This window comes from Pseudophryne corroboree, chromosome 11, assembly GCF_028390025.1.
Source record: "Pseudophryne corroboree isolate aPseCor3 chromosome 11, aPseCor3.hap2, whole genome shotgun sequence".
NCBI classification, from domain to species: Eukaryota; Metazoa; Chordata; class Amphibia; order Anura; family Myobatrachidae; genus Pseudophryne; species Pseudophryne corroboree.
The window spans coordinates 229261187-229405365 of NC_086454.1; positions in this window are offsets into that span (position 1 = coordinate 229261187).

Here is a 144179-nt window from a genome sequence, read left to right on the forward strand (position 1 = left end):
GGGGTTCTGTTGGATTTTCTCCATCCTTTTGCCTAGGTTGTATAGGTAAAGTCCGGAAGAGTCCAACATCTCCATTGTCATGGAAACAGGTACAACACTTACGCTGACACTCTACTATGTACCTTAACTACTTAAATACTGTGCTGTCACACTGGAGTCAGAGAGCAAAAGTCTGTATGGAATTCTGAAGCAAGGCTGAGTGAAACTCTAAGGACACTACAGAATATCTTAGCCTGCTGGATGGAGACTGAGGTAAGTCACAGGACCGATTACTTTAACAAGGGAGAATTAATTAGGTGAGAATTAAGTGCAGCCGATCACACTATGAACTGGTATGGGTGGAGCAGGAGCCGCGAGTGCCAATGGGGAGTGGGGAAGGCTCCATCAGAGATTGACTACACTGCTGCCCATCCTTTCTGTGTCAGCTGGCTGCTTCCTATTGGGACGTGGGTTTGGTTGCTCCCCAGAGTCTCTTCCAGCACTAAACTAACGAAGAAAAAGAACAACAACTAACTGTTAAATAGCGCCCCACAATTCTGTTTGAGTGTATACACAGATAGTGTCAATAATGATTATAAAATTATCCTGGAAGACTGCGCATCCGTAAACACTATGTGTGGTAGTGATAAATTAAGAACAAGAAAAGAAGAAAAAACGGAAAGCGCTGAATTCCAGGAAATATAATAAACGATGATAGCCAACAATTATAAATTAATACAAATTTATTAATATCAGAAATAAAATATAAAAATAAAAACTGCATGTAAAACCTAAAGAGAATGAATTAGAAAACACCTCTGTATACTCCGTATCTAGAGATCAGATGAGCATAAGTTCATATTAATGATGAATGAAGAAGATGTCCATAGTTAATATAACACCGATGAATGGCCGGCAAATATAAAATGAATGCAGTCCCGGAGTGTAGCTGGCTGGGTAAATGAACATATAAATTCCCATTGTTCTGGATGATCAAGACGCAACCAGTTTAGACATATTGGAGTCTTTACTTTCGGAGAATCATGTATCTAATTCTGTGATCCCAATTTATAATCAGGAACGACATAATCAACGTTCAACCATATTTAGGAATAAATCTCAATTTTTTTCCCCTACATCATAGAAGTTCCCCCATTGACATCTTTTATAAAAAAACACTTGCTGAGTTCAACACATTATGTCAGAAAGAAAGAAAAAAGCAGAGATATAGACATAACCTTTCTGCTCAAGAAAGACTAGCCTTACAGAGGCTAGCCAATGACCCCTCCCTTGTCATCAAACCTGCTGACAAGGGAGGGGGTATTGTTATACAGAATACAGGTGATTATCTTGCAGAAGCATACAGACAGTTGAATGACTGCAGGACTTATACGAAATTATCCACCGATCCCTCTGCAGAATTCCATAAACTATTGACATGCATGGTGAAAGAGGCGTTGGATAGAGGTATTGTAACAAGGGAGGAAATGAGATACTTAATTCCTACTTACCCCATCACTCCCACTTATTATCATTTACCTAAGATTCACAAGTCCCTCACTACACCACCCGGGCGTCCCATTATTTCTGGTGTAGGGTCCCTTACTTCCAATTTATCACAATTTGTAGATTATTTTTTGCAGCCACTTGCTTCTTCCTTACATTCACATATTAAAGACACAACTTCTTTTCTTAATATCATTTCCAATATCAACTGGAAAAGTTCTTTTTTCTTTATGACTTGTGATGTACAGGCATTATATTCTAATATTCCCCATAAGAAAGGAGTATCTGTGATATCAGACACTTTATCTGCATCCAACACTATTGAATCAGGGTTACAACAATTTTTACTTGACTCTATCACCTTCATCTTATCTCATAACTATTTCGTTTTTAATAAACGTTTTTATTTGCAGATCCTCGGAACGGCCATGGGGACTAGGTTCGCGCCGAGCTTCGCCAACCTATACATGGGTGCCTTTGAGGACAGCCATGTTTGGGGGCGGAGCTTTGGCGCGGACCTGGTCTACTATGGTCGTTACATAGACGACATGTTTTTTATTTTTGATGGTGACATTTCCTTGGTACCTGATTTCATTACTCAACTGAACACCAATGATTTTAATTTATGTTTCACTAGCACTTCACACAAATCTTCTATTTCCTTCCTTGATATCAGCCTCACAATAGTAGATGGGAAAATCTCCACCAAAACCTATCGAAAGGAAGTAGACTCATTAAATTTTATACATTACAATAGTTCACACTATAAACCTTGGCTGAATAACATTCCCTATGGACAGTTTAGACGTATTAAACGTAACTGTAGTGATCCAATAGACTATCAATCACAGGCAGATGAACTATCTACATCTTTTCAGAATAGAGGATATCCGACTAATCTGATAAAATCAGCACGGGAAAAGGTGGATATCTTGGAGAAAAAGGATCTACTTATGCACAAAACAAAAGACATCAATTTCGTGCAAGATCAACCATACTTTCTGACACAGTTTAATAGTTCTTCATTGAGGATCAGGAACATTATACGCAATAACTATTCCATTCTCCTTACAGATCAAATTCTTAGAGCAGAACTTAGCGACACACCTTCTGTGATCTTTAAAAGATCTAATAATCTACAACAATCTCTTGCACCCAGTCTATTCACTGACAAAAGAAATACTATAATCGAAACCACTTCAAATGGCTCTACACAGTGGCTCCCTAAAATCATGGGTTGTTTCAAGTGTGGGGCCAAACAGTGTTTGACTTGTTCTTACATTCTGAATAATGCGAAATACTTTGGCAGTTCTGAATCTTTACGTTTTGAGATACGGTCTTTTATCAACTGTAACAGTTCCTTTGTCGTTTATTTATTGATTTGCAAATGTAATTTGCTATATGTAGGTAGGACAACCCGCAAATTGAGAGTCCGATTCTTAGAACACAAACGAAATATCCAAAAGGGCTTTCTTTTCCATAGTGTTTCCAGACATTTCTCAGATAAGCACCAAAAAAATCCGGAAGACATCAAACTAGTTGGGATTGAAAAAATCATGCCAACAGTTCGTGGGGGGGATCGTTATAGAAAACTTTGTCTCCGTGAGAATTATTGGATCCATAGACTTGGAACCCTAGTACCAGAGGGGTTGAATGAATCTATTGGATTCGATCTTTAAGTTATGCTTAAGTGGCTAGCTACTTACCCTGTCCGTTACTGTTTACCCTTTTCCATTATATTTATGGTAGTCTTATCATATATTTTATCTAGGATAATGGGTTACATCCAAATGCTCATATGGAACCCCCATGGCTAGGGTCAACGGTGAATGCTGTGTACCTTCTTGTCATGACATTATTATTTTTTGTTATGACATGATATTATATAGATACTCACTGTACAGCATATAACTATCTGCGGGCTGTGAAATTGAAAGCACCCCATAATATTGACATCAGCCGTAGTTCACCCCTTTTTCCCCTTTTTTTCCCCCCCTTGTGTATCGGAAGTACTCCCCTCGTTCCTTGTACACACAAATGTCTGATTTGCGAAGTCCTGTCTTCCCTTATTCATCTTGTAATTTGTTAAATATTTATACATTTTATTTACAACGGTCCGTGTGGCACAGACCGCTCAGCCACAGACCCGCTATATGGAAAGGATTATTAGTTCGTACCCAGTTAATACACCTTAGCGGGGTCCCTTAGTATTTCTCAGTTTTATTCCTAATATTACTCACCGTTTTATTACTCTGGGCATCTATTTTGTCTCTTTATATGTTAATAGTGCATAAATTACTCGTTGGGAAAGGGAATGTAATTGGGATATTTATCCTCCTTACCTCTTCCTATGTAGCAAATTAGAGCTACTAGCTATTAGATATTAATTATATAGATTGTTTTACTGGTTAGTTACTTACTACATAAATATAATCAAAATTACGAATTGTTAAACCCTCTTAGCACAGTTTTATTCTAATATCTTGTGATTTATTTATGGTACTGACTGACAGGCTTTGTATAATATAGTCCTTCGCTTTACCTTTCCTCATTCTTGTTACACTTGTATACACAAGTATTCAGCGGCTCGTGTGGCGTAGATCGCTTAGCCACAGACCCGCTATATGTAAGGGATCACGAGTTCGCACCCAGTCAACATAACTTAGCGGGTGCTATCAGAATTTTTAGTTTTAGCTTTAAACTATTTATTGTTTCATTATTATGGGTATTGCCTTCCTTTTTTTGACTCCCTAAAAAGAGGAACGGAATCCAGAGATCTGCCTCTCTTGCTTCTTTTGCCATATAGCAGACTAGAGCTATCAACTATATAGATTGTATCACTGGTTAGATTATAAATTGTTAACGCCTTTTAGTAGAGTTCGATTACAATTCATTGTGATTCATCTATGTCACTGACTGATAAGCTTTGTACAATATAGTTCTTTGCTTGTTTTTCTTTATTTCTGTTATACTTTAACACTACATTATTCCTATCCCTTAATGATGAGAGCCGACAATTGTTAAGATAACTGCACCTGATCTTTATTATAGACAGCTGTCAGAATTTTTGAACTGGCTTTAAATATCGGCCAGCCATTGGCAGGAGTATACCTTTGACAAAGTCACGTGGAGCGTGACGAAACGCGTTAGGACTCCGCCTCCAGCTCACCTCTACTCCGGTGTTATCACCAATACACCATCTGCATTGCTCCGGTACGAGTGCTTCCAAGCTTCCCACTTTTGCTGGCCGCGGCTTTATAACACAACGCTGGCAACATCTATTATACCTGGGTTATCATCTGCATCTCCATCTCGCTGCATAGTGCAAGTGGGCACTGCAGGACATCAGGCCGAGGACGCTCGGCCCATCGCCAGCCCACAGGAGAGGTAAAACAGTCACCTTGAACCAGGTGGTTTGAAATAATTAACACTCTGGGATCACAGTCCCTCACATAATTGCCAGCTGTTATATGTTCATTTACCCAGCCAGCTACACTCCGGGACTGCATTCATTTTATATTTGCCGGCCATTCATCGGTGTTATATTAACTATGGACATCTTCTTCATTCATCATTAATATGAACTTATGCTCATCTGATCTCTAGATACGGAGTATACAGAGGTGTTTTCTAATTCATTCTCTTTAGGTTTTACATGCAGTTTTTATTTTTATATTTTATTTCTGATATTAATAAATTTGTATTCATTTATAATTGTTGGCTATCATCGTTTATTATATTTCCTGGAATTCAGCGCTTTCCGTTTTTTCTTCTTTTCTTGTTCTTAATTTATCACTACCACACATAGTGTTTACGGATACGCAGTCTTCCAGGATAATTTTATAATCATTATTGACACTATCTGTGTATACACTCAAACAGAATTGTGGGGCGCTATTTAACAGTTAGTTGTTGTTCTTTTTCTTCGTTAGTTTGTTGTGTGATATCTGTTAGCTGCCCCAATCTCAAATTATTTTATTTTATTAATTTATTAATTATTTCAGTTGGTGTTCTTTGTGATATGGCAGATCTGACCTGTCTTTCAGAATGTGCTAAGAGGAGATTACATTATGAAGCTAATTTTAATGAGGCTCCTGAGGCCCCCAAATCCTCTGTTTATCAGAATGAACATGAAAGGGAGTTTAATACTCTATTTTATAAATTAGAGGACCTAATGAAAGCAGAAACCCGCCATTGGTGGGATATGGTTACTCTACAAAAATATATTAAAAATAAAAAAATTCCCAGAGGCCTCAGGATCTTCAAGACTCTGTCATTTGCTGATGATCCATTATTGAAAAGCAAATGGGACTCCTTATTGGACGACTGTTCCTTTTCTCTAATGGATCTCCTTGTGAATTATCGTAGGGACAAAACTTTACAATTATCTAGTGAGATAGAGGAAACTAGGAAAAGCTTAAAAGTATTTGCTGACCATCCTCAATTTCAACATAACGATTTAAAATTGAATAGTAAATTGGAAGCATACGAGAAAGAGGTAATTGATGGTAAAAACAAAAAATTCAATAGAGATACAGATGATTATAACCAGAACAAAGTTCGTAGTTACAATAAGAGATCTAATTTCATCAATAGAGGGAGATCAAGAAGCACCTCCAATAGGAGACCTAATAGAAATGTCTCCCATTATAAAACTACATCTAACAGAGACCAGCAATATCAGTTCAATAAGAATACGAATGGCAATTCTGCCCCCTCATATAAATCTGTAAACAGACATATGTCTCCTCAGAAAATCCCTGCGACTGATATATCTGTCAGACCTAAGGTCTATACACAGAAAAACTCTCCTGTGAAAACCTCCCTCCCAACAACCCATTCTAGTGATTTTTTAGAGAGGGATCAGAGAATCCACTGGCACAAATCGCCTTATCACCTGTCCAACAAATACGAAACTCTCAGAATAGATTCCCCAAAAAGAGCAAGAGAACTAAATCCAGAGGATGTAGAGGAGGACGTAGGCTACAAAGAAAAAAAGAGAGACATGAGGACTTAAGTCAAACCAACATCTATAACCTTTCCTCTGTTCAAATCGGTAAACCGGAAATTCAACTGCTTACCAAAGGTTTAAAATTTGCCCCTTCCAAACCCCCTGCTTTCTTTAATCTCTTTGTAGAACTTAATACCTATATCAGAACACTTGCGCGAAAAAGATATTTCGCCACTAAAAACCTTTCTAGACAGAAAGTGGATGGGATTCCCATTGTTCTGGATGATCAAGACGCAACCAGTTTAGACATATTGGAGTCTTTACTTTCGGAGAATCATGTATCTAATTCTGTGATCCCAATTTATAATCATGAACGACATAATCAACGTTCAACCATATTTAGGAATAAATCTCAATTTTTTCCCCTACATCATAGAAGTTCCCCCATTGACATCTTTTATAAAAAAACACTTGCTGAGTTCAACACATTATGTCAGAAAGAAAGAAAAAAGCAGAGATATAGACATAACCTTTCTGCTCAAGAAAGACTAGCCTTACAGAGGCTAGCCAATGACCCCTCCCTTGTCATCAAACCTGCTGACAAGGGAGGGGGTATTGTTATACAGAATACAGGTGATTATCTTGCAGAAGCATACAGACAGTTGAATGACTGCAGGACTTATACGAAATTATCCACCGATCCCTCTGCAGAATTCCATAAACTATTGACATGCATGGTGAAAGAGGCGTTGGATAGAGGTATTGTAACAAGGGAGGAAATGAGATACTTAATTCCTACTTACCCCATCACTCCCACTTATTATCATTTACCTAAGATTCACAAGTCCCTCACTACACCACCCGGGCATCCCATTATTTCTGGTGTAGGGTCCCTTACTTCCAATTTATCACAATTTGTAGATTATTTTTTGCAGCCACTTGCTTCTTCCTTACGTTCACATATTAAAGACACAACTTCTTTTCTTAATATCATTTCCAATATCAACTGGAAAAGTTCTTTTTTCTTTATGACTTGTGATGTACAGGCATTATATTCTAATATTCCCCATAAGAAAGGAGTATCTGTGATATCAGACACTTTATCTGCATCCAACACTATTGAATCAGGGTTACAACAATTTTTACTTGACTCTATCACCTTCATCTTATCTCATAACTATTTCGTTTTTAATAAACGTTTTTATTTGCAGATCCTCGGAACGGCCATGGGGACTAGGTTCGCACCGAGCTTCGCCAACCTATACATGGGTGCCTTTGAGGACAGCCATGTTTGGGGGCGGAGCTTTGGCGCGGACCTGGTCTACTATGGTCGTTACATAGACGACATGTTTTTTATTTTTGATGGTGACATTTCCTTTGTACCTGATTTCATTACTCAACTGAACAACAATGATTTTAATTTATGTTTCACTAGCACTTCACACAAATCTTCTATTTCCTTCCTTGATATCAGCCTCACAATAGTAGATGGGAAAATCTCCACCAAAACCTATCGAAAGGAAGTAGACTCATTAAATTTTATACATTACAATAGTTCACACTATAAACCTTGGCTGAATAACATTCCCTATGGACAGTTTAGACGTATTAAACGTAACTGTAGTGATCCAATAGACTATCAATCACAGGCAGATGAACTATCTACATCTTTTCAGAATAGAGGATATCCGACTAATCTGATAAAATCAGCACGGGAAAAGGTGGATATCTTGGAGAAAAAGGATCTACTTATGCACAAAACAAAAGACATCAATTTCGTGCAAGATCAACCATACTTTCTGACACAGTTTAATAGTTCTTCATTGAGGATCAGGAACATTATACGCAATAACTATTCCATTCTCCTTACAGATCAAATTCTTAGAGCAGAACTTAGCGACACACCTTCTGTGATCTTTAAAAGATCTAATAATCTACAACAATCTCTTGCACCCAGTCTATTCACTGACAAAAGAAATACTATAATCGAAACCACTTCAAATGGCTCTACACAGTGGCTCCCTAAAATCATGGGTTGTTTAAAGTGTGGGGCCAAACAGTGTTTGACTTGTTCTTACATTCTGAATAATGCGAAATACTTTGGCAGTTCTGAATCTTTACGTTTTGAGATACGGTCTTTTATCAACTGTAACAGTTCCTTTGTCGTTTATTTATTGATTTGCAAATGTAATTTGCTATATGTAGGTAGGACAACCCGCAAATTGAGAGTCCGATTCTTAGAACACAAACGAAATATCCAAAAGGGCTTTCTTTTCCATAGTGTTTCCAGACATTTCTCAGATAAGCACCAAAAAAATCCGGAAGACATCAAACTAGTTGGGATTGAAAAAATCATGCCAACAGTTTGTGGGGGGGATCGTTATAGAAAACTTTGTCTCCGTGAGAATTATTGGATCCATAGACTTGGAACCCTAGTACCAGAGGGGTTGAATGAATCTATTGGATTCGATCTTTAAGTTATGCTTAAGTGGCTAGCTACTTACCCTGTCCGTTACTGTTTACCCTTTTCCATTACATTTATGGTAGTCTTATCATATATATTATCTAGGATAATGGGTTACATCCAAATGCTCATATGGAACCCCCATGGCTAGGGTCAACGGTGAATGCTGTGTACCTTCTTGTCATGACATTATTATTTTTTGTTATGACATGATATTATATAGATACTCACTGTACAGCATATAACTATCTGCGGGCTGTGAAATTGAAAGCACCCCATAATATTGACATCAGCCGTAGTTCACCCCTTTTTCCCCTTTTTTCCCCCCCTTGTGTATCGGAAGTACTCCCCTCGTTCCTTGTACACACAAATGTCTGATTTGCGAAGTCCTGTCTTCCCTCATTCATCTTGTAATTTGTTAAATATTTATACATTTTATTTACAACGGTCCGTGTGGCACAGACCGCTCAGCCACAGACCCGCTATATGGAAAGGATTATTAGTTTGTACCCAGTTAATACACCTTAGCGGGGTCCCTTAGTATTTCTCAGTTTTATTCCTAATATTACTCACCGTTTTATTACTCTGGGCATCTATTTTGTCTCTTTATATGTTAATAGTGCATAAATTACTCGTTGGGAAAGGGAATGTAATTGGGATATTTATCCTCCTTACCTCTTCCTACGTAGCAAATTAGAGCTACTATTAGATATTAATTATATAGATTGTTTTACTGGTTAGTTACTTACTACATAAATATAATCAAAATTACGAATTGTTAAACCCTCTTAGCACAGTTTTATTCTAATATCTTGTGATTTATTTATGGTACTGACTGACAGGCTCTGTATAATATAGTCCTTCGCTTTACCTTTCCTCATTCTTGTTACACTTGTATACACAAGTATTCAGCGGCTCGTGTGGCGTAGATCGCTTAGCCACAGACCCGCTATATGTAAGGGATCACGAGTTCGCACCCAGTCAACATAACTTAGCAGGTGCTATCAGAATTTTTAGTTTTAGCTTTAAACTATTTATTGTTTCATTATTATGGGTATTGCCCTCCTTTTTTTGACTCCCTAAAAAGAGGAACGGAATCCAGAGATCTGCCTCTCTTGCTTCTTTTGCCATATAGCAGACTAGAGCTATCAACTATATAGATTGTATCACTGGTTAGATTATAAATTGTTAACGCCTTTTAGTAGAGTTCGATTACAATTCATTGTGATTCATCTATGTCACCGACTGATAAGCTTTGTACAATATAGTTCTTTGCTTGTTTTTCTTTATTTCTGTTATACTTTAACACTACATTATTCCTATCCCTTAATGATGAGAGCCGACAATTGTTAAGATAACTGCACCTGATCTTTATTATAGACAGCTGTCAGAATTTTTGAACTGGCTTTAAATATCGGCCAGCCATTGGCAGGAGTATACCTTTGACAAAGTCACGTGGAGCGTGACGAAACGCGTTAGGACTCCGCCTCCAGCTCACCTCTACTCCGGTGTTATCACCAATACACCATCTGCATTGCTCCAGTACGAGTGCTTCCAAGCTTCCCACTTTTGCTGGCCGCGGCTTTATAACACAACGCTGGCAACATCTATTATACCTGGGTTATCATCTGCATCTCCATCTCGCTGCATAGTGCAAGTGGGCACTGCAGGACATCAGGCCGAGGACGCTCGGCCCATCGCCAGCCCACAGGAGAGGTAAAACAGTCACCTTGAACCAGGTGGTTTGAAATAATTAACACTCTGGGATCACAGTCCCTCACATAATTGCCAGCTGTTATATGTTCATTTACCCAGCCAGCTACACTCCGGGACTGCATTCATTTTATATTTGCCGGCCATTCATCGGTGTTATATTAACTATGGACATCTTCTTCATTCATCATTAATATGAACTTATGCTCATCTGATCTCTAGATACGGAGTATACAGAGGTGTTTTCTAATTCATTCTCTTTAGGTTTTACATGCAGTTTTTATTTTTATATTTTATTTCTGATATTAATAAATTTGTATTCATTTATAATTGTTGGCTATCATCGTTTATTATATTTCCTGGAATTCAGCGCTTTCCGTTTTTTCTTCTTTTCTTGTTCTTAATTTATCACTACCACACATAGTGTTTACGGATACGCAGTCTTCCAGGATAATTTTATAATCATTATTGACACTATCTGTGTATACACTCAAACAGAATTGTGGGGCGCTATTTAACAGTTAGTTGTTGTTCTTTTTCTTCGTTAGTTTGTTGTGTGATATCTGTTAGCTGCCCCAATCTCAAATTATTTTATTTTATTAATTTATTAATTATTTCAGTTGGTGTTCTTTGTGATATGGCAGATCTGACCTGTCTTTCAGAATGTGCTAAGAGGAGATTACATTATGAAGCTAATTTTAATGAGGCTCCTGAGGCCCCCAAATCCTCTGTTTATCAGAATGAACATGAAAGGGAGTTTAATACTCTATTTTATAAATTAGAGGACCTAATGAAAGCAGAAACCCGCCATTGGTGGGATATGGTTACTCTACAAAAATATATTAAAAATAAAAAAATTCCCAGAGGCCTCAGGATCTTCAAGACTCTGTCATTTGCTGATGATCCATTATTGAAAAGCAAATGGGACTCCTTATTGGACGACTGTTCCTTTTCTCTAATGGATCTCCTTGTGAATTATCGTAGGGACAAAACTTTACAATTATCTAGTGAGATAGAGGAAACTAGGAAAAGCTTAAAAGTATTTGCTGACCATCCTCAATTTCAACATAACGATTTAAAATTGAATAGTAAATTGGAAGCATACGAGAAAGAGGTAATTGATGGTAAAAACAAAAAATTCAATAGAGATACAGATGATTATAACCAGAACAAAGTTCGTAGTTACAATAAGAGATCTAATTTCATCAATAGAGGGAGATCAAGAAGCACCTCCAATAGGAGACCTAATAGAAATGTCTCCCATTATAAAACTACATCTAACAGAGACCAGCAATATCAGTTCAATAAGAATACGAATGGCAATTCTGCCCCCTCATATAAATCTGTAAACAGACATATGTCTCCTCAGAAAATCCCTGCGACTGATATATCTGTCAGACCTAAGGTCTATACACACAAAAACTCTCCTGTGAAAACCTCCCTCCCAACAACCCATTCTAGTGATTTTTTAGAGAGGGATCAGAGAATCCACTGGCACAAATCGCCTTATCACCTGTCCAACAAATACGAAACTCTCAGAATAGATTCCCCAAAAAGAGCAAGAGAACTAAATCCAGAGGATGTAGAGGAGGACGTAGGCTACAAAGAAAAAAAGAGAGACATGAGGACTTAAGTCAAACCAACATCTATAACCTTTCCTCTGTTCAAATCGGTAAACCGGAAATTCAACTGCTTACCAAAGGTTTAAAATTTGCCCCTTCCAAACCCCCTGCTTTCTTTAATCTCTTTGTAGAACTTAATACCTATATCAGAACACTTGCGCGAAAAAGATATTTCGCCACTAAAAACCTTTCTAGACAGAAAGTGGATGGGATTCCCATTGTTCTGGATGATCAAGACGCAACCAGTTTAGACATATTGGAGTCTTTACTTTCGGAGAATCATGTATCTAATTCTGTGATCCCAATTTATAATCATGAACGACATAATCAACGTTCAACCATATTTAGGAATAAATCTCAATTTTTTCCCCTACATCATAGAAGTTCCCCCATTGACATCTTTTATAAAAAAACACTTGCTGAGTTCAACACATTATGTCAGAAAGAAAGAAAAAAGCAGAGATATAGACATAACCTTTCTGCTCAAGAAAGACTAGCCTTACAGAGGCTAGCCAATGACCCCTCCCTTGTCATCAAACCTGCTGACAAGGGAGGGGGTATTGTTATACAGAATACAGGTGATTATCTTGCAGAAGCATACAGACAGTTGAATGACTGCAGGACTTATACGAAATTATCCACCGATCCCTCTGCAGAATTCCATAAACTATTGACATGCATGGTGAAAGAGGCGTTGGATAGAGGTATTGTAACAAGGGAGGAAATGAGATACTTAATTCCTACTTACCCCATCACTCCCACTTATTATCATTTACCTAAGATTCACAAGTCCCTCACTACACCACCCGGGCATCCCATTATTTCTGGTGTAGGGTCCCTTACTTCCAATTTATCACAATTTGTAGATTATTTTTTGCAGCCACTTGCTTCTTCCTTACGTTCACATATTAAAGACACAACTTCTTTTCTTAATATCATTTCCAATATCAACTGGAAAAGTTCTTTTTTCTTTATGACTTGTGATGTACAGGCATTATATTCTAATATTCCCCATAAGAAAGGAGTATCTGTGATATCAGACACTTTATCTGCATCCAACACTATTGAATCAGGGTTACAACAATTTTTACTTGACTCTATCACCTTCATCTTATCTCATAACTATTTCGTTTTTAATAAACGTTTTTATTTGCAGATCCTCGGAACGGCCATGGGGACTAGGTTCGCACCGAGCTTCGCCAACCTATACATGGGTGCCTTTGAGGACAGCCATGTTTGGGGGCGGAGCTTTGGCGCGGACCTGGTCTACTATGGTCGTTACATAGACGACATGTTTTTTATTTTTGATGGTGACATTTCCTTTGTACCTGATTTCATTACTCAACTGAACAACAATGATTTTAATTTATGTTTCACTAGCACTTCACACAAATCTTCTATTTCCTTCCTTGATATCAGCCTCACAATAGTAGATGGGAAAATCTCCACCAAAACCTATCGAAAGGAAGTAGACTCATTAAATTTTATACATTACAATAGTTCACACTATAAACCTTGGCTGAATAACATTCCCTATGGACAGTTTAGACGTATTAAACGTAACTGTAGTGATCCAATAGACTATCAATCACAGGCAGATGAACTATCTACATCTTTTCAGAATAGAGGATATCCGACTAATCTGATAAAATCAGCACGGGAAAAGGTGGATATCTTGGAGAAAAAGGATCTACTTATGCACAAAACAAAAGACATCAATTTCGTGCAAGATCAACCATACTTTCTGACACAGTTTAATAGTTCTTCATTGAGGATCAGGAACATTATACGCAATAACTATTCCATTCTCCTTACAGATCAAATTCTTAGAGCAGAACTTAGCGACACACCTTCTGTGATCTTTAAAAGATCTAATAATCTACAACAATCTCTTGCACCCAGTCTATTCACTGACAAAAGAAATACTATAATCGAAACCACTTCAAATGGCTCTACACAGTGGCTCCCTAAAATCATGGGTTGTTTAAAGTGTGGGGCCAAACAGTGTTTGACTTGTTCTTACATTCTGAATAATGCGAAATACTTTGGCAGTTCTGAATCTTTACGTTTTGAGATACGGTCTTTTATCAACTGTAACAGTTCCTTTGTCGTTTATTTATTGATTTGCAAATGTAATTTGCTATATGTAGGTAGGACAACCCGCAAATTGAGAGTCCGATTCTTAGAACACAAACGAAATATCCAAAAGGGCTTTCTTTTCCATAGTGTTTCCAGACATTTCTCAGATAAGCACCAAAAAAATCCGGAAGACATCAAACTAGTTGGGATTGAAAAAATCATGCCAACAGTTTGTGGGGGGGATCGTTATAGAAAACTTTGTCTCCGTGAGAATTATTGGATCCATAGACTTGGAACCCTAGTACCAGAGGGGTTGAATGAATCTATTGGATTCGATCTTTAAGTTATGCTTAAGTGGCTAGCTACTTACCCTGTCCGTTACTGTTTACCCTTTTCCATTACATTTATGGTAGTCTTATCATATATATTATCTAGGATAATGGGTTACATCCAAATGCTCATATGGAACCCCCATGGCTAGGGTCAACGGTGAATGCTGTGTACCTTCTTGTCATGACATTATTATTTTTTGTTATGACATGATATTATATAGATACTCACTGTACAGCATATAACTATCTGCGGGCTGTGAAATTGAAAGCACCCCATAATATTGACATCAGCCGTAGTTCACCCCTTTTTCCCCTTTTTTCCCCCCCTTGTGTATCGGAAGTACTCCCCTCGTTCCTTGTACACACAAATGTCTGATTTGCGAAGTCCTGTCTTCCCTCATTCATCTTGTAATTTGTTAAATATTTATACATTTTATTTACAACGGTCCGTGTGGCACAGACCGCTCAGCCACAGACCCGCTATATGGAAAGGATTATTAGTTTGTACCCAGTTAATACACCTTAGCGGGGTCCCTTAGTATTTCTCAGTTTTATTCCTAATATTACTCACCGTTTTATTACTCTGGGCATCTATTTTGTCTCTTTATATGTTAATAGTGCATAAATTACTCGTTGGGAAAGGGAATGTAATTGGGATATTTATCCTCCTTACCTCTTCCTACGTAGCAAATTAGAGCTACTATTAGATATTAATTATATAGATTGTTTTACTGGTTAGTTACTTACTACATAAATATAATCAAAATTACGAATTGTTAAACCCTCTTAGCACAGTTTTATTCTAATATCTTGTGATTTATTTATGGTACTGACTGACAGGCTCTGTATAATATAGTCCTTCGCTTTACCTTTCCTCATTCTTGTTACACTTGTATACACAAGTATTCAGCGGCTCGTGTGGCGTAGATCGCTTAGCCACAGACCCGCTATATGTAAGGGATCACGAGTTCGCACCCAGTCAACATAACTTAGCAGGTGCTATCAGAATTTTTAGTTTTAGCTTTAAACTATTTATTGTTTCATTATTATGGGTATTGCCCTCCTTTTTTTGACTCCCTAAAAAGAGGAACGGAATCCAGAGATCTGCCTCTCTTGCTTCTTTTGCCATATAGCAGACTAGAGCTATCAACTATATAGATTGTATCACTGGTTAGATTATAAATTGTTAACGCCTTTTAGTAGAGTTCGATTACAATTCATTGTGATTCATCTATGTCACCGACTGATAAGCTTTGTACAATATAGTTCTTTGCTTGTTTTTCTTTATTTCTGTTATACTTTAACACTACATTATTCCTATCCCTTAATGATGAGAGCCGACAATTGTTAAGATAACTGCACCTGATCTTTATTATAGACAGCTGTCAGAATTTTTGAACTGGCTTTAAATATCGGCCAGCCATTGGCAGGAGTATACCTTTGACAAAGTCACGTGGAGCGTGACGAAACGCGTTAGGACTCCGCCTCCAGCTCACCTCTACTCCGGTGTTATCACCAATACACCATCTGCATTGCTCCAGTACGAGTGCTTCCAAGCTTCCCACTTTTGCTGGCCGCGGCTTTATAACACAACGCTGGCAACATCTATTATACCTGGGTTATCATCTGCATCTCCATCTCGCTGCATAGTGCAAGTGGGCACTGCAGGACATCAGGCCGAGGACGCTCGGCCCATCGCCAGCCCACAGGAGAGGTAAAACAGTCACCTTGAACCAGGTGGTTTGAAATAATTAACACTCTGGGATCACAGTCCCTCACATAATTGCCAGCTGTTATATGTTCATTTACCCAGCCAGCTACACTCCGGGACTGCATTCATTTTATATTTGCCGGCCATTCATCGGTGTTATATTAACTATGGACATCTTCTTCATTCATCATTAATATGAACTTATGCTCATCTGATCTCTAGATACGGAGTATACAGAGGTGTTTTCTAATTCATTCTCTTTAGGTTTTACATGCAGTTTTTATTTTTATATTTTATTTCTGATATTAATAAATTTGTATTCATTTATAATTGTTGGCTATCATCGTTTATTATATTTCCTGGAATTCAGCGCTTTCCGTTTTTTCTTCTTTTCTTGTTCTTAATTTATCACTACCACACATAGTGTTTACGGATACGCAGTCTTCCAGGATAATTTTATAATCATTATTGACACTATCTGTGTATACACTCAAACAGAATTGTGGGGCGCTATTTAACAGTTAGTTGTTGTTCTTTTTCTTCGTTAGTTTGTTGTGTGATATCTGTTAGCTGCCCCAATCTCAAATTATTTTATTTTATTAATTTATTAATTATTTCAGTTGGTGTTCTTTGTGATATGGCAGATCTGACCTGTCTTTCAGAATGTGCTAAGAGGAGATTACATTATGAAGCTAATTTTAATGAGGCTCCTGAGGCCCCCAAATCCTCTGTTTATCAGAATGAACATGAAAGGGAGTTTAATACTCTATTTTATAAATTAGAGGACCTAATGAAAGCAGAAACCCGCCATTGGTGGGATATGGTTACTCTACAAAAATATATTAAAAATAAAAAAATTCCCAGAGGCCTCAGGATCTTCAAGACTCTGTCATTTGCTGATGATCCATTATTGAAAAGCAAATGGGACTCCTTATTGGACGACTGTTCCTTTTCTCTAATGGATCTCCTTGTGAATTATCGTAGGGACAAAACTTTACAATTATCTAGTGAGATAGAGGAAACTAGGAAAAGCTTAAAAGTATTTGCTGACCATCCTCAATTTCAACATAACGATTTAAAATTGAATAGTAAATTGGAAGCATACGAGAAAGAGGTAATTGATGGTAAAAACAAAAAATTCAATAGAGATACAGATGATTATAACCAGAACAAAGTTCGTAGTTACAATAAGAGATCTAATTTCATCAATAGAGGGAGATCAAGAAGCACCTCCAATAGGAGACCTAATAGAAATGTCTCCCATTATAAAACTACATCTAACAGAGACCAGCAATATCAGTTCAATAAGAATACGAATGGCAATTCTGCCCCCTCATATAAATCTGTAAACAGACATATGTCTCCTCAGAAAATCCCTGCGACTGATATATCTGTCAGACCTAAGGTCTATACACACAAAAACTCTCCTGTGAAAACCTCCCTCCCAACAACCCATTCTAGTGATTTTTTAGAGAGGGATCAGAGAATCCACTGGCACAAATCGCCTTATCACCTGTCCAACAAATACGAAACTCTCAGAATAGATTCCCCAAAAAGAGCAAGAGAACTAAATCCAGAGGATGTAGAGGAGGACGTAGGCTACAAAGAAAAAAAGAGAGACATGAGGACTTAAGTCAAACCAACATCTATAACCTTTCCTCTGTTCAAATCGGTAAACCGGAAATTCAACTGCTTACCAAAGGTTTAAAATTTGCCCCTTCCAAACCCCCTGCTTTCTTTAATCTCTTTGTAGAACTTAATACCTATATCAGAACACTTGCGCGAAAAAGATATTTCGCCACTAAAAACCTTTCTAGACAGAAAGTGGATGGGATTCCCATTGTTCTGGATGATCAAGACGCAACCAGTTTAGACATATTGGAGTCTTTACTTTCGGAGAATCATGTATCTAATTCTGTGATCCCAATTTATAATCATGAACGACATAATCAACGTTCAACCATATTTAGGAATAAATCTCAATTTTTTCCCCTACATCATAGAAGTTCCCCCATTGACATCTTTTATAAAAAAACACTTGCTGAGTTCAACACATTATGTCAGAAAGAAAGAAAAAAGCAGAGATATAGACATAACCTTTCTGCTCAAGAAAGACTAGCCTTACAGAGGCTAGCCAATGACCCCTCCCTTGTCATCAAACCTGCTGACAAGGGAGGGGGTATTGTTATACAGAATACAGGTGATTATCTTGCAGAAGCATACAGACAGTTGAATGACTGCAGGACTTATACGAAATTATCCACCGATCCCTCTGCAGAATTCCATAAACTATTGACATGCATGGTGAAAGAGGCGTTGGATAGAGGTATTGTAACAAGGGAGGAAATGAGATACTTAATTCCTACTTACCCCATCACTCCCACTTATTATCATTTACCTAAGATTCACAAGTCCCTCACTACACCACCCGGGCGTCCCATTATTTCTGGTGTAGGGTCCCTTACTTCCAATTTATCACAATTTGTAGATTATTTTTTGCAGCCACTTGCTTCTTCCTTACGTTCACATATTAAAGACACAACTTCTTTTCTTAATATCATTTCCAATATCAACTGGAAAAGTTCTTTTTTCTTTATGACTTGTGATGTACAGGCATTATATTCTAATATTCCCCATAAGAAAGGAGTATCTGTGATATCAGACACTTTATCTGCATCCAACACTATTGAATCAGGGTTACAACAATTTTTACTTGACTCTATCACCTTCATCTTATCTCATAACTATTTCGTTTTTAATAAACGTTTTTATTTGCAGATCCTCGGAACGGCCATGGGGACTAGGTTCGCGCCGAGCTTCGCCAACCTATACATGGGTGCCTTTGAGGACAGCCATGTTTGGGGGCGGAGCTTTGGCGCGGTCCTGGTCTACTATGGTCGTTACATAGACGACATGTTTTTTATTTTTGATGGTGACATTTCCTTGGTACCTGATTTCATTACTCAACTGAACACCAATGATTTTAATTTATGTTTCACTAGCACTTCACACAAATCTTCTATTTCCTTCCTTGATATCAGCCTCACAATAGTAGATGGGAAAATCTCCACCAAAACCTATCGAAAGGAAGTAGACTCATTAAATTTTATACATTACAATAGTTCACACTATAAACCTTGGCTGAATAACATTCCCTATGGACAGTTTAGATGTATTAAACGTAACTGTAGTGATCCAATAGACTATCAATCACAGGCAGATGAACTATCTACATCTTTTCAGAATAGAGGATATCCGACTAATCTGATAAAATCAGCACGGGAAAAGGTGGATATCTTGGAGAAAAAGGATCTACTTATGCACAAAACAAAAGACATCAATTTCGTGCAAGATCAACCATACTTTCTGACACAGTTTAATAGTTCTTCATTGAGGATCAGGAACATTATACGCAATAACTATTCCATTCTCCTTACAGATCAAATTCTTAGAGCAGAACTTAGCGACACACCTTCTGTGATCTTTAAAAGATCTAATAATCTACAACAATCTCTTGCACCCAGTCTATTCACTGACAAAAGAAATACTATAATCGAAACCACTTCAAATGGCTCTACACAGTGGCTCCCTAAAATCAGGGATTGTTTCAAGTGTGGGGCCAAACAGTGTTTGACTTGTTCTTACATTCTGAATAATGCGAAATACTTTGGCAGTTCTGAATCTTTACGTTTTGAGATACGGTCTTTTATCAACTGTAACAGTTCCTTTGTCGTTTATTTATTGATTTGCAAATGTAATTTGCTATATGTAGGTAGGACAACCCGCAAATTGAGAGTCCGATTCTTAGAACACAAACGAAATATCCAAAAGGGCTTTCTTTTCCATAGTGTTTCCAGACATTTCTCAGATAAGCACCAAAAAAATCCGGAAGACATCAAACTAGTTGGGATTGAAAAAATCATGCCAACAGTTCGTGGGGGGGATCGTTATAGAAAACTTTGTCTCCGTGAGAATTATTGGATCCATAGACTTGGAACCCTAGTACCAGAGGGGTTGAATGAATCTATTGGATTCGATCTTTAAGTTATGCTTAAGTGGCTAGCTACTTACCCTGTCCGTTACTGTTTACCCTTTTCCATTATATTTATGGTAGTCTTATCATATATATTATCTAGGATAATGGGTTACATCCAAATGCTCATATGGAACCCCCATGGCTAGGGTCAACGGTGAATGCTGTGTACCTTCTTGTCATGACATTATTATTTTTTGTTATGACATGATATTATATAGATACTCACTGTACAGCATATAACTATCTGCGGGCTGTGAAATTGAAAGCACCCCATAATATTGACATCAGCCGTAGTTCACCCCTTTTTCCCCTTTTTTTCCCCCCCTTGTGTATCGGAAGTACTCCCCTCGTTCCTTGTACACACAAATGTCTGATTTGCGAAGTCCTGTCTTCCCTTATTCATCTTGTAATTTGTTAAATATTTATACATTTTATTTACAACGGTCCGTGTGGCACAGACCGCTCAGCCACAGACCCGCTATATGGAAAGGATTATTAGTTCGTACCCAGTTAATACACCTTAGCGGGGTCCCTTAGTATTTCTCAGTTTTATTCCTAATATTACTCACCGTTTTATTACTCTGGGCATCTATTTTGTCTCTTTATATGTTAATAGTGCATAAATTACTCGTTGGGAAAGGGAATGTAATTGGGATATTTATCCTCCTTACCTCTTCCTACGTAGCAAATTAGAGCTACTAGCTATTAGATATTAATTATATAGATTGTTTTACTGGTTAGTTACTTACTACATAAATATAATCAAAATTACGAATTGTTAAACCCTCTTAGCACAGTTTTATTCTAATATCTTGTGATTTATTTATGGTACTGACTGACAGGCTTTGTATAATATAGTCCTTCGCTTTACCTTTCCTCATTCTTGTTACACTTGTATACACAAGTATTCAGCGGCTCGTGTGGCGTAGATCGCTTAGCCACAGACCCGCTATATGTAAGGGACCACGAGTTCGCACCCAGTCAACATAACTTAGCGGGTGCTATCAGAATTTTTAGTTTTAGCTTTAAACTATTTATTGTTTCATTATTATGGGTATTGCCTTCCTTTTTTTGACTCCCTAAAAAGAGGAACGGAATCCAGAGATCTGCCTCTCTTGCTTCTTTTGCCATATAGCAGACTAGAGCTATCAACTATATAGATTGTATCACTGGTTAGATTATAAATTGTTAACGCCTTTTAGTAGAGTTCGATTACAATTCATTGTGATTCATCTATGTCACTGACTGATAAGCTTTGTACAATATAGTTCTTTGCTTGTTTTTCTTTATTTCTGTTATACTTTAACACTACATTATTCCTATCCCTTAATGATGAGAGCCGACAATTGTTAAGATAACTGCACCTGATCTTTATTATAGACAGCTGTCAGAATTTTTGAACTGGCTTTAAATATCGGCCAGCCATTGGCAGGAGTATACCTTTGACAAAGTCACGTGGAGCGTGACGAAACGCGTTAGGACTCCGCCTCCAGCTCACCTCTACTCCGGTGTTATCACCAATACACCATCTGCATTGCTCCGGTACGAGTGCTTCCAAGCTTCCCACTTTTGCTGGCCGCGGCTTTATAACACAACGCTGGCAACATCTATTATACCTGGGTTATCATCTGCATCTCCATCTCGCTGCATAGTGCAAGTGGGCACTGCAGGACATCAGGCCGAGGACGCTCGGCCCATCGCCAGCCCACAGGAGAGGTAAAACAGTCACCTTGAACCAGGTGGTTTGAAATAATTAACACTCTGGGATCACAGTCCCTCACATAATTGCCAGCTGTTATATGTTCATTTACCCAGCCAGCTACACTCCGGGACTGCATTCATTTTATATTTGCCGGCCATTCATCGGTGTTATATTAACTATGGACATCTTCTTCATTCATCATTAATATGAACTTATGCTCATCTGATCTCTAGATACGGAGTATACAGAGGTGTTTTCTAATTCATTCTCTTTAGGTTTTACATGCAGTTTTTATTTTTATATTTTATTTCTGATATTAATAAATTTGTATTCATTTATAATTGTTGGCTATCATCGTTTATTATATTTCCTGGAATTCAGCGCTTTCCGTTTTTTCTTCTTTTCTTGTTCTTAATTTATCACTACCACACATAGTGTTTACGGATACGCAGTCTTCCAGGATAATTTTATAATCATTATTGACACTATCTGTGTATACACTCAAACAGAATTGTGGGGCGCTATTTAACAGTTAGTTGTTGTTCTTTTTCTTCGTTAGTTTGTTGTGTGATATCTGTTAGCTGCCCCAATCTCAAATTATTTTATTTTATTAATTTATTAATTATTTCAGTTGGTGTTCTTTGTGATATGGCAGATCTGACCTGTCTTTCAGAATGTGCTAAGAGGAGATTACATTATGAAGCTAATTTTAATGAGGCTCCTGAGGCCCCCAAATCCTCTGTTTATCAGAATGAACATGAAAGGGAGTTTAATACTCTATTTTATAAATTAGAGGACCTAATGAAAGCAGAAACCCGCCATTGGTGGGATATGGTTACTCTACTAAAATATATTAAAAATAAAAAAATTCCCAGAGGCCTCAGGATCTTCAAGACTCTGTCATTTGCTGATGATCCATTATTGAAAAGCAAATGGGACTCCTTATTGGACGACTGTTCCTTTTCTCTAATGGATCTCCTTGTGAATTATCGTAGGGACAAAACTTTACAATTATCTAGTGAGATAGAGGAAACTAGGAAAAGCTTAAAAGTATTTGCTGACCATCCTCAATTTCAACATAACGATTTAAAATTGAATAGTAAATTGGAAGCATACGAGAAAGAGGTAATTGATGGTAAAAACAAAAAATTCAATAGAGATACAGATGATTATAACCAGAACAAAGTTCGTAGTTACAATAAGAGATCTAATTTCATCAATAGAGGGAGATCAAGAAGCACCTCCAATAGGAGACCTAATAGAAATGTCTCCCATTATAAAACTACATCTAACAGAGACCAGCAATATCAGTTCAATAAGAATACGAATGGCAATTCTGCCCCCTCATATAAATCTGTAAACAGACATATGTCTCCTCAGAAAATCCCTGCGACTGATATATCTGTCAGACCTAAGGTCTATACACAGAAAAACTCTCCTGTGAAAACCTCCCTCCCAACAACCCATTCTAGTGATTTTTTAGAGAGGGATCAGAGAATCCACTGGCACAAATCGCCTTATCACCTGTCCAACAAATACGAAACTCTCAGAATAGATTCCCCAAAAAGAGCAAGAGAACTAAATCCAGAGGATGTAGAGGAGGACGTAGGCTACAAAGAAAAAAAGAGAGACATGAGGACTTAAGTCAAACCAACATCTATAACCTTTCCTCTGTTCAAATCGGTAAACCGGAAATTCAACTGCTTACCAAAGGTTTAAAATTTGCCCCTTCCAAACCCCCTGCTTTCTTTAATCTCTTTGTAGAACTTAATACCTATATCAGAACACTTGCGCGAAAAAGATATTTCGCCACTAAAAACCTTTCTAGACAGAAAGTGGATGGGATTCCCATTGTTCTGGATGATCAAGACGCAACCAGTTTAGACATATTGGAGTCTTTACTTTCGGAGAATCATGTATCTAATTCTGTGATCCCAATTTATAATCATGAACGACATAATCAACGTTCAACCATATTTAGGAATAAATCTCAATTTTTTCCCCTACATCATAGAAGTTCCCCCATTGACATCTTTTATAAAAAAACACTTGCTGAGTTCAACACATTATGTCAGAAAGAAAGAAAAAAGCAGAGATATAGACATAACCTTTCTGCTCAAGAAAGACTAGCCTTACAGAGGCTAGCCAATGACCCCTCCCTTGTCATCAAACCTGCTGACAAGGGAGGGGGTATTGTTATACAGAATACAGGTGATTATCTTGCAGAAGCATACAGACAGTTGAATGACTGCAGGACTTATACGAAATTATCCACCGATCCCTCTGCAGAATTCCATAAACTATTGACATGCATGGTGAAAGAGGCGTTGGATAGAGGTATTGTAACAAGGGAGGAAATGAGATACTTAATTCCTACTTACCCCATCACTCCCACTTATTATCATTTACCTAAGATTCACAAGTCCCTCACTACACCACCCGGGCATCCCATTATTTCTGGTGTAGGGTCCCTTACTTCCAATTTATCACAATTTGTAGATTATTTTTTGCAGCCACTTGCTTCTTCCTTAAGTTCACATATTAAAGACACAACTTCTTTTCTTAATATCATTTCCAATATCAACTGGAAAAGTTCTTTTTTCTTTATGACTTGTGATGTACAGGCATTATATTCTAATATTCCCCATAAGAAAGGAGTATCTGTGATATCAGACACTTTATCTGCATCCAACACTATTGAATCAGGGTTACAACAATTTTTACTTGACTCTATCACCTTCATCTTATCTCATAACTATTTCGTTTTTAATAAACGTTTTTATTTGCAGATCCTCGGAACGGCCATGGGGACTAGGTTCGCACCGAGCTTCGCCAACCTATACATGGGTGCCTTTGAGGACAGCCATGTTTGGGGGCGGAGCTTTGGCGCGGACCTGGTCTACTATGGTCGTTACATAGACGACATGTTTTTTATTTTTGATGGTGACATTTCCTTTGTACCTGATTTCATTACTCAACTGAACAACAATGATTTTAATTTATGTTTCACTAGCACTTCACACAAATCTTCTATTTCCTTCCTTGATATCAGCCTCACAATAGTAGATGGGAAAATCTCCACCAAAACCTATCGAAAGGAAGTAGACTCATTAAATTTTATACATTACAATAGTTCACACTATAAACCTTGGCTGAATAACATTCCCTATGGACAGTTTAGACGTATTAAACGTAACTGTAGTGATCCAATAGACTATCAATCACAGGCAGATGAACTATCTACATCTTTTCAGAATAGAGGATATCCGACTAATCTGATAAAATCAGCACGGGAAAAGGTGGATATCTTGGAGAAAAAGGATCTACTTATGCACAAAACAAAAGACATCAATTTCGTGCAAGATCAACCATACTTTCTGACACAGTTTAATAGTTCTTCATTGAGGATCAGGAACATTATACGCAATAACTATTCCATTCTCCTTACAGATCAAATTCTTAGAGCAGAACTTAGCGACACACCTTCTGTGATCTTTAAAAGATCTAATAATCTACAACAATCTCTTGCACCCAGTCTATTCACTGACAAAAGAAATACTATAATCGAAACCACTTCAAATGGCTCTACACAGTGGCTCCCTAAAATCATGGGTTGTTTAAAGTGTGGGGCCAAACAGTGTTTGACTTGTTCTTACATTCTGAATAATGCGAAATACTTTGGCAGTTCTGAATCTTTACGTTTTGAGATACGGTCTTTTATCAACTGTAACAGTTCCTTTGTCGTTTATTTATTGATTTGCAAATGTAATTTGCTATATGTAGGTAGGACAACCCGCAAATTGAGAGTCCGATTCTTAGAACACAAACGAAATATCCAAAAGGGCTTTCTTTTCCATAGTGTTTCCAGACATTTCTCAGATAAGCACCAAAAAAATCCGGAAGACATCAAACTAGTTGGGATTGAAAAAATCATGCCAACAGTTCGTGGGGGGGATCGTTATAGAAAACTTTGTCTCCGTGAGAATTATTGGATCCATAGACTTGGAACCCTAGTACCAGAGGGGTTGAATGAATCTATTGGATTCGATCTTTAAGTTATGCTTAAGTGGCTAGCTACTTACCCTGTCCGTTACTGTTTACCCTTTTCCATTACATTTATTTATTATTATCCTTTATTTATATGGCGCCACAAGGGTTCCGCAGCGCCCAATTACAGAATACATAAACAAAAAATCAAACAGGAAAACAGTAACTTACAGTTGATGACAGTATAGGACAAGTACAGGGTAAATAAACATAGTTACATCAGCAGATGACACTGGAATAAGTATCAGGTGGCAGAAGACTGCTGGATGTGGTGCAGTTGAAGATTATTAAATTAAGAGAGAATAAGCACATGAGGGAAGAGGGCCCTGCTCGTGAGAGCTTACATTCTAAAGGGGAGGGGTAGACAGACAGGGGTGACACAGATGGGGTACATAGAGAGTGTAGGACAGAGGGTTAGGATGAGATTTGGCTGGGTTTGGTGAAGAAGTGGGTCTTGAGAGATCGTTTGAAGTTTTGTAGAGAGGTGGAGAGTCTTAGGGGGAGAGGTAGGGAATTCCAAAGAAGTGGTGCAGCACGTGAAAAATCTTGGAGGTAGGAGTGGGAGGAAGTAATCCGTAGGCAGGAGAGTCGGCGTGCATTAGCAGAGCGAAGAGGACGGGTGGGAGTGTAAAGCGAGATAAGATCAGTGATGTAGATGGGAGAGGAGTGGGTGAGGGCTTTGTAAGCGAGTGTGAGAAGTTTGAAATGGATTCTGAAAGGGAAGGGAAGCCAGTGAAGGTCTAGTAAGAGAGGAGAGGTGGACGTAGTGCGTTTGGTGAGGAAGATGAGCCGGGCAGCAGCATTGAGGATAGATTGGAGTGGAGAGAGGTATTTGTCAGGAATGCCAGTCAGGAGCAGATTACAGTAGTCCAGTCTTGAGATGACCAGTGAGTGGATAAGAGTCTTAGTAGCATCCTGGGTCAGAAAGGGTCTGATCCTGGAAATATTTTTTAGATGAAAACGGCAGGTTTGTGAGAGGTGCTGAATGTGTGGTTTGAAGGAGAGGGAGGAGTCAAGGATTACTCCAAGACAGCGCACTTGTGGGCTAGAGGAGATAGTAGTGCCATCAATAGATAGTGAGATTGTAGGAGGTGAGGTAATGCGGGAGGGAGGAAAGATGATCAGCTCTGTCTTAGACATGTTAAGTCTAAGAAAGCGCTGGGACATCCAGGAAGAGGTAGCAGAGAGACAGCTGGAGATGCGAGTGAGGAGAGCAGGGGAGAGGACTGGAGAGGAAAGATAGATTTGGGTGTCATCAGCATAGAGATGATATTGGAAACCAAAAGAACTAATGAGCTTACCTAGTGAGGACGTATAGAGAGAGAAGAGAAGAGGACCAAGGACAGAACCTTGGGGTACACCTACAGTTAGTGGAAGTGAGGGGGAGGTGGAGTCATGAGAAGAGACAGAGAATGAACGGTCAGAGAGGTAGGAAGACAGCCAAGAGAGGGCAGTGTCACGCAGACCAATGGAGTGAAGAATTTGCAGTAGGAGAGGATGGTCCACAGTGTCAAAAGCAGCAGAGAGATCAAGTAGAATAAGTATAGAGTAGTGTCCCTTAGATTTAGCAGCATGGAGGTCATTGCATACTTTTGTAAGGGCAGTTTCAGTGGAGTGTAGAGGACGGAAGCCAGACTGGAAAGGGTCAAGCAGTGAGTGTGAGGATAGAAAGGAAGTAAGGCGGTTGTAGACAATACGCTCAAGGAGTTTGGAGGCAAAAGGGAGGAGAGAGATGGGTCGGTAGTTGGAGAGAATGTTTGGATCAAGTGTAGGTTTTTTAAGAATAGGAGAGATGAGTGCATGCTTGAAGGCAGAGGGGACAGTGCCTGATGAGAGGGACAGATTGAGAAGGTGGGAAAGATGGGAACAAGCAGAAGGAGAGAGGTAGCGGAGGAGGCGGGAGGGGATAGGGTCAAGTGGGGAGGTGGTGAGGGGACAGGAACGAATGAGGGCCATGACTTCCTCTCCAGATGCATGGGAGAAAGATGTCAGAGTAGGTGCGAGGGATGGGGAGGGATGGTGAGGGATGGGAGAAAGCTGGTTACTGGTGGTCTGGTGTGATGTGATGTCCTGACGTATGGAGTCAATTTTGGATGTGAAGTAAGTGGCAAAGTCAAGAGCAGAGAGTGAGGAAGGGAGACGAGGTGGAGGTGGGCAGAGGAGTGAGTTGAGAGTGGCAAAGAGGCGCCGGGGGTTGGAAGACTGGGAGGAGATGAGGTTCTTGAAGTATGACTGTTTTGCAAGAGAAAGGGCAGCACTGAAGGATGAGAGCATAAGTTTGAAATGAAGGAAGTCTGCCTTAGAGCGTGATTTCCTCCAGTGTCGCTCAGCAGTACGTGAGCATTTTTGCAGATATCTGGTGCATTTGGTGTGCCAGGGTTGAGGTGTTAATTTGCGAGGGTGAATAGTGGTTGGTGGAGCAACAGAGTCAAGAGCAGAAGTAAGGGATGCATTGTATGTGGAAGTGGCTTGTTCAGGGCATGAGAGAGAGAGAATAGGAGAGAGAAGCGATTCAAACAGGGAGGAAAGGAATGTGGTGTCAATAGCTTCAATGTTACGCTTAGTGATGGTAGCCTTGGGAGGTAGAGATGGGGAAGTCGAGAGTGATAGGTTAAAGGAGAGCAGGTGGTGGTCAGAGAGGGGAAATGGGGAGTTGGAAAAAACAGAAATATTACAGCGGTGAGTGAAGACCAGATCCAGTGAGCTCCCATTCACATGGGAGGGTGAGGAGGTCCACTGGGAGAGACCAAGTGAAGAGGTGAGGTTAAGGAGTTTAGAGGCAGGGGATTGTGTGGGGATGTCAATAGGGATGTTGAAATCGCCTAGGATAATGGAGGGAATGTCAGAAGAGAGGAAGTGAGGAAGCCAGGAAGCAAAGTTGTCGATGAATTTGGAAGCAGTACCAGGAGGCCGGTAAATGACAGCTACTCTAAGATGGACTGGTTGGAAGAGGCGTATGGCATGGACCTCAAATGTAGAGAATGTAAGGGATGGTTCTGGTGGTATGAGTTGGTAGGAGTAACTAGAAGGTAAAAGGACCCCAACACCACCCCCATGGCGACCCCCAGGTCGGGGTGTGTGTGTGAATGTGAGGCCCCCAGCGGAAAGAGCAGCAGGAGAAGTAGTGTCAGAGGGCGTAATCCAAGTTTCAGTAATGGCTAGTAGGTGTAGGGAGTTGGAAATGAAAAGGTCATGAGTGGGGACCAGTTTGTTACAAACAGATCTGGCATTCCAGAGGGCACAGAATAGGGGGTATGAGTTTGTGGGAGAGATGTGAATGAGATTATCAGGGTTGCTGTAGCGATGAGGTGAGATTAACTTCGAGGGCAGGGATGATGAGAGTGTAGTGATGGTACGGGTGCCTGAGCTAGGAGGGGAAACTGCAGGAGGTGGGCAGGGAGGGAGGTCAGTGTGATGTGGATGGGGGTGTGGGGAGGTGACAGGGAATGGAGAAAGGGAGCAGCGCTGAGTTGTTGGGTAGCAGGACCATGGGGCAGAGGTAAATGAAAGTGGGGTAACAGGAAAGGAGGGGGAAGGAAACAGAGGGAAGGAGGGGAGACAGAGGAGGAGGTGTAGGAGACTAGGGGGGAAGGATAAAGATACATTATTAGGTAGACACTGAGTGATGTGGGGAGTATAAGAAAGCCTTGACATAGTGATAAGCAGATAACTAGGTTATCTTTATATATCGTTATATTTATGGTAGTCTTATCATATATATTATCTAGGATAATGGGTTACATCCAAATGCTCATATGGAACCCCCATGGCTAGGGTCAACGGTGAATGCTGTGTACCTTCTTGTCATGACATTATTATTTTTTGTTATGACATGATATTATATAGATACTCACTGTACAGCATATAACTATCTGCGGGCTGTGAAATTGAAAGCACCCCATAATATTGACATCAGCCGTAGTTCACCCCTTTTTCCCCTTTTTTCCCCCCCTTGTGTATCGGAAGTACTCCCCTCGTTCCTTGTACACACAAATGTCTGATTTGCGAAGTCCTGTCTTCCCTCATTCATCTTGTAATTTGTTAAATATTTATACATTTTATTTACAACGGTCCGTGTGGCACAGACCGCTCAGCCACAGACCCGCTATATGGAAAGGATTATTAGTTCGTACCCAGTTAATACACCTTAGCGGGGTCCCTTAGTATTTCTCAGTTTTATTCCTAATATTACTCACCGTTTTATTACTCTGGGCATCTATTTTGTCTCTTTATATGTTAATAGTGCATAAATTACTCGTTGGGAAAGGGAATGTAATTGGGATATTTATCCTCCTTACCTCTTCCTACGTAGCAAATTAGAGCTACTATTAGATATTAATTATATAGATTGTTTTACTGGTTAGTTACTTACTACATAAATATAATCAAAATTACGAATTGTTAAACCCTCTTAGCACAGTTTTATTCTAATATCTTGTGATTTATTTATGGTACTGACTGACAGGCTCTGTATAATATAGTCCTTCGCTTTACCTTTCCTCATTCTTGTTACACTTGTATACACAAGTATTCAGCGGCTCGTGTGGCGTAGATCGCTTAGCCACAGACCCGCTATATGTAAGGGATCACGAGTTCGCACCCAGTCAACATAACTTAGCAGGTGCTATCAGAATTTTTAGTTTTAGCTTTAAACTATTTATTGTTTCATTATTATGGGTATTGCCCTCCTTTTTTTGACTCCCTAAAAAGAGGAACGGAATCCAGAGATCTGCCTCTCTTGCTTCTTTTGCCATATAGCAGACTAGAGCTATCAACTATATAGATTGTATCACTGGTTAGATTATAAATTGTTAACGCCTTTTAGTAGAGTTCGATTACAATTCATTGTGATTCATCTATGTCACCGACTGATAAGCTTTGTACAATATAGTTCTTTGCTTGTTTTTCTTTATTTCTGTTATACTTTAACACTACATTATTCCTATCCCTTAATGATGAGAGCCGACAATTGTTAAGATAACTGCACCTGATCTTTATTATAGACAGCTGTCAGAATTTTTGAACTGGCTTTAAATATCGGCCAGCCATTGGCAGGAGTATACCTTTGACAAAGTCACGTGGAGCGTGACGAAACGCGTTAGGACTCCGCCTCCAGCTCACCTCTACTCCGGTGTTATCACCAATACACCATCTGCATTGCTCCGGTACGAGTGCTTCCAAGCTTCCCACTTTTGCTGGCCGCGGCTTTATAACACAACGCTGGCAACATCTATTATACCTGGGTTATCATCTGCATCTCCATCTCGCTGCATAGTGCAAGTGGGCACTGCAGGACATCAGGCCGAGGACGCTCGGCCCATCGCCAGCCCACAGGAGAGGTAAAACAGTCACCTTGAACCAGGTGGTTTGAAATAATTAACACTCTGGGATCACAGTCCCTCACATAATTGCCAGCTGTTATATGTTCATTTACCCAGCCAGCTACACTCCGGGACTGCATTCATTTTATATTTGCCGGCCATTCATCGGTGTTATATTAACTATGGACATCTTCTTCATTCATCATTAATATGAACTTATGCTCATCTGATCTCTAGATACGGAGTATACAGAGGTGTTTTCTAATTCATTCTCTTTAGGTTTTACATGCAGTTTTTATTTTTATATTTTATTTCTGATATTAATAAATTTGTATTAATTTATAATTGTTGGCTATCATCGTTTATTACATTTCCTGGAATTCAGCGCTTTCCGTTTTTTCTTCTTTTCTTGTTCTTAATTTATCACTACCACACATAGTGTTTACGGATGCGCAGTCTTCCAGGATAATTTTATAATCATTATTGACACTATCTGTGTATACACTCAAACAGAATTGTGGGGCGCTATTTAACAGTTAGTTGTTGTTCTTTTTCTTCGTTAGTTTGTTGTGTGATATCTGTTAGCTGCCCCAATCTCAAATTATTTTATTTTATTAATTTATTAATTATTTCAGTTGGTGTTCTTTGTGATATGGCAGATCTGACCTGTCTTTCAGAATGTGCTAAGAGGAGATTACATTATGAAGCTAATTTTAATGAGGCTCCTGAGGCCCCCAAATCCTCTGTTTATCAGAATGAACATGAAAGGGAGTTTAATACTCTATTTTATAAATTAGAGGACCTAATGAAAGCAGAAACCCGCCATTGGTGGGATATGGTTACTCTACAAAAATATATTAAAAATAAAAAAATTCCCAGAGGCCTCAGGATCTTCAAGACTCTGTCATTTGCTGATGATCCATTATTGAAAAGCAAATGGGACTCCTTATTGGACGACTGTTCCTTTTCTCTAATGGATCTCCTTGTGAATTATCGTAGGGACAAAACTTTACAATTATCTAGTGAGATAGAGGAAACTAGGAAAAGCTTAAAAGTATTTGCTGACCATCCTCAATTTCAACATAACGATTTAAAATTGAATAGTAAATTGGAAGCATACGAGAAAGAGGTAATTGATGGTAAAAACAAAAAATTCAATAGAGATACAGATGATTATAACCAGAACAAAGTTCGTAGTTACAATAAGAGATCTAATTTCATCAATAGAGGGAGATCAAGAAGCACCTCCAATAGGAGACCTAATAGAAATGTCTCCCATTATAAAACTACATCTAACAGAGACCAGCAATATCAGTTCAATAAGAATACGAATGGTAATTCTGCCCCCTCATATAAATCTGTAAACAGACATATGTCTCCTCAGAAAATCCCTGCGACTGATATATCTGTCAGACCTAAGGTCTATACACAGAAAAACTCTCCTGTGAAAACCTCCCTCCCAACAACCCATTCTAGTGATTTTTTAGAGAGGGATCAGAGAATCCACTGGCACAAATCGCCTTATCACCTGTCCAACAAATACGAAACTCTCAGAATAGATTCCCCAAAAAGAGCAAGAGAACTAAATCCAGAGGATGTAGAGGAGGACGTAGGCTACAAAGAAAAAAAGAGAGACATGAGGACTTAAGTCAAACCAACATCTATAACCTTTCCTCTGTTCAAATCGGTAAACCGGAAATTCAACTGCTTACCAAAGGTTTAAAATTTGCCCCTTCCAAACCCCCTGCTTTCTTTAATCTCTTTGTAGAACTTAATACCTATATCAGAACACTTGCGCGAAAAAGATATTTCGCCACTAAAAACCTTTCTAGACAGAAAGTGGATGGGATTCCCATTGTTCTGGATGATCAAGACGCAACCAGTTTAGACATATTGGAGTCTTTACTTTCGGAGAATCATGTATCTAATTCTGTGATCCCAATTTATAATCATGAACGACATAATCAACGTTCAACCATATTTAGGAATAAATCTCAATTTTTTCCCCTACATCATAGAAGTTCCCCCATTGACATCTTTTATAAAAAAACACTTGCTGAGTTCAACACATTATGTCAGAAAGAAAGAAAAAAGCAGAGATATAGACATAACCTTTCTGCTCAAGAAAGACTAGCCTTACAGAGGCTAGCCAATGACCCCTCCCTTGTCATCAAACCTGCTGACAAGGGAGGGGGTATTGTTATACAGAATACAGGTGATTATCTTGCAGAAGCATACAGACAGTTGAATGACTGCAGGACTTATACGAAATTATCCACCGATCCCTCTGCAGAATTCCATAAACTATTGACATGCATGGTGAAAGAGGCGTTGGATAGAGGTATTGTAACAAGGGAGGAAATGAGATACTTAATTCCTACTTACCCCATCACTCCCACTTATTATCATTTACCTAAGATTCACAAGTCCCTCACTACACCACCCGGGCATCCCATTATTTCTGGTGTAGGGTCCCTTACTTCCAATTTATCACAATTTGTAGATTATTTTTTGCAGCCACTTGCTTCTTCCTTAAGTTCACATATTAAAGACACAACTTCTTTTCTTAATATCATTTCCAATATCAACTGGAAAAGTTCTTTTTTCTTTATGACTTGTGATGTACAGGCATTATATTCTAATATTCCCCATAAGAAAGGAGTATCTGTGATATCAGACACTTTATCTGCATCCAACACTATTGAATCAGGGTTACAACAATTTTTACTTGACTCTATCACCTTCATCTTATCTCATAACTATTTCGTTTTTAATAAACGTTTTTATTTGCAGATCCTCGGAACGGCCATGGGGACTAGGTTCGCACCGAGCTTCGCCAACCTATACATGGGTGCCTTTGAGGACAGCCATGTTTGGGGGCGGAGCTTTGGCGCGGACCTGGTCTACTATGGTCGTTACATAGACGACATGTTTTTTATTTTTGATGGTGACATTTCCTTTGTACCTGATTTCATTACTCAACTGAACAACAATGATTTTAATTTATGTTTCACTAGCACTTCACACAAATCTTCTATTTCCTTCCTTGATATCAGCCTCACAATAGTAGATGGGAAAATCTCCACCAAAACCTATCGAAAGGAAGTAGACTCATTAAATTTTATACATTACAATAGTTCACACTATAAACCTTGGCTGAATAACATTCCCTATGGACAGTTTAGACGTATTAAACGTAACTGTAGTGATCCAATAGACTATCAATCACAGGCAGATGAACTATCTACATCTTTTCAGAATAGAGGATATCCGACTAATCTGATAAAATCAGCACGGGAAAAGGTGGATATCTTGGAGAAAAAGGATCTACTTATGCACAAAACAAAAGACATCAATTTCGTGCAAGATCAACCATACTTTCTGACACAGTTTAATAGTTCTTCATTGAGGATCAGGAACATTATACGCAATAACTATTCCATTCTCCTTACAGATCAAATTCTTAGAGCAGAACTTAGCGACACACCTTCTGTGATCTTTAAAAGATCTAATAATCTACAACAATCTCTTGCACCCAGTCTATTCACTGACAAAAGAAATACTATAATCGAAACCACTTCAAATGGCTCTACACAGTGGCTCCCTAAAATCATGGGTTGTTTAAAGTGTGGGGCCAAACAGTGTTTGACTTGTTCTTACATTCTGAATAATGCGAAATACTTTGGCAGTTCTGAATCTTTACGTTTTGAGATACGGTCTTTTATCAACTGTAACAGTTCCTTTGTCGTTTATTTATTGATTTGCAAATGTAATTTGCTATATGTAGGTAGGACAACCCGCAAATTGAGAGTCCGATTCTTAGAACACAAACGAAATATCCAAAAGGGCTTTCTTTTCCATAGTGTTTCCAGACATTTCTCAGATAAGCACCAAAAAAATCCGGAAGACATCAAACTAGTTGGGATTGAAAAAATCATGCCAACAGTTCGTGGGGGGGATCGTTATAGAAAACTTTGTCTCCGTGAGAATTATTGGATCCATAGACTTGGAACCCTAGTACCAGAGGGGTTGAATGAATCTATTGGATTCGATCTTTAAGTTATGCTTAAGTGGCTAGCTACTTACCCTGTCCGTTACTGTTTACCCTTTTCCATTACATTTATGGTAGTCTTATCATATATATTATCTAGGATAATGGGTTACATCCAAATGCTCATATGGAACCCCCATGGCTAGGGTCAACGGTGAATGCTGTGTACCTTCTTGTCATGACATTATTATTTTTTGTTATGACATGATATTATATAGATACTCACTGTACAGCATATAACTATCTGCGGGCTGTGAAATTGAAAGCACCCCATAATATTGACATCAGCCGTAGTTCACCCCTTTTTCCCCTTTTTTCCCCCCCTTGTGTATCGGAAGTACTCCCCTCGTTCCTTGTACACACAAATGTCTGATTTGCGAAGTCCTGTCTTCCCTCATTCATCTTGTAATTTGTTAAATATTTATACATTTTATTTACAACGGTCCGTGTGGCACAGACCGCTCAGCCACAGACCCGCTATATGGAAAGGATTATTAGTTCGTACCCAGTTAATACACCTTAGCGGGGTCCCTTAGTATTTCTCAGTTTTATTCCTAATATTACTCACCGTTTTATTACTCTGGGCATCTATTTTGTCTCTTTATATGTTAATAGTGCATAAATTACTCGTTGGGAAAGGGAATGTAATTGGGATATTTATCCTCCTTACCTCTTCCTACGTAGCAAATTAGAGCTACTATTAGATATTAATTATATAGATTGTTTTACTGGTTAGTTACTTACTACATAAATATAATCAAAATTACGAATTGTTAAACCCTCTTAGCACAGTTTTATTCTAATATCTTGTGATTTATTTATGGTACTGACTGACAGGCTCTGTATAATATAGTCCTTCGCTTTACCTTTCCTCATTCTTGTTACACTTGTATACACAAGTATTCAGCGGCTCGTGTGGCGTAGATCGCTTAGCCACAGACCCGCTATATGTAAGGGATCACGAGTTCGCACCCAGTCAACATAACTTAGCAGGTGCTATCAGAATTTTTAGTTTTAGCTTTAAACTATTTATTGTTTCATTATTATGGGTATTGCCCTCCTTTTTTTGACTCCCTAAAAAGAGGAACGGAATCCAGAGATCTGCCTCTCTTGCTTCTTTTGCCATATAGCAGACTAGAGCTATCAACTATATAGATTGTATCACTGGTTAGATTATAAATTGTTAACGCCTTTTAGTAGAGTTCGATTACAATTCATTGTGATTCATCTATGTCACCGACTGATAAGCTTTGTACAATATAGTTCTTTGCTTGTTTTTCTTTATTTCTGTTATACTTTAACACTACATTATTCCTATCCCTTAATGATGAGAGCCGACAATTGTTAAGATAACTGCACCTGATCTTTATTATAGACAGCTGTCAGAATTTTTGAACTGGCTTTAAATATCGGCCAGCCATTGGCAGGAGTATACCTTTGACAAAGTCACGTGGAGCGTGACGAAACGCGTTAGGACTCCGCCTCCAGCTCACCTCTACTCCGGTGTTATCACCAATACACCATCTGCATTGCTCCGGTACGAGTGCTTCCAAGCTTCCCACTTTTGCTGGCCGCGGCTTTATAACACAACGCTGGCAACATCTATTATACCTGGGTTATCATCTGCATCTCCATCTCGCTGCATAGTGCAAGTGGGCACTGCAGGACATCAGGCCGAGGACGCTCGGCCCATCGCCAGCCCACAGGAGAGGTAAAACAGTCACCTTGAACCAGGTGGTTTGAAATAATTAACACTCTGGGATCACAGTCCCTCACATAATTGCCAGCTGTTATATGTTCATTTACCCAGCCAGCTACACTCCGGGACTGCATTCATTTTATATTTGCCGGCCATTCATCGGTGTTATATTAACTATGGACATCTTCTTCATTCATCATTAATATGAACTTATGCTCATCTGATCTCTAGATACGGAGTATACAGAGGTGTTTTCTAATTCATTCTCTTTAGGTTTTACATGCAGTTTTTATTTTTATATTTTATTTCTGATATTAATAAATTTGTATTAATTTATAATTGTTGGCTATCATCGTTTATTACATTTCCTGGAATTCAGCGCTTTCCGTTTTTTCTTCTTTTCTTGTTCTTAATTTATCACTACCACACATAGTGTTTACGGATGCGCAGTCTTCCAGGATAATTTTATAATCATTATTGACACTATCTGTGTATACACTCAAACAGAATTGTGGGGCGCTATTTAACAGTTAGTTGTTGTTCTTTTTCTTCGTTAGTTTGTTGTGTGATATCTGTTAGCTGCCCCAATCTCAAATTATTTTATTTTATTAATTTATTAATTATTTCAGTTGGTGTTCTTTGTGATATGGCAGATCTGACCTGTCTTTCAGAATGTGCTAAGAGGAGATTACATTATGAAGCTAATTTTAATGAGGCTCCTGAGGCCCCCAAATCCTCTGTTTATCAGAATGAACATGAAAGGGAGTTTAATACTCTATTTTATAAATTAGAGGACCTAATGAAAGCAGAAACCCGCCATTGGTGGGATATGGTTACTCTACAAAAATATATTAAAAATAAAAAAATTCCCAGAGGCCTCAGGATCTTCAAGACTCTGTCATTTGCTGATGATCCATTATTGAAAAGCAAATGGGACTCCTTATTGGACGACTGTTCCTTTTCTCTAATGGATCTCCTTGTGAATTATCGTAGGGACAAAACTTTACAATTATCTAGTGAGATAGAGGAAACTAGGAAAAGCTTAAAAGTATTTGCTGACCATCCTCAATTTCAACATAACGATTTAAAATTGAATAGTAAATTGGAAGCATACGAGAAAGAGGTAATTGATGGTAAAAACAAAAAATTCAATAGAGATACAGATGATTATAACCAGAACAAAGTTCGTAGTTACAATAAGAGATCTAATTTCATCAATAGAGGGAGATCAAGAAGCACCTCCAATAGGAGACCTAATAGAAATGTCTCCCATTATAAAACTACATCTAACAGAGACCAGCAATATCAGTTCAATAAGAATACGAATGGTAATTCTGCCCCCTCATATAAATCTGTAAACAGACATATGTCTCCTCAGAAAATCCCTGAGACTGATATATCTGTCAGACCTAAGGTCTATACACAGAAAAACTCTCCTGTGAAAACCTCCCTCCCAACAACCCATTCTAGTGATTTTTTAGAGAGGGATCAGAGAATCCACTGGCACAAATCGCCTTATCACCTGTCCAACAAATACGAAACTCTCAGAATAGATTCCCCAAAAAGAGCAAGAGAACTAAATCCAGAGGATGTAGAGGAGGACGTAGGCTACAAAGAAAAAAAGAGAGACATGAGGACTTAAGTCAAACCAACATCTATAACCTTTCCTCTGTTCAAATCGGTAAACCGGAAATTCAACTGCTTACCAAAGGTTTAAAATTTGCCCCTTCCAAACCCCCTGCTTTCTTTAATCTCTTTGTAGAACTTCAATACCTATATCAGAACACTTGCGCGAAAAAGATATTTCGCCACTAAAAACCTTTCTAGACAGAAAGTGGATGGGATTCCCATTGTTCTGGATGATCAAGACGCAACCAGTTTAGACATATTGGAGTCTTTACTTTCGGAGAATCATGTATCTAATTCTGTGATCCCAATTTATAATCATGAACGACATAATCAACGTTCAACCATATTTAGGAATAAATCTCAATTTTTTCCCCTACATCATAGAAGTTCCCCCATTGACATCTTTTATAAAAAAACACTTGCGGAGTTCAACACATTATGTCAGAAAGAAAGAAAAAAGCAGAGATATAGACATAACCTTTCTGCTCAAGAAAGACTAGCCTTACAGAGGCTAGCCAATGACCCCTCCCTTGTCATCAAACCTGCTGACAAGGGAGGGGGTATTGTTATACAGAATACAGGTGATTATCTTGCAGAAGCATACAGACAGTTGAATGACTGCAGGACTTATACGAAATTATCCACCGATCCCTCTGCAGAATTCCATAAACTATTGACATGCATGGTGAAAGAGGCGTTGGATAGAGGTATTGTAACAAGGGAGGAAATGAGATACTTAATTCCTACTTACCCCATCACTCCCACTTATTATCATTTACCTAAGATTCACAAGTCCCTCACTACACCACCCGGGCGTCCCATTATTTCTGGTGTAGGGTCCCTTACTTCCAATTTATCACAATTTGTAGATTATTTTTTGCAGCCACTTGCTTCTTCCTTACGTTCACATATTAAAGACACAACTTCTTTTCTTAATATCATTTCCAATATCAACTGGAAAAGTTCTTTTTTCTTTATGACTTGTGATGTACAGGCATTATATTCTAATATTCCCCATAAGAAAGGAGTATCTGTGATATCAGACACTTTATCTGCATCCAACACTATTGAATCAGGGTTACAACAATTTTTACTTGACTCTATCACCTTCATCTTATCTCATAACTATTTCGTTTTTAATAAACGTTTTTATTTGCAGATCCTCGGAACGGCCATGGGGACTAGGTTCGCGCCGAGCTTCGCCAACCTATACATGGGTGCCTTTGAGGACAGCCATGTTTGGGGGCGGAGCTTTGGCGCGGACCTGGTCTACTATGGTCGTTACATAGACGACATGTTTTTTATTTTTGATGGTGACATTTCCTTGGTACCTGATTTCATTACTCAACTGAACACCAATGATTTTAATTTATGTTTCACTAGCACTTCACACAAATCTTCTATTTCCTTCCTTGATATCAGCCTCACAATAGTAGATGGGAAAATCTCCACCAAAACCTATCGAAAGGAAGTAGACTCATTAAATTTTATACATTACAATAGTTCACACTATAAACCTTGGCTGAATAACATTCCCTATGGACAGTTTAGACGTATTAAACGTAACTGTAGTGATCCAATAGACTATCAATCACAGGCAGATGAACTATCTACATCTTTTCAGAATAGAGGATATCCGACTAATCTGATAAAATCAGCACGGGAAAAGGTGGATGTCTTGGAGAAAAAGGATCTACTTATGCACAAAACAAAAGACATCAATTTCGTGCAAGATCAACCATACTTTCTGACACAGTTTAATAGTTCTTCATTGAGGATCAGGAACATTATACGCAATAACTATTCCATTCTCCTTACAGATCAAATTCTTAGAGCAGAATTTAGCGACACACCTTCTGTGATCTTTAAAAGATCTAATAATCTACAACAATCTCTTGCACCCAGTCTATTCACTGACAAAAGAAATACTATAATCGAAACCACTTCAAATGGCTCTACACAGTGGCTCCCTAAAATCATGGGTTGTTTCAAGTGTGGGGCCAAACAGTGTTTGACTTGTTCTTACATTCTGAATAATGCGAAATACTTTGGCAGTTCTGAATCTTTACGTTTTGAGATACGGTCTTTTATCAACTGTAACAGTTCCTTTGTCGTTTATTTATTGATTTGCAAATGTAATTTGCTATATGTAGGTAGGACAACCCGCAAATTGAGAGTCCGATTCTTAGAACACAAACGAAATATCCAAAAGGGCTTTCTTTTCCATAGTGTTTCCAGACATTTCTCAGATAAGCACCAAAAAAATCCGGAAGACATCAAACTAGTTGGGATTGAAAAAATCATGCCAACAGTTCGTGGGGGGGATCGTTATAGAAAACTTTGTCTCCGTGAGAATTATTGGATCCATAGACTTGGAACCCTAGTACCAGAGGGGTTGAATGAATCTATTGGATTCGATCTTTAAGTTATGCTTAAGTGGCTAGCTACTTACCCTGTCCGTTACTGTTTACCCTTTTCTATTATATTTATGGTAGTCTTATCATATATATTATCTAGGATAATGGGTTACATCCAAATGCTCATATGGAACCCCCATGGCTAGGGTCAACGGTGAATGCTGTGTACCTTCTTGTCATGACATTATTATTTTTTGTTATGACATGATATTATATAGATACTCACTGTACAGCATATAACTATCTGCGGGCTGTGAAATTGAAAGCACCCCATAATATTGACATCAGCCGTAGTTCACCCCTTTTTCCCCTTTTTTTCCCCCCCTTGTGTATCGGAAGTACTCCCCTCGTTCCTTGTACACACAAATGTCTGATTTGCGAAGTCCTGTCTTCCCTCATTCATCTTGTAATTTGTTAAATATTTATACATTTTATTTACAACGGTCCGTGTGGCACAGACCGCTCAGCCACAGACCCGCTATATGGAAAGGATTATTAGTTCGTACCCAGTTAATACACCTTAGCGGGGTCCCTTAGTATTTCTCAGTTTTATTCCTAATATTACTCACCGTTTTATTACTCTGGGCATCTATTTTGTCTCTTTATATGTTAATAGTGCATAAATTACTCGTTGGGAAAGGGAATGTAATTGGGATATTTATCCTCCTTACCTCTTCCTACGTAGCAAATTAGAGCTACTAGCTATTAGATATTAATTATATAGATTGTTTTTCTGGTTAGTTACTTACTACATAAATATAATCAAAATTACGAATTGTTAAACCCTTTTAGCACAGTTTTATTCTAATATCTTGTGATTTATTTATGGTACTGACTGACAGGCTCTGTATAATATAGTCCTTCGCTTTACCTTTCCTCATTCTTGTTACACTTGTATACACAAGTATTCAGCGGCTCGTGTGGCGTAGATCGCTTAGCCACAGACCCGCTATATGTAAGGGATCACGAGTTCGCACCCAGTCAACATAACTTAGCGGGTGCTATCAGAATTTTTAGTTTTAGCTTTAAACTATTTATTGTTTCATTATTATGGGTATTGCCCTCCTTTTTTTGACTCCCTAAAAAGAGGAACGGAATCCAGAGATCTGCCTCTCTTGCTTCTTTTGCCATATAGCAGACTAGAGCTATCAACTATATAGATTGTATCACTGGTTAGATTATAAATTGTTAACGCCTTTTAGTAGAGTTCGATTACAATTCATTGTGATTCATCTATGTCACCGACTGATAAGCTTTGTACAATATAGTTCTTTGCTTGTTTTTCTTTATTTCTGTTATACTTTAACACTACATTATTCCTATCCCTTAATGATGAGAGCCGACAATTGTTAAGATAACTGCACCTGATCTTTATTATAGACAGCTGTCAGAATTTTTGAACTGGCTTTAAATATCGGCCAGCCATTGGCAGGAGTATACCTTTGACAAAGTCACGTGGAGCGTGACGAAACGCGTTAGGACTCCGCCTCCAGCTCACCTCTACTCCGGTGTTATCACCAATACACCATCTGCATTGCTCCGGTACGAGTGCTTCCAAGCTTCCCACTTTTGCTGGCCGCGGCTTTATAACACAACGCTGGCAACATCTATTATACCTGGGTTATCATCTGCATCTCCATCACGCTGCATAGCGCAAGTGGGCACTGCAGGACATCAGGCCGAGGACGCTCGGCCCATCGCCAGCCCACAGGAGAGGTAAAACAGTCACCTTGAACCAGGTGGTTTGAAATAATTAACACTCTGGGATCACAGTCCCTCACATAATTGCCAGCTGTTATATGTTCATTTACCCAGCCAGCTACACTCCGGGACTGCATTCATTTTATATTTGCCGGCCATTCATCGGTGTTATATTAACTATGGACATCTTCTTCATTCATCATTAATATGAACTTATGCTCATCTGATCTCTAGATACGGAGTATACAGAGGTGTTTTCTAATTCATTCTCTTTAGGTTTTACATGCAGTTTTTATTTTTATATTTTATTTCTGATATTAATAAATTTGTATTAATTTATAATTGTTGGCTATCATCGTTTATTATATTTCCTGGAATTCAGCGCTTTCCGTTTTTTCTTCTTTTCTCTTCCAGCACTACTGGCTCCTCCTCAGTGACCAGGTGTCATGGGCTGCACTGTGACATTATTATGCAGTGCCAGCAGTGGCAAATGCAGGATTTGCATGGGGGGGTTTCCAGAACTGGGCGGAGCCAATCACGGGGGTGGGGACTGAGGTGACCCAGTATATGCTGGGTCAGTAAAACTAGTGTGTCTGTGTGTGTGTATATATATATATATATATATATCTACACATATATATATATATATATATATATCTACACACACATATATATATATATATATATATATATATACATACACACACACATACATATACACAGGTGGTCTTCAGTATGCCGGCGGTCGGGCTCCCGGCGACCAGCATACCGGCGGCATACCGACACTTATTCTCCCTCGTGGGGGTCCACGACCCCCTTGGAGGGAGAATAGAATAGTGTGGCGCGCGTAGCGTGGCGAGCGCAGCAAGGGGCTCATTTGCGCTCGCCACACTGTTGGTAAGCCGGCGGCCGGCCTCCCGGCGCCGGTATGCTGGTCGCCGGGAGGCCGGCCGCCGGGAGATCGTAGTGAACCCATATACACATATACATAGCATATTAAACATGCATACATATATATATATATATATATATATACACACACATACAGTACACATATATATATACACATGTATAATAAAGTAAACTTTTATTGCACTTGCAAGTGCCACCAGGAAGACAGCAGGCTGCAGAGGATGCTAGACAGTCATTAATAATACTCATGCAGCTAAAAAAAAATTTTTTTTTTTTTTTAGTGGAGGGGGGTTTATGGGTACTCGGAAACCCCCCCTGACTGCGCCACTGAGTGCCAGCTCTCAGCTTGGTGTTACCCCTTGGGTTCTGCACCACCTTAGTAACCCCATTGTTATTGGTATCATTCTGCATGAGACATTGTAGTTTGTATCCCTGATATTGGGGAAGTACGGATGGTGTAATGGTTAGCATTACTACCTCACAGCACTGAGGTCATGGGTTCGATTCCCACCATGGCTCTAACTATGTGGAGTTTGTATATTCTCCCGTATTTGCATGGGTTTCCTCCGGGTACTCCAGTTTCCTCCCACAATCCAAAAATATACTGGTATGTTAATTGGATCCCATCAAAATTAACCCTAGCGTGAATGTGTGTGTGTGTATACACATGTGGTAGGGAATATACTGTAGATTGTAAGCACCACTGGGGCAGGGACTGATGTGAATGGCCAAGTATTCTCTGTAAAGCACTGCGGAATATGTGTGCGCTATATAAATAACTTGTAATAATAATATTTTGATATTGTGTTCTTCTGACATCTCCTGCTAAGTACTAGAGATGAGCGGGTTCGGTTTCTCTGAATCCGAACCCGCACGAACTTCATGTTTTTTTTCACGGGTCCGAGCGACTCGGATCTTCCCGCCTTGCTCGGTTAACCCGAGCGCGCCCGAACGTCATCATGACGCTGTCGGATTCTCGCGAGGCTCGGATTCTATCGCGAGACTCGGATTCTATATAAGGAGCCGCGCGTCGCCGCCATTTTCACACGTGCATTGAGATTGATAGGGAGAGGACGTGGCTGGCGTCCTCTCCGTTATAGTAGAAAAGAGTAAAGACTGAGTGACTTAGTTATAATTGTGGGGAGGATTGGGGACGGGGAGCAGCTGTTAGGGAGTACAGTGATTTAGATTAGGAGAGAGAGAGAGAGAGAGATTGACCTGATTTACTGGAGCTTAGGAGTACTGGAGAAGAGAGTGCAGAGTTTACTAGTGACTGACCACAGTGACCACCAGACAGTGCAGTTTTATTTAATATATCCGTTCTCTGCCTGAAAAAAACGATACACACAGTGACTCAGTCACATACCATATCTGTGTGCACTGCTCAGCCCAGTGTGCTGCATCATCTATGTATATATTATATATCTGACTGTGCTCAGCTCACACAGCTTATAATTGTGGGGGAGACTGGGGAGCACTGCAGTGCCAGTTATAGGTTATAGCAGGAGCCAGGAGTACAAGACAGTCACATACCATATCTGTGTGCACTGCTCAGCCCAGTGTGCTGCATCATCTATGTATATATTATATATCTGACTGTGCTCAGCTCACACAGCTTATAATTGTGGGGGAGACTGGGGAGCACTGCAGTGCCAGTTATAGGTTATAGCAGGAGCCAGGAGTACATATTATATTAAAATTAAACAGTGCACACTTTTGCTGCAGGAGTGCCACTGCCAGTGTGACTGACCAGTGACCTGACCACACTGACCACCAGTATAGTTAGTAGTATACTATATTGTGATTGCCTGAAAAAGTTAAACACTCGTCGTGTGACTTCACTTGTGTGGTGTTTTTTTTTTTATTCTATAAAAAACTCATTATGCTGACAGACAGTGTCCAGCAGGTCCGTCATTATATAATATATATACCTGTCCGGCTGCAGTAGTGATATATATATATTTTTTATATCATTATTTATCATCCAGTCGCAGCAGACACAGTACGGTAGTTCACGGCTGTAGCTACCTCTGTGTCGGCACTCGGCAGTCCGTCCATAATTGTATACCACCTAACCGTGGTTTTTTTTTCTTTCTTCTTTATACATACATACTACGACATCTCTTTATCAACCAGTCTATATTAGCAGCAGACACAGTACAGTACGGTAGTTCACGGCTGTGGCTACCTCTGTGTCGGCACTCGGCAGTCCGTCCATAATTGTATACCACCTAACCGTGGTTTTTTTTTCTTTCTTCTTTATACATACATACTACGACATCTCTTTATCAACCAGTCTATATTAGCAGCAGACACAGTACAGTACGGTAGTTCACGGCTGTGGCTACCTCTGTGTCGGCACTCGGCAGTCCGTCCATAATTGTATACCACCTAACCGTGGTTTTTTTTTCTTTCTTCTTTATACGTACATACTACGACATCTCTTTATCAACCAGTCTATATTAGCAGCAGACACAGTACAGTACGGTAGTTCACGGCTGTGGCTACCTCTGTGTCGGCACTCGGCAGTCCGTCCATAATTGTATACCACCTAACCGTGGTTTTTTTTTCTTTCTTCTTTATACATACATACTACGACATCTCTTTATCAACCAGTCTATATTAGCAGCAGACACAGTACAGTACGGTAGTTCACGGCTGTGGCTACCTCTGTGTCGGCACTCGGCAGTCCGTCAATAATTGTATACCACCTAACCGTGGTTTTTTTTTCTTTCTTCTTTATACGTACATACTACGACATCTCTTTATCAACCAGTCTATATTAGCAGCAGACACAGTACAGTACGTTAGTTCACGGCTGTGGCTACCTCTGTGTCGGCACTCAGCAGTCCGTCCATAATTGTATACCACCTAACCGTGGTTTTTTTTTCTTTCTTCTTTATACATACATACTACGACATCTCTTTATCAACCAGTCTATATTAGCAGCAGACACAGTACAGTACGGTAGTTCACGGCTGTGGCTACCTCTGTGTCGGCACTCGGCAGTCCGTCCATAATTGTATACCACCTAACCGTGGTTTTTTTTCTTTCTTCTTTATACGTACATACTACGACATCTCTTTATCAACCAGTCTATATTAGCAGCAGACACAGTACAGTACGGTAGTTCACGGCTGTGGCTACCTCTGTGTCGGCACTCGGCAGTCCGTCCATAATTGTATACCACCTAACCGTGGTTATTTTTTTCTTTCTTCTTTATACATACATACTACGACATCTCTTTATCAACCAGTCTATATTAGCAGCAGACACAGTACAGTACGGTAGTTCACGGCTGTGGCTACCTCTGTGTCGGCACTCGGCAGTCCGCCCATAATTGTATACCACCTACCCGTGGTTTTTTTTTCTTTCTTCTTTATACATACATACTACGACATTCTTTATCAACCAGTCTATATTAGCAGCAGACACAGTACAGTACGGTAGTTCACGGCTGTGGCTACCTCTGTGTCGGCACTCGGCAGTCCGTCCATAATTGTATACTAGTATCCATCCATCTCCATTGTTTACCTGAGGTGCCTTTTAGTTGTGCCTATTAAAATATGGAGAACAAAAATGTTGAGGTTCCAAAATTAGGGAAAGATCAAGATCCACTTCCACCTCGTGCTGAAGCTGCTGCCACTAGTCATGGCCGAGACGATGAAATGCCAGCAACGTCGTCTGCCAAGGCCGATGCCCAATGTCATAGTACAGAGCATGTCAAATCCAAAACACCAAATATCAGTAAAAAAAGGACTCCAAAACCTAAAATAAAATTGTCGGAGGAGAAGCGTAAACTTGCCAATATGCCATTTACCACACGGAGTGGCAAGGAACGGCTGAGGCCCTGGCCTATGTTCATGGCTAGTGGTTCAGCTTCACATGAGGATGGAAGCACTCATCCTCTCGCTAGAAAAAAGACAAGACTTGCGGCAAAAGCACAGCAAAGAACTGTGCGTTCTTCGAAATCACAAATCCCAAAGGAGAGTCCAATTGTGTCGGTTGCGATGCCTGACCTTCCCAACACTGGACGGGAAGAGCTTGCGCCTCTTTTTTTCTTTGCGTCATGTGCTGTTTGGGGAGTATTTTTTGGAAGGGCCATCCTGCGTGACACTGCAGTGCCACTCCTAGATGGGCCAGGTGTTTGTGTCGGCCACTAGGGTCGCTAATCTTACTCACACAGCTACCTCATTGCGCCTCTTTTTTTCTTTGCGTCATGTGCTGATTGGGGAGGTTTTTTTGGAAGGGACATCCTGCGTGACACTGCAGTGCCACTCCTAAATGGGCCCGGTGTTTGCGTCGGCCACTAGGGTCGCTAATCTTACTCACACAGCTACCTCATTGCGCCTCTTTTTTTCTTTGCGTCATGTGCTGATTGGGGAGGGTTTTTTGGAAGGGACATCCTGCGTGACACTGCAGTGCCACTCCTAAATGGGCCCGGTGTTTGCGTCGGCCACTAGGGTCGCTAATCTTACTCACACAGCTACCTCATTGCGCCTCTTTTTTTCTTTGCGTCATGTGCTGATTGGGGAGGGTTTTTTGGAAGGGACATCCTGCGTGACACTGCAGTGCCACTCCTAAATGGGCCCGGTGTTTGTGTCGGCCACTAGGGTCGCTAATCTTACTCACACAGCTACCTCATTGCGCCTCTTTTTTTCTTTGCGTCATGTGCTGATTGGGGAGGGTTTTTTGGAAGGGACATCCTGCGTGACACTGCAGTGCCACTCCTAAATGGGCCCGGTGTTTGTGTCGGCCACTAGGGTCGCTAATCTTACTCACACAGCTACCTCATTGCGCCTCTTTTTTTCTTTGCGTCATGTGCTGATTGGGGAGGGTTTTTTGGAAGGGACATCCTGCGTGACACTGCAGTGCCACTCCTAAATGGGCCCGGTGTTTGTGTCGGCCACTAGGGTCGCTAATCTTACTCACACAGCTACCTCATTGCGCCTCTTTTTTTCTTTGCGTCATGTGCTGATTGGGGAGGGTTTTTTGGAAGGGACATCCTGCGTGACACTGCAGTGCCACTCCTAAATGGGCCCGGTGTTTGTGTCGGCCACTAGGGTCGCTTATCTTACTCACACAGTCAGCTACCTCATTGCGCCTCTTTTTTTCTTTGCGTCATGTGCTGTTTGGGGAGGGTTTTTTGGAAGGGACATCCTGCGTGACACTGCAGTGCCACTCCTAAATGGGCCCGGTGTTTGTGTCGGCCACTAGGGTCGCTAATCTTACTCACACAGCTACCTCATTGCGCCTCTTTTTTTTTTTGCGTCATGTGCTGATTGGGGAGGGTTTTTTGGAAGGGACATCCTGCGTGACACTGCAGTGCCACTCCTAAATGGGCCCGGTGTTTGTGTCGGCCACTAGGGTCGCTTATCTTACTCACACAGTCAGCTACCTCATTGCGCCTCTTTTTTTCTTTGCGTCATGTGCTGTTTGGGGAGGGTTTTTTGGAAGGGACATCCTGCGTGACACTGCAGTGCCACTCCTAGATGGGCCAGGTGTTTGTGTCGGCCACTAGGGTCGCTTAGCTTAGTCATCCAGCGACCTCGGTGCAAATTTTAGGACTAAAAATAATATTGTGAGGTGTGAGGTATTCAGAATAGACTGAAAATGAGTGGAAATTATGGTTTTTGAGGTTAATAATAATATGGGATCAAAATGACCCCCAAATTCTATGATTTAAGCTGTTTTTTAGGGTTTTTTGAAAAAAACACCCGAATCCAAAACACACCCGAATCCGACAAAAAAAATTTGGTGAGGTTTTGCCAAAACGCGGTCGAACCCAAAACACGGCCACGGAACCGAACCCAAAACCAAAACACAAAACCCGAAAAATTTCAGGCGCTCATCTCTACTAAGTACATGTAACAATAAAGGGTGATCCCTCTAATATAAACCATCACAAGTTAATGGATTAAGCCATTTTTGAAAGTTACTTTTTATTTTTGCGTTTATAGGTGGTCATTCCGAGTTGATCGCAGCCAGCAATTTTTTGCTGCTGCTGCTGCGATCAACTAGTCCACGCCTATGGGGGAGTGTATTTTAGCTTAGCAGGGCTTTGATCGCTTGTGCAGCCCTGCTAAGCTAAAAAAATTTCAAGCAGAAGTAGACCAGCCCTATACCTACTTGCCCTGTGCGACGATCTCTGCGATGCTGGGGCTGGCTTTGACGTCAGACATCCGCCCTCCGTTCTGCTGGACATGCCTGCGTTTTCCCCGAAAACGGTCTCCAACGGTCCGGATCGGCCCAGGTACGCCTTCTTCTTGTCAATCTTCTTTGCGGCCGGCTCTGCGATCACTTCCTTCGTTAGACACGCGCATTTCGGACCCGTTTACACCGCAGCGATAAACCGCTGCGTGCCAACAGGTCGGAATGACCCCCATAGTCTTCATGTCATCAAATAGTCCAGGTCTACAATGTCTCATGAGATACATTTCACTTCCATCGCAATTTTTAAACGATGTTATAAGTCCGTGATGCCATGTGATATCGCAGCTCCGGCAGCCTTTTATCGTGGACTATGCTTTGGGTGCCCCGAAGCATAATCAGCTACAAATGCCGGCATCAGGGGGAGGAGTGGCAGCATCGGGGCTCATAGGATAGACCCCGGTGATACAATTACTAATTGGGTACCGCCTTTGACTGTAAGCAATTGTTTATTGATAGTTTTGTTTGTTATTTTTTTTTTTTTAGAAGTATTTGGCTGAATCTTTCAGAAGTATAATATATAAAAATGTGTTATGAAAAAGGCAAACTAGGTATGGCAGGCTTCCACCCATGATAAATAGGTATTTGAAACCCACTTCAAAGTCCTACATTTTCCCTGAGCTGCTCCTACTGTTACTTCCGTTATGGTACCTAGCATCCTTATGTAAGCAGTATTGCAAGTAAATTGGTATGTGCTGGCAAGTTTTACCAGTCCTTGCTCAGAAAGGATGAATTAGGCATGTTTGAGTCAAAGATCAGTGAGAAGTTAGAAATCTTTACAAAACAAGATAAGTATCTTTAATTTCTAAGGGATAAGAATCCTTTGACCAAAAATTCAGATCAGGAAAGCACAAAGGCAGCAGAGTTTTAGTATTCAGAATTTTATACAGATAGGCAAGTAGCAGAAACTCAGCATTGTACATGTCAGGTCTGTCATGTTTTGTTTTCCCAGCTGTGACTCTGGTGGGACAGTTGTGGAATCTGAGGACTGAAGTCTAGAGGGTCTGATCGTAGTTCCAGTGCATGTGCTGGCATAAGCAGATTCACGGCTGTGGTACTGAATGAGACTGGTAGATGATTCAGTAACAGTAGCTGAGACAGGATTGGCATAAGGGAGTACTCTGGGTCTGAGATTCCCGGCAGAAACTTGGGAGTTAGCTAATACCCAGGGTGGTCTTCAGTATGCCGAATGTCAGGATCCCAGCGCACAGTATACCGGCACCGGAATCCCGACACCCGGCATACCGACAGCTATTCTCCCTCGTGGGGGTCCACGACCCCCCCCCTGGAGGGAGAATAAAATAGTGTGGCGCGTGTAGCACGCCACCGTGCCCACAGCATGGCGAGCGCAGCGAGCCCGCAAGGGGCTCCTTTGCGCTCGCCACGCTGTCGGTATGCCGCCGGTCGGGCTCCCGGCGCCGGTATGCTGGTCGCCGGGAGCCCGAGCGCCGGCATACCGTACTACACCCAATACCCAAACATGTGGTCTTCTCCAGGGACCTCCGCAACATGATATAAGGATTGCACTTGAGTTGCAGAACTCCAGGAGCACATATACAGTGTATCAAAACACAAATTTATGATTGCACACTAGTCACAGGATGTAAGGATTGCACTTAGGCAGCAGAAAAGCAAGAGTGTCAGGAATTTGCATACTGGCAGCAGGGTTTCAAATAATAATCAGAGTTTCAGTAGCACACAGTTAGCAGACTGTTAGATACTTGGGATTACACACTGGTAGCAGGATGTCACCATGTCTAGAACTTTGTTGCTCCAAGGAGATAACCGCTTGGCTAGTTAGCTATCAAAGACACACCACAATTGGCTAAAACACTTATCTGAGATGTTGGGTTGCTAGGGAGAAGGCTGTGTTTGATCATGTACAATGATGGCATTACAATACACCCACCCAATATATCATTACTACTTCTGCACAATAACTTTAATGCAGCCCCTTCACATGACATTAATATACTGAACCATCTTTTAACATAATACAAATGCCCAAATAACATTAATACATCACCAGATAACATAAATATACCTCCCCGGATAATATTGACCACACAACTGGTGAGGTTGCATGGGATGCAACTGCAGAAAACTTGGCTTTAGCTGAAATAGTCCCACTGTGCCCCATGGCTTTTAAGGAGAAAATTTGTAGTTCACATCTGCAGAATGGATTTCCACCTGCTCGTCTGTCACCATTACAACATTGCGACAGTTATCACTGCGGAATTGTGCCCCAAAAAGTGCTAAGGACAAAAGTGCAAGAATAATACCTTAACCCCCTCATCCAAGTACAGAGATCAGCTCTAGCAGGGGGACTGATCATCAGTCCTCCCTCACCCATTCTCCACAGCACTCTGCATATGGAGGCTGGGAAGGTGTGGCACTGGGATCTGAAGGTGGTTGTGTAATTCCCTATAAAAATAAATAGACACTGTGGCATGGAAGGTTTTTAAAATTGTTAAAAATAAATAACACTATATAGTCCATAATGTACAAAAACATAGTACTTATCGCACCGTGTGTAAACAGCTTGCGATGCGCGCTCCCGCGGGGTCAGTATTGCAGGAAATAATAGACTGTGCATGCAGCTCAATTTTGGGCACAAAGTGTACAATCTAGTGCATATTGGTACGTGTGTACAGTAGTGACCGATAAAAGCCTGCAGTACCGATATACATCATCAATGCCACTTCCCGGGCACCCCCTGGCTGCCCTTGTGTTTACTACATGCGGAGCAGCGGGAAGCAGTGAGCACACGGAGCAGCAAACTCATTAAAATTTTGGTAAGTATAGATGTGGAGCTACTGTACTGGGGGGAGGGGGTGATTACTGGGGGCATATGTGATTGCACTTAATGGTAATATGGGGGCATGTGTGATGGCGGTTAAGGGGGCATATGTGATGGCACTTAAGGGGGCATGTGTGATGGCACTAATAAGGGGTGGGAAAGGAAGGCCCTTCAGCTGCTGTACAACTCTACTAATGAAGCAGGCCATAATGAGCAAAGCAGTAGAGCAAAGCAGTAGTAGCAGTAGGTGTTGCTGGGATGTCTACTAGTTCTACACCAGCTGAAGGCCTATACATTCCCCTTGCACTGTACTATACACACAGTATGGCATATTAATGTTAAACTTATAATTTATAGTTTTGTGTTTCATATTTTTCCCACATATATGTCTACACAAGCCAACCGAGAGTTCTGGGCTGGATTCCTTAACTTATATCAGGCCAATGAGTGTTTGTGGCATGTCAAGAGAAAGGACTATGACAACAGGACCAAGAGAAGTCAGGCCTATCAGCAAATGATAACGTACAGTAGAGGCAGGAACAGTTCTGCTGACCTGAACTGGGTGAAGAAGATTGCAAATTTCTGAACAGTGTTCTTGAAGGAACAGAAGAAGTACATAGATTTGCAGCATTCAGTAGCCATGGATGTTGAGGTTCATAAGCATAGTCAGATTAAGGGGGGGGTCGCAGGGCACACTGTACCCCGGGCCCCCATTTGTTAGGGGCCCCCCAAGAAAGAGCACACCAACATTGCTAGCTTTCCCTCTTATGCAGTAGCAGAACCAGCCAGCCAGAATGTGAGCTGGGCAGCATGCATTGCAGGCAGAGTATCAGCTTTTATGAGTTACCGATTGAGCTTTCCGACAGGAGTAGAGATAGGAGGGTGGAGAGAGTTGTAAGTGACACGGGGATTCCAGCTACTCCTCTTCCCTAACTGGGTGTCTGAGTCCAATGTAATCTGTTATCTAATGAGGTTCTAGAGAGGGAGACACACATACAGAGTCCTCCTGAGTCCTGTACCATTGTGTAAGTAGTACAGTGGCTGCTGCTGCTGCTATTCTTGCATGTGACAGGATAAATTATAGATTTGTTTCTGTGTGTATTCTATGGTTGTTTAAGTTATCTTTGTTCCACTACAAGAAAATGTTATAAAATAGTTATCATTCAATTAGGTGGAGCTATAAAGAGTAACCAGGCATTATTAAACTATTAGCTTAAATCTAATATACCCCATAGGGTTAAATTTAATATACACAGACCATACATCCTAACATGATCCAGTCCTGGAGGGATAACATGCTGTCTTAAATTATGACTGAAATCACCTTTGTTGAAATACCTTTCTTATATATTAAATAGTTTAACACAGGTGACACCATTCATATATTAAGAGGGAAGTCCAGATAGAAAGCATTTTGTCCCTCCTGGGATGGGTCATGTTGGGGGTATGCACAATCTAAAATATACTTCCCAGCCTTCCACCAGGGGCCCCCTTGTTTTAAGTGCTCCGGGCTTAATCCGGCCCTGTTCATAAGCCAACGCTGTGGTATTATGAACTCATGTTGTTCACTTTGGAGCAAGAGTCGAGGATAAAGTCACGGGGTACCTTGCATCCAGATTCTCCCATTGTTTTGGAAGAGGAGGAGTCTGGAGCTGGTAAGTACCCACACATTTTTGATTGTTTCAATTTTGCACATGCTAATTATTCTTTTATTAAAGAAGGACTGTTCCTGCCACGGCACTCCCCCCCCCCCCCCCCACCCTCTTGAAAAATTTATATGTAGCTTCTTGTGTTCCTTCAAAAAACACTGGAAATTTGGTCCTCTTCTTCTTTACCCAAGTTAGATTGGCATTACTGTAATTGCCTCTACTGTACATGTTTTATTTTTTTGGTATTTGCCTGATTCCTCTATCGTGTACTGTTGGCATAGTCCTTGCTATACAGACACCTGTTGAAATGATGTAAAGTCAATGAATACAGTCCAGAAAGTTTCTGACTTTTCAGTAAAAAAAATGTAAAAAAGGAGATTTATGGTAAGAACTTACCTTTGTTAAATCTCTTTCTGTGAGGTAAACTGGATTCCAGAGGGAATAACATGGGGGGTGTAGAGTTGGATCTAGATCCAAGGCACCAACAGGCTGAAGCTTTGCCTGTTCCCAGGATGCCTTGCACCGCCTCCTCTATATCCCCACCTCCAGGCACTGGAACTCAGTTTTGTTAATCAGTCCAATGCAGTAGCAGGTAAAAGAGACGATAACAGTTAATGCCATAAAAATCCAAAGAAGCTACATGTGTCAGAGTTGGCGCCCTGTGGAATCCAGTGTACCTCGCAGAAAGAGATTTAACAAAGGTAAGTTCTTATCATAAATCTTCTTTTCTGCAGCGGGGTAAACTGGTATTCCACAAGGAAAAACATTGGGGATGTCCTAAAGCAGTTCCTCATGGAAGGGGGCGCACTGTAGCGGGCACAAGAACCCAGCATCCAAAGGAAGCATCCTGGGAGGCGGAAGTATCAAAGGCATAGAACATAATGAACGTGTTTACTGAGGACCACGTAGCCGCCTTGCACAATTGGTCTAGGGACGCGCCACGGTGGGCCGCCCAAGAAGGTCCAACAGACCGAGTAGACTGGGCCTTGGTTGAAGCAGGAGCTGGAAGTCCAGCCTGTACATAAGCTTGTGCAATCACCATTCTAAGCCATCTGGCCAAGGTCTGCTTATTCGCAGGACAGCCACGTTTATGAAAACCAAAAAGAACAAAGAGAGCATCAGATCTCCTAAGGGAGGGGGTTCTCTTCAGATAGATACAGAGAGCCCGTACCACATCCAAATACCGCTCTTTGGAGGACAAATCAGGAGAGATAAAGGCCAGAACCACAATCTCTTGGTTAAGGTGGAAAGATAACACCATCTTAGGTAGGTAACCAGGGCGAGTTCTAAGAACGGTCACGGTGAAAAATCAGAAAGGGAGACCGACAGGATAAGGCACCCAAGTCCGAAACCCTTCTAGCAGAGGCAATAGCCAGCAAAAACAAGACCTTAAGCGTAAGCCATTTAAGGTCCACAGACTCAAGAGGTTCAAACGGAGACTCTTGTAGGGCATCCAGAATAACTGTCAAATCCCAAGGAGCCACAGGAACACAGGGAGGTTGAATCCATAAAACACCCTGTGTGAAGGTATGAACGTCAGGCAGAGTTGCAATTTTTCTCTGAAACCACACCGACAAGGCTGAAATATGAACCTTGAGGGAGGCCAGACGAAGGACTGTTTTTGCAGAAACACCAAAAGCTTGGTAGTACTGAACCTGTATGCATCAAAATTCTTAGCCGCACACCAGGTGAAGTAAGAATTCCAGACTCTATAATAAATCCGAGCAGAAGCCGGTTTACGGGCATTCAAAATCATTTGAATGACTGTCTCAGAAAAACCTTTGGCCCTCAGAACTGAAGCTACAACAGCCACACTGTCAAAGCCAGTCGGGTCAAATCCTGGTGGACACAAGGGCCCTGAATGAGGAGGTCTGGGCATTGCGGAAGCAGAAGAGGACACTCTATCGAGAGACCCTGCAAGTCTGAGAATCAATGCCGTCTGGGCCACGCTGGAGCAATCAGAAGTAGGATTCCTCCTTCTTGCTTGAACTTCCTTAATACCCTGGGCAGGAGTGACACTGGAGGGAACATGTTCAGCAGCCGAAAGTTCCATGGAATTGCCAGTGCGTCTACGAATGCTGCTTGAGGATCAATTGTTTTTACTCCGAAGACTGAAACCTTGTGATTGTGTCGAGACGCCATCAGGTCTACATCTGGTAGGCTCCACTTGTCCACTAGGAGTTGAAATACTTCTGGATGAAGGCTCCTCTCTCCGGTGTGTATGTCCTGATGAATGAGGAAGTCCGCTTCCCAGTTGAGGACCCCCAGGATGAACACTGCCGATATGGCTGGCGGATGGCGTTCCGCCCATTGAAGAATCTTTGACACTTCCAACATTGCCATGCGGCTTCGAGTGCCACCTTGATGATTTATGTACGCTACTGTGGTGGCACTGTCCTACTGTACTTGACCAGGCCTGTTCTGTACCAGAGGCAGGGCCAGTTTCAAAGCATTGAACACTGCCCGCAACTCCAGAATGTTTATCGGGAGGAGAGATTCCTCCCTGGTCCACCGACCCTGAAGGGAGGGCTGCTCCAACACTGCACCCCAACCCCACAGACTGGCATCCATTGTGAGAAGGACCCAGTTGGAGATCCAGAAGGGATGACCCCTGCTCAATTGTTGGTCCTGTAGCCACCAGCTCAGTGACAGATGAACTTCCGGAGACAAGGAGATCATGTGAGGCAGGCCATCCCACTTGACAAGGATTAGCTTCTAAAGAGGACGAGAGTGAAATTGAGCGTACTCTACCATGTCAAAAGCTGACACCATGAGGCCTAGTACTTGCATCGCAGAGTGTATTGACACTCTTGGGCGAGAGAGGAAGCATCTTATCCTGTCCTGAATTTTCAGGACCTTCTCTGGAGACAAGAACAACCATTGGTTGTGTGTGTCCAACCAATGCACCCAGGTGCACCATGCTCTGAGCAGGGACCAGGGAGGATTTCTTCCAGTTGATGAGCCACCCGTAGGCTTGCAGGAATTGGACCGTCAGTTCCAGATGACGGAGGAGAACCTCCAGGGAGTTCGCCAGGATCAACAAGTCATCCAGATATGGCAGGATCCTGATACCCTGACGGCGGAGCAGAGACGTCATAACCGCCATGACCTTGGTGAAGATTTGCGGAGCCATGGTCAGTCCAAAAGGTAAGGCCTGAAATTGTTAATGGAGGTTGCCAATAGCAAACCGCAGGTATTGCTGATGCAAAATGGCAATAGGTATATGTAGGTAGGCATCCTACATGTTTAGGGATACCATATAGTCCATGGCCTCCAACTCCAGAACAATAGAGCGAAGAGTTTCCATACGAAACTTGGATACCTTCACAAATTTGTTCAAAGACTTGAGGTTGAGAATGGGCCTGGAGGAACCATTCAGTTTCGGAACTAGGAACAACGTTAAATAGTACCCCCTGCCTCTCTGAGCCAGAGGCACCGGCTCTATCACTCCTGTGTCTAGGAGGGATTGTACCACCAAATGGAGAGTTTTTGCTTTCAGCGGATCCAAAGAAATATTTGTCGAGCAAAACTGGCGAGGGGACGTTTCTTGAAAGAGATGGCATATCCGTGAGTGACGACTTCCCTTACCCAGGCGTCTGAAGTGGTCTGTAACCATACCTGGGCAAACTGTAGAAGTCAGCCTCCCACCCTGGGATCCCCCAGGGGGAGGCCCGCCCTTTCATGCAGCAGGCTTGTCTGGTTTGGAAGCTGGCTGACGGGCAGCCCAGGAACATTTAGGTTTGGGCTAAGAGGTTTTGGAAGTGCGAGCCTGTTTCGGGTATGCCTGACCCTTTGCCTTACTTGGAGGTCGAAAGGAATGAAAAGTGGTACTTTTAGCCTTTGGAGCCGAAGGATTAGTACTCGGTAGACATGCAATTTTAGCAGACGCTAAGTCAGCAACAATCTTGTTCAGATCTTCCCCAAAAAGGATGTATCCCTTAAAAGGGATAACTTCCAAGGTCTTTTTAGAGTCCAGATACACAGACCAGGACCGCAACCACAGAATCCGGCGAGCCAGAATGGACGTAGTAGACGCTTTGGCCGCCAGGACACCGGCATCAGAGGCCGCCTCCTGAATACGAGAGGCTGTGATAATATATGAAAGACACTATGTGGCATTATCAGAAAAAATAGAAGGTAGCTCCGCTTCAAATCCTTGAACCGAGGCTTCAATAGTCTTGTCAGCCAAAGAAGACACTATAGTGGGTCTATGCACAGCACCTGCAAGAGTGTAAATACACTTCAGGCAACCCTCCACACGCTTATCTGTCAGTTCCTTCAGAGAGGTGATGTTAGTGGCAGGCAGAGTAGATGACACCACCAGACGCGCGACATGCGAGTCCACCGGCGGCGATGTTTCCCAATTTTTACTTAACTCTGAAGTGAGGGGATAACGAGCTAGCATCTTCTTAGACAGGGAGAATTTATTTCCTGGAGACTCCCAGGATTCCTGATGTATGTCAACTAAATGGTCAGAATGGGGCAAAACTAATTTAGTGACCTTCTGACGCCTGAACTTATCGGGATTCTTAGACGTATCTGGAGGTTCAGATTCATCATCAATCTGAAGAATCAGTTTGATAGCCTCCAAGAGGTCAGGAGCATCCACCTGTAAAATAGATTCCCAATCAGAAGCATCTGCATCAGTGTCTGAGGGGATGAAGTATCCAAAACATGCGTGGATTGTGAGGAATTAATGACTCTTTGGTCCTAGGAGGGCGAGAGTTAGGTTTTTGTTTAACCAAAGACTGATTTAATTGCTGTAACTGAGTTGACAGAGTATCTGCCCATGGCGGCTTAACTGCAGGGACAATATGTGGCTGCAATGACACAGGAGGTTCCACAGGGGGCGGAAGTCTTGTTACTAGCGTAGTCAGTAAATTAGAAAAAGCAGCCCAAGGTGTGTCTTGGTGTGCCACCGGTGCTGCAGGCTGACTGAGGGGTACTGAGGGGTACTGGACCCCTAGTACCTGGACCCTCAGCTGGAATATTTTCCTCAGGTGCATCGGCGGCGTCAGCACTGCAGGACGCAGGACCAGCCACAGATCTCCCACCCTGTGTAGCAGACATTATTTGGAAATGTAGCCTTAAGGCGTAATAGTACAATATAGCCAGACAAAGTACCAGACAAAAAAAACCCTATGGAGTGTGACTGCAGATGCAGAACACAAACAGAGAATTTAAGTGGTAAATGGTGACTGAAATACACAGAGAAAAATACCAAGGTAGTATATACTGTGAAATACTATATATATAGGACCCTGACACACTTTGCCCCCCTCAGGGTACAGAATATAGGGATAGCAATATGTGTGAGAGACACAGAATAGGAACCACACAGCAGCTATTGGCACACACAGTCACATGTACAATGCAGAAATTATTACAAACAACAATAAAACTACACTGGACTAGCAATACTAAGTAAAGCTATGTATGTATGTATACAGATATTACAATGAACAGTAAATACTGGATGTATATCACAGGGTACTTGTACTAAATATCCCTGCAGTTATGCACTTGTTCTTAACTAATACTGTCTAAACAACATGTAGAATACTTAAGTCTCCTGTAAATGCACAGCGCTGTTGAGGCAGGCAGCTTTACAGAGGAGACAATGCCCAGCAGTCCCAGAATCAGCGCAGCTCTGGCGCCCAAACGCTGACAGGGAGTGAGGGGGAGAGAGAGAGATGCAGCTCCAGGGTGGGAACAACTGCTGTAGATGGCGCTTGGGGCTGGGGGAAGGGCTACAGGTCAGAGCCTTATCCCCTCTGCTGGACTTCACCACCAGGTACTGCGGGGCCTATACTAAACGAATTTTAGTAAATCCGACCTGTGCTCCTTGCCCTGGTGGATATAGTGGGGCCCCTGCACGACCACAGTGTCCACACCAGCGGCATGGTCCGTCTCTGGAGACTGCGCCGGATCGCGATTTCGGCAAGTTCCTCCTGGGGGACCCTCTAACCTCCTCCCAAAGATGCGGCTACGCGATCCAGGAGAGCAGCGGCTGTATGTGTGCCTGATGAGACCGGAGCGCCTCCGCTATAAGTACCCGGCAACCAGGGCGCGGGAGTATACAGTGCCGCTGGGGGAGGTGAGGGAGCCGCAGCACGATATGTCAGCATGACATATAGCAACTAGTGCTTGTGCTGCGGCCCTTGAAGTCTTCTTTCTTGTCAGAAATGCTCTTTTCAGGGCTGCCTAGTGCAGCCCTCTCTGTTAGCTACCTGCACTGCAGGCACCAACTTACAAACTGAGCTCCAGTGCCTGGAGGCGGGATATAGAGGAGGCAGTGTAAGGCATCCTGGGAACAGTCAAAGCTTTATCCTGTTGGTGCCTCGGATCAAGATCCAACTCTCCACCCCCGATGTTATTCCCTGTGGAATACCAGTGTACCCCGCTGCAGAAACAATATTTGTGTTGTGTTTTTCTTTAGGTAGAAAATATGGTCAAATATTGTCTTTGTAATTAATATTGTGGGGTGGATAACTGACATTTTTTATGTTGTTTTTAATTTGTGTCAAATATGATTGAAAAGCACACAGGGTCGAGACCCAAGGGGTTTACACAATAACATCCCCATTTTCATTGAAAATGGGGCTGTATGTGGGAAATTTGTTTCACCTGACCAAAGTGAAAAATGTATTATTTTATTGCACTTTATCCTGATATTTCCACAATATGTATAGGTGATTTTAACATCATTATTAATCTGGCTCTAGATAGAATGAGCATTTCTTCTTTTAACTTGTTTACCCGGGAGTTTTGCACTGTTATCAGAGAGTTTGGCTTTGGCTTTATTAGATGCATGGAGGATGAGTTATCCTAATACTCGCCAGTTTTCCTGTTTTTCTAATACGTACTCATTCTTCTCCAGGATAGATTTGGCTCTAACGTCGAGGTGTTTACTACCTACAATACTGAATGCTAAATATGAAGCTAGGGGTATCTCAGACCATTCACCAATAATTTTGGATTTGGATCTAGGAGGTACTATAGGAGATGGTATGGAGATGGCATGGAGTGAATTTATGGAAATAAATGAGGGCACGGCACCTATTCTTGTTTTATGGGATGCCTTTAAGGCATTCTTACGAGGTACATGTTATGTTCTACGTACCTGGAACCCTGGAGATTGGGTGGCAACCGAAGAGTTACCGGTACAGATGCGTGAAGCTGCGACAGAACTGGGAATCGCAGCAATACCATTACCTAATGGGAATCCTGACTCCGTTGTCTCTCCAAAGTGGTCGGTCAACGCCTGCGAGACTATGGTTTCTTGGGCCCACGGCAGCCACGTTTGACAGGCGGATTACGTCTGCCCCACTCCGATGCCCCCCGGTCTTATTAGGTGACAAGGCATTAACCGAGACAGAGAGAGAACAAGGGAAAATCTAACTAAGACAATAAACTAGTATATGTGCGGCGCGGCCGCACACAAAACTGTAACCAAGGTAATGCTGCCCAAAAACAACAAGCACGACAACGTTGTAATTCAGCGAGGACAGAAATAGCAGAAACCTCCGCAGAGAAACACATAAGCCAGAAAGCAAGAACAAATACGGCCACAGCCGCTACTCATGACACCGGTAAAGGTGCACACAGAAGGAACAGGAACCCCAAGGCTGCAGATACAGGACAAATGGACTGGAAGGCTGGATAAGAATTCCAATGATCAGGCTCCGGACACCAGGACTCAGGATACAGGATTAACTGGCTACACAGGAACAACCCAGGGGCAGGACACAGCTCCACAGGAAGCCAACAGGTTCTCACTGAAGGTCGGAACGCAGGTGGAGAGTAATGAACTCCGGATTCTGTCAGAACTGAGCACACAAGATTCCAGCTGGATACCACAAGGAATATAATAGCACCAATATAGGATTCCACTATAAGACAGGGCCTGCACACAGATGCAATACTGGACATGAAACTAACCAGGAACATACAGGTGTCATAACAAACTTCTATCACCAGCTCAGGATGCAAGGTCAGCTGAGTAATAAAGGGAGCACACCCCAATAAGGATAGCTGGAAGCCAGGCACAAGGTAATGGCCTAATTACTTGATTGATTGACTACAACCACCAACATATTCTGCTGCACAATATATTTGTTTAGGCCAAGCTGATTCTGCTAGGTAACTTGATTGATTGATTGACTACAACCACCAACATATTCTGCTGCACAATATATTTGTTTAGGCCAAGCTGATTCTGCTAGGTAACTTGATTGATTGATTGATTGATTGACTACAACCACCAACATATTCTGCTGCACTATATATTTGTATAGGCCAAGCTGATTCTGCTAGGTAATGCAAATTGAAACATTATTGCATAGTATGTGATTCTGAAGTACTTTTTTTTAGTTTAGAATGATATAGACCCAGTTTAATCTTTGTGGAATGCCTGGTTGTTTTTCTAAGTTAATTTATGGCCTGGCATTTGAGGGGGTGGGGTGTGGTTACAGATTTCAATTATTGGTTTCACTTGTAGTAGTCCTCTACTTAAGTCCAATGGTGTAGGCTGTGCCAAGCCGTTTGGCTGTGCATTTATGATCTAAGCGTGCATTTTTATCAAAGCGTGATAAAATTGACACATAACCGCAGCGTTCCAACAGCGTTCAAACGAATGTGAAAAAGAAGGAAAACAGAAGCACACCAATCTAACAAAACAAAGAAACCTGAGGAACTAATAACAAATGTGAGTCACTTACTCTTCAGACCACTCACCTCCTGATTGTTGCATCTGATTAAATAGCACGGAACTACCTAACTTGGACATTTCATAAACCATCCATTTTACCAACAAATGCTTGTATCTGTATTATTAGAATTTTGTTTTTCATGCACATCTGCACCAATGCAATCTTACCTACAAACACCTAAAAAATCTTACAGAACCACCATTGCTTCTTAAACTTCACAATCTTTTCATTACATATGGTCCAAATACATTTCAACACCCACTTTATCTACGCTTCTGATTCATTTCATACTAAATCTACACCCATTGAGCTGACACTGCTTTTCTCATCTGCATTTCTGCAATTCTTCAACTCTGAATTCCTTACAGCCACTCCTACTTCCACTTTCCCTCAACCTATTTACCTACTAAACACTATGTCAAGGCTTTCTTATACTCCCCACATTACTCAGTGTCTACCTAATCATGTGTCTTTATCCTTCCCCCCTAGTCTCCTACACCTCCTCCTCCCTCCCCTCCTCTGTCTCCCCTCCATCTCTCTGTATTCTTTCCCCTCCTTTCCTGTTACCCCACCTTCACTCACGTCTGCCCCATGGTCCTGCTACCCCACAACTCAGCCCTGCTCCCTCTCTCTCTTCCCTGTCACCTCCCCACACCCCCATCCACATCACACTGACCTCCCTCCCTGCCCACCTCCTGCAGTTTCCCCTCCTAGCTCTGGCACCCGCACCATCACTACTCTCTTATCATCCCTGCCCTCAAAGTTAATCTCTCCTCATCGCTACAGCAACCCTGATAATCTCATTCACATCTCTCCCACTAACTCATACCCCCTATCCTGTGCCCTGTGGAATGCCAGATCTGTTTGTAACAAACTGGTCCCCACTCATGACCTTTTCATTTCCAACTCCCTACACGTACTAGCCATTACTGAAACTTGGATTACGCCCTCTGACACTACTTCTCCTGCTGCTCTCTCTGCTGGGGGCCTCACATTCACACACACACCCCGACCAGGGGGTCGCCATGGGGGTGGTGTTGGGGTCATTTTACCGTCTAGTTACTCCTACCAACTCATACCACCAGAACCATCCCTTACATTCTCTACATTTGAGGTCCATACTATGTGCCTCTTCCAACCAGTCCATCTTAGAGTAGCTGCCATTTACCGCCCCCCTGGCGTTGCTTCCATATTCATCGACAACTTTGCTTCCTGGCTTCCTCACTTCCTCTCTACTGACATTCCTTCCATTATCCTAGGCGATTTCAACATCCCTATTGACATCCCCACACAATCCCCTGCCTCTAAACTCCTTAATCTCACCTCTTCACTTGGTCTCTCCCAGTGGACCTCCTCACCCTCCCATGTGAATGGGAGCTCACTGGATCTGGTCTTCACTCACCGCTGTGATATTTCTGATTTTTCCAATTCCCCATTTCCCCTCTCTGACCACCACCTGCTTTCCTTTAACCTATCTCTCACGACTTCCCCATATCTACCTCCCAAGGCTACCATCACTAAGTGTAACATTGAGGCTATTGACACCACATTCCTTTCCTCCCTGTTTGACTCACTTCTCTCTCCTATTCTATCTCTCTCATGCCCTGAATAAGCCACTTCCATATACAATGCATCCCTTACTTCTGCTCTTGACTCTGTTGCTCCACCAACCACTATTCACCCTCGCAAATTAACACCTCAACCCTGGCACACCAAATGCACCAGATATCTGCAAAAATGCTCACGTACTGCTGAGCAACACTGGAGGAAATCACGCTCTAAGGCAGACTTCCTCCATTTCAAACTTAGGCTCTCATCCTTCAGTGCTGCCCTTTCTCTTGCTAAACAGTCATACTTCAAGAACCTCATCTCCTCCCAGTCTTCCAACCCCCGGCACCTCTTTGCCACTCTCAACTCACTCCTCTGCCCACCTCCACCTCGTCTCCCTTCCTCACTCTCTGCTCTTGACTTTGCCACTTACTTCACATCCAAAATTGACTCCATACGTAAGGACATCACATCACACAAGACCATCAGTAACCAGCTTTCTCCCATCTCTTACCACCCCTCCCCATCCCTCCCACCTACTCTGACCTCTTTCTCCCATGCAACTGGAGAGGAAGTCGTGGCCCTCATTCGTTCCTGTCCCCTCACCACCTCCGCACTTGACCCTATCCCCTCCCGCCTCCTCCGCTACCTCTCTCCTTCTGCTTGTTCCCATCTTTCCCACCTTCTCAATCTCTCCCTCTCATCAGGCACTGTCCCCTCTGCCTTCAAGCATGCACTCATCTCTCCTATTCTTAAAAAACCTACCCTTGATCCAAACACTCTCTCCAACTACCGACCCGTCTCTCTCCTCCCTTTTGCCTCCAAACTCCTTGAGCGTATTGTCTACAACCGCCTTACTTCCTTTCTTTCCTCACACTCACTACTTGACCCATTCCAGTCTGGCTTCCGTCCTCTCCACTCCACTGAAACTGCCCTTACAAAAGTATGCAATGACCTCCATGCTGCTAAATCTAAGGGACACTACTCTCTACTTATTCTACTTGATCTCTCTGCTGCTTTTGACACTGTGGACCATCCTCTCCTACTGCAAATCCTTCACTCCATTGGTCTGTGCGACACTGCCCTCTCTTGGCTGTCTTCCTACCTCTCTGACCGTTCATTCTCTGTCTCTTCTCATGACTCCACCTCCCCCTCACTTCCACTAACTGTAGGTGTACCCCAAGGTTCTGTCCTTGGTCCTCTCCTCTTCTCTCTCTATACATCCTCTCTAGGTAAGCTCATTAGCTCTTTTGGTTTCCAATATCATCTCTATGCTGATGACACCCAAATCTATCTTTCCTCTCCAGACCTCTCCCCTGCTCTCCTCACTCGTATCTCCAACTGTCTCTCTGCTACCTCTTCCTGGATGTCCCAGCGCTTTCTTAAACTTAACATGTCTAAGACCGAGCTGATCATCTTTCCTCCCTCCCGCATAACCTCACCTCCTACAATCTCATTATCTATTGATGGCACTACTATCTCCTCGAGCCCCCAAGTGCGCTGTCTTGGAGTAATCCTTGACTCCTCCCTCTCCTTCAAACCCCACATTCAGCACCTCTCACAAACCTGCCATTTTCATTTAAAAAATATTTCCAGGATCAGACCCTTTCTGACCCAGGATGCTACTAAGACTCTTATCCACTCACTGGTCATCTCCAGACTGGATTACTGTAATCTCCTCCTGACCGGAATTCCTGACAAACACCTCTCTCCACTCCAATTTATCCTCAATGCTGCTGCCCGGCTCATTTTCCTCACCAAACGCACTACGTCTACCTCTCCTCTCTTACTAGACCTTCACTGGCTCCCCTTCCCTTTCAGAATCCATTTCAAGCTTCTCACACTCGCTTACAAAGCCCTCACCCACTCCTCTCTCATCTACATCTCTGATCTTATCTCCCTTTACACTCCCACCCGTCCTCTTCGCTCTGCTAATGCACAACGACTTTCTTGCCTACGGATTACCTTCTCCCACTCCTACCTCCAAGATTTTTCGTGTGCTGCACCACTTCTCTGGAATTCCCTACCTCTCCCCCTCAGACTCTCCACCTCTCTACAAAACTTCAAACGGGCTCTCAAGACCCACTTCTTCACCAAACCCAGCCAAATCTCATCCTAACCCTCTGTTCTACACTCTCTATGTACGCCATCTGTGTCACCCCTGTCTGTCTACCCCTCCCCTTTAGAATGTAAGCTTTCACGAGGGATGTGGTACTGCTGACTGGCGGTCAGGAGACCACCGGTCAGCTTACCGACGCCGGGATCCCGGCAGCATACCGATGCCGGGTCCTGGCGGGGAGGTGCGAGTCCAGCAAGCCTCTTGCGGGCTCGCTGCGGCCTCGGTGGCGACCTGCGTCGCCATGGGTTCTATTCCCACTCTATGGGTGTCGTGGACACCCACGAGTGGAAATAGTCCCTTTTGGTCGGCATGCCGACCATCGGGATAGTGAGCCGTCGGGCTGGTGGAGGTCATGTGACTGTCAGTCAGCTGACCTGCGGTGACATGAATACCACCCCTCACGAGCAGGGCCCTCTACCCTCATGTGCTTATCCTTTCTTACTTTAATAATCTTCAACTGCATCAACTCCAGCAGTCTTCTGCCACCTGATACTTATTCCAGTGTCATCTGCTGATGTAACTATGTATATTTACCCTGTACTTGTCCTATACTGTCATCAACTGTAAGTTGCTGTTTTCCTGTTTCATTATTTATGTACTCTGTAATTGGGCGCTGCGGAACCCTTGTGGCGCCATATAAATAAAGGATAATAATAATAATAATAATAATAATAATAATAATAATTACTGGCAGGTGAGGCTGAACACAAAGGAAACAGGCTGCAATTACACAGACTCACCACCGGCGGCCAACAACATAACTCAAAACAAGTACATGAGAAATCCTGGCATGCAAACAGAAATATAACATTAAATACATGAACAAAATGCAAAACAGGAATGAGCCACTGCCGTGGCTCATAACAGTACATTGATTAGAGCAGTTTAAACCCTTAAATCTACTTGCAAACATCGGGAATTGGAGTTAGAAGCAGCATGTAGGTCTTTAGAATCACAGTATTTAATTGATAAACTTAGCTCCTCTAAGGAGGCATGGTTGAGAACCCAAACAGAATGGTGTGAATGTTTGTCAGATAAAGCTAAATATTGTCTTTTATATACACAACATACGTATTATGCTAAAGGGAATAGACCAGGCAGTTTGTTAGCGAAGTTGGCAAGAGCAGATAGGGCTGCTAACACGGTCATGGCTATTCAAAATACTGAGGATAGCATTCACCTGACGACCCCTGAAATTGTGGAGGAATTTCTAACATACTATAAAAACTTATATAGTGCGAAATTAGTGTATACCACGTCAGAAGTACGGGATTACTTAGATAATATTTTTATACCCAAATTATCTATTCAGGCAACTGAGTTTCTAGATTCCCCTTTGTCATTTAATGAGCTTTAAATGGCAATGAAATCCTTTCCTGGGGGAAAAGCACCAGGGCTGGACGGGATCCCTGTCAAGCTCTATAAGTAGCACATAGATTTTTATGGCCCTAAATTGCTTAATTTGTTTAATAAGTTATTTGAGCTGGGGACTTTGCATAGGTTTATGGGCGGGATGGACTAAAGGGAAAATGCGATAAAACCCCTGTTTTATCACATTTTGGTATGTACTAACTCTTGTCCGCTGTTTTTTCGCCCCTGAGAGTATAGCCATCTTTGGATAGCGATACCCTATAGAAGCCTATGGGCTTCTTATTGCCAGCCACTGCAACCCGCCGCTGACACCGACCCCTCTCCCCTTGGCATACCTTCTTCCAGGCAGCCCTGGTCCTGGAAGCTAAACGCCTCATCCCCCTAGCAATGCAGCCGGAGGTCCTTCCGACTGCAGGGAGGAGCAGGAGGCGCCGGGGACAGCCTGCTGCTGCTTCCCGGCGTGGGAGGAGTGTGGAGAGCCCAGTGAGGTGACGGAGACCCCCCATGCACCTTCTCACAGGTATCGCGGGGGGGCCTCCGTCACCGCATTGCAATGTTAATCACATATGTTAGTACATATGCGATAAACATCACTGCGATGGGCACGAGTGGCGGCGATGTATATTATCCCGCCCTATGTGAGAAGCTCTGATTATTGCACTATTGAAACCAGGGAAGAACCCAGAAATGGTTGATTCTTATCGACCAATCTCGCTGATATACACGGATGTTAAGAAATTGGCAAAAGTGTTGGCAACCAGGTTAAGCTCAGTGATAAAGCAACTGATTCACGAAGATCAGACAGTTTTCATGCCTGGGCGGTCCACTTCACTTAAATTAAGAAGCCTTTCTACCCATCTTCAGGTCCCTCACTGGGATTCTTGCTCCTCTGTAATAGTCTCTCTTGATGCTGCTACAGCATTTGATTAGGTGGAGTGGGAGTTCTTGTGGGGGACCTTGGACCGCTTTGGCATTGGGCCACGCTTTATTAGGTGGGTTAAATTATTATATTCAGCTCCCTCAGCTAGGGTTTCTAGAAACGGCCATATCTCCTCAGCCTTTCCTATTACAAGGGCAACAAGACAGGGGTGCCCTCTGTCTCTGCTTCTCTTTGCTATAGTAATAGAGCCTTTGGCATGTAAAATAGGGTCATCCCCGCTGGTGGGAGGGTTTCAACTTGGTGGAAGGACTGATAAAATCGCTTTATAGGTGGATGATATTCTGCTATTTGTTTCTGATTATTCTATTACTATGCCCCATTTGTTGAATATTATTAATACGTATCGTGGATATTCTGGATTGCTTATTAATTGGGACAAATCTTTCATTCTTCCTTTTAGGGGCACATATCCTGTTAACCCTCTTGTGGCCCTACCACTTCGCTGGGTTGATTCATTTAAATATTTGGGAATTTGAGTAACAAATAGATCTTCGCAATAATTTTTATTAAACATAAAACCACAAATAGATTATTTACAGACACAAATTAAGATCAGGGGGAAACTCTCTCTTACGGTTACAGGCAGAGTCAATCTTTGTTAAAATGGTAGTTTTGCCTAAACTGTTGTATGCACTATAACATTCCCCGGTGTACCTTTCTCAAAAAGTTTTTGGTAATATAGACGCTCTATTGTCCTCACTGATGTGGTTAAGTCGCAGAGCTAGAATAAAACTAGATACATTGATGAGAACACGAGACTCTGGAGGTATGTCCCTTCCTAAATTTAGATTATACTATATGGCAGCTCAATTGTCCCATATGGTTACCTGGATTACTGATTGTAATGGCGATATGTTGATATTGCGAGTATTGGCTAGTAGCAATATTGATCTTATCCCCTTACAGTTACTATTGAGTAATAATGTAGCTGTAATCAATATGACGCTTGTTAAGCAGGTGATTATGATATGGAGAGTGGAGACAAGCTCATAGTATGCTGCAGGGGGAAGGTATCCTTGCAGATTGGGAAGGTATGGGGTTATTGGGGAATAAGCTCAACTGGTCAGTTATATTCAATGGGAATCTTTAAGACTTTTGAACAGCTATAGGTAGATTATAATATCCCCATGTCATATTTTTATAGATACTTACAGCTCTGTCATGCATGTATGTCTCAATTTGATTAGTCTCCTCCAATACTTCGAGATTCACCTGTATGTAGACTTTTTAAATCAGTTGGTTCAGGTCGCATTATTTCTGTGCTGTACTCTGCTCTGCTTGGTGTCTATAATATGGATGTACTTCCCACCTTTAAGTCTAAATGGGAGTCTGATTTAGGGACCATATCTTTAGATACCTGGGAGGCTGCTTTGGCAGCACATTAGGTTGCTATTACAATGGTAAATTTCCAACAGATACATTTATTTATATTACATAGAATATATATTACTCCAGTTCAGCTTTCTAGAATAGGTGGGCGAAGTGATTCTAATTGCCCCAAATGTGTTTCAACTAATGGTACTTTCTGGCATATGCTTTGGTCTTGCCCTATAGTGAGCATTTTCTGGCAAGAGGTGATTAGGATTATAGGTTCTACAGGGATTCCCTTGGATATTCTTACCCCTCTTGTTTGTACTTTGGCCGTAATAGATGAGAAAACATTAGATGGTCTCTGCGATATATGATTAATATGTGTGCCATTGCAAAGGTGATGGTGGCCCATTCTTGGATGGCACATAATGGACTTGAAGTGAACTCATGGATATCTTTGGTAAATACTGTAGTTTCCCATGAGAAATTTGTATATATTTCAAGGAAAGAAGTGGATACACTCTATAAAATTTGGGATAGATGGTTAACATCTTCATATGGACAGGGTATTTATTAGAGATGAGCGGGTTCGGTTTCTCTGAATCCGAACCCGCACGAACTTCATGTTTTTTTCACGGGTCCGAGCAGACTCGGATCCTCCCGCCTTGCTCGGTTAACCCGAGCGCGCCCGAACGTCATCATGACGCTGTCAGATTCTCGCGAGACTCGGATTCTATATAAGGAGCCGCGCGTCGCCGCCATTTTCACACGTGCATTGAGATTGATAGGGAGAGGACGTGGCTGGCGTCCTCTCCATTTAGATTAGGGTTGAGAGAGAGAGAGAGAGAGATTGACCTGAGGCTGTGATACTGTAGAAGAGAGTGCAGAGTTTAGTGACTGACGACCACAGTGACCACCAGACAGTGCAGTTGTTTGTTTTATTTAATATATCCGTTCTCTGCCTGAAAAAAACGATACACACAGTGACTCAGTCACATACCATATCTGTGTGCACTGCTCAGCCCAGTGTGCTGCATCAATGTATATATATATCTGACTGTGCTCAGCTCACACAGCTTATAATTGTGGGGGAGACTGGGGAGCACTGCAGTGCCAGTTATAGGTTATAGCAGGAGCCAGGAGTACATAATATTATATTAAAATTAAACAGTGCACACTTTTGCTGCAGGAGTGCCACTGCCAGTGTGACTAGTGACCAGTGACCTGACCACCAGTATATATAATATTAGTAGTATACTATCTCTTTATCAACCAGTCTATATTAGCAGCAGACACAGTACAGTGCGGTAGTTCACGGCTGTGGCTACCTCTGTGTCGGCACTCGGCAGCCCGTCCATAATTGTATATACCACCTAACCGTGGTTTTTTTTTCTTTCTTTATACATACATACTAGTTACGAGTATACTATCTCTTTATCAACCAGTCTATATTAGCAGCAGACACAGTACAGTGCGGTAGTTCATGGCTGTGGCTACCTCTGTGTCGGCACTCGGCAGCCCGTCCATAATTGTATATACCACCTAACCGTGGTTTTTTTTTCTTTCTTTATACATACATACTAGTTACGAGTATACTATCTCTTTATCAACCAGTCTATATATTAGCAGCAGACACAGTACAGTGCGGTAGTTCACGGCTGTGGCTACCTCTGTGTCGGCACTCGGCAGCCCGTCCATAATTGTATATACCACCTAACCGTGGTTTTTTTTTCTTCTTTATACATACATACTACTACGACATCTCTTTATCAACCAGTCTATATTAGCAGCAGACACAGTACAGTACGGTAGTTCACGGCTGTGGCTACCTCTGTGTCTGCACTCGGCAGGCAGTCCGTCCATAATTGTATACCACCTAACCGTGGTTTTTTTTTCTTTCTTCTTTATACATACATAGTTACATAGACATCTCTTTATCAACCAGTCTATATTAGCAGCAGACACAGTACAGTACGGTAGTTCACGGCTGTGGCTACCTCTGTGTCTGCACTCGGCAGGCAGTCCGTCCATAATTGTATACCACCTAACCGTGGTTTTTTTTTCTTTCTTCTTTATACATACATAGTTACATAGACATCTCTTTATCAACCAGTCTATATTAGCAGCAGACACAGTACAGTACGGTAGTTCACGGCTGTGGCTACCTCTGTGTCTGCACTCGGCAGGCAGTCCGTCCATAATTGTATACCACCTAACCGTGGTTTTTTTTTCTTTCTTCTTTATACATACATAGTTACATAGGCATCTCTTTATCAACCAGTCTATATTAGCAGCAGACACAGTACAGTACGGTAGTTCACGGCTGTGGCTACCTCTGTGTCTGCACTCGGCAGGCAGTCCGTCCATAATTGTATACCACCTAACCGTGGTTTTTTTTTCTTTCTTCCTTATACATACATAGTTACATAGACATCTCTTTATCAACCAGTCTATATTAGCAGCAGACACAGTACAGTACGGTAGTTCACGGCTGTGGCTACCTCTGTGTCTGCACTCGGCAGGCAGTCCATAATTGTATACTAGTATCCATCTCCATTGTTTACCTGAGGTGCCTTTTAGTTGTGCCTATTAAAATATGGAGAACAAAAATGTTGAGGTTCCAAAATTAGGGAAAGATCAAGATCCACTTCCACCTCGTGCTGAAGCTGCTGCCACTAGTCATGGCCGAGACGATGAAATGCCAGCAACGTCGTCTGCCAAGGCCGATGCCCAATGTCATAGTACAGAGCATGTCAAATCCAAAACACCAAATATCAGAAAAAAAAGGACTCCAAAACCTAAAATAAAATTGTCGGAGGAGAAGCGTAAACTTGCCAATATGCCATTTACGACACGGAGTGGCAAGGAACGGCTGAGGCCCTGGCCTATGTTCATGGCTAGTGGTTCAGCTTCACATGAGGATGGAAGCACTCAGCCTCTCGCTAGAAAAATGAAAAGACTCAAGCTGGCAAAAGCAGCACAGCAAAGATCTGTGCATTCTTCGAAATCCCAAATCCACAAGGAGAGTCCAATTGTGTCGGTTGCGATGCCTGACCTTCCCAACACTGGACGTGAAGAGCATGCGCCTTCCACCATTTGCACGCCCCCTGCAAGTGCTGGAAGGAGCACCCGCAGTCCAGTTCCTGATAGTCAGATTGAAGATGTCAGTGTTGAAGTACACCAGGATGAGGAGGATATGGGTGTTGCTGGCGCTGGGGAGGAAATTGACCAGGAGGATTCTGATGGTGAGGTGGTTTGTTTAAGTCAGGCACCCGGGGAGACACCTGTTGTCCGTGGGAGGAATATGGCCGTTGACATGCCAGGTGAAAATACCAAAAAAATCAGCTCTTCGGTGTGGAGGTATTTCACCAGAAATGCGGACAACAGGTGTCAAGCCGTGTGTTCCCTTTGTCAAGCTGTAATAAGTAGGGGTAAGGACGTTAACCACCTCGGAACATCCTCCCTTATACGTCACCTGCAGCGCATTCATAATAAGTCAGTGACAAGTTCAAAAACTTTGGGTGACAGCGGAAGCAGTCCACTGGCCAGTAAATCCCTTCCTCTTGTAACCAAGCTCACGCAAACCACCCCACCAACTCCCTCAGTGTCAATTTCCTCCTTCCCCAGGAATGCCAATAGTCCTGCAGGCCATGTCACTGGCAATTCTGACGATTCCTCTCCTGCCTGGGATTCCTCCGATGCATCCTTGCGTGTAACGCCTACTGCTGCTGGCGCTGCTGTTGTTGCTGCTGGGAGTCGATGGTCATCCCAGAGGGGAAGTCGTAAGCCCACTTGTACTACTTCCAGTAAGCAATTGACTGTTCAACAGTCCTTTGCGAGGAAGATGAAATATCACAGCAGTCATCCTGCTGCAAAGCGGATAACTGAGGCCTTGACAACTATGTTGGTGTTAGACGTGCGTCCGGTATCCGCCGTTAGTTCACAGGGAACTAGACAATTTATTGAGGCAGTGTGCCCCCGTTACCAAATACCATCTAGGTTCCACTTCTCTAGGCAGGCGATACCGAGAATGTACACGGACGTCAGAAAAAGACTCACCAGTGTCCTAAAAAATGCAGTTGTACCCAATGTCCACTTAACCACGGACATGTGGACAAGTGGAGCAGGGCAGGGTCAGGACTATATGACTGTGACAGCCCACTGGGTAGATGTATGGACTCCCGCCGCAAGAACAGCAGCGGCGGCACCAGTAGCAGCATCTCGCAAACGCCAACTCTTTCCTAGGCAGGCTACGCTTTGTATCACCGCTTTCCAGAATACGCACACAGCTGAAAACCTCTTACGGCAACTGAGGAAGATCATCGCGGAATGGCTTACCCCAATTGGACTCTCCTGTGGATTTGTGGCATCGGACAACGCCAGCAATATTGTGTGTGCATTAAATATGGGCAAATTCCAGCACGTCCCATGTTTTGCACATACCTTGAATTTGGTGGTGCAGAATTTTTTAAAAAACGACAGGGGCGTGCAAGAGATGCTGTCGGTGGCCAGAAGAATTGCGGGACACTTTCGGCGTACAGGCACCACGTACAGAAGACTGGAGCACCACCAAAAACTACTGAACCTGCCCTGCCATCATCTGAAGCAAGAAGTGGTAACGAGGTGGAATTCAACCCTCTATATGCTTCAGAGGTTGGAGGAGCAGCAAAAGGCCATTCAAGCCTATACAATTGAGCACGATATAGTAGGTGGAATGCACCTGTCTCAGGCGCAGTGGAGAATGATTTCAACGTTGTGCAAGGTTCTGATGCCCTTTGAACTTGCCACACGTGAAGTCAGTTCAGACACTGCCAGCCTGAGTCAGGTCATTCCCCTCATCAGGCTTTTGCAGAAGAAGCTGGAGACATTGAAGGAGGAGCTAACACGGAGCGATTCCGCTAGGCATGTGGGACTTGTGGATGGAGCCCTTAATTCGCTTAACAAGGATTCACGGGTGGTCAATCTGTTGAAATCAGAGCACTACATTTTGGCCACCGTGCTCGATCCTAGATTTAAAGCCTACGTTGGATCTCTCTTTCCGGCAGACACAAGTCTGCTGGGGTTGAAAGACCTGCTGGTGACAAAATTGTCAAGTCAAGCGGAACGCGACCTGTCAACATCTCCTCCTTCACATTCTCCCGCAACTGGGGGTGCGAGGAAAAGGCTCAGAATTCCGAGCCCACCCGCTGGCGGTGATGCAGGGCAGTCTGGAGCGACTGCTGATGCTGACATCTGGTCCGGACTGAAGGACCTGACAACGATTACGGACATGTCGTCTACTGTCACTGCATATGATTCTCTCAACATTGATAGAATGGTGGAGGATTATATGAGTGACCGCATCCAAGTAGGCACGTCACACAGTCCGTACTTATACTGGCAGGAAAAAGAGGCAATTTGGAGGCCCTTGCACAAACTGGCTTTATTCTACCTAAGTTGCCCTCCCACAAGTGTGTACTCCGAAAGAGTGTTTAGTGCCGCCGCTCACCTTGTCAGCAATCGGCGTACGAGGTTACATCCAGAAAATGTGGAGAAGATGATGTTCATTAAAATGAATTATAATCAATTCCTCCGCGGAGACATTGACCAGCAGCAATTGCCTCCACAAAGTACACAGGGAGCTGAGATGGTGGATTCCAGTGGGGACGAATTGATAATCTGTGAGGAGGGGGATGTACACGGTGATATATCGGAGGGTGATGATGAGGTGGACATCTTGCCTCTGTAGAGCCAGTTTGTGCAAGGAGAGATTAATTGCTTCTTTTTTGGGGGGGTCCAAACCAACCCGTCATATCAGTCACAGTCGTGTGGCAGACCCTGTCACTGAAATGATGGGTTGGTTAAAGTGTGCATGTCCTGTTTTGTTTATACAACATAAGGGTGGGTGGGAGGGCCCAAGGACAATTCCATCTTGCACCTCTTTTTTCTTTTCTTTTTCTTTGCATCATGTGCTGATTGGGGAGGGTTTTTTGGAAGGGACATCCTGCATGACACTGCAGTGCCACTCCTAAATGGGCCCGGTGTTTGTGTCGGCCACTAGGGTCGCTAATCTTACTCACACAGTCAGCTACCTCATTGCGCCTCTTTTTTTCTTTGCGTCATGTGCTGTTTGGGGAGGGTTTTTTGGAAGGGACATCCTGCGTGACACTGCAGTGCCTCTCCTAGATGGGCCCGGTGTTTGTGTCGGCCACTAGGGTCGCTAATCTTACTCACACAGCTACCTCATTGCGCCTCTTTTTTTCTTTGCGTCATGTGCTGTTTGGGGAGGGTTTTTTGGAAGGGACATCCTGCGTGACACTGCAGTGCCACTCCTAGATGGGCCCGGTGTTTGTGTCGGCCACTAGGGTCGCTAATCTTACTCACACAGCTACCTCATTGCGCCTCTTTTTTTCTTTGCGCCATGTGCTGTTTGGGGAGGGTTTTTTGGAAGGGCCATCCTGCGTGACACTGCAGTGCCACTCCTAGATGGGCCCGGTGTTTGTGTCGGCCACTAGGGTCGCTAATCTTACTCACACAGCTACCTCATTGCGCCTCTTTTTTTCTTTGCGTCATGTGCTGTTTGGGGAGGGTTTTTTGGAAGGGACATCCTGCGTGACACTGCAGTGCCACTCCTAGATGGGCCCGGTGTTTGTGTCGGCCACTAGGGTCGCTTATCTTACTCACACAGCGACCTCGGTGCAAATTTTAGGACTAAAAATAATATTGTGAGGTGTGAGGTATTCAGAATAGACTGAAAATGAGTGTAAATTATGGTTTTTGAGGTTAATAATACTTTGGGATCAAAATGACCCCCAAATTCTATGATTTAAGCTGTTTTTTAGTGTTTTTTGAAAAAAACACCCGAATCCAAAACACACCCGAATCCGACAAAAAAAATTCGGTGAGGTTTTGCCAAAACGCGTTCGAACCCAAAACACGGCCGCGGAACCGAACCCAAAACCAAAACACAAAACCCGAAAAATTTCAGGCGCTCATCTCTAGTATTTATAACGATTGATCTGCAGTATTTGACAGACTGTGATAATCACAAATGAATAAAGCTAAGAGGATGCAGGTTTGAGTTAATCACAAAAGTATTTAGTATGTATACATTGTATATAATTGTTCTTTATATTATAATATATAGAGTTTGCACATAATGGGTCAAATGTAATAGAATGAGAGTTTCAGAAAGTGAGAGATTTGGTAAGGTTTTGCAGGTTTTTTTTTAAGTGGCAATCATTTACACAGCAAGATCAACCTGGATTTGCAGTGTAAATGATTGCCACTTTAAAAAAACCTGCAAACTCTATTACATTTGGCCCAATATGTTTGTTACTTGCACTTTTCACTCTTAAACTGATGTTTGTATATTTTATGACGTTATGTGTTTCACACTGCACAACTATGAAAAAAAAAGTTCACATCACATCATAATTAGGGCCTAATTCAGACCTGGGCCAATATTTACTAAGAATTTGAGTTTGTCCGATTTGTGGTTTTTTTTCTAAGTCCCAATCCGGGAATTCACTAAGCACCAATCTCGGCAGTGACTTTGGACTATTCGTAATGGTTTGATTTGCAAAGTTCCGAAATACGAATGAATAGATCATCGGTCAAACACGGCTGTTATTTCATACAATACGGGCATTCACTATTCATTCGTATTTGGGTGTTAGTTTCTGAGTGCTCAAGTGCGGGTCTGTTTTTTTTCGAATCGTTAAAAAAGCAGCAAAAAAATAGACCTGCTTTTTCCAGTCGAGTTTGGATAACCATGCACGGATCAGTGAGATCTGTGCATGGTAATCTATGGGAAAGGGTCTGTTTAGTGTAAAAACTGAAAAAAAAATTGTGTGGGGTCCCCCCTCCTAAGCATAACCAGCCTCGGGCTCTTTGAGCCGGTCCTGGTTGAAAAAATATGGGGGGAAAAATGACAGGGGTTCCCCCATATTTCTTCAACCAGCACCGGGCTCTGCGCCTGGTCCTGGTTCCAAAAATACGGGGGACAAAAAGCATAGGGGTCCCCCGTATTTTTGAAACCAGCACCGGGCTCCACTAGCCAGGTACATAATGCCACAGCCGGGGGACACTTTTATACTGGTCCCTGCGGCCCTGGCATTACATACCCAACTAGTCACCCAAGGGCGGCGGATGGGGGGCTGATAGCCTTTTGAAAAATGTGAATATTGTTTTTAGTAGCAGTACTACAAGTCCCAGCAAGCCTCCCCGCAAGCTGGTACTTGGAGAACCACAAGTACCAGCATGTGGTGGAAAACCGGGCCCGCTGGTACCTGTAGTACTACTACTAAAAAAAATACCCCAAAAAAAACAGGACACACACACCGTGAAAGTATAAGTTTATTACATACATGCACACCTCCATACATACATACTTACCTATGTTCCCACGAGGCTCGGCCCTCTTCTCCATGTAGAATCCTTGGGGTACCAGTGAAAAAAATTATACTCACATAATCCAGGGAATCTTGTATTCTTTGTATAATCCACATACTTGGCAAAACAAAAAAACGGAAACCCGACCACGCACTGAAAGGGGCCCCATGTTTACACATGGGACCCCTTTCCCCGACTGCCAGGACCCCCCCTGACTCCTGTCAAAGAGGGTCCCTTCTGCCAATCAGGGAGCGCCACGTCGTGGCACCCTCCTGATTGGCTGTGTGCTCCTGTAGTGTCTGTCAGGCAGCACACGGCAGTGATACAATGTAGCGCCTATGCGCTCCATTGTAGCCAATGGTGGGAACTTTGCGGTCAGCAGTTGACCGAAAGTAACCTCACAACAAAAAACAATATTCTTTTATTTTACACTTGGCTATCAGCCCCCCATCCGCAGCCCATGGATGGGGGGGACAGCCTCGGGCTTCACCCCTGGCCCTTGGGTGGCTGGAGGGGGAGGACCCCTTGATTTAAGGGGTCCCCACTCCTCCAGGGTACCCCGGCCAGTGGTGACTAGTTAGTGATTTAATGCCAGGGCCGCAGGGACCTATATTAAAGTGTCCCCCGGCTGTGGCATTATCTTTCTGACTAGTGGAGCGCGGTGCTGGTTCAAAAAATACGGGGGACCCCTATGCTTTTTGTCCCCCGTATTTTTTGCACCAGGACCAGGCACAGAGCCCGGTGCTGGTTGATCAAATATGGGGGAACCCCTGTCAATTTCCCCCCCATATTTTTTCAACCAGGACCAGCTCAAAGAGCCCGAGGCTGGTTATGCTTAGGAGGGGGGACCCCACGCAATTTTTTCCAGATTCTTAAACACTTTAAAAACCTTTTTAAGGTACACAATGAAGCCCTGCACGGATCTCACAGATCCGGCCGGGATTCCTTGTGTTTTGTCAGGCAGTGTTTTACTCATCACTCCCGTAAAACACTGCCTGACATTACGAATCACATCGACATCGGAAAAAACGATTGTGCAAAACTCGGCAGCTTAGTGAATGATCGTATCAGGATTCAAAAAGTTGCAGTAAAATGCACCCGATACCATTCGAGTTCAAACACCCTTCAAAACGGCCAAAACACGAATCTTTGTAAATATACCCCCTGGTCGCAAGCAGGTGTTTTTTGCAATGCTGCGACCAAGTAGTCGCCGCCTACAGGGGAGGAGGTAATCGCTGTGTAGGGGTGCGATCGGATGTGCAGAGAGCTGCACAAACCAACGTTTGTGCAGTCTCTGCACAGCCCAGGACTTACTCACCCGCTGTGATGATCGGGGTCAGAGCTGACATCAGAATCCCTCCCTCCAATCGGCTGGACACTCCTGTGTTTTTCTGGACACTCCCTGGAAATGGTCAGTTGCCACCCACAAATGGCCTTTTCCTGTCAATCTTCTTGCGGTCGCCGGTGCAATCGCATTCTTCATACTTCCCGTTGCTGTCTGTCGCTCCCCGTGGCTGGAAGGGTGACACACCTGCGCATTGCGGGGCATACGCATGCACAGTTTAGACCCGATCGCTGCTGAGCGAAAACGCACAGCAACGATCGGGTCTGAATTAACCCCATAGTTCACATCACAGTACAGTCTCCCATTTCATATTGCAGTAATAATTACTGCATCCTTCTTCCGTTGTGGATTTATTTTAATCTAGAATTTGATTCTGCACTAATTATATATAATACATATTTTTTTATGATACAGTTTGGGATATTGTATATGATATATGATATCTTGAGATTCACCTTTTAGCAGACTGTTTATAGATATTTCTCTAGGTTGAGTTATTCTTATGGTTTTACCCTGTTTTATATTTTGCCTTGTATGTTAATCATGGGTGATTTAAAACACTTATAAACAAATATAGGTCATCCGTAAATGTGCCTTTACCATAAATGAATAAACACAAGAAGGCACATTTAGGTCCAAGTTAATTTTGGAAATTGGTACTATTTAGAGATTGTAAATGTATTGCTGCTAGTAGAAAATGAATATTAATTAGGAAATCATTTAGTATATTGCATTAGCTAGAGTCCAAATTAATTGAATGTGTTTGTTTTTTCGTAAATAATTTTTGTTATTGTTAAATTGTTGTAAGTAATTACGATAATGGATGTCTATTATACAGTGTAGTAAGGAATATGTTGTTTGTCTTAAAAAACAAATAAAAAGTTACATGTACATAAGTATTCACATACTTTGCTCAATACTTTGTTGATGCATCTTTGGCAGCAATTACAGCCTCAAGTCTTTTTGAATATGATGCCACAAGCTTGGCACACCTTTCTTTGGCCAGTTTCGCCCATTCCTCTTTGCAGCACCCTCAAGCTCCATCAGGTTGGATTGGAAGTGTCGGTGCACAGCCATTTTTAGATCTCTCCAGAGATGTTTAATGGGATTCAAGTCTGGGCTCTGGCTGGGCCACTCAAGGACGTTCACAAAGTTGTCCTGAAGCCACTCCTTTGATATCTTGGCTGTCTGCTTAGGTTTGTTGTTCTGCTGAAAGGTCAACTGTCGCCACAGTCTGAGGTCAAGAGCACTCTGGAGCAAGTTTTCATCCAGGATGTCTTTGTACATTGCTGCATTCATCTTTCCCTCTATCCTGACTAGTCTCCCAGTTCCTGCTGCTGAAAAACATTCCCACAGCATAATGCTGCCACCACCATGCTTCACTATAGTGATGGTATTGGCCTTGTGATGATTGGTGCCTGGTTTCCTCCAAACATGACGCCTAGCATTCACGCCAAAGAGTTCAATCTTTGTCTCATCAGACCAAAGAATTTTGTTTCTCATGGTCTGAGAGTCCTTCAGGAGCATTTTGGCAAACTCCAGGCGGGCTGCCATGTGCTTTTTACTAAGGAGTGGCTTCCGTCTGGCCACTCTACCATACAGGCCTGATTGGTGGATTGCTGCAGAGATGGTTGTCCTTCTGGAAGGTTCCCCTTTCTCCACAGAGGAATGCTGTAGCATTGACCTCCCTGACTAGGGCCCTTCTCCCCTGATCGCTCAGTTTAGAGGGCCGGCCAGCTCTAGGAAGAGTCCTGGTGGATCCAAACTTCTTCCATTTACATATGATGGAGGCCACTGTGCTCTTTGGGACCTTCAAAGCAGCAGATATTTTTCTGTACCCTTCCCCAGATTTGTGCCTCGAGACAATCATGTCTGGGAGGTCTACAGACAAATCCTTTGACTTCATGCTTGGTTTGTGCTCAGACATGCACTATCAAGTGTTGGACAGATATGTTCCTTTCCAAATCATGTCCACAGGTGGACTCCAATTAAGTTGTAAGAACATCTCAAGGATGATCAGTGGAAACAGGATAAACCTGAGCTAAATTTTAAGCTGCATGGCAATGGCTGTGATTACTTATGTACATGTGATTTCTTAGTTTTTTATTTTTAATAAATTCACAAAAAACTCCAAAAACTTTTTTCATGTTGTCATTATGGAATATTGCGTGTAGAATTTTGAGGGAAAATTTTCATTTATTCGAGTTTGGAATAAGGCTGTAACATAACAAAATGTGGAAAAAGTGCTGTGAATACTTTCCGGATGCACTGTATGTGGTAAGAGCTAACCATGCAAGGACTTTATGCTCAGGGCCGGCTCCAGGCACATTCCTTAGGAGCGGCCGCACTGGGCGCCGATTCCTAAGGGTGGCCGAAAACAGGCCACATTTTTAAATCAGCCGCAAGTCTGTCAGCCAATCAGAGCTCGAGGACCGACAGCGGTGGCTCTTGATTAGCTGCCGGACCGTGAGCTTTGACTGGCTGATTTCAGGCAGGGGGCCACCGGAGACGGGACTGAGTGCCAGGAGAGGTGCAGGCTGCGCTCTCCTCCCCTCACACAAAAGCAGCAATGGTGGCAGCAGCTACAGCAACAGCGGCAGCAGCAGCGGCGGCAGCAGGAGAGGCCAGAAGCGGTGAGCACCACTACAGTGGGCATGTGTATCTGGCACTGTGGGGGCACATGTGTATCTGACAATGTCGGAGCATATTATGTGTATTTGACAATGTGGGGGCATATTATGTGTATCTGACAGTGTGGGGGTATATTATGTGTATCTAACAATGTGGGGGCATATTATGTGTATCTGGCACTGTACTGCTGGACTACATAGTCCATATTGCACGGAAAATCGCACCGTGTGTATGCACCTTAAGAATAAAATGGAATTGGACCTGCATTGTGTGTGGTCATTGTATCTGAGGGGTAAAATCAGGTTCACCTCTCTGATCTTACCTGAACCTGGACCGTTTCAGTACCCCACACTCAGTGTTATCATTCAGCACCGACTTTGGGGTGTTACACATGTGTTATGTACATTTTTCACCATTGGGTGGTATGCAGGGGGACTTACAAACCTTTGCCTTCGGACCTGCAAGATATCTAATTATATACCTGGACCTGTCTATTGAAATGTGGTATAAAATTAATTGAAGAGCATTATAATGTTACATAATATGAATTGGGGCACTGTATTGTGGTACAATATGAAATGGAGGCACTACAGTGTAGTATAATATGAACTAGGGGCACTGCAATGTGACATAATATGAAGTGGGGACACTGTACATTATAAAGTGAATTTGGTGTACTTTGCTGCATATTGTTTACCTGCAGACCCACAATGTGATATAATGTGAACTAGGGTACTACTATGGTTCATACAACAAACTAGGGCACTACAGTGGGACATTACATTAACTAAGGCACTACTATGGTTCAGAATATGAACTAGGACACTATAATGGGGAATAAAATGATAACTTCTGTGGAGATGAGTCTCTCTACAAGCAACGGGACAGCGGCCCTTTCAAAGTGTAGCTATTGGACCCACAAAATTCTGACTACACTCCTGGCCGGACGATACTGCAGTCTCACCAAATATGTAATGGGGAGCCAACCACCATATTACAGTGCCAACATCTATCCAGAAGCCCGGGAAACATCTTAGTAAGGGTAAAGGGATATCTGTACCAATATGACAGAATCTTAAATTGTGTCTCAATCACAGAATAAATTAGAGAAATAATAAACATATTTTGAAAGATTCTGTTCCAATCACCGTTCCCTAGATCAAGCTGTAAATCTAGCTCCCAGTCTGTACCATATTTAGGGGAGGTAGACATGTGTTCAATTAGAAGTTTGTATCCCTGAGAGAGTGTGCCAGACCCAAAGGGGCCAGGCACATGTCCTTAAAGCAAGGGGGGGAACCTTTTTTCTACCAGGGGCCATTTGGATATTTAAAAAATCCTTTGAGGGCCATACAAAAATGATCAACTTAAAAATTAGCCTGCCCCCCAGTACATATGCCCCCAATAGATATGCCTCTCAGAGGTATTGTGTGTGTGTGGCAAAAAAAGGGTATGGCCACATGCCACACAGGGCGTGGCAAATTAAAATGGGGACGTGATACACATATGCACCCAATAGTGCAGTGCCAGATACACATATGCTGCCACAGTGCCAGATACACATTGCCCCACCAAGTGCCAGATACACATTGCCCCACAGTGCCAGATATACATTGCCCCACCAAGAGCCAGATACACATTGCCCCACCAAGTGCCAGATACACATTGTCCCACCAAGTGCCAGATACACATTGCCCCACAGTGCCAGATACACATTGCCCCTGTCAGACTTGGTTTTGTCTGTGTCCCTGGAGGGGGCGCTAGTGGGTCAGTGGAGGTGGATGGGAGAAAACGAGGAGGCTGGATTATGTTTCTGCGCATGAGCGCAATGATATTTATTAAACAGATGGTTCACAAAACGGCAGCAGAAAATAACAGTAGGAAATGCAAATGTCAATTGTACAGCGTGGCAGCTGAAAGTCTATGGTAACAGAATGAATGGTGACTGATGAAATAATAACCGGTAGTGATGATAACAGATGAGTGATAATTTGGCAGAGAATATTCTGGTATGGGAACCAGAGCAGATTAAAACATGGAACCAGCAGAGATGGTGTTGTATAGCAAACCTGGTAGCAGAGGCAGGAGTCTGACTCACAGTGCAGGTGATGAGGCACTGGCAGCAAGCAAGCTGTATCACAGGTGGAGAGATGGAACACACCTGGAGTCAGTCTCTACTGCTAGGCTGAAGCACACAGAGATGGTGATGAGTGTGAAGCCTGTAGATGGAAGCAGGTATTGCTGGGGCTTGAAGTTCCACGGAGCTGTGAAAAGTAACCAGGAGTACAAAGTCTCAGGTAGAAAGCCAGGAACACGGAACAGCAGGTAGGTATCCAGGTACACGGAGGAAACAGGAACCAGATCCTTACACATGAGTCGCAGGAGTGACACAAAGTTCAGGATCCCTGCAGACTGATCCTGCAGCTTCATATATACCCCTTGTTAAACAGTCATTGGTGGAGTGAGGAAAAGTGGGTGCGGCCAAGCACCGGATTGGCCGCCGTATGCTGACTGCTGGAGGCTGTCATGGCGGCGCCCATGCCGCGGCCTAGCGGGAACGCGGCGTGCTACACGCCCGCTATCACAGGAGCGCTCCCAGGCCCAGGATGGCGTCTGATGGCAGAGACGCGGATGACAGATGAACGCAGGGACCCAGGACGGAGTCCGCAGCGGCGGACAGATGTCAGCTTGGTGAGTCGATTCCTGACAGTACCCCCCCCTTTAAGGGTGGACACCGAACACCCACGTGGCTTGGAAGGATGAGTGTTATGGAAGACACGGACCAACCTTGGAGCATGGACATCCAACGAATTCACCCAACTTCTCTCCTCTGGGCCATAACCGGACCAATCGACAAGGTATTGAAGACGTCCATACCGGCAACGGGAATCCAGAATCTTGCCAATCTCGAACTCCACGCCCCGCTGAGTTCGAACTTTGGGGCCAACTGGAAGAGCTCTTTGGAAATGATTCAGGACTAAAGGTCTGAGGAGAGAAACATGAAAAGCATTAGGTATTCGCAGAGAAGGTGGTAACTTCAGCTTGTAGGCCACAGGGTTGATGACTCTTTCGACAGGGAAGGGGCCAATGAAACGTGGTGCAAATTTCATAGACGGGACCCTAAGACGGAGGTTCCGGGTAGACAGCCAAACCTTGTCCCCAGGTTTCAGGCTAGGAACTGCGCGTCTTTTGCGATCAGCAAAGTATTTATACCGGCTGGAGGCCTTTTTGAGAGAAATGTGAATCTTCCTCCAGATTGAAGAAAACTGACTCAGGGCAGTAGTGGCAGCAGGAACATCCATGTGAGGGAGTTCTTGGAAGTCTGGAACACGAGGATGTTGCCCATATACTGCAAAGAATGGAGTTGTCTCAGTAGCAGTGTGGTAGCGGAAGTTGTGGGCAAACTCGGCCCATGGGAGCAGATCAAACCAGTCATCCTGAGAAGATGAAACATACAATCTTAAAAATGTCTCTAGTTCTTGATTTACCCTCTCTGTCTGCCCATTCATCTGAGGGTGGTAAGATGACGAGAACTTCAGTTTAACCTGCATGGCAGAACAGAGAGCCCTCCAAAACCTCGCTACAAACTGTACACCTCGGTCGGATATTATTTCTGAGGGTAGACCATGTAAGCGGAAAATCTCCCGTAGGAAGATTTGGGCGAGTTTTGGGGCAGAAGGGAGACCCTGGAGAGGAACAAAATGGGCCATCTTGGTAAATCTATCCACTACAACCCAGATGGTATTGTATCCTTGAGAAGGAGGAAGGTCGGAGATAAAGTCCATGGACAGGTGTGACCAAGGGCGACTAGGAATAGACAATGGTTGTAACTGACCTGCTGGAGACTGACGAGGAGTCTTGTGCTGCACACACTTAGGACAGGATGCTACGAAATCCTTGATGTCAGCTTTCATCTTTGGCCACCAGTATGTCTCAGAGAGGAACTTGAAGGTTTTCAGGACACCGGGATGACCAGTGAACTTGGATTGATGGGCCCAAGACAGCAACTTGGGACGGAGTTCTGGGGAAACAAAAGTCTTACCAGGAGGAGGAGCTGGGGAGACTTGAGATGCAGCAAATACCACTGGACTCAGGATGGAATGTGGAACTGAGTCAGGCGTTTCCTCTTCGGATTCCATAGATCGGGATAAGGCGTCAGCTTTAACATTCTGCGAACCTGGGCGGAAATGAAGCTTAAAGTTAAAACGTGAGAAAAACATAGCCCACCTGGACTGGCGAGGATTAAGGCACTGGGCTGCCTTTAAATATAGCAGATTTTTATGATCCGTGTAGATGTTGAACGGATGTTTGGCCCCTTCCAGGAGATACCTCCATTCCTCGAGGGCCAGCTTAATCGCCAGTAGTTCTTGATCTCCAATGGAGTAGTTAGCTTCTGCAGGGAGGAATTTACGAGAATAAAATCCACAGGGGTGGATTTTCCCATCGGTTCCCTTCTGAGAGAGAACAGCTCCAACTCCAACTGTAGAGGCATCCACCTCCAACTCGAACGGTCTGTTTACATCTGGCTGGGACAGAACTGGAGCAGACATAAAGGCCAGCTTGATCTTCTGGAAGGCCGCTAAAGCCTCTTCTGACCAGTTGGAATGGTCTGCCCCTTTCCGAGTTAAGTTGGTAATAGGAGCGATGATAGTGGAGAATCCCCGAATAAATTTCCTATAGTAGTTGGCAAATCCCAGGAACCGCTGAATAGACTTGAGAGAATTTGGAATGGACCAATTGGCAATGGCTTCCAACTTTGTCGGGTCCATCTGGAGATCCGATCCGGAAATTATATAACCCAGGAAGGGTATAGAGGAAACTTCAAAGGTACACTTGGATAGTTTACCGTAGAGCCGGTTCTCACGAAGACGTCGGAGGACTTCACGGACTTGTAGACGATGAGAGGGAAGATCTTGGGAGAAGATGAGGATATCATCCAGATAAACAACGAGGTATTTATACAGAACGTCACGGAAGATTTCGTTCACAAAGTGTTGGAACACTGCTGGGGCATTACTCAACCCGAATGGCATTACCAGGTACTCGTAATGACCATCTCGAGTGTTAAAAGCTGTCTTCCATTCGTCACCACTCCGGATTCTGATGAGGTTGTAGGCACCGCGGAGATCTAGCTTGGTGAAGATGCGGGCTCCTTTAACTCTGTCAAATAATTCGGTAATGAGTGGTAATGGATAACTATTTTTAATGGTAATGTCATTGAGACCCCGGTAGTCAATGCATGGACGCAGTCCTCCATCCTTCTTTTTAACAAAGAAGAAGCCTGCACCAGCGGGTGATGATGAAGGACGGATGAATCCCTTCTGTAAATTTTCCCGGATGTAGTCGCTCATCGCTTCAGTTTCAGGAACAGATAACGGGTAGGTACGCCCCCTAGGTGGCTTCTTGCCAGGAAGGAGATCGATGGGACAATCCCATTCTCTATGGGGCGGCAGGACATCCGCGGCCTTTTCACTGAAGACATCAGAGAAATCTTGATAAGCCGCAGGAAGACTTGACTGGGTTTTTACTTCAGTAGACTTGATTGGACAAACTTGGGCTAAACAGGACTGATGGCAATGTGAACCCCATGAAGTAAGTTGTAACGTTGACCAGTCAAACTGTGGATTGTGTAGCTGGAGCCAGGGCATGCCCAAAACGATCTCCTGGGTGGCTTGAGGAATGACTAAGAACTTTATTAATTCTGAGTGTAGGAACCCAACTCCCAAAACCACTGGTGCAGTTTGGTGAGAAATATTCCCCTTGGAGATTCGGCTACCATCCACGGCGGTAATGTAGACTGGGTAAGAAAGTTCACATACAGGCAAGCAAAATTTATTTACCGCAGCTTGGGTGATGAAATTTCCTGTGGCTCCACAGTCCACTAATGCTGATGCAGACTGAAGCCCAACTGAAGTCTCTAAAGTCACAGGAAGGATAAGGTCTTGATTAGAAGGAGCTTGTCTAGAAGATCCCAACTTGACTCCTCCTTTACAAGTCAGGATCTGGCGTTTCCCGAACGCACTGTGCAGGAATTAATCTGGTGACCCGCAGCCGCACAATAAAGACAAAGTCTCTCACGAAGTCTTCTTGACCGCTCCTCAGGAGTTAGGCGGGACCTATTTATTTGCATAGGCTCATCAGAAGGTGGAGACTGGAACTGTACGGAAGGTATCATCCTTGATCTGCGTGGCTCACTCCGAGCACGTTCATTGTTGCGTTCGCGGATGCGAGAGTCCAACTTGATGCACAGGGAAATTAAATCAGACAATTGTACAGGAAGATCGCGGGTTGCCAGTTCGTCCTTGATCCGATCAGAGAGTCCATGCCAGAAAGCTGCTACCAGGGCTTGATTGTTCCACTGAATCTCTGCGGCCAACGTCTGGAACTGGATGACATATTGTCCCATACTACGGGTACCTTGACGAAGTTGGATTAGGTCTGCAGAAGCTGATGTTGCACGACCAGGCTCGTCAAAGATCCGTCTGAAGGTTGACACGAATTCTGTATAGTTGTTAATCAGAGGGTCGGCACGTTCCCACAGAGGAGACACCCAACTCAAAGCAGATCCAGAAAGTAGAGAGATGATGTAGGCAACCTTGGATCTTGACGTGGGGAAATTATGTGACAACAATTCAAACTGGATTTCACATTGGTTGAGAAACCCGCGACATAACTTTGGGCTGCCATCATACTTGCTTGGCACGGGCAGGTGCAGACGTGACACTGGAGCTGATGCAGCCGGCATAGAGGAACTCACAGTACTGGCAGGTGCTGGAGTAACAGGAACTGTAGAAGTGAGTACACTAGGCAGGGATTGCTGTAGTGTATCTATCCGGGAGGACATCCCTTGCAGGAACTGGAACATCTGCTGCTGCGCAGCCTCTTGACCATCCAGACGGGAGACCAGATTTTGCAAGGCCTCTGACCCCACACTCCGTCCACCATCCGAGTCCATCGATCCTGAACTTACTGTCAGACTTGGTTTTGTCTGTGTCCCCGGAGGGGGCGCTAGTGGGTCAGTGGAGGTGGATGGGAGAAAACGAGGAGGCTGGATTATGTTTCTGCGCATGAGCGCAATGATATTTATTAAACAGATGGTTCACAAAACGGCAGCAGAAAATAACAGTAGGAAATGCAAATGTCAATTGTACAGCGTGGCAGCTGAAAGTCTATGGTAACAGAATGAATGGTGACTGATGAAATAATAACCGGTAGTGATGATAACAGATGAGTGATAATTTGGCAGAGAATATTCTGGTATGGGAACCAGAGCAGATTAAAACATGGAACCAGCAGAGATGGTGTTGTATAGCAAACCTGGTAGCAGAGGCAGGAGTCTGACTCACAGTGCAGGTGATGAGGCACTGGCAGCAAGCAAGCTGTATCACAGGTGGAGAGATGGAACACACCTGGAGTCAGTCTCTACTGCTAGGCTGAAGCACACAGAGATGGTGATGAGTGTGAAGCCTGTAGATGGAAGCAGGTATTGCTGGGGCTTGAAGTTCCACGGAGCTGTGAAAAGTAACCAGGAGTACAAAGTCTCAGGTAGAAAGCCAGGAACACGGAACAGCAGGTAGGTATCCAGGTACACGGAGGAAACAGGAACCAGATCCTTACACATGAGTCGCAGGAGTGACACAAAGTTCAGGATCCCTGCAGACTGATCCTGCAGCTTCATATATACCCCTTGTTAAACAGTCATTGGTGGAGTGAGGAAAAGTGGGTGCGGCCAAGCACCGGATTGGCCGCCGTATGCTGACTGCTGGAGGCTGTCATGGCGGCGCCCATGCCGCGGCCTAGCGGGAACGCGGCGTGCTACACGCCCGCTATCACAGGAGCGCTCCCAGGCCCAGGATGGCGTCTGATGGCAGAGACGCGGATGACAGATGAACGCAGGGACCCAGGACGGAGTCCGCAGCGGCGGACAGATGTCAGCTTGGTGAGTCGATTCCTGACAGCCCCACACATGCACCCCACCCTACTGTGAAGCTCACTGCTGCTGCTGCTGCTGCTGCTGTGTGTTTGTGTGTGTTAGGGCAGGAGAGCACAGCGTGTGCCTCTCTTGCCCCTATTGTTAAGTCCGGTGGCGGCGTGTCTCAGCTTTCAGGGGCCAGGCAGGGAGGAGAGCGCGGCTATGTCGGGCGGCGGCGTGTAGGACCTCAAATCAGCTGCCAGTTTGAGAGCCAATCAGTGCTTGCATATTGGCAGTGGCGGCTCCTGATTGGCTGCCGGCCTTAGAGCTCTGATTGGCTCATGAACCGGCAGCTGGTTTGAGATCCTACACGCCGCTGCTACCGGACACAGCTGCGCTCTCCTCTCTGCCCTGACAGCTGAGACACACCGCCGCTGGACTGATCACAAGGGGCAGGAGAGATGCACACTGCGCTCACCTCCCCTGACACACAGCAGCAGGCCGGAACATGTGGCTTTGCAGGCCTTATATGGCCCGCGGACCGGAGGTTCCCCACCCCTGCCTTAAAGGGAGTCAAAAGCAGAGTACAGTCCATGTGGAGCTCCCATCATTGTACAAAATGCTAATCAAATCTCAGCTGCGGTAAGGTTCCATTTGGCTTACAGAGAAGGAAGACACACACTCCTCATCCACCAGCTTGCCAGCTCAAGGCACCCCATGTTGCTTCCTTATAGAGAAGACGGAACTGGCGACACCTGGGGGAAAATCAGGGTTATTGAACAAGGGGGTGAGAGGGGAAAATTTACAGGACATGTATGGTAATGTCCGTAATCTACTCCATATATTCTGACACGTATTATTACTCTTTAAGCATTATTCACATGCATGGAATATTATTCTTTTTTTGACCTTTGATGAAAGGGAACTGCAAAAATGTTTCATTGAACTAGCTGATAACATATAATTATTTGTATCATCAGACATAGTGATTATTGGTTCATTCTTAAGTGCCCAAATATTTTTTGTAAAATTGATTCGTAGACAATACTGGATCACAGCAATAATTAGTGTGAAACACAAAAATCCCAATAAAAAAACACCTGCATACTACTGCTGTCACTAACATATCTTGCAGTTTTGAAATGTCTCCTATAACAGCCAGCCAATCATAAACTTTTTCCACAACCAGTCAATTGCAAGCACTTACCTGCTCTACATAGATGTGAATGTCATAGTAGACTCTACAGTCTGCCTCCCGCGATGTGACTGCACACGCGGAGATCCTGCACAAGCTAGATGTGTGGTAAGTGATGAAGGGAGAGCAGTTTCTCGTGCTCCTATCAATCCCATATACGTCATTTATTTATTTATTTATTAACAGTTTTTTATATAGCGCAGCAAATTCCGTTGCGCTTTACAATTAGAGCAACAGTAATAGAACAAAACTGGGTAAAAACAGACAGACGTAGAGGTAGGAAGGCCCTGCACACAAGCTTACAATCTATAGGGAAATAGGCATTGATACACAAGGATAGATGCTACCTATTGCATAATGGTCCACCAGATTGCTAGGTTCTTAATGGGTTGTATGATGATACCCTGCAATATTGGCCAAGTGTCAGTAGGGTGTGAGAGTAAAGAAAGACAAGATATGTCATGGTCCCCCATCAATCCTCTGTACCCCCATACTTGCCATCAATCTCTCACACACACACACACACTCCACACACTTATTGTCACTCCTAGGCCCCCACACACAGCGGGGCCCCCATGCAGGGTCAATCTAACCCTGCAGTTGCCGAGAATACCTATTCCCAGATGTGGGCTGCCATGGCTCTGCGTTCCGCATGCACAGACTGCATACAGAATGACTCCTATTCCCTTTATCAGCGTCATGTGGCACATTGGGAGACAATCTGCTCTGTATGCAGTCTGTACATGCAGAACACAGAGCCGGGCGTATGCCACGGGAGGGGAGTACTCAGGGGCCACTGGGGTATGGGGGGATTGCACTGTGTAGTATATAGAGGGGGCACTATGGCCATATCAGGGGTGCAAGGTAAGGGGACATTTTATTAGAAGGGACCTCCACAACTTACTGTGCTGCTCAGCGCATGCACAGTGCTGAAAACATTGTCCAATTGTGACTGAATCAGAACTGCGTCCATTGCTGTCTCAGCCTCTGTGTCACAAATATGTGAACATGCCCTTATTGTACTATATCTTTCCCATGCTGCCTCTCCAGAGGGTTTGACACAATAAGTACTGTACTCATTTGTGGTGCAAAACCATAGTACAGAAATATGTAGTTTGCACAATAAAAATATACATACATTCAAATCTTTATGAATGAATGAAATCCATTTAGCATTCCGGCAGTTGGGATGCCAGCGGTCATGTGACTGACCCCGGAATCCCGACACCACTCCAGGTGGGTTAGCCCCAGCCGCCACCCCTGGAGTTTTAGTCCTAGCTGCCACCCCCAAAATCTTAGCCCTAGCTGCCACCCCAGGTGGGTTAGGGTAGGGTTAGCGGAAGGGTAAAATAATTAACCCATCTCCTGTCGGCATTCTGAATGTCAGGATGCTGGTATCGGTCTTGCGACTGCCTGCATCCCAACAGCCGGGATCCCATACATAACACGAATGAATACATTGTGTATAATAAAAGCTATATACTGTTGTCTGTGTATATGGTTTTTGGGGTTGTTGTTTTTTTACATTTAATTTATGTTTCATCTAATGGAACTGGAAACTCATGCATGTGTAAAGTAACTGTTACAGCTGTTGGCCAGTGTCGCTTTGGTGGCTGCCTCTGTGATATCATTCTTGATAAATGCGGGTGAAAAGTTAATTATTTTTCATTGTAATAATATCATACTTTTTATTATACTTATTTAATGGAATAATAATAAATAGGCCCCATGGTTATGCAGTTTATGCATTTATAGATTTTTTTTCCCACTGGACTTGGAGATATTAAAACAATGGCCCTCATTCCGAGTTGATCGCAGTAGGAAATTTTTTAGCAGTTGGGCAAAACCATGTGCACTGCAGGGGGGGGGGGCAGATATAACATTTGCAGAGAGAATTAGATTTGGGTGGGTTATTTTGTTTTTGTGCAGGGTAAATACTGGCTGCTTTATTTTTACACTGCAATTTAGATTGCAGATTGAACTCACCACACCCAAATCTAACTCTCTCTGCACATGTTATATCTGCCTCCCCTGCAGTGCACATGGTTTTGCCCAACTGCTAAAAAATTTCCTGCTGCGATCAACTTGGAATTACACCCAATATGGAGCCCTTTTGATGTATGATTGTGAAAGAAGAAAATAACAAAAAAAATACATACAGTATGATATTGAAAATATAAACATTTTGAAAAAACTTTTTGTAAGAGAAAAATATTTACACACACAAAGATAAAAAATGAAATACACACACATATTTAATCTTATTTTTTTTCCCCTTCAGCTGACTACATCCACTAACATAATGAGAATGGCAACATAGATGAAAGTGTGACCATTTTGAATCTCTGAATCGCCCCTTCCCTTATATGAGTCCAGGGCACAGGGCCTAGCAGGGACTGAGCGAGAGGAGAAAAGGATATACCACTTTGTGTTTGATGAGAAGCAAGGCAATAAATTCATTAATCATCATTTTATGCCTCATCAAACACTTTCCAAGTTCCTCCATGGGAGTTATACAAATTAGCCACTGAAAAGGCAGTAATTTTAGTTTAGCTAGGTAAATGCTTTTTGATTGCCTTCCTTCAACAATGCTTCCCCTGACAAGCTAATAAATCAGTCTTTTCTGTCTCCGGAGCTCAGCAAGTGCCAACAATAAAGTACACATTGTTTTAAACCTCAATTTCAGCTGCAGAAAGCTCGCATAGATGGTTCAAGAGATCAAAGTGTTGCTACTTTATTGCAGCCCAAAGTTTTGTCTTTTTTGGACAATAATAGGAAAGAAAGAACTTTTGAAAACCACTATTAATAAGTAAAAGAAGGAAAAAGAAGTCATTTTGAAAGTCCACTCCACCTTCCCAAAAGAAAATCAAATCAAATCACTTTCATGTTGTGGTGATCACAGTGACCTTATGTGCAGAGGTTCACAACTCAATCTCATCTTCTTGTTGTTTGTTAGGAGGATGAGCAGTAGCAATATTACAATTGTTACCCAGCTGTATCTTGAAATATCTTCATTGTTACCCATGAAGACAGCTGGGGAGTTGTTACATAAATCTAGAGGATGTTATTGTCAGGAGGAACAGATTGCTGGAGAAAGTGGCAATAACGGCTGTATTTAATCTGAGAGCAATTGATTCCTCGTCTGGTCCAGAAATGAGACATTTAGGGTCAGCATGGTGGATAGCTCAACTTGTGGTGGAACTGTCTGTCCTATCCCAGCCATTGTATTATAATCATTCACATCAAGCAGCTACATATTTTGTAAAGTTTTACGGTATTTCTCATCTAAACAAAACATAATATTAAACATCTGAGCATATAATACATAACTAAACATGTATGAATTTAATCTGTCAACAAGGATTATAGGCCCTCATTCCGAGTTGTTCGCTCGTTGCCGATTTTCTCTATTTTGCGATTAGTCGCTTACTGCGCATGCGCAATGTTCGCAGAGCGCATGCGCTTAGTTATTTTACTCAGCAGTTAGGTATTTTACTCACGGCATTACGAGGAATTTTCTTCTTTGACCGTTTTATGGGTGTGTGTGAAAAAACGCTGCCATTTCTGGGTAAAACGCGGGAGTGGCTGGAGAAACGGGGGAGTTTCTGGGCGAATGCTGGGTGTGTTTGTGATGTCAAACCAGGAACGAAACTGACTGAACTGATCGCAGTGGCAGAGTAAGTGTCGAGCTACTCAGAAACTGCTAAGAAATTTCTATTCGCAATTCTGCTAAGCTAAGATTCACTCCCAGTAGGCGGCGGCTTAGCGTGTGCAATGCTGCTAAAAGCAGCTTGCGAGCGAACAACTCGGAATGAGGGCCCTAGTTTCTTCTGTTTTCACTTTATTACAGGTCAATGATAGAGTCAATCAATTCTTGATGCAAAAAAAAAGTGAATGTGTTTTATTTACTGTGAGAGCAGCCCAAATACTGGCAGGAGCTCCTGGGATAATTTCAGTGACATCATCAAACTGCTAGCTTTCAGTACATTGGCTGTTAATGGTCATATGAGGTTAGTGTCATCGGAATATGTGCCCACATCAGCAGCTAATTTAAAGAAAAACCATGGGGTTTATTTACTAAGCCTTGGATGGAGATAAAGTGGACGGAGCTGGTTGGCTGATAATTTATCTCCGCCCACTTAACCTCCATCCAAGACTTTGTAAATAGACCTCTAAGACACTATTGGATAGCTATACTAAGCTTAGTAGATTGATAAAGTGGAGAGTGATAAACTACCAGCCAATCAGTTCCTGTCATTTTTCAAATACAGCCTGTAACATGGCAATTAGAAATTGATGGGCTGGTACTTTATCTCTCTCCATGTCATCACTCTACAAGGCTTAGTGTATCTTCCAGATGGCATTGCTAAAATTGGTGCAGTATCAAGGGGGCCCACACTACACAACCTGCACTGTTCCCATTGACTTTACTTTATTTGTGCCCCCATAAAATTGTGTCTGCAACATTTTCCCTTAGATATTGCCAGAGGCAGATTGGGAACTAAAAGTGGCCCTGTAAAATTTTCTAGAAGTTGCCCGACATGGTCAGCACAAGAGGTATAACATACCATGTAGCCACAGCAGCATCACTGGATGGGAGAGTTGCTGTACTGCAGAGGTGGAGTAACAGAATAAATGGGGACAATGCAGTGTACTGAGGCCCTCATTCCGAGTTGTTCGCTCGCAAGCTGCTTTTAGCAGCTTTGCACATGCTAAGCCGCCGCCTACTGGGAGTGAATCTTAGCATAGTAAAATTGTGAACGAAAGATTCTCAAAATTGCGATTACACACCTCTTAGCAGTTTCTGAGTAGCTTCAAACTTACTCGGCATCTGCGATCAGTTCAGTGCTTGTCGTTCCTGGTTTGACGTCACAAACACACCCAGCGTTCGCCCAGATACTCCTCCGTTTCTTCAGCCACTCCCGCGTTTTTCCCAGAAACGGTAGCGTTTTTTCGCACACACCCATAAAACAGCCTGTTTCCGCCCAGAAACACCCACTTCCTGTCAATCACATTACGATCACCAGAACGAAGAAAAAACCGTGAGTAAAATTCCTAACTGCATAGCAAATTTACTTGGCGCAGTCGCACTGCGGACATTGCGCATGCGCATTCGCGACTAATCGCTCCGTTGCTAAAAAAAAAATAACGAGCGAACAACTCGGAATGACCCCCTGAGGGCCTAATTCTGAGTTGATCGCAGCAGCAAATTTGTTAGCAGTTGGGCAAAGCCATGTGCACTGCAGAGGGGGGGGGGGCAGATATAACATGTGCAGAGAGAGTTAGATTTGGGTGGGGTGTGTTCAAACTGAAATCTAAATTGCAGTCTAAAAATAAAGCAGCCAGTATTTACTCTGCACAGAAAAAAAAATAACCCACCCAAATCTAACTCTCTCTGCACATGTTATATATGCCCCCCCCCCCCCTCCCTGCAGTGCACATGGTTTTGCCCAACTGCTAACAAATTTGCTGCTGCGATCAACTCTGAATTACTCCCTGAGTGCGGTGGGCTGACTGTCATGTGGGGGATGGGGCCACACGACAACTCACAAAACAGACCCCACAGACACTTCGGCCTGCCAGGAATCTTCTTGGTGAGCCCTATTGCCAATCCACCCCTGGATATTGCATATGTGCAGTAGACTCTGACACAGTACCTTGCCGTGACTGGTCGGTTACCATATGTTTGCATACCCTCCAACGGTACCTTTTTGGCTGGTACAGTACCATTTTTTTATGGTCTGTACCTGCCAAAAGGGACTATGTAACAGTTTTCAGAATCTCCTATTGTTATTGGAGCCTATGGGAGCACCGTTTAGCCACACCCCCTTTACCTGTGACCATGCCCCCTTCCGTTATTTGTACAGATTTTCAGCTTGGCATTGTTGGAGGGAATGTGTTTGCAAATGTATGTAACTAAGTCCTCAGCATTATATTTTTATGTGTGATCTCATTTGCTGGCCCATTGCAGAGTGCTGGGGGAACTTGTTTTGTTTTTACAGTGCTACAGTCTTCAGTGTATTTCTTTCAGGGTCCCGCTCCTCTGATAAAATGTCCCTGCTAAGACATTTACATTGAAGGAGGGCAGTTGTGTAGTGAATGTTTCTCAATAATGGTAAATGTTTTAATAACTTTTCATTATAATAATAAGACTATTGCTCAGGTTTAACTATTTATATTAGAATTAGGCATGACAAGTTTGAATATTTTTTTTGCTATTGATAACCATTCTATGGCTTAATATGAAAAACACAGAAGACTTAATTCACTGCCAGGAAAAACAATTATTAAGTCACACATCCAGTTTTCATTTACATGGGCAAGCAATGAGATGTCAGGTGTCTGAAGACAAGCTTGTGGCTGTATCCTAATTATAGGCTTCAGATGTTAGGTGGAATGTAATTTTGTCCGAGTTTGCTGGAGTTGCGGGATGCTGGACGAACTCTGACTTTTTTTTTTAAAGCTGCAGTCATTTATAAGGCATGGTTTTGCCTTGTAAATGATTGTTTCTATTTTGATGTATACATTGATATGCTCACACAAGTATTCTGGACACAGGGAGTAATTCAGACCTGATCTCTGGGCTGCAAACTTTGTTGTTCTGCGTTCAGATAGTCGCCGCCTCCAGAGGAAGTGTAAATTCGCCATTCAAGTGTGCGATTCTATATGTACGCCGAGCTGCTAAAATTTACTTTGTGCAGTCTCTGCACAGCCTAGGAGGACTTACTCTTACAGTGCGATCACAACAGGTTGATCGGGGACGGAGCAGGTGTTTTTCCGGACACTCCCAATAAACCCAGAAATGGCTTCCTCCTTTCAATCAACTTGCGAACGCCCGTGCAATCGGATTTTTCGCACCACCTGTCGTTGACCAGCAATGCGTTTTGCTGCTATCCGATGCGCGTTCGCATTGCGGTGCATATGCATGCACAGTTAGTACGTGACCGCCCACTGTGCAAAAACGCACAGCAGCGATCAGGTCTGAATCAGCCCCACAGTGAGAACACAGTTCTAAGGTCGAAGTCAGAAACATGATCAATGTCTCAATCTTATAATATTTTCATAAAATAGTAGAAATAAGGAAGGGAAATATCTTTGTGAAGTCCCATATGATACAAAATACAAAAAAAAAGTCATATCATTCTCAAGTTTTGTATTATCTTTATATAATTCCTAAAATAGAGTACACGGATGGTATAGTCTATGGGCCTGAGTCACGTTTGTAAGAAAAGCCAAAAAGATTTGGGTGGGTTATATTTTTTTGTGCAGGGTAAATACTGGGTGCTTCTACACAGGGCAGTCAAGAGCCGGGCTGGGCCCAGGTACTTTCAAGGGGCGTGGCCTAATCACAGGAGGTGTGGTCACGTACCCTTAGAAAAAAATACTGAAAAAAATAGTGTTTTAAGCACCTCCATGGCCACACTGCAGCCCAGTACACAGCAGCATGTGCTGGGCTAAGAAGAAGAGCTGCAGCTGCTGCTGCCAGGCAAGAAGGAGGGGCCTGGGCCCCTACTAGACCCTCACTGGGCCCCTCCATCAGACCTGGAAGTGTTTTGGCCATCTGCGTATGTGCAGCGATAACATAGCGCATGCGTGGACTTTCACTAGGCAATCATATAGTGATTGACAGGCAGTGTGCGGTCGGGGGTGGCGTTGTAATGTTAGGGGTAGTGGTGCGGGATATGCAGGCGTGTCATGGACTTTTTCGTGGCATCTGGTCTGGATGACATTGCCTGCGTTTCCTGTGATAGGAAACATGACAGTGATACACCTACATATGCAGTCTGGCTGCTTATATGTCTACCTCTATTTTGACCCTCAGCATGTGATTTTATCCATAGCAGTTTGTGCTGTTTTGTTGTTTCTGAATAACCACCTATGCTTTGAACTTTCAAATTGGAGAAACTAAAGTTGTTTGAGCCAAGACATTAACTATTGGTGTGCGAGCGGTACCGTCACACAGAGAGCAGGGCTTTGGGAGCAGCGCCTTGCTTCTGGCACGCAGAGTGCTTGTAACAACACCTGACAGCCAGGATTGCTTTGGAAAGTCCCTGCAGTCTATAGAGCTGCTTGGAGCGTCTGACTCCTCAGGATGCTTCAGGCAGTGTTGCACTTTTTGGCACAAGGAGCACTGCCACTATGTTACGCCGCTGGTTTCAGCTGTGTGTAATGAAGTAAATTGGCTTTATCCCTAAATAACAAGATCCATATCCTACTATATATGTGGTGGATAGAAATGAACAGATCTAGTAGTCTGTAATTAAGCAAAACAAATCGACGTCTAAACAGTGAGATCAGCTGATGATCTCACGCATAGGTTCATAGACCTATTAATATAGCTGTCTATTTCATTTATGGAAAGTCTTCCCTGACACCTGGAAAAATATGCTATTCTCCCAGTAGAAACCTACCTGCCTGCATGTTGGCCGGGGATGTGCTGTGATGATGCAAATTGCTTCATTATGTCACGGACACTTCAGTGAGTGCTGAGTGGCTGGAGGCATAAAGATAAAGCTAGCATCACTGTAAACAACACTGACCGCTTTTTTTCCTGACAGAACACTGACCGCTTTTTTTTCCTGACAGTATAAAAAAAATGTAGTTATATTCCAACTCATATTTGTAATTGCAAATACATCTTGTTTTTGGGTACTGTATTTATTCTAGTCTTTCTTTTTTGTCCTATCATTTTTTTATTCATTTTCCTCTAATGGGCAAAACCATGTGCACTGCAGGTGGGGCAGATATAACATGCGCAGAGAGAGTTAGATTTGGGTTGGTTATATTGTTTCTGTGCAGGGTAAATACTGGCTGCTTTATTTTTACACTGCAATTTAGATTTCAGTTTGATCACACCCCACACAAATCTAAGGGGTACATTTACTGAGCAGCGATAAGAGCGGAGAAGTGAGCCAGTGGAGAAGTTGCCCATGGCAACCAATCAGCACTGAAGTAACATCTATAATTTGCATACTATAAAATGGTACAGAGCTGCTGATTGGTTGATGGGGAAACTTCTCCACTGGCTCACTTCTCCGCTCTTATCACTGCTTAGTAAATGTCCCCCTAACTCTCTTTGCACATGTTATATCTGCCCCACCCTGCAGTGCACATGGTTTTGCTCATTAGAGGAAAATGTTGTTTTGCAATCAACCTTGAATTAGGCTAAATGTTCGATAATTTGTGATTCTTACAACCAAACCTCCTATTCAGCCAAACACTAATTATCACTGATGTTTATACTGAGCTCCATTACTGTGCCTCTGCAAAATGTTCCCAGCGGAGCACTGTGCGACCACTGTGGGATATCATGATATCATGTGGACCCACTCTGCACTCCCAGAGTCCCACCGTCTGCAGTGCATTGGAGGGTCTGTCACCCAGGAGCAGCCCGAGCTAGCCCACCCCAGCACCGCAGCAATTGCCACTGTCAGCACACAGCAACAGTGAGGAGCAGAGGGACGGAAAGAGTCACAGTCAGACAAACTGAGAATCACATTTCAGGCAGGTACTGTAAACAAACAATATATATTATTAATTACTACATAATGATGATTGAATTATGTAGGATTTATTTTTTTATGGTAGGTGGGAAGTGGACAGGACTGCCTCATATTACAAGCCTATTGTAATATACATCATGATCATTTACCAGTTATTTTATCAAGTCATGATGCCTAGGTACTTGAAATATAAGGCAGTCCTGTCCACTCCCCACCTACCACAAAAAATAAATCCTATTCTGTACTTTAAAATAAAGGGGGCGGGGGGAGCAAACTGGTATCTTGAATAGGGCCCTATGAGGTCCTCTGATAAGCACACTGGGAGGGTTATCCAGCTCGGTATGCAGTGTACCAAAAATCACAATTGAGTGATTTTCAGTACACTGCGCATGTGCTGCAGGCACACAGTGCGTGCGTTTGTATTCACAGTGTGATCGCATACCTGAGGTATGTGATCACACCATGATTGACAGCAGCGGCCGTCAGGGGGTGGCATTTTGCCATTGTGGGGAGTGGTCCAGCCAATGCAGGCGTGGCCAGACTGTTTTCAGGATGGGTTGCATGATGTCACACGCAGCCGCTCTGGTAAAAACATGCCTGCGGTGAGCCTGCTTTCGCAGCCAGGCTGTGAAGGCAGGGATAATCCACAATTGCTGCAACCACAATGTAGCATGCTGAGCGGTCCCCCAGCAACAGAAACAGTTACAAATTCTGCATCACAATCCGGTGCAACATTTAAGTTTCAATATAAGTAAATTTTTACCATAACATAAGTGGCAATCATTCTGCTGTACCCTTTGGGATAAACAAAATGGGGTTTTCTCTAAAATGTAACTAATTGTAATAAACACCTATTATGTTCTCACAAACACAGGGGATGTCTCAGGCCTTTTCCAGCAGTCTAGACCAAAGGTATTTTAAGTACAGTGTGGCTCTCCTTCATTAACTTTCCCTGCACACATCGCTGCATGCTTCTGAAAATAACTTGGCAAACTGGGAGACGTTTATCTCTTTTATCGTGGGACCTGATCCAATTATATAAGTGCACATTTACATCTGCATTCATCAGGATCTGAGCAGAGAGAGGTTTTCGGTTTGCTTTAAGCAAATAAAGTCAATTTCTTATTTAAAGTGGGAGAGTAAACGTTTCTGGGTAAAGAACAGCAGATTACACTTGATGATTGAAGTATGGGGAGATGAGCATAGCTGAGATTTCAAGCACCCTGTGGTGTGTACAGTTGCTGGTGGTTACAGTATGATCCTTATGAACAGGTGAAATTTGAGTACTTAAGACACAGCTAAAAATATTTTTCATTAATCAGACAAAACCCTAAGAAAGTATTACTCAAGGAGGGGCTTGTAGGCAGGGTTGACCTTGCCCACAGGGGCAGAGGGGAAACCACCGGGTGGGCCCCACTGCCTCAGGCCCCACCTTCTCCTCTGGAGATCAGGTTCCAGACTGTGCTTTTGAATTATACATTATACATATGTTACATTATAATGCACAGGACTATGGCTTATTTTCTACAGTGCATTGCTATTATTAATCTGGTACACTATCATGCATGCACTAGCAGTATTTACTATATATATATTAATACAGGGGCCAAGCCCATGCACTCTCTAATGAGTAGGCAAACCAATGTAGTGGCTGACCACACCCCTTCTGGAGACTGGCCATACCCGTAAACATGGATCTCTACCACTGCACTCCCCTGGTGGGCCCTTCGTGCCCCAGTCCGACTCTGCTTGAGGGTAGTTTGTATTACCGTGCTTTTCAGGGACGCGCGGTGAGCTAAATGGCTCAGGAGGCACTGGCTAACCCCAGAGCCAGATTTACATGCAATATATGAGCCAAAGGGTACATCTGGAAAGAATACACAGAGATGTGTGGAAAGGATACACAGGTGAGGCACTGCCTTACCTGACATAGACTTTTTACTCCAGAGTTTGGGCTATAAAAATTATTAGAATAATGCAAAGAAGATATTTCAAACAAATTATCAGTATTTTTCTTTTATTTTATTCAGTCCAAAACTCTGGTTTAAATGTAAGTATGACAGGAAAGGCTCTGCTTTACCTGCCTCACCCCACCGCTCGTCACTGGTGCTTTTTCGAAGTGTGGAAGGTGTTGGAACTGAGCATCTAGATACCACCATATGACTTATCTATTAAGGCCCATCAGTCAAAATGTATTTATAAAATACATTTACATGAAGGGATTCTGTATGTGTTACCGCCAGCCAGGATGCCGAATGTCAGTATACCCAGGGCCGTAACTGGGGGGGAGGGGGGGGCCAGGTGCAGGATTTGAAGGGGTGAAAAGGAGTTACAGCGGAGCAGGGTTTGTTTGTGGGTTTTTTTACCATCCACTCTGTGCTGCTCCATTGCGAAAGCAGACAGCTCCAAGGGCATTGTATCTGACCCACCTGTCTGCCCGCAGCTGGCTCCGACACTGTGCGAGTGAGCTCCAGTACCTGGGATGTCTCCTATGTCGGCTACTGTCTTAAACTGTCTTCTTTGCCATGCAGCGCTGCAACTAGTGTGCAGTGCACGATGCAAGCTATAGAAGCGCACTGTGCTCCCAGTTAGCAGTATCAACCTCCGCTTTGCCTCCCAGATAGGGGGATTTGGTGTAGCTTAAAAGGGGGTGTAGTGCAGTGATGTAGTGTACCATACAGGGTATGTAGTGTAGTAATGTATTGCAGTATATAGGGGCATGTAGTGCATTAATGTAGTATAGCATATAGGGTATGTAGTGCAGTGCATAGGGTTATGTAGTGTAGTGATGTAGTTCAGCGTATAGGGGATGTAGTATAGTGATGTAGTGCAGTGGATAGGGGCATGAAGTGCAGTGATAAAGTGTTATGATATAGGGGGTCTTTCAGACCTGATCACTCGCCAGTGTTTTTTGCAGCGATTCGATCAGGTCAGAACTGCGCATGCGTATGCACCACAATGCACAGGCGCGTCACAGGGGTACAAAGCGGTTCGTTGCTCTGCGATGGGTTTGTGTGAAGAATCCATTTGCACGGCCGATCGCAAGGTGATTGACAGGAAGAAGGCGTTTGTGGGTGGCAACTGACCGTTTTCTGGGAGTGTTTGGAGAAACGCAGGCGTAACCAGGCGTTTGCAGGGCAGGTGTCTGACGTCAATTCCAGCCCTGGACAGGCTGAAGTTATCGCAGCGGCTGAGTAAGTTCTGGGCTACTCAGAAACTGCTAAAACAATTTTAGTACAGCTCGGCTGCACATGCGATCGCACACATGCAAAGTTAAAATACACTCCCCGGTGGGCGGCGACTATGCAATCGCAGGACTGTAAAAAACAGCTAGCGAGTGATCAACTCTGAATGACCCCCATAGTGCAATGTATGGGGACACACAGAGGAGCATGTAGTTGAACACACTGGAGGTGCATGTGACGCATAGGGCATTTGAGGCACATGGCGGAATATTGTCCAGTAGTATCCCCTTTTTTCAAAATGTTTGATAATCTGATTATTTTAGTCTGATAGGCTTTGTTTGTTTTTTGTTTTGTGTTTTTTATTTTTTATTTGTGGAGGCACCAAATTACTGCCTTGCCCCGGGTGATGAAAATCCTAGTTTCGGCCCTGGTATACCGACAATGACATCTCAGAATGCCGGTAGGGGGGCGAGCACAACGAAGCCCCTTGCTATGCTCGCCACAGGTTCTTTTCTCCCTCTATGGGTGTCGTAGACACCCATAGACGGGGAATCACCTATCTCGTCGGTATACCGGAGGCGGTATGGTACCCCCATTGGGATCCCAGCATCGGTATTGTGACAGCCAGGATCCCAACGAACGTTATGCTAACCGCATACCACATGGAGATGTCTGGAAATATTTAAAGTTTTCTTTCTTAAATGTTTTTATTTTCAAGATGTTTCAGCTTGGGGCACACTGATGAGGCCCTGGTAAGGGACCGCCAGAAAAAAGATCTGGGTCCGGATACTTTTTAGGGGGTGTGACCCAGAGCCGAAATATGGATAAAGCGTACATTATGGAGGGTCCAAGGGAGCCACTTGTAACCTATTGGTGTAGAGCAGTAGACACCAGCGAAATCTGAAATGGAGTTTAGGCCAGGCAGTGAGACTTAAACTGGATTTATTAGTAGAACTTCAGGTACAGAATAACAGTAGTATATTCCAGGGTTAATAGCACAGTGGTGATGCAGTGTCACAATGTAAAAAGCAGGGGTTGCTGGGCGTTGTAGTGTTCCAGGTCCAGGATGCACCATCGGGCACTGTACACACTTTCAGGCCAGTGGTATACTTGTAGAGTAAATAAATGGTGGTGGTAAAACATTTTTCTATAGTCCTAGTGGTTGTGCAAAGGTCTTGTGAGGCAGGGTAACGTCCCTCTTTAATGGACACCAGAGTATTAAAAATTTTTGGTAAGGACATGTATGCTCAGCAGCATATTCAGCAGGAGGGACACGCTGAAAGAGCCGCAGTGAATCTTAGTGCCTGCTGGCTCAGGCAGACCAAAGGGAGATAGTGCAGATTGCTGGTCATGTTCTTCCAACACTCCCACCTCCCCTCTTTTAAGGCTATCACCTGTTAATCATGCTATTATTGTTAATCATATTCAGTGTATTGATTGTAGTACTATCCTCCAGCTTACTAATGACATTTGCTGACTATACACTCAAACTTATAATTACTTTCTATTTTAGAAGGCAACCCTATTTCTTCCTTCTCGTCATACTCATGGCTGACGTTATCATCCCTAAAAAGAACACTTGAGTCACTTGAATTCTTTTTTAAACATGGGATCTCTTTAGCAGTCTCTGCAAACGTCACGTACTCTGAGTCGGCGGTAGACAGTTCAATTGTTGACACTTTCCCTTAGAAACGTATGGCCCTGCAATGGCTACAAACTCCTCACGATATTTCCAAGGGAGTTGTCGTCCATTAGCTCAATCAGACCTCCTGTTTTGCAAGTTTTGCATCCATGCTGTCAGTCTCTAATTCAGACACATTTCCAGCTGTAAGCATAACCAATGAAACTGACTTCTGGATGTTATTACACCACAGATGGTCCTGCAGCCTGTGCCATAGTTTCCATAGTCTCACTTGTCTGAGAGGCCATCATACTTTTCCATGTCTAGGACGTATAGTCCCTTGCAACTAGAGATGTGTGCCAACCCCCGTGTTTTAGTTTTTGTTCTAATTTATCATCATTTTTTGTTTTAGTTTTGCCAAAACTGCCCTCACGTGTTATGGTTTTGGATTTATAATAAAAAATTGCAAATTGCTACAAAATTACATAATGTGGGCCTTTTTGTTCCAACAGTGTTACTAACCTCAATAACATTCATTTCCAGTAATTCCCAGTCAATGTTGGCTACCTCAAAGCTCGCAAGCTGGCTAGTTACTAAGCGACAGAGCAGCGGCACAAACACTCAACAGTTTATAGCAGATCTATGAAACATTGCCACTCAGCAGTAGCAGAAAAGAAAAGATTAAAAATGGAATTGTCCTTGGGCTCTCCTACCAACCCTTACTTTAGATATTAAAATGGACATGCACAGTTTAACAAACCAAGCACTTCTGCTACAAAGACTGCCACTTTTGTGGCTGAAGTAATTGGTTTGTTTGGGCCCCACAAACCAATTTTTTTGGAAGGCCTACCTCTGATCACTAATAAGTAGGCTGATGATGAGGAAGTTGGCAGTGGATATTGCATGGGCTGATCCAAACTGCTGGAAGCTGATACTGGACTGCTTGTTATTAGTTTACAAATTATAATGTTGCAAAATAAATTTCATGAACTTGCCACAAATGATGTAACATGGAGGTGGTGCTAAATGGTTAATGCCCCTACCTTTATAACTTTGGCCTCACAAATAGAGCAGATGCCTGTTATGTCTGATTGTTTATTTGTTGTCTCACCATCAGGGGTCACCAGACATTTCTGGATTGCAGTTCTGCTCCATGCCTGAGGTGTTGCTCTTTGGACATTCTTACAGATCAGATACCTGGTGGGTGATCGTTTAATCAGAAAAGTCTAGAGACCTGTCATCTGGATTTTAAAGTCTACTTGAGGCCTATACACTTTGCCGGTCATTTCGATTCCTGGTCCGATGTAAGGAGGTTGCTGATTTTTGGACTATTCTTGTTATACCTGTCTGCCTGTTTGACTACCTGCCAAACACCCTGCAAAGGCCAAGCTGCAGTTGTTCTTGGATTCCTGGCCTGCCTACATCCTGCAAGGTCTGCCGTAGCTGTTCCTAAAATACCTGCATCACTCATGTCTGCCAGTATCCGGTACTCCTGTCTTGCATACCGGGGGAAACCCAGGAAAGAAGTTTGTGCCTCAAAAGAAGATGCTGGCTCGCTATCCCCTCGCGCCAGAGCTGTCTAAAAATTGGGAAACGCCTCCTCCAGTAGACTTACATGTGGCTAGGATGGTGGTTTCCTCAGTTCTACCTGTCACTACCGTCACGTCTCTAAAAGAGCCTACGGATAAACGTGTGGAGGGTTGTCTGAAAGCGATTTACACCCTCACGGGTGCTGCACAAAGGCCCACTATTGCAGCAACATGGGCTGCAGAGGCTATTGAAGCATGGGCCCTAGAGTTGGAAACCGAAATCTCTTCTGACCATGCTAGACAATGCTTGTCATATATTGTCACAGCTTCTCACTATATTAAAGAGGCGGCTTCTGATGCCGGTATTCTAGCAGCCAAGGCCTCTACTACATCAGTCCTGGCTCGCCGGAAATTGTGGCTGAGATCCTGGTCTGTGGATCTGGACTCTAGAAAAACCCTGGAGGTATTCCCTTTCAAGGGAGATATTCTGTTTGGGGAGGACTTAAATAAGATAGTGGCTGACTTGGCTACTGCCAAAACTGCCTGTCTGCCAAGTACTGCTCCTTCTGTGTCGAAGGCTAAAGGTACTTCCTTTTGCCCCTTTCGTCCTTCAGGTAAAGCAAAAGGTCAGGCATACAACAAGCAGGCCCGCACTTCCAAACCTGGTAAGCCGAAGCCCAAAAGAGCCTGGGCTGCCCATCAGCCAGCTTCCAAGACAGATAAGCCTGCCGCATGATGGGGCGGGCCTCCCCCTGGGGGGATCCCAGGGTGAGGGGGCTGGCTTCTAGGGTATACCCAGGAATGGTTGAAGACCACTTCAGATGCCTGGGTACAGGAAGTCGTCACTCAAGGTTACGCCATTGCCTTCAAAAACCATCCCCCTCATCGATTTTGCCTGACAGACATCCCGTTGGACCAGACAAAGGCAAACACTCTACATTCGGTGGTACAGACCCTCCTGGATACAGGAGTCGTAGTACAGGTGCCTCTTGCTCAGAGGGGCCGGGGGTACTATTCTCCGCTGTTTCTAGTCCCGAAACCGAATGGGTCCTCTCGGCCCATTCTCAATCTCAAGGCATTGAACAGATTTGTGAAAGTTTCCAAGTTCCGTATGGAAACCCTTCGCTCTATAGTTCTGGCCTTGGAACCTGGGGATTATATGGTCTCCCTGGACATACAGGATGCTTACCTGCATATTCCTATAGCAGTGTCACATCAGCAATACCTAAGGTTTGCCATTGGCAACCTCCATTACCAGTTTCGGGCGTTACCTTTTGGTTTAACTACGGCTCCGCGAGTCTTCACCAAAGTTATGGCGGTGATGACGGTGGTTCTCCGCCGTCAAGGGGTCAGGATACTGCCGTATCTGGACGACTTGTTGATCCTGGAAAATTCCCCAGAACTTCTCCTACGTCATCTGGATATGACTGTCCCCCACGGGTGGCTCATCAACTGGAAGAAATCCTACATTCGGCGATGCAGGTGCTGGGCCTCATGGTGTCAGCATTCGACATGGTGGAGTATGCTCAATTCCATTCTCGCCCTCTCCAGAGGCTGATTCTAGCCAAGTGGGATGGCCTGCCTCATCGGATCAGGTCTCACATGATCTCATTGACTCCGGAGGTCCGTCTGTCGCTACACTGGTGGCTCCAGGACCAACGATTGTGCAGGGGCCATCCCTTCTGGATATCTGACTGGGTCCTGTTGACGACAGATGCCAGTCTAAGAGGTTGGGGCATGGTGCTGGAGCAACACTCCCTTCAGGGTCGGTGGACCAAGGAGGAATCTTTCCTCTCGATCAACATTCTGAAATTGCGGGCGGTCTTCAATTCGTTGAACCTGGCCCAGCATTTAATTCAGAACCGTCCTGTTCAAGTAGAGTCGGACAACGCCACCACAGTGGCTTACATAAATCATCAAGGTGGCACTCGAAGCTGTTTGGCAATGAAGGAAGTCTCACGGATTCTGCAATGGGCGGAACGCCATCTACTGGCCATATCGGCAATATTCATTCCGGGAGTCCTGAATTGGGAAGCAGGATGTACATGCCAGCGAGTGGGGCCTCCATCCAGAAGTGTTTCAACTCCTAGTGGAAAAGTGGGGCCTTCCAGACGTAGATCTGATGGCGTCTCGACACAATCACAAGGTTCCAGTTTTCGGAGCAAGGACAAGGGATCCTCAAGCAGCATTCGTGGATGCGCTGGCGGTGCCGTGGAGGTTTCGGCTGCCGTACGTGTTCCCTCCGGTGTCACTCCTGCCCAGGGTAATTCTGAAGTTCACGCAAGAAAGAGGAATTCTGCTTCTCATAGCTCCAGCGTGGCCCAGACGGCACTGGTTCTCAGACCTGCAGGGCCTATCGTCAGAGCGTCCAATTCTACTTCCACAATGCCCAGACCTCCTCGTTCAGGGCCCCTGTGTCTACTAGGACCTAGCCTGGCTGTCTTTGACGGCGTGGCTCTTGAAGCTTCCGTCTTGAGGGCTAAAGGGTTTTCTGAGGCGGTCATTCATACTATGTTGCGGGCCCGGAAACTGGATTCTGCTCGGATTTACCATAGGGTCTGGCATTCTTACTTTGTTTGGTGCGCATCTAACAATTATGACGCTTCCAAGTTTAGTTCAGCCAAGTTGTTGGCCTTTCTTCAGCAGGGCCTGGACTGAGGCCTGCGTCTGGCCTCCCTCAAGGTTCAAATATCTGCCTTGTCAGTGTGGTTTCAGAGAAAGATTGCAACCTTACCTGATGTGCATACCTTCACTCAGGGTGTGTTGCGTATCCAACCTCCCTATGTCCCGCCTGTGGCTCCTTGGGACTTGTCGGTGGTTTTGGAGGCGTAACAAGAGTCTCAGTTTGAACCTCTTAGTTCAGCTGATCTTAAGTGGCTTTCCCTTAAGGTGGTGTTTCTGCTGGCTATTGCTTCGGCTAGACGAGTGTCGGATTTGGGTGCCTTGTCTTGTAGTTCCCCATATCTGATATTTCACCGTGACCGGGCTGTTCTTAGGACTCGTCCCGGTTATTTGCCTAAGGTGGTTTCTTCGTTCCACCTTAATCAGGAGATTGTGGTACCGGCCTTTGTCTCTCCTGATCTGTCTTCCAAAGAGCGGTCTTTGGATGTGGTACGGGCTCTCCGTATCTATGTGAAGAGAACTGCTTCTGTTAGGAAAGCTAATTCTCTCTTTATTCTGTTTGGGTTTCACAAACGTGGCTGGCCTGCTCACAAGCAGACTTTGGCCAGATGGATCAGAATGGTGATTGCACATGCTTATGTGAGGGCTGGTCTGTCAGCTCCTGCTCACATTACGGCCCATTCTACTCGGTCTGTTGGACCTTCTTGGGCGGCCCGCCATGGTGCGACCCTTGAACAATTGTGAAAGGCGGCTACGTGGTCCTCTGTGAACACGTTCATAAGGTTCTATGCCTTCGATACTGCTGCTTCCCAGGATGCTTCATTTGGACGCCGGGATCTTGTGCCCGCTACAGTGCGTCCCCTCCCATAAGGAACTGCTTTAGGACATCCCCTATGTCTTTCCTTGTGGAGCCCAGTGTACCCCGCAGCAGAAAACTAGTCTTATGGTAAGAACTTACCTTTGTTAAAACTCTTTCTGCGAGGTACACTGGGCTCCACAAGGCGCCCACCCTGACGCACTTAGCTTCTTTGGGTTGGTATGGCATTAGCCGCTGACACTTCTCCTGTCGTGAGAGTGTGGTGTATGTGGCTACTAACCGTTGTCGTCTCTTTTCCTGCTACTGCATTGGGCTGGTTAACTAAAAACTGAGCTCCTGTGCAGGGAGGCGGGGTTATAGAGGAGGCGGCACTATGCATCTTGGGAACAGTCAAAGCTTTTGAGCCTGTTGGTGCCTTGGATCAAGATCCTACTCTACACCCCTATGTCTTTCCTTGCGGAGCCCAGTGTACCTCGCAGAAAGAGTTTTAACAAAGGTAAGTTCTTACCATAAAACTCGTTTTCAGGGTCGAGGCGGTCCTGGAGCGTAAGATCCTTTGGTTTTTCCCCTTCCTCCTTGTCGTTGGTGTACGGTTGGAGCGAGTGCGTACCCCTAAAGGGAGTGAGCCTGAAGGAAGCTGATCTTCTATTACAGACATGTGGGAAGATGTATATTCAGAATCGCTACCCGACATGCTAGTATCCTGTCGTTCCTTCCATCTACGCGGCTGCTGTCATCTAAATGGTTGTCTGAACTTCTGTGTGGTTCTAGCACTTTCCAACCATGAATACACTTATCTTTGTTCATAGTCCCTCCTGACCTTAGTTAGTTTATTGTGGTCTTGCCTATGTGGACAAGACCATAAGACAATTTTGTGAGAGGATGGCCTTACATCGTAGCGCAATTAAGAAAGCATACGAGAAATTCTCCAGTGAGCAACCATTCGCACAACATTCTCTAGTAGCTAAACATGGAGTAGCGAGTATTAGAGCCATTTTGATTGACCATGTACCACCCTCTTTGAGAGGTGGTAATAGGGCTAAGACCCTTTGAATTTTTAAACTAGTCCCCAAGCGGACTAAATGAAAATTTAGGCATAAATTGTTTTTTGTAAACAAGCTTAAATATAATGTATTTCCCACTAGGAGACATAGCTAACATTAGATTTGTGGTAAGGTTTCCCTATAATCCTTATATGCTATACTTATTGATAATTAATCTTTATTTTCGGTAACTTGAGTTCCGTAGTATTGGTCTGGCCCAATAGGTCAGTCTTCACCACTGTCTAATATTATACTTTTTATTAGTTATTCTGTATTAATGTAATCTTTGGGTGTCTTCTGTTTATTTTACAGATCCACGGAGACTAGTGGCCGCTTGTGTACAGGTCTCCATGGTGACGTCCCTGCTGCACGGTGCGCCCATACGTAACAGTGAGGCGCGGATTGGAGGCGGAGGGCTGTGATTCAATACATTGGGAGAACCCGTGGGCGCTGCTGGAAGTGGGTGGATGCGGTTCCCATGGAGACGTCCGGATGCCTGAACGCGCACTGACATCATCGACCGCGACGCGGAACTGTGGGCTATAGCACTGGTGGGTGGACGCGGCGTGCAACATGTATGATCAGTCGTTAATGTCTACTTGTGTTTGGTATATAAATGTGTGTTTGGAGCTCTGTGTTTCACTTGTGTCTGGCCCTGAGGATGGGGTTTCCCCCCCCCCCCCCCCCCCCGAAATATGTCGGCTATTATGCTGGATTAAACTACACAGCTTTAACAGAATCTTGGTGAGCCTGATGAGTGCCGCAGTCAAGCCATATATTTTTTATATATATATATATATATATATATAAAATTATATATATATATATAGATAAAGAATTCAGCGGCACTCAATATCAAAAATAGTGTATTAAAGCATCACAATACACAAATAATTCCGACGTTTCGGGGCCCGCAGCCCCTTTTTCAAGGTGTAAAGTGAAATGTGCAGCTAACTTACCTTAAATAATGTGTAGAAACCCGCCAGTGAAGTGAGGAGGGACGCCTTCGGCCACTCTGTCACCGCCGCGCTCCCTGGACTTCCGGGTCCCGCTGCGTGTGACGTCACGCGTCCACACGTTGGGTTGCTATGGTAGCAGCCGCCGCGTCGGATCACGCAGGCCGGGGCTGTCAGGAAAGTGCAGAAAAGAAAATCATGTGATAATATATAGCACTGTAGACCCATATTACCAAATAAGTGATAAAAATTTACCCTAAAATACACAGAAGAATATGTTAACCATATATATAGTACAGCTTATGAAAATCTGTTATAAAATACAAGAGCATGTTAGGGACATGGGGGTGGTAGTTACCAAAAAAGGGGGGATACATATTGTAGGGGCTCTCTACTCTCATCAAACATGGAGGCTACACCTGTTGTATTCATACATGAAAGAGAATCCCCAAGAGAATATGGAAAATCGTGCACATGCTTTAAATATAAGAGCCCAAACAAACAATCCTACTAGAGCTTCATGCGAGAGAGTACCCCAAAGAGTGCCGTGCAGGAAAGGCTGCCACCAGACATCTGAACCACTACACATAAAAACTCTCTAATGTCATGTGGTATGAAGAATCGATGAGTGATGGTAATCCTTCAATTTCGATTCTGCAAAGTCCCAAATGGAATCTCTCATGAATGCTCATTGCTAATAGTTCATCTTGAAGCGGATAAGGGGTCCCAGCATAGATAATGTCTTGCTATAGAGGAGCATTCCAGGATATTGTCTCATTTAGTCCCATTAGGCTGGTTGTATTTAATTTAAATATCCATCTTGCTTCTAATTTAAGTAGTTTGGCACCTCTGTCCCCTCCCCGGATGGAGTCTGGTATGTGATCTATGATGATATGCTTGAAAGTATTGAGTGGATGTTTCATCTCTGCGAAATGTCTGGCTACTGGTTGGTCAGACTTTTTACCTATCAATGCTTGGTTTATAGCCGACCTGTGAAGGGCCATGCGTTCTCTGATGGTCCTGGTCGTTTTACCTACATAGCCTTTACTGCATGGACACAGTATCAGGTAAATTATTAATTTGGAGGTACAGGTCAAAACATGTCTGATGTGTCCCACCTGATCAGAAAAAGGAAATTTAAAAGAGGCTCCGGTAAGCCTATGTGAACACGTAGTGCATCCCAAGCCCCTGTAACATCCAGGGGATTTAGTCAAAAAAGTAGTAGTCGGGGATGCACTAGTGAAGCCTGTTATGTCCGAGTGGACTATACTGTCTTTGATGTTTCTTCCTCTCATAAAGCAGGACATGGCTCTCCTGGACTTAAAACATTTCAAATTGTCATCGGTGGCGACAATAGGCCACAGTGCTCTTCCTGCTCGTTGAATAACGGGGCTAGATGTGGAATATTTGGTCTTCCATGGAATCACCTGTTGCTCAGTCTTTTTTAATCTGGTGGTAAATATGGATTGCCTGTCCATAGATAGCATCTCATCTTTCTGCTTTTTCAACAAGGTGGTATCATAACCTCTTTGAACAAATTTGTTGGCTACTGCGTCTAATTGCTCTCCCAATATTATCCAGTCACTGTTTATTCTGGCTGTTCTTATCATCTGGGATTTCAGTAGCCCTTTAATTAAAGATTTAGGGTGATGGCTATTGGTCCTCAATAGGTTATTTTTGTCGGTTGGTTTTGTAAATACCGTCATTGATATCTGTTGATCAGACAGCATGATGTGCACATCCAAGTAATTAGCCGTTTGCTCACTGCAAGTAAATGTGAACTTGATTGGTGAATTGGTTGCGTTAATTGATACCATTAACTGCAGAAATCTACATTCGCCCCCCGTCCATAGCATGAATATATCATCAATAAATCTTGTGTATAGTAAAATATGGTCAAATATGTTGTTATCACTGAAGAAGAATTGCCGTTCTTCCTGGAACATATACACATTTGCATAGGACAGGGCGACCGAACTCCCCATGGCACAACCAGACAGTTGTTCATAAAATTTCCCGTTAAACAGGAAATAATTTCTCTGCAAGGTGAGCTCAAATAATTGTAGGAACAACGTGTGTTCAATGCACTGGACATTTTCTTGCACCAAGAATGCTTCCATTGCTAGCAACCCCTCCCCATGGGGGATGCTTGTATAAAGGTTGCAGACATCCATTACACACAACAAGGTGCCAGCTGGAATCTTCCGTATATTATTCAGAGCCTGTAAAAACTCTGTTGTATCTTTAATAAATGTTGGTTGCCTAATAACCAAAGGTTGCAAGATGGAGTCCAGAAACTGGGACACTGGTTGATATAAAGAATCTCTTGCGGAGATTATGGGGCGTCCAGGGGGGTTGATGAGATCTTTGTGAATTTTGGGAGTTGTAAACAGAATGGGCACCACCGGAAATTTTTGAGTTAGAGCTTTAAGGAGTATATCTGAAATAAGACCATCTGCCTTAGCTTTCATTAGTATACCATCCAATTCAGTTTTATACTTGATGGTAGGATCTACTTCCAATGTTGTATAGGTCTGGGGAACAGCCAACTGCCTGTCAATTTCTAAGATGTAATCCGTAAGATTTTGGATCACGATCCCCCCTGCCTTGTCTGCTGGTCGAAATACGACATCTGTATAGCCACTAAGGTCTTTTAAGGCCGCCTTCTCCACTCTGGACATATTGTATTGGACCACCTGAGATGCATTAGAGTATTTTTCTACTGAGGTGTCCAAAAGCCAGGTAAAGGTCTTGATTGATGCATTTGTTGAAGGGGGGTCAAAAGAAGATGAAGATCTACTATGAAGAAATTTGGTAAAAGAACCAGGCACTTGATCAGATGGTTTATTCTGATAAAACTCCTGTAGGCGTAACTTCCGTGAAAATCTGTGCAAATCAAAATTCCAAGTGAAATTGTCATGTAAATTCGTAGGGACAAAAGAAAGCCCCTTATTGAGGACAGCTATTTCTGTGTCACTAAATGTTCTTGTAGACAAATTGAAAACGAAGTTTTCTTTTTTGCAGGAAGATTTCTGTTGCCTCTTGTTTTGGCCACCCCTGCGGGCCCCGAAACGTCGGAATTATTTGTGTATTGTGATGCTTTAATACACTATATTTGATATCACAAGTCCCGGAGTGCCGCTGAATTCTTTATCTACATCTACATTCTTCTGCGGAGGGCACCCGGGCCATACATTGCATTACTCCAGGGAGTGCCGGGCTGCACAAAAGTACATACATATATATATATATATATATATATATATATATTAGTGGGGGCCCTCATACCTTCATTGCCCTGGGCCCCTATCAGCCTTAATCTGGCCCTGATGGTGAGTTACAGCATACTCCTTCCTGTAGTGGCATATTTGTCAGTTTTACACTTTAGTACCAGAATTAGGCAGCCATTAGTTGCCCGTCTTGTCGAAATAAGAGATTTTAACTGAGCAATACAAATATACGCAACTGGTCTATGTTCCACATTTACAATAGTGTAGCTATAATGTAACCTCTTAAATGCCTTCCCAATGTAGGTTTACATCCTGTTGATCTGGAAACATAATCCATGAAATCCTTAATTTTTTCCATAACATATGACGTGTAATGTAGATCTATCACTTTCAATGTAGATCTGATGCCAGCTAGCTTTAGACCACTGTAATATTACAATGCTGAGGTTCGCTAAAAGAAAATGATCTTGTCCACTGCAGCCTGGTGGAGAGTTAATTAAAAAATAAAAAAGAAAAATAATTAAATATACTGTAATTATTAAATTAAAAAAGAAACAAGCATCTAAAATAAAATATTACAACTTGCACTGCATAACTTACACAAGTAATTAATATTTCTGAAAGCTATGAAAAGTACCCCAAATTTTTGCTTGCCCACCTCTAGCCTTATTTCCCATTAATCCCAATGTACAGATTTCTGCACATACAGAACATATCTTCATTATTCGTGTTCTTAGAGCAATAACAAAGTTCTTGTCTTAAGTACTGTTGGTACACATATTATTACTGTACTTGGGAAAACCAGATGATTCAGTATAAGGGGTCAATTTCTAGAGTCACTATAACAATGGAAAAACTCATGGATGGATGATTAATCCTCTGCACCTACACTAATGAGACATCGGGACCATCCATGACATGAAGTAGGGTGGAGACAGCAGTGACAACATACGATATGTGACAGGTGGCCTGCTGCTACATGTTACTCTGCTACTGTAGCTGAACTGCCTGTGTAGGTCTTAAACTAAAAGCTTTTCTCAGTAGTGCCTGTGTTTTCTGTAAGGAAAATCTTAGAGGTGAGTTATGTGTAATAAATATTTTCTTATACAGAACTCATGGAGTATATTCTACACAAAAGTTTTCCAGTCTCCTGCATTCATAAGGGGGGCTAAAAACTTTTTTATTTTAAAATAACTTTTTGTGGGCATGGCTTAATAACGGTAGCTGCTTGCTGAAAAAGAGGGGCACCGTCCGTGAACCACTCAACCTGAAGCAAATCTAGGAGAGAAGGGTGATTAGTGTGATCACTCCAGCCTATTGCAGCAGTCTCCTTGGCCCCACTGCAGCCCAGTACACAGCACCATGTACTGGGCAATGGAGAAAGGCTGCTGACCTATAAGAGGAGGGCCCAGGTAATTAGTAATGCTCCCCCCCACACACACACATGGCATCTGTGCCCGCATCTATTCTACATTTCCCATAAAAATAAATGGTTTACGCCATTATTCTGCCACAATAAAGCCCTATGCCCTTATCCCCTGCAATATATTGTGGCATGGACAGCGTAATTCCACATGAAGTTAATGTGGAATGTCCAGGTTTAGTAGAGCAAAACTAGCAGGGTCCAGGTCAGGTGTTGCCTCAATCAGTTGTCAGCCAGGAGCTAGGCTAATTAATGAAACTGCACCTGTGATCAGCCTTTAACCACTTAACTGACAATTTTTTACCCAAAAAACGCTCCGAAATTATTGAGTTTTTTTATGAGTGAATTAGGTGAAGAACATGAATTTAACTGATTTTAGTTATAAAAAATAAAAATAAAATTTTTATTTTATGTTATTTTTTTTACCCCCCAAACAGCGAAACATCAATCGGGAACATTGTAACCATCGGAACATTGGTAACATCGCGACCATCATGACTTTAGTTTTTAGATCCCGGGCAGCTGCCAGGTACACAGGGGTGTCTGGGGGTGGCTTGGGGGTGGTTGTCTGCAGCCGCTAGGGGTGGGGGGTCCTGCCATGCTGATCGATCAGCAATGATCGGCAGCACGGCAGACATAGGGGGAGGGTGCATTGGGGCAGATGGACCTTCTGGTCCCTCTGACAGCAGCAGCGGAGGGAAACACTGCTGCTGCAAACACTGTCTATCTGACTGGTTGCATCCTGTGCGACCAGGTCAAATAAAGCACTTGCTGTTGTAGTCACATCTGATGCGACCATGCCAGGCTAGTAGTTAAGTATGTGTTCAAGGCACAGGGATGCTGATATGCTGAATTGAACCTGTACTGCCGCAACATATGCTTTTTGGAGAACTTATAACAACCTGAACTGCAAGCCTGATGTATGAAGCTGTAACCAGTGTTGGACTGGAGCATGAAGGGCCCACCGGGGTTATGCAGTGGTAGGGGCCCATGCTTAGAGGTGTGGCCAGCCTCCAAAGGGGGTGTGGCCAGCCACCACAGAGGTTTGGCTAACCATTATAGAGTATCTGGTCTGGACTCCTTGATGATAATTTATATAGTAATTAAAGCTAGTGCATGCATGATAATGCGCCAGATTAATGACAGCAATGTACTGTAGAGAATACATCATAATCCTGTGCAGTATAAGGTAACATATGTATAATATATAATTCAAGTGCACAGTGTAGAACCTTATCCCTAGAGGAGGAGGGCCCCCCAGGCAGTGGGGCCTACCGGTGGTTTCCCCTGTACCCCTGTGGGCCAGTCCGAGCCTGGCTGTAACCTATCTGTATTGGACTTTTCATCCTGTATATATGATTTATTGTCACATTTGGTACCCAACCGGAGGCCCTTGCTGGATGCTACTACACAGCAAAGGACCCAAGAGCAGAGTCTGACAGTTTGGTGAGTGTGCACTCTATACAGCAGTTGCTGGGGTAGTGTGCTGGAAAACTGGCTTACTCAGGACAGCTAATTAGGCCTGCAAAATTTGTGTACAAGCAGCAGAATACAATGGAGGAAGTTTTTAAGGTGTTTGCTGAATTAGCTGCAAGCCAATAATAACTGTCTGCCGAGCAGTAGGCTCAGATACAGGTGCAATAAACTCAGATCCAGCTACTGCAGAGGTTCTCAAACTCGGTCCTCGGGGGCACACACAGTGCATGTTTTGCAGGTAACCCAGCAGGTGCACAGGTGTATTAATTACTCACTGACACATTTTAAAAGGTCCACAGGTGGAGCTAATTATTTCACTTGCAATTCTGTGAGGAGACCTGCAAAACATGCACTGTGTGTGCCCCCGAGGACCGAGTTTGAGAACCTCTGAGCTACTGCATGAAGAGTTGAAGGCAATAAGGAAAGGTGGGAAGGATCATGAGGTTTTGTAAAAGCTTAAAGCCTCTGGTGATATTGAAGCATTTTTGTACACTTTTAAAAGCATTGCCACATGTTTAGAATGGCCAGAGGAATAGTGGGCTGCCAGGTTAGCTTCCCGTCTTACTGGGGAACAGGGATATTTCTAGCCAATTTGTCTCAGAGTGCAAGATTTAAAAATGCGCCCCCTCCCCATTGACATTAAAAAATATACCGTCCTCCCCCCATAGATATAAAAAAACACAAAGTTGTGCATGCCTTCAGGGGTGTGGCCTCACTAAAATGGACATGGCCTCTAAAATGGGCGTGGTGTTGTCTGAAAAGACTATCTTACACCCCCAGATTTTGACCCTGCACCAACAGATCATGGACACCACAGGAAAAAAATAAATCCCACCATATTAAGCCTACACAGTAATGTCCCCTGCACCATATTATGCCACACACCGCAATGCTCTTGATACATTATGCCCTACAGTAAATCTTCTAATTAATTTTAAATTACCTTCTTGTTGCCAAGGGTTTCATGCGCTGGGTGTCATGCTGGTTACCAGGGGTTTCATGCTCTAGGATCCATGCTGGTTACCAGCGGTTTCATGCTCTGGGACGGGTGTCATGATTATTGCCAGGGGTGTGTAATGCTAGTTGCCAGGGGCAATGCTCATTATCAGTGCTCAGGGGTGTGTAATTTTAGTTGCCAGGGCTGTGTAATGCTACTATGCTAGTAGCCAAGGCTGTGTAGTCCTCATTGTCAGGGGTGTGTACAGCACCCACCAGCCTGCCAGCTCGTATCTCCCCCCTCCTCCGCCCGCCAGTTGCTCCTGGTACTCCCCCTCCTCTTCATCATTAGTACTCTGCTCATGGGCAGAGTCTTGCAAAATGATGTGTTGCGTCGTGACGTCACCATGCAAATGTGTCATTACGCAAAACTCCACCCCCTGAGCTGAGTACTAATGACGGGTAGGAGTGGGAGAATCAGGATCAAGCTAAAGTGCCGCGGTGGACGCTCCGTGTGACGGCCCGCTGCAAGAAACAGCACTGCCGGGGAATCACAGTGAGCTTATATTGACCTGATAGTAGCTAAAGCTAGCTCATATACTCGTGTGAAGGAGGCCATACTCAGCAGGGTTGGGTTGATAGGCCCCAGTAAAGCGCGGGTACAGCCAGAGAAACGTACAGCGCCACGCATAGTTTAAATTGTTGCTTTGGACCAAACTATATGGGTTTTAGACCGTGGAGTACAAAATTGGGCCCTGCAGGCTGATCCTCAGACTGTGGTGATTGAGCAGTGTCTTGTCCTTGGAAAATTAACCAAAACTATGCAAGGGTGGCAGCCAGTACCAAAGTCCAGAACCCAGATTCCCATTGCTAAGTAAACCCCCCGCCTCCTACGGTGTGTTTTGACTTCGGTGAACAAGATCATATGCTGCAGGACTGTCTGAAACGGGATCCGGATTGAAAGTCGACAGTAACTAGGTCGACAATGTCTAGGTCGACCACTATTGGTCGACAGTAACTAGATCGACAGGGTGTCTAGGTCGACAGGGTCTTTAGGTCGATGTGTTCTATGTCGACAGGTCAAAAGGTCGACGTGAGTTTTTCACAAATTTTTTCTTTCTTTGAACCTTTTCATACTTCACGATCCATGTGGACTACGATTGGAACGGTAATCTGTGCTGAGCGAAGCGGTAGCAGAGCGAAGGCACCATGCCTGAAGCATGGCGAGTGAAGCGAGCCATGCGAGGGGACGCGGTGCACTAATTGGGGATCCTGGTCACTGTACGAAGAAAACGACACCAAAATAACATTAAAAACTCATGTCGACATTTTGACCTGTCGACCTAGAACATGTCGACCTAAAGACCCTGTCGACCTAGACACCCTGTCGACCTAGTTACTGTCGACCAATAGTGGTCGACCTAGACATTGTCGACCTAGTTACTGTCGACTTTCAATACCACACCCGTCTGAAACAGAGTGAACCAATTGAATGCAGTTTGGAGAAAGCAACTTGACCTGTGATCAGCATAGCTGCTGAAACCATTCCTCCTGCAGAAACACCCCTTTTCCATATGATGGTGCAGCTGAACGGCTGATAGGTCTGGGCATTAGTTGATACTGACAATGCACTCACAGTGTCATTTCTTGCGGCGGGCACCACCGCAGCACTTTTGCTTATTTGTGGTGCTCCTGTGACACTCTGAACTGGACCTCCTTCATTTGTACTACAAATGGTATGCATTGCAGGCAACTGTCGGACTGGATAAGACATTAGTAAGGTCCCCTAATTTTCCCCTTGCTGAGCTTCGATTACCACCCATCCTGTTAATGCTGAAGTGGTTAACACTCCCTTCTGCTGTTGCCTGGGAGAAGCCAGCAGGACCAGTGAGCAGACAGGCACTAGGACCCTTGGACTTACTTATAATGGAGGAGGGAGTGAGAAGGCAGATGGAGTTTTGATTGGCTGTGGCAGAGCGGGAAAAAGAGGAGACATGCTGTGGAGAGTGGTGCTGCCGCTGAAAAGACCGCTGTGAGGAGACACGCTGTGGAGAGCTAAGCCGCTGCTGAGGAGACCGCTGTGAGGAGACACGCCGTGGAGAGTGGAGCTGCCGCTGAGGAGATCGCTGTGAGAGCCGCCAGCTGCTGCAGTGACACCAGCCTGCCCTGTACTGAGAGAAGCTGCGGGGAAAGGTCTCAGGTGATAGAGGGGAGTGGGTGAGGCCGCTGATAGCAGGTACCTGCCTCTGACGCACAGACACTCAAGCTAATGCCCTCAGTTATGAACCCAGAATCACTGCTGAATAGGGGTCAGATGAGAGAGAGAGAGACAGAGAGAGAGAGAGACGCTCTTCCTTTTACTTGGCAGACACAGCTATTAAGAGTACTGGACAGTATTAAATATTGTACCTTTCAACAGAGGAGTTAATTTAATTACCAGCACAACCCTTTTTGGATATAATTTACCTCAGGAAAGGCAGACATCAGGTAGCACAAGAAACTCTAAACTACCTCAGTGACATTAACCCTAAACTGCCTCAGTGTGTCAGGCAAGTGAGGGGACCCTTTCTGTACTTCAGACTAGAGATGAGCGGGTTCGGTTTCTCTGAATCCGAACCCGCCCGAACTTCATGTTTTTTTTCACGGGTCCGAGCGACTCGGATCTTCCCGCCTTGCTCGGTTAACCCGAGCGCGCCCGAACGTCATCATGACGCTGTCGGATTCTCGCGAGGCTCGGATTCTATCGCGAGACTCGGATTCTATATAAGGAGCCGCGCGTCGCCGCCATTTTCACACGTGCATTGAGATTGATAGGGAGAGGACGTGGCTGGCGTCCTCTCCATTTAGATTAGGGTTGAGAGAGAGAGAGAGAGATTGACCTGAGGCTGTGATACTGTAGAAGAGAGTGCAGAGTTTAGTGACTGACGACCACAGTGACCACCAGACAGTGCAGTTGTTTGTTTTATTTAATATATCTGTTCTCTGCCTGAAAAAAACGATACACACAGTGACTCAGTCACATACCATATCTGTGTGCACTGCTCAGCCCAGTGTGCTGCATCAATGTATATATATATCTGACTGTGCTCAGCTCACACAGCTTATAATTGTGGGGGAGACTGGGGAGCACTGCAGTGCCAGTTATAGGTTATAGCAGGAGCCAGGAGTACATAATATTATATTAAAATTAAACAGTGCACACTTTTGCTGCAGGAGTGCCACTGCCAGTGTGACTAGTGACCAGTGACCTGACCACCAGTATATATAATATTAGTAGTATACTATCTCTTTATCAACCAGTCTATATTAGCAGCAGACACAGTACAGTGCGGTAGTTCACGGCTGTGGCTACCTCTGTGTCGGCACTCGGCAGCCCGTCCATAATTGTATATACCACCTAACCGTGGTTTTTTTTTCTTTCTTTATAGTCATACTAGTTACGAGTATACTATCTCTTTATCAACCAGTCTATATTAGCAGCAGACACAGTACAGTGCGGTAGTTCACGGCTGTGGCTACCTCTGTGTCGGCACTCGGCAGCCCGTCCATAATTGTATATACCACCTAACCGTGGTTTTTTTTTCTTTCTTTATACATACATACTAGTTACGAGTATACTATCTCTTTATCAACCAGTCTATATTAGCAGCAGACACAGTACAGTGCGGTAGTTCACGGCTGTGGCTACCTCTGTGTCGGCACTCGGCAGCCCGTCCATAATTGTATATACCACCTAACCGTGGTTTTTTTTTCTTTCTTTATACATACATACTAGTTACGAGTATACTATCTCTTTATCAACCAGTCTATATTAGCAGCAGACACAGTACAGTGCGGTAGTTCACGGCTGTGGCTACCTCTGTGTCGGCACTCGGCAGCCCGTCCATAATTGTATATACCACCTAACCGTGGTTTTTCTTTCTTTCTTTATACATACATACTAGTTACGAGTATACTATCTCTTTATCAACCAGTCTATATATTAGCAGCAGACACAGTACAGTGCGGTAGTTCACGGCTGTGGCTACCTCTGTGTCGGCACTCGGCAGCCCGTCCATAATTGTATATACCACCTAACCGTGGTTTTTTTTTCTTTCTTTATACATACATACTAGTTACGAGTATACTATCTCTTTATCAACCAGTCTATATATTAGCAGCAGACACAGTACAGTGCGGTAGTTCACGGCTGTGGCTACCTCTGTGTCGGCACTCGGCAGCCCGTCCATAATTGTATATACCACCTAACCGTGGTTTTTTTTTCTTTCTTTATACATACATACTAGTTACGAGTATACTATCTCTTTATCAACCAGTCTATATTAGCAGCAGACACAGTACAGTGCGGTAGTTCACGGCTGTGGCTACCTCTGTGTCGGCACTCGGCAGCCCGTCCATAATTGTATATACCACCTAACCGTGGTTTTTTTTTCTTTCTTTATACATACATACTAGTTACGAGTATACTATCTCTTTATCAACCAGTCTATATATTAGCAGCAGACACAGTACAGTGCGGTAGTTCATGGCTGTGGCTACCTCTGTGTCGGCACTCGGCAGCCCGTCCATAATTGTATATACCACCTAACCGTGGTTTTTTTTTCTTTCTTTATAGTCATACTAGTTACGAGTATACTATCTCTTTATCAACCAGTCTATATTAGCAGCAGACACAGTACAGTGCGGTAGTTCACGGCTGTGGCTACCTCTGTGTCGGCACTCGGCAGCCCGTCCATAATTGTATATACCACCTAACCGTGTTTTTTTTTTCTTTCTTTATACATACATACTAGTTACGAGTATACTATCTCTTTATCAACCAGTCTATATATTAGCAGCAGACACAGTACAGTGCGGTAGTTCACGGCTGTGGCTACCTCTGTGTCGGCACTCGGCAGCCCGTCCATAATTGTATATACCACCTAACCGTGTTTTTTTTTTCTTTCTTTATAGTCATACTAGTTACGAGTATACTATCTCTTTATCAACCAGTCTATATTAGCAGCAGACACAGTACAGTGCGGTAGTTCACGGCTGTGGCTACCTCTGTGTCGGCACTCGGCAGCCCGTCCATAATTGTATATACCACCTAACCGTGGTTTTTTTTTCTTTCTTTATACATACATACTAGTTACGAGTATACTCTCTCTTTATCAACCAGTCTATATATTAGCAGCAGAAACAGTACAGTGCGGTAGTTCACGGCTGTGGCTACCTCTGTGTCGGCACTCGGCAGCCCGTCCATAATTGTATATACCACCTAACCGTGTTTTTTTTTTCTTTCTTTATAGTCATACTAGTTACGAGTATACTATCTCTTTATCAACCAGTCTATATTAGCAGCAGACACAGTACAGTGCGGTAGTTCACGGCTGTGGCTACCTCTGTGTCGGCACTCGGCAGCCCGTCCATAATTGTATATACCACCTAACCGTGGTTTTTTTTTCTTTCTTTATACATACATACTAGTTACGAGTATACTATCTCTTTATCAACCAGTCTATATATTAGCAGCAGACACAGTACAGTGCGATAGTTCACGGCTGTGGCTACCTCTGTGTCGGCACTCGGCAGCCCGTCCATAATTGTATATACCACCTAACCGTGGTTTTTTTTTCTTTCTTATAGTCATACTAGTTACGAGTATACTATCTCTTTATCAACCAGTCTATATTAGCAGCAGACACAGTACAGTGCGGTATTTCACGGCTGTGGCTACCTCTGTGTCGGCACTCGGCAGCCCGTCCATAATTGTATATACCACCTAACCGTGGTTTTTTTTTCTTTCTTTATACATACATACTAGTTACGAGTATACTATCTCTTTATCAACCAGTCTATATATTAGCAGCAGACACAGTACAGTGCGGTAGTTCACGGCTGTGGCTACCTCTGTGTCGGCACTCGGCAGCCCGTCCATAATTGTATATACCACCTAACCGTGGTTTTTCTTTCTTTCTTTATACATACATACTAGTTACGAGTATACTATCTCTTTATCAACCAGTCTATATTAGCAGCAGACACAGTACAGTACGGTAGTTCACGGCTGTGGCTACCTCTGTGTCTGCACTCGGCAGGCAGTCCATAATTGTATACTAGTATCCATCTCCATTGTTTACCTGTGGTGCCTTTTAGTTGTGCCTATTAAAATATGGAGAACAAAAATGTTGAGGTTCCAAAATTAGGGAAAGATCAAGATCCACTTCCACCTCGTGCTGAAGCTGCTGCCACTAGTCATGGCCGAGACGATGAAATGCCAGCAACGTCGTCTGCCAAGGCCGATGCCCAATGTCATAGTACAGAGCATGTCAAATCCAAAACACCAAATATCAGAAAAAAAAGGACTCCAAAACCTAAAATAAAATTGTCGGAGGAGAAGCGTAAACTTGCCAATATGCCATTTACGACACGGAGTGGCAAGGAACGGCTGAGGCCCTGGCCTATGTTCATGGCTAGTGGTTCAGCTTCACATGAGGATGGAAGCACTCAGCCTCTCGCTAGAAAAATGAAAAGACTCAAGCTGGCAAAAGCAGCACAGCAAAGAACTGTGCATTCTTCGAAATCCCAAATCCACAAGGAGAGTCCAATTGTGTCGGTTGCGATGCCTGACCTTCCCAACACTGGACGTGAAGAGCATGCGCCTTCCACCATTTGCACACCCCCTGCAAGTGCTGGAAGGAGCACCCGCAGTCCAGTTCCTGATAGTCAGATTGAAGATGTCAGTGTTGAAGTACACCAGGATGAGGAGGATATGGGTGTTGCTGGCGCTGGGGAGGAAATTGACCAGGAGGATTCTGATGGTGAGGTGGTTTGTTTAAGTCAGGCACCCGGGGAGACACCTGTTGTCCGTGGGAGGAATATGGCCGTTGACATGCCAGGTGAAAATACCAAAAAAATCAGCTCTTCGGTGTGGAGGTATTTCACCAGAAATGCGGACAACAGGTGTCAAGCCGTGTGTTCCCTTTGTCAAGCTGTTATAAGTAGGGGTAAGGACGTTAACCACCTCGGAACATCCTCCCTTATACGTCACCTGCAGCGCATTCATAATAAGTCAGTGACAAGTTCAAAAACTTTGGGTGACAGCGGAAGCAGTCCACTGACCAGTAAATCCCTTCCTCTTGTAACCAAGCTCACGCAAACCACCCCACCAACTCCCTCAGTGTCAATTTCCTCCTTCCCCAGGAATGCCAATAGTCCTGCAGGCCATGTCACTGGCAATTCTGACGAGTCCTCTCCTGCCTGGGATTCCTCCGATGCATCCTTGCGTGTAACGCCTACTGCTGCTGGCGCTGCTGTTGTTGCCGCTAGGAGTCGATGGTCATCCCAGAGGGGAAGTCGTAAGCCCACTTGTACTACTTCCAGTAAGCAATTGACTGTTCAACAGTCCTTTGCGAGGAAGATGAAATATCACAGCAGTCATCCTACTGCAAAGCGGATAACTGAGGCCTTGACAACTATGTTGGTGTTAGACGTGCGTCCGGTATCCGCCGTTAGTTCACAGGGAACTAGACAATTTATTGAGGCAGTGTGCCCCCGTTACCAAATACCATCTAGGTTCCACTTCTCTAGGCAGGCGATACCGAGAATGTACACGGACGTCAGAAAAAGACTCACCAGTGTCCTAAAAAATGCAGTTGTACCCAATGTCCACTTAACCACGGACATGTGGACAAGTGGAGCAGGGCAGGGTCAGGACTATATGACTGTGACAGCCCACTGGGTAGATGTATGGACTCCCGCCGCAAGAACAGCAGCGGCGGCACCAGTAGCAGCATCTCGCAAACGCCAACTCTTTCCTAGGCAGGCTACGCTTTGTATCACCGCTTTCCAGAATACGCACACAGCTGAAAACCTCTTACGGCAACTGAGGAAGATCATCGCGGAATGGCTTACCCCAATTGGACTCTCCTGTGGATTTGTGGCATCGGACAACGCCAGCAATATTGTGTGTGCATTAAATATGGGCAAATTCCAGCACGTCCCATGTTTTGCACATACCTTGAATTTGGTGGTGCAGAATTTTTTAAAAAACGACAGGGGCGTGCAAGAGATGCTGTCGGTGGCCAGAAGAATTGCGGGACACTTTCGGCGTACAGGCACCACGTACAGAAGACTGGAGCACCACCAAAAACTACTGAACCTGCCCTGCCATCATCTGAAGCAAGAAGTGGTAACGAGGTGGAATTCAACCCTCTATATGCTTCAGAGGTTGGAGGAGCAGCAAAAGGCCATTCAAGCCTATACAATTGAGCACGATATAGTAGGTGGAATGCACCTGTCTCAAGCGCAGTGGAGAATGATTTCAACGTTGTGCAAGGTTCTGATGCCCTTTGAACTTGCCACACGTGAAGTCAGTTCAGACACTGCCAGCCTGAGTCAGGTCATTCCCCTCATCAGGCTTTTGCAGAAGAAGCTGGAGACATTGAAGGAGGAGCTAACACGGAGCGATTCCGCTAGGCATGTGGGACTTGTGGATGGAGCCCTTAATTCGCTTAACAAGGATTCACGCGTGGTCAATCTGTTGAAATCAGAGCACTACATTTTGGCCACCGTGCTCGATCCTAGATTTAAAGCCTACCTTGGATCTCTCTTTCTGGCAGACACAAGTCTGCTGGGGTTGAAAGACCTGCTGGTGACAAAATTGTCAAGTCAAGCGGAACGCGACCTGTCAACATCTCCTCCTTCACATTCTCCCGCAACTGGGGGTGCGAGGAAAAGGCTCAGAATTCTGAGCCCACCCGCTGGCGGTGATGCAGGGCAGTCTGGAGCGACTGCTGATGCTGACATCTGGTCCGGACTGAAGGACCTGACAACGATTACGGACATGTCGTCTACTGTCACTGCATATGATTCTCTCAACATTGATAGAATGGTGGAGGATTATATGAGTGACCGCATCCAAGTAGGCACGTCACACAGTCCGTACTTATACTGGCAGGAAAAAGAGGCAATTTGGAGGCCCTTGCACAAACTGGCTTTATTCTACCTAAGTTGCCCTCCCACAAGTGTGTACTCCGAAAGAGTGTTTAGTGCCGCCGCTCACCTTGTCAGCAATCGGCGTACGAGGTTACATCCAGAAAATGTGGAGAAGATGATGTTCATTAAAATGAATTATAATCAATTCCTCCGCGGAGACATTGACCAGCAGCAATTGCCTCCACAAAGTACACAGGGAGCTGAGATGGTGGATTCCAGTGGGGACGAATTGATAATCTGTGAGGAGGGGGATGTACACGGTGATATATCGGAGGGTGATGATGAGGTGGACATCTTGCCTCTGTAGAGCCAGTTTGTGCAAGGAGAGATTAATTGCTTCTTTTTTGGGGGGGTCCAAACCAACCCGTCATATCAGTCACAGTCGTGTGGCAGACCCTGTCACTGAAATGATGGGTTGGTTAAAGTGTGCATGTCCTGTTTTGTTTATACAACATAAGGGTGGGTGGGAGGGCCCAAGGACAATTCCATCTTGCACCTCTTTTTTCTTTTCTTTTTCTTTGCATCATGTGCTGATTGGGGAGGGTTTTTTGGAAGGGACATCCTGCGTGACACTGCAGTGCCACTCCAAAATGGGCCCGGTGTTTGTGTCGGCCACTAGGGTCGCTAATCTTACTCACACAGTCAGCTACCTCATTGCGCCTCTTTTTTTCTTTGCGTCATGTGCTGTTTGGGGAGGGTTTTTTGGAAGGGACATCCTGCGTGACACTGCAGTGCCACTCCTAGATGGGCCCGGTGTTTGTGTCGGCCACTAGGGTCGCTAATCTTACTCACACAGCTACCTCATTGCGCCTCTTTTTTTCTTTGCGTCATGTGCTGTTTGGGGAGGGTTTTTTGGAAGGGACATCCTGCGTGACACTGCAGTGCCACTCCTAGATGGGCCCGGTGTTTGTGTCGGCCACTAGGGTCGCTAATCTTACTCACACAGCTACCTCATTGCGCCTCTTTTTTTCTTTGCGTCATGTGCTGTTTGGGGAGGGTTTTTTGGAAGGGCCATCCTGCGTGACACTGCAGTGCCACTCCTAGATGGGCCCGGTGTTTGTGTCGGCCACTAGGGTCGCTAATCTTACTCACACAGCTACCTCATTGCGCCTCTTTTTTTCTTTGCGTCATGTGCTGTTTGGGGAGGGTTTTTTGGAAGGGACATCCTGCGTGACACTGCAGTGCCACTCCTAGATGGGCCCGGTGTTTGTGTCGGCCACTAGGGTCGCTTATCTTACTCACACAGCGACCTCGGTGCAAATTTTAGGACTAAAAATAATATTGTGAGGTGTGAGGTATTCAGAATAGACTGAAAATGAGTGTAAATTATGGTTTTTGAGGTTAATAATACTTTGGGATCAAAATGACCCCCAAATTCTATGATTTAAGCTGTTTTTTAGTGTTTTTTGAAAAAAACACCCGAATCCAAAACACACCCGAATCCGACAAAAAAAATTCGGTGAGGTTTTGCCAAAACGCGTTCGAACCCAAAACACGGCCGCGGAACCGAACCCAAAACCATAACACAAAACCCGAAAAATTTCAGGCGCTCATCTCTACTTCAGACCCTCCACAGCTCATCTCTGTCAGTTTTATTTACACCTTGCCTGCCATCTGCTAGAGATGTGCACTTGAAATTTTTTGGGTTTTGTGTTTTGGTTTTGGGTTCGGTTCCGCGGCCGTGTTTTGGGTTCGACCGCGTTTTGGCAAAACCTCACCGAATTTTTTTTGTCAGATTCGGGTGTGTTTTGGATTCTGGTGCTTTTTTCAAAAAACACTAAAAAACAGCTTAAATCATAGAATTTGGGGGTCATTTTGATCCCAAAGTATTATTAACCTCAAAAACCATAATTTCCACTGATTTTCAGTCTATTCTGAATACCTCACACCTCACAATATTATTTTTAGTCCTAAAATTTGCACCGAGGTCGCTGGATGACTAAGCTAAGCGACCCTAGTGGCCGACACAAACACCGGGCCCATCTTGGAGTGGCACTGCAGTGTCACGCAGGATGGCCCTTCCAAAAAACACTCCCCAAACAGCACATGACGCAAAGAAAAAAAGAGGCGCAATGAGGTAGCTGTGTGAGTAAGCTAAGCGACCCTAGTGGCCGACACAAACACCTGGCCCATCTAGGAGTGGCACTGCAGTGTCACGCAGGATGGCCCTTCCAAAAAACACTCCCCAAACAGCACATGACGCAAAGAAGAAAAAAAGAGGTGCAATGAGGTAGCTGTGTGAGTAAGCTAAGCGACCCTAGTGGCCGACACAAACACCTGGCCCATCTAGGAGTGGCACTGCAGTGTCACGCAGGATGGCCCTTCCAAAAAACACTCCCCAAACAGCACATGACGCAAAGAAGAAAAAAAGAGGCGCAATGAGGTAGCTGTGTGAGTAAGCTAAGCGACCCTAGTGGCCGACACAAACACCTGGCCCATCTAGGAGTGGCACTGCAGTGTCACGCAGGATGGCCCTTCCAAAAAACACTCCCCAAACAGCACATGACGCAAAGAAGAAAAAAAGAGGCGCAATGAGGTAGCTGTGTGAGTAAGCTAAGCGACCCTAGTGGCCGACACAAACACCTGGCCCATCTAGGAGTGGCACTGCAGTGTCACGCAGGATGGCCCTTCCAAAAAACACTCCCCAAACAGCACATGACGCAAAGAAGAAAAAAAGAGGCGCAATGAGGTAGCTGTGTGAGTAAGCTAAGCGACCCTAGTGGCCGACACAAACACCTGGCCCATCTAGGAGTGGCACTGCAGTGTCACGCAGGATGGCCCTTCCAAAAAACACTCCCCAAACAGCACATGACGCAAAGAAGAAAAAAAGAGGCGCAATAAGGTAGCTGTGTGAGTAAGCTAAGCGACCCTACTGGCCGACACAAACACCTGGCCCATCTAGGAGTTGCACTGCAGTGTCACGCAGGATGGCCCTTCCAAAAAACACTCCCCAAACAGCACATGATGCAAGGATGCATCGGAGGAATCCCAGGCAGGAGAGGACTCGTCAGAATTGCCAGTGACATGGCCTGCAGGACTATTGGCATTCCTGGGGAAGGAGGAAATTGACACTGAGGGAGTTGGTGGGGTGGTTTGCGTGAGCTTGGTTACAAGAGGAAGGGATTTACTGGTCAGTGGACTGCTTCCGCTGTCGCCCAAAGTTTTTGAACTTGTCACTGACTTATTATGAATGCGCTGCAGGTGATGTATAAGGGAGGATGTTCCGAGGTGGTTAACGTCCTTACCCCTACTTATTACAGCTTGACAAAGGCAACACACGGCTTGACAAATGTTGTCCGCATTTCTGTTGAAATACTTCTCACCGAAGAGCTGATTTTTTTGGTATTTTCACCAGGCATGTCAACGGCCATATTCCTCCCACGGACAACAGGTGTCTCCCCGGGTGCCTGACTTAAACAAACCACCTCACCATCAGAATCCTCCTGGTCAATTTCCTCCCCAGCGCCAGCAACACCCATATCCTCCTCATCCTGGTGTACTTCAACACTGACATCTTCAATCTGACTATCAGGAACTGGACTGCGGGTGCTCCTTCCAGCACTTGCAGGGGGCGTGCAAATGGTGGAAGGCGCATGCTCTTCACGTCCAGTGTTGGGAAGGTCAGGCATCGCAACCGACACAATTGGACTCTCCTTGTGGATTTGGGATTTCGAAGAACGCACAGTTCTTTGCGGTGCTTTTGCCAGCTTGAGTCTTTTCATTTTTCTAGCGAGAGGCTGAGTGCTTCCATCCTCATGTGAAGCTGAACCACTAGCCATGAACATAGGCCAGGGCCTCAGCCGTTCCTTGCCACTCCGTGTGGTAAATGGCATATTGGCAAGTTTACGCTTCTCCTCCGACAATTTTATTTTAGATTTTGGAGTCCTTTTTTTACTGATATTTGGTGTTTTGGATTTTACATGCTCTGTACTAAGACATTGGGCATCGGCCTTGGCAGACGACGTTGCTGGCATTTTATCGTCTCGGCCATGACTAGTGGCAGCAGCTTCAGCACGAGGTGGAAGTGGATCTTGATCTTTCCATATTTTTGGAACCTCAACATTTTTGTTCTCCATATTTTAATAGGCACAACTAAAAGGCACCTCAGGTAAACAATGGAGATGGATGGATACTAGTATACAATTATGGATGGACGAGCGACTGCCGACACAGAGGTAGCTACAGCCGTGGACTACCGTACTGTGTCTGTTGCTAATATAGACTGGATGATAATGAGATGAAATTAATATATATATATATATAATATCACTAGTACTGCAGCCGGACAGGTATATATATTTATTATGTAATGACTGATGACGGACCTGCTGGACACTGTCAGCTCAGCACCGCAGACTGCTACAGTAAGCTACTATAGTAGTATGTATCAAGAAGAAAGAAAAGAAAAAAACCACGGGTAGGTGGTATACAATTATGGATGGACGAGCGACTGCCGACACAGAGGTAGCTACAGCCGTGGACTACCGTACTGTGTCTGCTGCTAATATAGACTGGATGATAATGAGATGAAATTAATATATATATATATATATATATATATATATAATATCACTAGTACTGCAGCCGGACAGGTATATATATTTATTATGTAATGACTGATGACGGACCTGCTGGACACTGTCAGCTCAGCACCGCAGACTGCTACAGTAAGCTACTATAGTAGTATGTATCAAGAAGAAAGAAAAAAAAAAACCACGGGTAGGTGGTATACAATTATGGATGGACGAGCGACTGCCGACACAGAGGTAGCTACAGCCGTGGACTACCATACTGTGTCTGCTGCTAATATAGACTGGATGATAATGAGATGAAATTAATATATATATATATATATAATATCACTAGTACTGCAGCCGGACAGGTATATATATTTATTATGTAATGACTGATGACGGACCTGCTGGACACTGTCAGCTCAGCACCGCAGACTGCTACAGTAAGCTACTATAGTAGTATGTATCAAGAAGAAAGAAAAAAAAAACCACGGGTAGGTGGTATACAATCATGGATGGACGAGCGACTGCCGACACAGAGGTAGCTACAGCCGTGGACTACCGTACTGTGTCTGCTGCTAATATAGACTGGATGATAATGAGATGAAATTAATATATATATATATATATATATATATATATATATAATATCACTAGTACTGCAGCCGGACAGGTATATATATTTATTATGTAATGACGGACCTGCTGGACACTGTCAGCTCAGCACCGCAGACTGCTACAGTAAGCTACTATAGTAGTATGTATCAAGAAGAAAGAAAAAAAAAACCACGGGTAGGTGGTATACAATTATGGATGGACGAGCGACTGCCGACACAGAGGTAGCTACAGCCGTGGACTACCGTACTGTGTCTGCTGCTAATATAGACTGGATGATAATGAGATGAAATTAATATATATATATATATATAATATCACTACACTAGTACTGCAGCCGGACAGGTATATATATTTATTATGTAATGACTGATGACGGACCTGATGGACACTGTCAGCTCAGCACCGCAGACTGCTACAGTAAGCTACTATAGTATGTATCAAGAAGAAAGAAAAAAAAAAAACACGGGTAGGTGGTATACAATTATATATATATACAATTATATATATATATTAAACTGGTGGTGATTAATTAAACTGGTGGTCAGGTCACTGGTCACACTATCAGCAACTTGCAAGTAGTACTCCTAAGCAGACAATCACAATATACTGGTGGTCAGTGTGGTCACAATGGCAGTGTGGCTGGCACTCTGGCAGCAAAAGTGTGCACTGTACGTTAAAATATGTACTCCTGCTCTCAGACTCTAACTGCTCCCCACTGTCTCCCCCACAAGTCAGATATACATATACAGTCACACTACACTTCAGCAAGTAGTAGTACTCCTAAAAATGCTCCCCAAAATTACTAAATACTGTGTCTCTCTCTACTCTAGTCTCTTATCTATAAACGGAGAGGACGCCAGCCACGTCCTCTCCCTATCAATCTCAATGCACGTGTGAAAATGGCGGCGACGCGCGGCTCCTTATATAGAATCTGAGTCTCGCGAGAATCCGACAGCGGGATGATGACGTTCGGGCGCGCTCGGGTTAACCGAGCAAGGCGGGAGGATCCGAGTCGCTCGGACCAATTATAAAAAAGCTGAAGTTCGGGCGGGTTCGGATTCCGAGGAACCGAACCCGCTCATCTCTACCATCTGCCTGCACATTGCATGTAACGCTGAACTGTACTGCTAGCACAACCTAGCTATTCTAAGTAGAGATGAGCGGGTTCGGTTCCTCTGAATCCGAACCCGCCCGAACTTCAGGTTTTTTACACGGGTCCAAGCAGGCTCGGATCTTCCCGCCTTGCTCGGCTAACCCGAGCGCGCCCGAACGTCATCATCACGCTGTCGGATTCTCGCGAGACTCGGATTCTATATAAGGAGCCGCGCGTCGCCGCCATTTTCACACGTGCATTGAGAGTCATAGGGAGAGGACGTGGCTGGCGTCCTCTCCGTTTAGAGAAGAGAGAGACACACAGTATTTTGGGGAGCATTATTAGGAGGAGTACTACTATACTGTATACTACTATACTACTTGCTGAAGTGATATTTATAGATTAGATAATAGATAGTGTGACTGTAAGTGTATTATCTGACTTGTGGGGGAGACACTGACAGTGGGGAGCAGTTAGAGTCTGAGAGCAGGACTCAGGAGTACATATAACGTACAGTGCAAACTTTTGCTGCCAGAGTCAGTGCCACACTGCCATTGTTGTGACCACACTGACCACCAGTATAATAATATATTTTGTGATTGTCTGCTTAGGCCTCGGAGTACTAGTTGCAAGTTGCAACGTGACCTGAAGTGACCACCAGTTTAATAATCAATCACCACCAGTTTAATATATATATATATATATATATATATATATAATTGTATATAATATACATATATATATAATATTGTATACCACCTACCCGTGTTTTTTTTTTTTCATTCTTCTTTATACATACTACCATAGTAGCTTACTGTAGCAGTCTGCGGTGCTGTGCTGACCTGACAGTGTCCAGCAGGTCCGTCATCAGTCATTACATAATAAATATATATAGTACCTGTCCGGCTGCAGTACTAGTGATATTATATTGATTTCATCTCATTATCAATAATTTATCATCCAGTCTAGACTCTATATTAGCAGCAGACACAGTACGTTAGTCCACGGCTGTAGCTACCTCTGTGTCGGCACTCGGCAGTCCATCCATAATTGTATACCACCTACCCGTGTTTTTTTCTTTTCTTTCTTCTTTGTACATACTACTATAGTATAGTAGCTTACTGTAGCAGTCTGCGGTGCTGCTGAGCTGACAGTGTCCAGCAGGTCCGTCATCAGTCATCATTACCTAATAAATATATTATCTACCTGTCCGGCTGCAGTACTAGTGATATTATATATACATACATATATATATTGATTTCATCTCATTATCAATCATCCAGTCTATATTAGCAGCAGACACAGTACGTTAGTCCACGGCTGTAGCTACCTCTGTGTCGGCACTCGGCAGTCCATCCATAATTGTATACCACCTACCCGTGGTTTTTTTTTTTCTTTCTTCTTTGTACATACTACTATAGTATAGTAGCTTACTGTAGCAGTCTGCGGTGCTGCTGAGCTGACAGTGTCCAGCAGGTCCGTCATCAGTCATCATTACCTAATAAATATATTATCTACCTGTCCGGCTGCAGTACTAGTGATATTATATATACATACATATATATATTGATTTCATCTCATTATCAATCATCCAGTCTATATTAGCAGCAGACACAGTACGTTAGTCCACGGCTGTAGCTACCTCTGTGTCGGCACTCGGCAGTCCATCCATAATTGTATACCACCTACCCGTGTTTTTTTTTTTCTTTCTTCTTTGTACATACTACTATAGAGTATAGTAGCTTACTGTAGCAGTCTGCGGTGCTGCTGAGCTGACAGTGTCCAGCAGGTCCGTCATCAGTCATCATTACCTAATAAATATATTATCTACCTGTCCGGCTGCAGTACTAGTGATATTATATATACATACATATATATATTGATTTCATCTCATTATCAATCATCCAGTCTATATTAGCAGCAGACACAGTACGTTAGTCCACGGCTGTAGCTACCTCTGTGTCGGCACTCGGCAGTCCATCCATAATTGTATACCACCTACCCGTGGTTTTTTTTTTCTTTCTTCTTTGTACATACTACTATAGTATAGTAGCTTACTGTAGCAGTCTGCGGTGCTGCTGAGCTGACAGTGTCCAGCAGGTCCGTCATCAGTCATCATTACCTAATAAATATATTATCTACCTGTCCGGCTGCAGTACTAGTGATATTATATATACATACATATATATATTGATTTCATCTCATTATCAATCATCCAGTCTATATTAGCAGCAGACACAGTACGTTAGTCCACGGCTGTAGCTACCTCTGTGTCGGCACTCGGCAGTCCATCCATAATTGTATACCACCTACCCGTGGTTTTTTTTTTCTTCTTTGTACATGCTACTATAGTATAGTAGCTTACTGTAGCAGTCTGCGGTGCTGCTGAGCTGACAGTGTCCAGCAGGTCCGTCATCAGTCATCATTACCTAATAAATATATTATCTACCTGTCCGGCTGCAGTACTAGTGATATTATATATACATACATATATATATTGATTTCATCTCATTATCAATCATCCAGTCTATATTAGCAGCAGACACAGTACGTTAGTCCACGGCTGTAGCTACCTCTGTGTCGGCACTCGGCAGTCCATCCATAATTGTATACCACCTACCCGTGGTTTTTTTTTTCTTTCTTCTTTGTACATACTACTATAGTATAGTAGCTTACTGTAGCAGTCTGCGGTGCTGCTGAGCTGACAGTGTCCAGCAGGTCCGTCATCAGTCATCATTACCTAATAAATATATTATCTACCTGTCCGGCTGCAGTACTAGTGATATTATATATACATACATATATATATTGATTTCATCTCATTATCAATCATCCAGTCTATATTAGCAGCAGACACAGTACGTTAGTCCACGGCTGTAGCTACCTCTGTGTCGGCACTCGGCAGTCCATCCATAATTGTATACCACCTACCCGTGTTTTTTTTTTTTCTTTCTTCTTTGTACATACTACTATAGAGTATAGTAGCTTACTGTAGCAGTCTGCGGTGCTGCTGAGCTGACAGTGTCCAGCAGGTCCGTCATCAGTCATCATTACCTAATAAATATATTATCTACCTGTCCGGCTGCAGTACTAGTGATATTATATATACATACATATATATATTGATTTCATCTCATTATCAATCATCCAGTCTATATTAGCAGCAGACACAGTACGTTAGTCCACGGCTGTAGCTACCTCTGTGTCGGCACTCGGCAGTCCATCCATAATTGTATACCACCTACCCGTGGTTTTTTTTTTCTTTCTTCTTTGTACATACTACTATAGTATAGTAGCTTACTGTAGCAGTCTGCGGTGCTGCTGAGCTGACAGTGTCCAGCAGGTCCGTCATCAGTCATCATTACCTAATAAATATATTATCTACCTGTCCGGCTGCAGTACTAGTGATATTATATATACATACATATATATATTGATTTCATCTCATTATCAATCATCCAGTCTATATTAGCAGCAGACACAGTACGTTAGTCCACGGCTGTAGCTACCTCTGTGTCGGCACTCGGCAGTCCATCCATAATTGTATACCACCTACCCGTGGTTTGTTTGTTTTTTCTTCTTTGTACATGCTACTATAGTATAGTAGCTTACTGTAGCAGTCTGCGGTGCTGCTGAGCTGACAGTGTCCAGCAGGTCCGTCATCAGTCATCATTACCTAATAAATATATTATCTACCTGTCCGGCTGCAGTACTAGTGATATTATATATACATACATATATATATTGATTTCATCTCATTATCAATCATCCAGTCTATATTAGCAGCAGACACGGGCCCTCATTCCGAGTTGATCGGTCGCAAGGCGAATTTAGCAGAGTTACACACGCTAAGCCGCCGCCTACTGGGAGTGAATCTTAGCTTCTTAAAATTGCGAACGATGTATTCGCAATATTGCGATTACTAACTACTTAGCAGTTTCAGAGTAGCTTCAGACTTACTCTGCCTGTGCGATCAGTTCAGTGCTTGTCGTTCCTGGTTGACGTCACAAACACACCCAGCGTTCGCCCAGGCACTCCCACCGTTTCCCCGGCCACTCCTGCGTTTTTTCCGGAAACGGTAGCGTTTTCAGCCACACGCCCCTGAAACGCCGTGTTTCCGCCCAGTAACACCCATTTCCTGTCAATCACATTACGATCGCCGGAGCGAAGAAAAAGCCGTGAGTAAAATTACTTTCTTCATAGTAAAGTTACTTGGCGCAGTCGCAGTGCGAACATTGCGCATGCGTACTAAGCGGATTTTCACTGCGATGCGATGAAAAATACCGACCGAACAACTCGGAATGAGGGCCACAGTACGGTAGTCCACGGCTGTAGCTACCTCTGTGTCGGCACTCGGCAGTCCATCCATAAGGATACTAGTATCCATCCATCTCCATTGTTTACCTGAGGTGCCTTTTAGTTGTGCCTATTAAAATATGGAGAACAAAAATGTTGAGGTTCCAAAATTAGGGAAAGATCAAGATCCACTTCCACCTCGTGCTGAAGCTGCTGCCACTAGTCATGGCCGAGACGATGAAATGCCAGCAACGTCGTCTGCCAAGGCCGATGCCCAATGTCATAGTACAGAGCATGTCAAATCCAAAACACCAAATATCAGTAAAAAAAGGACTCCAAAACCTAAAATAAAATTGTCGGAGGAGAAGCGTAAACTTGCCAATATGCCATTTACCACACGGAGTGGCAAGGAACGGCTGAGGCCCTGGCCTATGTTCATGGCTAGTGGTTAAGCTTCACATGAGGATGGAAGCACTCAGCCTCTCGCTAGAAAACTGAAAAGACTCAAGCTGGCAAAAGCACCGCAAAGAACTGTGCGTTCTTCGAAATCCCAAATCCACAAGGAGAGTCCAATTGTGTCGGTTGCGATGCCTGACCTTCCCAACACTGGACATGAAGAGCATGCGCCTTCCACCATTTGCACGCCCCCTGCAAGTGCTGGAAGGAGCACCCGCAGTCCAGTTCCTGATAGTCAGATTGAAGATGTCAGTGTTGAAGTACACCAGGATGAGGAGGATATGGGTGTTGCTGGCGCTGGGGAGGAAATTGACCAGGAGGATTCTGATGGTGAGGTGGTTTGTTTAAGTCAGGCACCCGGGGAGACACCTGTTGTCCATGGGAGGAATATGGCCGTTGACATGCCTGGTGAAAATACCAAAAAAATCAGCTCTTCAGTGTGGAGGTATTTCAACAGAAAAGCGGACAACAGGTGTCAAGCCGTGTGTTGCCTTTGTCAAGCTGTAATAAGTAGGGGTAAGGACGTTAACCACCTCGGAACATCCTCCCTTATACGTCACCTGCAGCGCATTCATAATAAGTCAGTGACAAGTTCAAAAACTTTGGGTGACAGCGGAAGCAGTCCACTGACCCAGTAAATCCCTTCCTCTTGTAACCAAGCTCACGCAAACCACCCCACCAACTCCCTCAGTGTCAATTTCCTCCTTCCCCAGGAATGCCAATAGTCCTGCAGGCCATGTCACTGGCAATTCTGACGATTCCTCTCCTGCCTGGGATTCCTCCAATGCATCCTTGCGTGTAACGCCTACTGCTGCTGGCGCTGCTGTTGTTGCTGCTGGGAGTCGATGGTCATCCCAGAGGGGAAGTCGGAAGACCACTTGTACTACTTCCAGTAAGCAATTGACTGTCCAACAGTCCTTTGCGAGGAAGATGGAATATCACAGCAGTCATCCTGCTGCAAAGCGGATAACTGAGGCCTTGACAACTATGTTGGTGTTAGACGTGCGTCCGGTATCCGCCGTTAGTTCACAGGGAACTACACAATTTCTTGAGGTAGTGTGCCCCCGTTACCAAATACCATCTAGGTTCCGCTTCTCTAGGCAGGCGATACCGAAAATGTAAACAGACCTCAGAAAAAGACTCACCAGTGTCCTAAAAAATGCAGCTGTACCCAATGTCCACTTAACCACGGACATGTGGACAAGTGGAGCAGGGCAGGGTCAGGACTATATGACTGTGACAGCCCACTGGGTAAATGTATGGACTCCCGCCGCAAGAACAGCAGCGGCGGCACCAGTAGCAGCATCTCGCAAACGCCAACTCTTTCCTAGGCAGGCTACGCTTTGTATCACCGCTTTCCAGAATACGCACACAGCTGAAAACCTCTTACGGCAACTGAGGAAGATCATCGCGGAATGGCTTACCCCAATTGGACTCTCCTGTGGATTTGTGGCATCGGACAACGCCAGCAATATTGTGTGTGCATTAAATATGGGCAAATTCCAGCACGTCCCATGTTTTGCACATACCTTGAATTTGGTGGTGCAGAATTTTTTAAAAAACGACAGGGGCGTGCAAGAGATGCTGTCGGTGGCCAGAAGAATTGCGGGACACTTTCGGCGTACAGGCACCACGTACAGAAGACAGGAGCACCACCAAAAACTACTGAACCTGCCCTGCCATCATCTGAAGCAAGAAGTGGTAACGAGGTGGAATTCAACCCTCTATATGCTTCAGAGGTTGGAGGAGCAGCAAAAGGCCATTCAAGCCTATACAATTGAGCACGATATAGGAGGTGGAATGCACCTGTCTCAAGCGCAGTGGAGAATGATTTCAACGTTGTGCAAGGTTCTGATGCCCTTTGAACTTGCCACACGTGAAGTCAGTTCAGACACTGCCAGCCTGAGTCAGGTCATTCCCCTCATCAGGCTTTTGCAGAAGAAGCTGGAGACATTGAAGGAGGAGCTAACACGGAGCGATTCCGCTAGGCATGTGGGACTTGTGGATGGAGCCCTTAATTCGCTTAACAAGGATTCACGGGTGGTCAATCTGTTGAAATCAGAGCACTACATTTTGGCCACCGTGCTCGATCCTAGATTTAAAGCCTACCTTGGATCTCTCTTTCCGGCAGACACAAGTCTGCTGGGGTTGAAAGACCTGCTGGTGAGAAAATTGTCAAGTCAAGCGGAACGCGACCTGTCAACATCTCCTCCTTCACATTCTCCCGCAACTGGGGGTGCGAGGAAAAGGCTCAGAATTCCGAGCCCACCCGCTGGCGGTGATGCAGGGCAGTCTGGAGCGACTGCTGATGCTGACATCTGGTCCGGACTGAAGGACCTGACAACGATTACGGACATGTCGTCTACTGTCACTACATATGATTCTCTCACCATTGAAAGAATGGTGGAGGATTATATGAGTGACCGCATCCAAGTAGGCACGTCACACAGTCCGTACTTATACTGGCAGGAAAAAGAGGCAATTTGGAGGCCCTTGCACAAACTGGCTTTATTCTACCTAAGTTGCCCTCCCACAAGTGTGTACTCCGAAAGAGTGTTTAGTGCCGCCGCTCACCTTGTCAGCAATCGGCGTACGAGGTTACATCCAGAAAATGTGGAGAAGATGATGTTCATTAAAATGAATTATAATCAATTCCTCCGTGGAGACATTGACCAGCAGCAATTGCCTCCACAAAGTACACAGGGAGCTGAGATGGTGGATTCCAGTGGGGACGAATTGATAATCTGTGAGGAGGGGGATGTACACGGTGATATATCGGAGGATGATGATGATGAGGTGGACATCTTGCCTCTGTAGAGCCAGTTTGTGCAAGGAGAGATTAATTGCTTCTTTTTTGGTGGGGGTCCAAACCAACCCGTCATTTCAGTCACAGTCGTGTGGCAGACCCTGTCACTGAAATGATGGGTTGGTTAAAGTGTGCATGTCCTGTTTATACAACATAAGGGTGGGTGGGAGGGCCCAAGGACAATTCCATCTTGCACCTCTTTTTTCTTTAATTTTTCTTTGCGTCATGTGCTGTTTGTGGAATGTTTTTTGGAAGGGCCATCCTGCGTGACACTGCAGTGCCACTCCTAGATGGGCCCGGTGTTTGTGTCGGCCACTAGGGTCGCTTATCTTACTCACACAGCTACCTCATTGCGCCTCTTTTTTTCTTTGCGTCATGTGCTGTTTGGGGAGGGTTTTTTGGAAGGGCCATCCTGCGTGACACTGCAGTGCCACTCCTAGATGGGCACGGTGTTTGTGTCGGCCACTAGGGTCGCTTATCTTACTCACACAGCTACCTCATTGCGCCTCTTTTTTTCTTTGCGTCATGTGCTGTTTGGGGAGGGTTTTTTGGAAGGGCCATCCTGCGTGACACTGCAGTGCCACTCCTAGATGGGCCCGGTGTTTGTGTCGGCCACTAGGGTCGCTTATCTTACTCACACAGCTACCTCATTGCGCCTCTTTTTTTCTTTGCGTCATGTGCTGTTTGGGGAGGGTTTTTTGGAAGGGCCATCCTGCGTGACACTGCAGTGCCACTCCTAGATGGGCCCGGTGTTTGTGTCGGCCACTAGGGTCGCTTATCTTACTCACACAGCTACCTCATTGCGCCTCTTTTTTTCTTTGCGTCATGTGCTGTTTGGGGAGGGTTTTTTGGAAGGGCCATCCTGCGTGACACTGCAGTGCCACTCCTAGATGGGCACGGTGTTTGTGTCGGCCACTAGGGTCGCTTATCTTACTCACACAGCTACCTCATTGCGCCTCTTTTTTTCTTTGCGTCATGTGCTGTTTGGGGAGGGTTTTTTGGAAGGGCCATCCTGCGTGACACTGCAGTGCCACTCCTAGATGGGCCCGGTGTTTGTGTCGGCCACTAGGGTCGCTTATCTTACTCACACAG